Source organism: Bubalus bubalis, chromosome 4 (genome assembly GCF_019923935.1).
Source record: "Bubalus bubalis isolate 160015118507 breed Murrah chromosome 4, NDDB_SH_1, whole genome shotgun sequence".
Taxonomy (NCBI): domain Eukaryota; kingdom Metazoa; phylum Chordata; class Mammalia; order Artiodactyla; family Bovidae; genus Bubalus; species Bubalus bubalis.
Genome location: NC_059160.1, coordinates 116651571 through 116795749, shown reverse-complemented (window position 1 = coordinate 116795749; position 144179 = coordinate 116651571). Strand labels below are relative to the sequence as shown.

The window sequence follows — 144179 nt, the reverse complement described above, 5'->3', positions numbered from 1 at the left end:
TCTTCTTCAGCCTACTCACCCACACTCTAAACTTTGGACATACCAGCCTTCATAACCACACTAGCTAATACCTTATTATCTATCTATTTACATACCTACCTACCTATATATCTACCTACAAATCTACATGTATGTTATTGGTGTGTTTTTCTGAGAACACTGACAAATACAAAGTTTGATCCCAAGATTGATTCTAAAGGAAGAGAACTGTACTAATGAATCTTCTGATTTGATTCTAGGGCTCTGAAATTGACTGTCTAATCTTATTAGCTTTAAAGACACTAAATACTCTATTTCTGTAAGTTAAAAAAAAAAAAAATAAGCCAATAGTCCACGGCATTATCTGGCAGTAAGATATACAGGATATTACCATTGGATACTCTTAATACAACACTTATAGGAAGCAAGGATCTGGATGATTATGCATATAAAACTTTGAGATATTTTAATCAAACTAAAGAATATAATGATATTGACTGGTTGTTCCTGTCATGAAATGGAAGGAGAAAAAAAAATGAGCTCAAGAATTCTAATTTTTAGCTGAAATACCTTATTCATGACCTGAAAGATTTTATATCCACCTTACCCACCTGCTGATGCAGGAGACATAGGGACATGTGGGTTCAGTCCCTGGGTTTGGAAGATCCCCTGGAGTAGGAAATGGAAACCCTCTCCAGATTCTTGCTTGGAAAATTCCATGGGCAGAAAAGCCTAGCTGGCTATAGCCCATGGGGTCCCAAAGAATCGACCGCGACTGAGCACACACACAAACAAAGATATCTTATTTCCTTGGGGCCTCAGGACTGACATGAATGAAAACCAAAACCAGAATCTCATCCTGCCAGTGGTGGAATTACAATGCAAGTTGAATTCACAGTTTCAAAGGGTGTCTACTCTTAAAGTGAAGGCAGTAATTGGAAAATAATAATAATAATAATTGAATCCTACAATTTGGAATGGGACATGTGGAAATACCCTGACAAAGCTCAAACACTGCAGCCCAAAATTTAGATAATCTTTTGCTAGAAGAAATAAACTTTCTACTTCCTATTGTGAGAAGACTCTCCATCTCCAGTGGAAGTAGCTCTCTTTCTCCCATCTGAGATTAATCCTGCATTGCCTGGGGTTGTATTCTTGCTAAACAAGGTTCCCTGAGACTATTTCTTTACAAGTTCATCTGAGTTCATTCCCTCAGTCATGTCCAACTCTTTGTGACCCATGAATTGCAGTACATCAGGCTTCCCTGTCCTTCACCATCTCCTGGAGCTTGCTCAAACTCATGCCCATTGAGTCAGTGATGCCATCCAACCATCTAATCCTGTGTCATCCCCTTCTCCTCCTGCCCTCAATCTTTTCCATTATCAGGGTCTTTTCCAATTAGTTGGCCCTTCGCATCAGCTGGTCAAAGTACTGGAGCTTCAGCTTCAGCATCAGTCCTTCCGATTAACATTCAGGGTTGATTTTCTTTAGGATTGACTAGATGATCTCCTTGCTGTCCAAGGGACTCTCAAGAGTCTTCTCCAACATCACAGTTTGAAAGCATCATTTCTTAGGCACTCAGCCTTCTTTATGGTCCAACTCTCACATCCGTATATGACTGTTGGAAAAACCATAGCTTTGACTATACAGATCTTTGTTGGCAAAGCCTCCCTGGTGGCTCAAATGGCAAAGAATGTCTGCAATGCAGGATACTTGAGCTTGATCCCTGTGTCAGGAAGATCCTCTGGAGAAGGGAATGACAACCTATTCCAATATTCTTGCCTGGAGAATCCCCATGGACAGAGGAGCCTGGCAGGCTACAGTCCATGGGATTGCAAAGATTCAGACATGACTGAGCAACTAATACTTTCATGTTCGTCTTTTTAATATGTTGTCTAGGTTTCTCCTAGCTTTTCTTCAAAGGAGCAAGTGTCTTTTAGTTTCATGGATACAGTAACTTTCTGCAGTGATTTTGGAGCCCAGGAAAATAAAATCTGTCACTGGTTCCATTATTTCCCCATCAATTTGCCATGAAGTGATAGGACTGGATGCCACAGTCTTCATTTTTTGAATGCTGAGCTTTAAGCCAGCTTTTCCTCTCTGTTCTTTCACCTTCATTAAGGGGCTTTTTATTTCCTCTTCATTTTTCATCATGAAGGTGGTGACATCTGCATATCTAAGGCTATTGATGTTTCCCCTGGCAATCTTGATTCCAGCTTGTGCTTCATCCAGCCCAGCATATCACATGATGTACATTGCATACAGGTTGAACTTGACATGGAAAAATGAACTAGTTGCAAATTGAGAAAGGAGTATGTCAAGGCTATATATTGTTACCTTACTTATTTAAACTTATATGCAGAGTACATCATGCAAAATGCCAGGGTTGGATGAAGCACAAGCTGGAATCAAGATTGCTGGGAGAAATATCAATAACCTTTAAGATGCAGATGACACCACACTTATGGCAGAAAGTGAAGAGGAACTCAAGAGTTTCTTGATGAAAGTGAAAGAGGAGAGTGAAAAGCTGGCTTAAAACTCAAAAAAAAAACTCAAAAAATTCAAAAAACAAAGACATGGCATCCGGTCCCATCTTTTCATGGCAAATAGATGGGGAAACAATGGAAATGGTGACAGCCTTTATTTTCTTGGGCTCCAAAATCCCTGCAGATGGTGACTGCAGCCATCAAATTAAGACACTCACTCCTTGAAAGAAAAGCTATGACAAACCTAGTTAGCATATTAAAAAGCAGAGACATTACTTTGCCAACAAAGGCCCGTCTAGTCAAAGGTATGGTTTTTCCAGTAGTCATGTATAGATGTAAAAGCTAGACCATATAGAAAGCTGAGCACTGAAGAATTGATGCCTTTGAACTGTGGTATTGGAAAAGACTCTTGAGAGTCCCTGGAACTGCAAGGAGATCAAATCTGTAAATCCCAAAGGAAAGCAGACCTGGATATTCATTGTGAGGACTAATACTGAATCTGAAGCTCAAATACTTTGACCACTTGATGGAAAGAACTGACTCATTGGAAAAGACCAATGCTGGGAAAGATTGAAGGCAGGAGGAGAAGGGGATGACAGAGGATAAGACGGTTTGATGTCATTATTGACTCAATAGACATGACTTTGAGCAGACTCCAGTATTTGGTGATGCATGCTGCATTCCATGGGTTTGCAAAAAGTCAGACACAACTGAGTGACTGACCTGAACTGAACTGAACACTGTAAGTCAAATAACCAGAGTGACAATATACAACCTTCACATACTCCTTTTCCGATTTTGAACCAGTCCATTGACTTGAAAATCTATCCTGATTTTTCTCAGGACCCATCCCTGACCACTTCTTTTTATTTCTGTACCTATAACTCCATTCAAGTCAGTGTGCATGCGTGCTAAGTTGCTTCAGTTCTGTCTGACTCTTTGTGACCCTATGGACTACTGTAGCCTGCCAGGCTCCTCTGCCCATAGAATTTCCTAAGTAAGAATACTGGAGTGGTTACCATGCCTTCTTCCAGGGGATCTTTCCAACTCAGGGATTGATCCTGAGTCTCCTGCATTGCAGGGAAATTTTTAAAGATCTGAGCCACCAGGGAAGCCAGAGTAAGCCTCTAAAGATGAGGAATAAATTATGATCCATGAGGAATATGTTTCACTCCAAAAGAACTACTTGAATTTTCAAATTTATACAGACAGAAATCCAGAGAATATGTTGGGAATGGTTTTATTAAGCATATGGGATAATGATGGGAGGAACATAAAAATGGATCTGGCTGAATTTCTTGATATGGAGCCACTAAACAGAGACTCTGCATTTAATGTTGCAGTTGGAAAGGGAGTTAGGAAGGTCGACAACAGTTTTCTTGTTTGGTTAGTTGAAACTTGAGTCAAAAGGTAATCCACTGTGCATGAACTGGAAATATCCAATCTCTTATGGTTACTGTAGAAGAGGAGACTCAAAGACTTATAGAGATTAAAATATTTGAATGGGTTTATCATTTAAGACCTACTAATTTACCTTGGGGGTTTTCCTGGTAGCTCAGCTGGTAAAGAGCAGGGAATGACAACCCACTCCAGTATTCTTGCCTGGAGAATTCCATGGACAGAGGACCCTGGTGGGCTACAGTTCATGGGGTTGCAACTAACACCTCTGCTTCACAGGTTCAGGGCCAATATTCCTCAGACTGTGAAACCTAAGGTATAGTGGAAAGCAAGAGGGCAGCAAGAAAATGTCCTGGCACTTTTACAACTTTCACAAAGGATCTGTTCTGAAAGAAAGAAAAGTAGAAGAGATCTCTAGGAACTTTTAACAGGATAGAGATTTCACAACACAGAAAATTTGAGGATAAAAGATTTAGAAGCGTGTCTTGGGATAGGGCTCATAGATGTTAAAATTTAGAGAATTGTAGTGACAGATTGTATCATTGGAAAAAAATTAAAAGGGGCAGAGTACAGAAGAAAACATAACTTTAAAAGTTTATCTAATTTAGTATTGATTGTACTGGCTATAAATTTGGCTTAAGGGGCCTTTTTTGTAGCTATTAGTAACTCGTTTTTAAAGTATACATTTTGAATATACTTGACAGGTAAACCTGGCTTTGGGATGCTGGGATTTCTGTAAATGTGTGGGGAGATAATTGACTTAATTATTAGTGCTCAGAAAAAAAAATCATTCTAAATTCTAGCCAGGGGAAATAATTAGACTCAAATGACAAGAAGCTAAATACTTATATTTTTTCTTTTTTTTATGTTCAAGATAAGTCATATTTCTCAAATACAGTGATTGCTACAGTCTCAAGATACTTAAATTACCGTGTTATTTTTTAATAAGTAAAATAATCATTTTATTTTATTTTTAATATCAATTTATTTATTTTAATTCGAGGCTAGTTACTTTACAACATTTTATTGGTTCTGCCACACATCAACATGAATCCACCAGGGGTGTACGTGTGTTCCCCATCCTGAACCCCCTCCCACCTCCCTCCCCATACCATCCTTCTGGGTCATTCCAGTGCACCAGCCCCAAGCATCCTGCATCCTGCATTGAACATGGACTGGTGATTTGTTTCATATATGAAACTATACATGTTTCAATGCCATTCTCCAAAATCATCTCACCCTCTCCCTCTTCCACAGAGTCCAAAAGACTGTTCTATACATCTGTGTCTCTTTTGCTGTCTCGCATACAGGGTTGTCGTTACCATCTTTCTAAATTCCTTATATATGTGTTAGTATACTGTATTGGTGTTTTTCCTTCTGGCTTACTTCACCCTGTATAATAGGCTCCAGTTTCATCCACCTCATTAGAACTGATTCAAATGTATTCTTTTTAATGGCTGAGTAATACTCCATTGTGTATATGTACCACAGCTTTCTTATCCATTCATCTGCTGATGGACATCTAGGTTGCTTCCATGTCCTGGCTACTATAAACAGTGCTGCGATGAACATTGGGGTACACGTGTCTCTTTCAATTATGGTTTCCTTGGTGGGTATGCCCAGCAGTGGGATTGCTGGGTCATAAGGCAGTTCTATTTCCAGTTTTTTAAGGAATCTCCACACTGTTCTCCATATAGGCTGTACTAGTTTGCATCCCCACCAACAGTGTAAGAGGGTTCCCTTTTTCTACACCCTCTCCAGCATTTATTGCTTATAGACTTTTGGATAGCAGCCATTCTGACTGGCATGAAATGGTACCTCATTGTGTTTTTGATTTTCAGTTCTCTGATAATAAGTGATGTTGAACAGCTTTTCATGTGTTTGTTAGCCATCTGTATGTCTTCTTTGGAGAAATGTCTGTTTAGTTCTTTGGCCCATTTTTTGATTGGGTCATTTATTTTTCTGGAATTGAGCTACAGGAGTTGCTTGTATATTTTTGAGATTAGTTCTTTGTCAGTTGCTTCATTTGCTATTATTTTCTCCCATTTTGAAGGCTGTCTTTTCACCTTGCTTATAGTTTCCTTTGTTGTGCAGAAGCTTTTAAATTTTAATTAGGTCCTAATTTTAATTAGATCCCATTTGTTTATTTTTGCTTTTATTTCCAATATTGTGGGAGGTGGGTCATAGAGGATCCTGCTGTGATTTATGTCAGGGAGTGTTTTGCCTATGTTCTCCTCTAGGAGTTGTATAGTTTCTGGTCTTATGTTTAGATCTTTAATCCATTTTGAGTTTATTTTTGTGTATGGTGTTAGAAAGTGTTCTAGTTTCATTCTTTTACAAGTGGTTGACCAGTTTTCCCAGCACCACTTGTTTAAGAGATTGTCTTTTCTCCGTTGTATATTCTTGCCTCTTTTGTCAAAGATAAGGTGTCCATAGGTGTGTGGATTTATCTCTGGGTTTTCTATTTTGTTCCATTGGTCTATATTTCTGTCTTTGTGCCAGTACCACACTGTCTTGATGACTGTGGCTTTGTAGTAGAGCCTGAAGTCAGGCAGATTGATTCCTCCAGTTCCATTCTTCTTTCTCAAGCTTGCTTTGGCTATTTGAGATTTTTTTTGTCTTTCCATACAAATTGTGAAATTATTTGTTCTAGCTCTGTGAAGAATACTGTTGGTAGCTTGATAGGGATTGCATTGAATCTATAGATTGGTTTGGGTAGTATACTCATTTTCACTATATTGATTCTTCCAATCCATGAACATGGTATATTTCTTTATCTATTAGTGTCCCCTTTGATTTCTTTCACCAGTGTTTTATAGTTTTCTATATATAGGTCTTTAGCTTCTTTAGGTAGATATATTCCTAAGTATCTTATTCTTTTCATTGCAATGGTGAATGGAATTGTTTCCTTAATTTCTCTTTCCATTTTCTCATTGTTAGTGTATAGGAATGCAAGGGATTTATGGTGCTGATTTTATATCCTTCAACTTTACTATATTCATTGTTTAGTTCTAGTAATTTTCTGGTGGAGTCTTTTGGGTTTTCTATGTATTATTATAAACTGAATGTTTTTAATCATAATTGCTTTGCTTTCAGGTTCAAACTTATTTTGATAAAACCTGTATAGAATCTTGCTCACTGAGATAATATGAAGGTGAATACATGTTATAGAAATTGAGTAAAAATATTATGATAAAGTTTTCTCTGAGGCTCAATACTGTTTGTGTTTTTAAAGATTTTTCCTACATGCCATTTTAGTTTTGGAGATGGAACTCCCATAACTTTGGAGCTGGAAAAAAAATAGCCTCAAAAGCTCACTTTTTTTTAAATTTCCATTAATTTAGGAGACAGATACAAAAATAATATTGCTGTGATTTATGTCAAAGTATGTTCTGCCTGTGTTTCCCTCTAGAAATTTTGTAGTGGTCAGTCTTACGTTTAGGTATTTATTTCATTTTGAATTTTTTGTGTATATGGTGTTAAAGAATGTTCTAATTTAATTATATAATTTGATGCAAAAACCTATACTCTGAAAACTAAATGTAGCTGAAAGTTAAAGAAGATGACACAAACAGATGGAAAGACAGATTATGTTAATAGATTAGAAGAATCAATATTGTAAAATAACCATACTATCCAAAGCAATCTACAGATTCACTGCAACCTCTATCAAATTACCAATGTCACTTTTTACAGAAGTAGAACAAAATATTTTATAATTTTTATGAAAAAAAATAGCCAAAACAATCTAGAGAAAAAAGAATGGAGCTGATGTAATCAAAATCCTGTCTTCAGATTATCCTAGAAAGCTACAGTAGACAAAACAGTATGGTATAGGCAGAAAAACAGATATACAGATCAATGGAACAGGATAAAAAACCTAGACATAGACTCACGCATTTATGGTCAATTAATTTATGACAAAGGAGGCAAGAATATAAAATGAAGGAAAGACAGTCTCATCAATAGTGTTGCTAGGTAAACTGGACAGCTAAAATCTATTTTATATTTAACTCTTGGATCAGATCAAATCCTGAACCATTTAAATTAATTTCTGTTTAATTTTAGACTATTTTTTAAAATTCTGAAGTTCATCATTACAATGTTTTCAGTGTTTGGCATAAATTTCATCTATCGGCTAGTAGCATGTATTTGTATCATAGAACCAAAGCCTCAAAAAATAGTTGATTAACAAAATAGAATGTATTTTGTCCATCTATAACTCCAGACATAGGGGCAGTGAAACCTGGTATAATGGCTACACTGTCCTTTTACTTTCTATAGACAGTAAAATTTTATTTTTTCCTGCACCATTATGGTACATAGGTTCCATCCTAAACCATAGTATAGCTCAAGCTCCAATTATCATCTGTGTGTTTCAGGAAAAACTTATTTATATGACAAAGCTGCAATAGAGCCTACAAAGAATGTAGCATTTTGGCTCAAGTCATTTTTGTTTCAAACAAAGCTATGATAATGCTATTAAGACTAAAGTAGAAAAGGCATCAGATGGCTTTTGTTATCTGATGTGATTTTATCAGAAAAACTGATCTGAATTCCCTTCTATATGTAAAATATCTCAGTATTTTAAGAGCTGTTTTTATATAATTCTTCACAATTAATTTTGAAGATATTACCTTTTTATTTATGGAAAATTCAGTAATTTTGATTTCTTCTTTTATAATAAATAAATGTTTAAGAGATGGGTGATTCAGTTTTAACAGCAAAGTTTAAAGAGAAAATCCAAACTGTTTAAACAAATTAGTAAATATGTCAAGATTAAAACAGTAGTATGATGTCTTTTATACTATATGGGTGTTCAGCCATCATAGCTCAAATTTGTTGAAAGAAGTTGAGTCCTTCAAAAATCCACTCAACTTTAACAACGTTCTTGATTTTAAAATGTACTTTTGGAAAAAAAAATTTCATATAGAAATAAACCTAAGTGAAATAAACCACTCGTGAATATATACCCAAGGAAAATGAACATACTAATTTCAAAAGATATGTGCACCCCAGTATTTATGACATCATTATTATACTAGCCAAGCCATTGAACCCACATATGAAAGAGTAGAGTACACCATGTCTTCTTTACTCTTTCGTATGTGGGTAGGCTACCGTTCATGGGGTCGCAAAGAATCCGACAGGACTGAGCGACTTCACTTTCACTTTCTTTTCATACATGGTGTCTGTCCATGCGGCTACTAAGTCACTTCAGTCGTGTCCAACTCTGTGAGACCCCATAAACGGCAGCCCACCAGGCTCCCCCGTCCCTGGGATTCTCCAGGCAAGAACACTGGAGTGGGTTGCCATTTCCTTCTGCAATGAATGAAAGTGAAAAGTGAAAGTGAAGTCGCTCAGTCGTGTTCGACCCTCAGCAACCCCATGGACTGCAGCCTACCAGGCTCCTCTGTCCATAGAATTTTCCAAGCAAGAGTACTGGAGTGGGGTGCCATCGGTGTATGTATATATATATATATATATTCACCCATAAAAAGAGAAAGAAATTCTGCCATTTTCAATAATACGGATGGATCCAGACCGTGTTATACTTACTGAAAAGTTAGATAGAGCAGAAAAATACTGTATATTATCACTATATATGGAATTTTTAAAGTAAAACTAATGAATGAATATAACAAAATAGAAACAGATTCATATACAAAAAGAACAAACTAATGTCTCTCCCTCCTAACCATTAGGAGGGAGAGACAAGATAGAGGTAGGATGCTAAGAGTAATTTGTTAATTACTGTATATAAAATAAATGTCACAATATATTATATACAGTACAAGAAATATAGCCAAAATTTATGGTAACTTTGTATTGAGTATAATTTAGAAAAAATTGAATCACTATGTGGTGGTTGTGGTTTAGTTGCTAAGTCATGTCTGACTTGCAACCTCATGGACTGTAGCCTGCCAGGCTCCTCTGTACATGGGATTCCCCAGGCAAGAATACTACAGTGGGTTGCTATTTCCTTTCCCAGGTGATCTTCATCTTCCTGACCCAGGGATCGAACCCATATCTCCTGTGTTGTAGGCAGATTCTTTACCAACTGAGCTATGAGGGAACTCCAATATAGTTTGCCTGAAATTAATAAAATATTATAAGCCCAATATACTTCAATTTAAAAAAAAGAAAATTGTATTTGGATTTGTAAAATATTAAAACTGTCCAAATATGTACCTCAGGACACTAGTTGAGTAAATGAGGCCTTCGCTCTTACAACTGCTAGAAACTAAATTTGGCTAATAACTCAAGTGATAGGAGAAGAAGACTCCACACTCCAGAAGAACGTATTTCTTAGCTGTTAACTAAGTTTCAGATTTGTGAGACCTTGAGTAGAAGACATGTCCAGACTATTGATCCATCTGTGATATAATAACTGTCTCTTGCTTAAGCCACTAAATTTATAATGAAATGATGTTTAAAGATAGAAAACCAATGCAAAAGAATGGGCATGGAATTACTTTATCCATGCCCATATTTTTATGACTTTTAATCTGAGAGAAAATTTGCAGTCAGTTCTATATGGAGTAGGTGAACCAACAGAAAAACTTCAGTCTTTTGGGCCTGAAATGCCAGAGAGTAAAGTTTTAAAGGGAGCAAACCATAGGGCAGAGTAATTTCTACATATAAAATTAAATATTGTACTAACCCTTGAAATATGCATGTTCAGGTTAAACTCCAAGCAGCTCACTAAAAATAAACAATATAAGATTAAGATTTGATTTTTAATCTCAAACAAATGTTTGTGATCCTTCCAAGATGAATGCCTGCTGAAACAAAATATTAACACCCTTCAGATGACAGTATCAGAATCCAGAGTTGCTACCAAAGTATTTAAAACTTATAGAAAGCTAAAATTAATTCAACTTAATTAATTACTAAAATTAAAGCTAAATTACTCAACATAGAAAAAATAAAACAAGAAAATATGTCAAATTTTGTTGGGAAAAGAAAACCAAGCCCAAGGTGATTCAGATGTGGTAATTGTCAGAAAGGGATACGTGGTTAATATAACATACTAACTAAGGAAAGAAAAAATATGGTCAGAATGAATGCAACGATTGGAAAACTAACCAGAAAGATAGAAATTATAAACAAAACTAATGAAATATTTAGCTCTAGGATGTACAATAATTGAAATAAAAAATTCACAAGATAAGCTCAAAAACTGAATAGAGATAATAGAAAAAATGTTGAACTTGAAGATAGATCTAGGGAAATCATCTGATATGTAGAAAAGAAGCACAAATATTTTTTAAAATTAAATAAATGTATAGATAAATGAGGGACAATATTAAGAACTCTTAACTTTGTGGAATTTGGGGTCCAAGAAGAGAAGCGGGAATGGTACAAAACACTATTTGAAGAAATAATAATCAATAATTTCCCAAATTTTGTGAAGGGTATAATTTACAGATTCAAAAATCTCAGTGAGTCCAAAATGGATAAAATAAAATAGTATCCAACCTATGCACATTATAGGTATATTGCTGGATAATAGAGATAAAAGGGTAATCTTGAAAACAGAGGCTGACACATACCAAAGAGGCACCAACAATGCAAATTACTATTTATCACCATAAACTATGGTAACCAGAAGACAGTGGAATGATATCTTTAAGTACTTAGAGAAAAACTAAATTTTCAGCTCAAAATTCTATACAGAGTGAAAATATCCTTCAATATGAAGGCAAAAATTGAATGCTAATACTTTGATAGCATTCTGAATCAAAAACTTTAAAATGTACAATTGTAAAATGCTTGGGGTGATTTGAATATAAATGGATATTCTTATTTTGAAAATATTATTAACTATATTAAGAGTGTGATAAGGATACTTTAGCTATATAGGAGGATATTCATATTCTTTGAAGATATATATTCACGGTAAAGTATAATGACGTCTGCAAATATTCTTCAAAGTTTCAGGGGGAAAAAACACAGAGCTCTACATGATAATAACTGTGGAGTTTACGTGAAGGGATTGATTTCATGGAAATTATTGACTTTATTACCACCTAATATCCAATTGGTACAACCAGTCTGGAATAGAGAAAGAAACTATAAATCTCTTCTATTTCAAACCAAACTTCCAGTTGTTCAAGCTGGTTTTAGAAAAGGCAGAGGAACCAGAGACCAAATTGTCAACATCCGCTGGATTATTGAAAAAGCAAGAGGGTTCCAGAAAAAACATTTCTGCTTCATTGACTATGCCAAAGCCTTTGACTGTGTGGATCACAATAAACTGTGGAAAATTCTTCAAGAGATGGGAATACCAGACCACCTGGCCTGCCTCTTGAGAAATTTGTATGCAGGTCAGGAAGCAACAGTTAGAACTGGACATGGAACAACAGACTGGTTCCAAATTGGAAAAGGAGTACGTCAAAGCTGTATATTGTCACACTGCTTATTTAACTTCTATGCAGAGTACATCATGAGAAAAGCTGGACTGGAAGAAACACAAGCTGGAATCAAGATTGCCTGGAGAAATATCAATAACCTCAGATATGCAATTGACACCACCCTTATGACAGAAAGTGAAGAGGAACTAAAAAGCCTCTTGATGAAGGTGAAAGAGGAGAGTGAAAAAGTTGGCTTTAAAGCTGAACATTCAGAAAACGAAGATCATGGCATCTGGTCCCATCACTTCATGGGAAATAGATGGGGAAACAGTGGAAACAGTGTCAGACTTTATTTTTTGGGGGGTCCAAAATCACTGCAGATGGTGACTGCAGCCATGAAATTAAAAGACGCTTACTCCTTGGAAGGAAAGTTATGACCAACCTAGACAGCATATTCAAAAGCAGAGGCATTACTTTGCCAGCAAAGGTCCGTCTAGTGAAGGCTACGGTTTTTCCTGTGGTCATATATGGATGTGAGAGTTGGACTATGAAGAAAGCTGAGCGCAGAAGAATTGATGCCTTTGAACTGTGGTGTTGGAGAAGACTCTTGAGAGTTCCTTGGACTGCAAGGAGATCCAACCAGTCCATTCTGAAGGAGATCAGCCCTGGGATTTCTTTGGAAGGAATGATGCTAAAGCTGAAACTCCAGTACTTTGGCCACCTTATGTGAAGAGTTGACTTATTGGAAAAGACTCTGATGCTGGGAAGGATTGGGGGCAGGAGGAGAAGGGGATGACAGAGGATGAGATGGCTGAATGGCATCACTGACTCGATGGATGTGAGTTTGAGTGAACTCCGGGAGTTGGTGATGGACAGGGAGGCCTGGCTGCTGTGATTCATGAGGTCGCAAAGAGTTGGACACGACTGAGCGACTGAACTGAACTGAACTGATACACAATGATCTAAAAATCCATTTCTAGATCTATCTTACAGAAGTTCTTCTATATGTACACTAAAATTTGTTAATTTTGATCAATTTTTATCAGGACTTATTTCATAGTAAACAGAATTGGCCATTACCAACAGAAAGCATAAATCCTTATCATGTACATTAATGCAATGGGATGTTATTCAGCAATGATGATTATTTAACTACAGCAATATAAACACATAAAAATGTTAAACTAGAGTAGTCATATGTAAAAGAATACATGATATAATTTATTGTATGCATGCATGCTCAATTGCTTCAGTCATGTCCGACTCTTTGTGATGATATGGACTGTAGCCTGCAAAGCTCCTCTGTCTGTGGGATTCTCTAGGCAAGAATACTGGAGTGGGTTGCCATGACCTCCTCCATGGGATCGAATTTTTGTCTCTGAAGTCTCCTGCAGTGGCAGGTAAGTTCTTTACCAGTAGTGCCACCTGGGAATCCCATAATTTAATGTATAGGTAACTTCAAAAGCAGATTTAAATAAACAATTTCAACAGAAATAAAGATAGTTATTATCTTTGGAAAGGATGAAGGGGTTAGTGATTGAGGGAGAACATGAAAAGATTAATGGGATCTGGTGATTCTATATTTCTTGACCTGGCACTATTTATTCTAGCAATTTGTTAAATTGTGCATACATGATTAGTACATCTTTCTATATGGGTGTTATATTGCTTAAAATATAAATCTCTTTCATCCCTATAATATCCTTCTTTCTATTAGCATCCAAGTTGAAAGAGAAATAATGCATATTTTCTTCCTGCTTTCTCACCTCCAACTCCCTCCTCCACTAGTTTCTATTTCTAAATCTCTCATAATACTTATTTCTCAAATGTTCCCATAGATCTCATAATTGTCTTGAGCTATAATATATTCTAGAATGCTCTGCATGAGCAATGGGGAATGAGCTAAGACTTTAAATCTGTCTGTGTGTCTAATGTATACAATTAAAATAATAAATTCAGGTTTGGCAATTATTTTTTAAGTATTTGCTCTGAACCATTACTCTTGTTTTACAACCTGCATGTTTATTATTATTATTTTTTTTTCAAGATGATTGTGCGTCTTTTTTTTTTTAATTTAATTTAATTTTTTTTTAAACTTTACATAACTGTATTAGTTTTGCCAAATATCAAAATGAATCCACCACAGGTGTAGTCGGATCCTACATGAGTCTTCAGCCTCTGAATTTCTATATAGCTCCAGTCTTTCCCTCGGAGAAGGAAATGGCAACCCACTCCAGTATTCTTGCCTGGAGAATCCCATGGACAGAGGAGCCTGGCCAGCCACAGTCCACGGGGTTACAAAGAGTCAGACACGACTGAGCTAGTTCACTTCACTTCACTTCTAGTCTTTCCCTTAGCTACATAGGGAAGTGAAGTCGCTCAGTCATGTCTGACTCTTTGCAACCCCATGAACTGTAGCCTACCAGGCCCCTTCATCCATGGGATTTTCCAGGCAAGAGTACTGGAGCAGTTGCCATTTCCTTCTCCAGGGGATCTTCCCAACCCAGGGATCAAACCCGGGTCTCCTGCATTGCAGGCAGATGCTTTACTGTCTGAGCCACCAGGGAAGCTGGCATAGGAAACATAATATTTATTTTGAACTGGTCCTGTAGATACTTTCAGACCTAGTCAGTTCCCCATAAATTGTGAAACTCCATCATGGGAGGAGGCTAGGACTTTAAACCTGACCTGGTTTGCTAAGGTAACTACTCTTTATTAGGTCGGGTACTTCTAGAGGGATAAATCATTACAGTCACAAAATAAGAAGCAAGAGTTTAGATAAATGACATTACCATTCTTGGGGAAGAAGGCCAGAAATATTTTGTGGAGCTGAGATATCCAGCCAGTAAAGAATGGATTTCAATCATAGTGGGCAAGAAATATATATATATATATATATATAGTTGGAGTTTGAAAGGATCCAATAAATAATCTCTCTTCAATGCTTAAATTGGAATCAACTGGACACAGACTCAAGAGTCAGACATTAAAAATTAACCTTGTGCCTAGAGTCAGACATGACTGAAGAGACTTAGCAGAAGCCGCAGAAGCTAGAGTAGAAATCATATCCAAGAAGAAACAGTTCCAGTGGACTTTGGTATTTTAACCTCTGAAATATACAGATTTACTGATGCAGGTGAACAACTTCAGGGCTTCTGAAGCAGTTATATTACTTATCTCTGAAAAACTATGAAACAGGAAAGATTTGATGAAGATTCTTAAGTGAATATGTTCAAGTTCTTCTCCCAAATTTATAATCAGATAATCATCCTTCCTTTTATTGGGAAAAAGTGAATGAGAGGGGAAAAAGTGAGTGAGAGGTGGAAAAGGAGACTAATTATTACCGGGTAGATTTCTCAAATGTGAAGATCAGGGTAAAAGCCAGAGTCCTACGAAGGTACAGTCAGGGGATGTTGAACTTTAATGGATCCAATATGTTCTTTTGTGTGCTGTTTCTCAAGGACTCTCTATTCCTTATCCGTTCCTGGAAAACAGGAACAAGCAGAGCTGCATGCAATTCTCAGGACTGAGATCATGAGAAAGGGCACCTGCTTGGATTCCTTTCAGTGACTCCCTTCAGTGACCTTTTCAGTTATGCTCCTCTTACTCAGGATATTGAATGCTTTCTGGCCCTTTGAAGATTGTTATTTGCTTGGCTTTGTTTTTGCTCAATTTTTACTGCCTAAAGCTGCCTTGTATGATAATATATAAACATGTGTTACTGCAAATAAAGCACCCTTGTTTCACTCGAGATTTGGGTCGCCTGTGTCTCTCTTCTTGTTGACTCCAGTCCCCAGGTCCTGGTCTACAAAGACCATGACAGTGCACAAATTTCTAATCCTAGATGATTTCCTTCTTCAGTCTATTCTCTCATTTCCCTTTGTTCCTTTCTTCTTCTCCATATGCAACTCCTTTGATATACTTTACTTTTTATGGCTTTATATGTCTCCTACATGTACACCAATTAATTTGTTGAACATTCATTTGCCATTGCAATGAACAAATCTGCTAAGTACTGGGGATACAAAGATACAATTAGGTAAAATATGTTTTCTTTAAAAATAAAAAGTTTTAATGTAATACTTGATAACTTGAAAATGAAAACAGTAGTAGTTTGATGCAAGTTCTCTGGAGCCTGATCTGCCTAAGTACCTAGCCCAGCGTGTCCACTTCTAAACCATGAGGACTTTGACACATTACTTATGCTTTTTGTGCCCCAAGCCATTTATTTCTCTATGCATGTGTGCTTATTCTATTAATAAGAGTTCAATAATTTTTTAACATTATTACTTGTACATTGCATTTTACAAAGTACTCAATATTCAATATATCATTCATCTTTGGTATAATAATCTGAAACAACTTATTTTTTAAATAAAATTGAAGCTTATGGGACTTTGTAAAAGTTAAGAAAATAATAAAGTTTTAATTTTAACCTCTGCCTTTTAGTTCTTTGTCCAGTTTTTGTTGTTGTTGTTGTTGTTGTTGTTTTTCTTCCCTTACAGCTACAGCCCTAAATTTATCTTGAGCTCTGATTTCTCTTCTAACCTTCAACTCCACAGATGTTTCCTGGGCATTTCACTGACACTGTGAAATCAACCACAAAATAAACAGGTTCTAAACTAAATCCTCTATTCCCTAAATCTATTTCTATTCTTGAATTACTTACCATTGTGTGACAGAAACATTTCCTAGGTGATAAATTTCAAAATGACAGTATAATCTCCCATTCTTCTCTTCATTATCCATATAGACATCTCATATTCTAGAGAGCTTCCATCTCTAGTCTGTAGTATCCCTTTATCATATTCAACTTCCCAATCCAACTGCAACAGACTTTATCAGAATTTTATTACCTCTAGTTAATATTATTAATCAACTGTGTGAAGTATCTTCAAAAACAAATTTGTTCCCCAGAGTGCTTGCTGTTAGGATAGCTACTATTCATTGAAAGTTAATAATTAATAATTTAATAATCTGTCTAGCACTAAGGTGATTTATAGATAGTATTTCATCTAATTTTCACATCAGTCCCCCAAATATAATTTAGCAGTCAGTATTACATATGAGAAAATTGAAGCTAGGTTTTTTCCATTTAAACAGTTGGGACTGAAATGCAGGCATGCCCAATTCCAATTTGTGTTCTACCCCTCTGTTTTTCCTTTATTTACTTCTATGCACAAAATTACACATAAGCTCCCACTGCCTAACAAATTTCACCCAAACTCATTAGCCTATTATTTTAGTGTTCCTTAATCTGATATTCTCCAGGCCTATGGCCACTGCTGAGTTTTCCAAATTTGCTGACATACTGCGTGCAGCAGTTTCACAGCATCATCTTTTAGGATTTGAAATAGCTTAACTGGAATTCCATCACCTCCACTAGCTTTGTTCATAGTGATGCTTCCTAAGGCGAACTTGACTTCTTCGCATTCCAGGATGTCTGACTCTAGGTGAGTATGGGTGATCACACAGTGAGATTTTCTGGGTCTTGAAGATCTTTTCTGTACAGTTCTTCTGTGTATACTTGCCACCTCTTCTAATATCTTCAGCTTCTGATAGGTCCATACCATTTATGTCCTTTATTGAGCCCATCTTTGCATGAAATGTTCCCTTGGTATCTCTAATTTTCTTGAAGAGATCTCTAGTCTTCCCCATTCTGTTGTTTTCCTCTATTTCTTTGCACAGATTCCTGAGGAAGGCTTTCTTATATCTCCTTGCTATTCTTTGGAACAAAACATTCAAATGGATATATCTTTCCTTTTCTCCTTGGCTTTTCACTTCTCTTTTCACAGCTATTTGTAAGGCCTCCCCAGACAGCCATTTTGCTTTTTTTGCATTTCTTTTTCTTGGGGATGGTCATGATCCCAGTCTCCTGTACAATGTCATGAACCTCCACCCATAGTTCATCAGGCACTGTAACAGATCTAGTCCCTTAAATCTATTTCTCACTTCCACTGTATAATCACAAGGGATTTGATTTAGGTCATACCTGAATGGTCTACTGGTTTTCCCCACTTTCTTTAATTTAAGTCTGAATTTGGCAATAAGGAGTTCATGATCTGAGCCACAGTCCAGTTCAATCTGGCGTGCTGCAGTCCAGGGTGTCATCTAGAGTAGGACACGACTGAGTGACTGAACTGAATATTAGTTGCTCTAAATTAACACATTCCATGGTGTTCTGCTTCCATTCCAGTGTACAAGTTCAGTTCAGTTCAGTTCAGTCGCTCAGTCGTGTCCGACTCTTTGCGACCCCATGAATCACAGCACACCAGGCCTCCCTGTCCATCACCAACTCCCGGAGTTCACTCAGGCTCACGTCCATCAAGTCAGTGATGCCATCCAGCCATCTCATCCTCTGTCGTCCCCTTCTCCTCCTGCCCACAATCCCTCCCAGCATCAGAGTCTTTTCCAATGAGTCAACTCTTCGAATGAGGTGGCCAAAGTACTGGAGTTTCAGCTTTAGCATCATTCCTTTCAAAGAAATCCCAGGGCTGATCTCCTGCAAAATGGACTGGTTGGATCTCCTTACAGTCCAAGGGACTCTCAAGAGTCGTCTCCAACACTACAGTTCTAAAGCATCAATTCTTCAGTGCTCAGCCTTCTTCACAGTCCAACTCTCACATCCAAACATGACCACAGGAAAAACCATAGCCTTGACTAGACGGACTTTGTTTTGTCTCTACTTTCGAATATGCTATCTAGGTTGGTCATAACTTTCCTTCCAAGGAGTAAGCATCTTTTAATTTCATGGCTGCAATCACAATCTGAAGTGATTTTGGAGCCCCCAAAAATAAAGTCTGACACTGTTTCCACTGTTTCCCCATCTATCTCCCATGAAGTGATGGGACCAGATGCCATGATCTTGGTTTTCTGAATGTTGAGCTTTAAGCCAACTTTTTCACTCTCCATGTTCAATTTCATCAAGAGGCTTTGTAGTTTCTCTTCACTTTCTGCCATAAGGATGGTGTCATCTGCATATCTGAGGTTATTGATATTTCTCCCAGCAATCTTGATTCCAGCTTCTGTTTCTTCCAGTCCAGCATTTCTCATGATGTACTCTGCATATAAGTTAAATAAGCAGGGTGACAATATACAGCCTTGACGTACGCCTTTTCCTATTTGGAACCGGTCTGTTGTTCCATGTCCAGTTCTAACTGTTGCTTCCTGACCTGCATTATAGGTTTCTCAAGAGGCAGATCCAGTGGTCTGGTATTGCCATCTCTTTCAGAATTTCCACAGTTTCTTGTGATCCACACAACCAAAGGCTTTGGCATAGTCAATAAAGCAGAAATAGATGTTTTTCTGGAACTCTCTTGCTTTTTTGATGATCCAGCAGTTGTTGGCAATTTGATCTCTGGTTCCTCTGCCTTTTCTAAAACCAGCTTGAACATCTGGAAGCTCACGGTTCACGTATTGCTGAAGCCTGGCTTGAAGAATTTTGAGCATTTCTTTACTAGCGTGTGAGATGAGTGCAATTGTGCAGTAGTTTGAGCATTCTTTGGCATTGCCTTTCTTTGGGATTGCAATGAAAACTGACCTTTTCCAGTCCTATGGCCACTGCTGAGTTTTCCAAATGTGCTGGCATATTGAGTGCAGCACTTTCACAGCATCATCTTTCAGGATTTGAAATAGTTCAACTGGAATTCCATCACCTCCACTAGCTTTGTTCGTAGTGATGGTTTCTAAGGCCCACTTGACTTCACATTCCAGGATGTCTGGCTCTAGGTCAGTCATCACACCATCGTGATTGTCTAGATCGTGAAGATCTTTTTTATACAGTTCTTCTGTGTATGCTTGCCATCTCTTATTAATATCTCCTGCTTCTGTTAGGTCTATACCATTTCTGTCCTTTATGGAGCCCATCTTTGCATGAAATGTTCCCTTGGCATCTCTAATTTTCTTGAAGAGATCTCTAGTCTTTCCCATTCTGTTGTTTTCCTCTATTTCTTTGCATTGATCACTGAGGAAGGCTTTCTTATCTCTTCTTGCTATTCTTTGGAACTCTGCATTCGGATGTGTATATCTTTCCTTTTCTCCTTTGCTTTTTGCTTCTCTTCTTTTCACAGCTATTTGTAAGGCCTCCCCAGACAGCCATTTTGCTTTTTTGCATTTCTTTTCCATGGGGATGGTCTTGATCCCTGTCTCCTGTACAATATCACGAACCTCATTCCATTGTTCATCAGGCACTCTATCTATCAGATCTAGGCCCTTAAATCTATTTCTCACTTCCACTGTATAATCATAATGGATTTGGTTTAGGTCATACCTGAATGGTCTAGTGGTTTTCCCTACTTTCTTCAATTTAAGTCTGAATTTGGCAATAAGGAGTTGATGATCTGAGCCACAGTCATCTCCTGTCTTGTTTTTGCTGACTGTATAGAGCTTCTCCATCTTTGGCTGCAAAGAATATAATCAATCTGATTGCAGTGTTGACCATGTGGTTTGTCCATGTGTAGAGTCTTCTCTTGTGTTGTTGGAAGAGGGTGTTTGTTATGACCAGTTCATTTTCTTGGCAAAACTCTATTAGCCTTTGCCTGCTTCATTCTGTATTCCAAGGCCAAATTTGCCTGTTACTCCAGGTGTTTCTTGATGTCTCGAGGTCAGGGGCGGTGGCCGAGAGGAGCTACCCCATGCCCCCATGCCCGAGGCTAGGGGCGGCGGCCTGGAGGACCAACCCCACACCTGAGGAGCGGTGGCTGCATGGGTGCAGGAAGGCCTAGAGGCGCTATCCCACGTTGAAGGTCAGGAAAGGCGGAGGTGAGGAGATACCCCTCATTCAAGATAAGGAGCAGCAGCTGTGCTTTGCTGGAGCAGCCGTGAAGAGATACCCCATGCCCAAGGTAAGAGAAACCCAAGTAAGATGGTAAGTGTTGCAAGAGGGCATCAGAGGGCAGACACACTGAAACCATACTCACAGAAAACTAGTCAATCTAATCACAGTAGGCCCACAGCCTTGTCTAACTTAATGAAACTAAGCCATGTCCATGGGGCAACCCAAGATGGGCAGGTCATGGTGGAGAGATCTGACAGAATGTGGTCCACTGGAGAAGGGAATGGCAAACAACTTCAGTATTCTTGCCTTGAGAACCCCATGAACAGTATGAAAAGGCAAAATGATAGGAAACTGAAAAAGGAACTCCCCAGGTCAGTAGGTACCCAATATGCTAATGGAGATCAGTGGAGAAATAACTCTGGAAAGAATGAAGGGATGGAGCCAAAGCAAAAAGAATACCCAGCTGTGGATGTTACCGGTGATAGAAGCAAGGTCCAATGCTGTAAAGAGCAATATTGCATAGGAACCTGGAATGTCAGGTCCATGAATCAAGGCAAATTGGAAGTGGTCAATCAAGAGATGGCAAGAGTGAATGTCAATATTCTAGGAATCAGTGAACTAAAATGGACTGGAATGGGTGAATTTAACTCAGATGATTTGGAGTAGCCATCATGGTCAATAAAAGAGTCCGAAATGCAGTACTTGGATGCAATCTCAAAAATGACAGAATGATCTCTGTTCATTCCCAAGGCAAACCATTCAATATCACAGTAATCCAAGTCTATGCCCCAACCAGTAATGCTGAAGAAGCTGAAGTTGAACGGTTCTGTGAAGACCTACAAGACCTTTTAGAACTAACACGCAGTGTACAAAGTAGTCCTTAATTCTACTTGTTCAGTTGACTCATCCTTTTAATGTCTATCTAAATGTCACTTCCATTTTTTTCTTTTTCTGCAAAATAAGAAAAAATTTTAAACTTCAGAACAAAGAACCATAGACAGGTTTGGGATAATGTGAGGCGGGACTTCTGTTTGTATGATAGGAGAAGCTCCAAAGTGAAAGGAGAGATGGGAAATTGGCAAAAGGTAGGTAGTTTCAGATACAACAGTTTAAAGAAGAATACATACATGTTTAGACTTTCCCTAAGGCTCTCCATGACTGTGAACCATGGATAATGTGTATTTCCCCAGGAGTACACTGGAAACCCACTTTAAGGATACATGGATTAGCTAGAGAGCTATTAGCAATGAGGACCAATAGTTCAGAGGGTTTTCTCCCATGCTGCTTGAAACACCTTGAACTCTGAACAAAATGACATTCTTTCTCTAAACTTTACTAGTATTAACAATTTTCTAATTTTTATATGAACTTTATTTTCTATTCATTTAGCTTCTAAAGTAGCATATGTCTATATCTAAGCATCTTTGTACATTGAAGTCTCTGGATAGTAATCAAGTATATAAAAGGGATTGCTACCTTGAAATTACTCTTCATTTTGGGTTAAAAAAATAAAAAGTTTAAGATATTATACACAGTGATGGATGGTAACACAGAACCTAGTGTGTGTGTGTGTGTGTGTGTGTGTATATATATATATATATATATATATATATATATATATATACTGTTATGCATGAGTGACAGACACGAAAGTTCAGCTGATAGACATAATAAGTTAGGTTGTGAATTTTGACTTTTCTGACAGAAAAAAAATTCTTCTAAGAATCTTAGAAAATTGAGCTAAATGTAGTCAATGTGCTAAAATGTTTTTAATGACCCCTTGTAAATTTTGCATTTTGCTGTGCTTTATTGGAGATCAGTTGTGACCATCTTTTTTTGTTTGTTTGTTTGTTTCTTTTAAAATACACTTTCACAGATCTCTGTTAGTGGGCTGTGTATTGTTTACAGAAGAAAAAAAATCTATAAAACACCAGTACTGAAAAATTAACCATAATTGCTTAGGATGATGATTCTAAATGAAGAATAATAAAGCATTTAGAACAAGTCTCTTAAATATTGAATATAAACTACTTACCCTTGCTACCACTTAAAAATTTAGCAATGAGCAGAGTTTATTTGGGATGACACATGCAATGCTTTAATTATTGAAAATCCTAACCCTCCCTGTTACAGTGATATTGAATATCTAAGGTTAAAAAGAATTCATTCACATAATTTAATTTTAGAAACAAATGGATTTTTAATTTTATTATCTGAATGGATAAATATCTGTTATAAATATCTGTTGATATTGATAAATATCTGCTGATTTTTTTTCACTAAATCTCTAGTTTAACATAAATATATACATGAATATTGGAATGAAAAAGTAGGAGAGGTAAGGGAGATTATCAAGAGACTCTTTTGAAAATATTTAAGTTATAAAATAAAATATTTAAAACTTATGTTCTAGTCCGAATTCTATTAACTAAGTTCAATGGTTATGATTCAAATATTTAGTTGCTTAGCTTGTTAGCATAGTTTGGTTAGTTTAAGTTAATTGCTTTATATCTATAATGATGCAATAAATTATACTTATGTTATTTGGTGCTAATGTACTCACTTTCATTGACCCAGAATTTTTATTAAAAGTTTTAATAATAATAATATTATGTATACTGGCATTTTTAATATTCCTTACAGCTATAAGATATAAGTCATTTGCTTACTTGAGAGGGTGCTAATGATATCATAGGGGTATTTGAAATTTCAGATTAGTTTTACCACCATAATATAAAATATGCAAGTTCCAAACTAACAAAGAATCAAGAAAATAAACAAAAAAATTCCTCTAGTATCTATCATAGTTCATAGTACAGTATACTGAAAAGAATAATCAGATGAGCATATAAAGACAAAAAAGAAAACACAGAAAAAAGAAAAGCTGTGTTTTTGTATGATGACTTATAGAGTGCTTAATATGTCAGATTCTCTTTGAAGACTTTACAACAATTAATTCATTTAGTCATCTTTTGAGAAAGGCACTCATCAAATTAAATACCAATGTGCTCCAGAGAGGCTGAGTAACTAACTCAAGACTCCACAGCTGGTGGTATGTGAAGCTTGAATTCAAGCATTTTCTCTATAAAATCCTTGTCCTTACAAAGAGTTTCACCTTATCTCCCAATCAATGTATTAATGGAAAATTTCTGACTTTTTAAATGTGAGTTGAAATATAATTTTAGTTAGGAATTCATTATGGTATACCATACTGTGATGCTACAATGTACCCAAACAGAGAAAAAAAAAATCTCATTCATGCATCATTATATATGTTAACCTTCCTGGTTAACCAGAATTCTTATAGCAAATGTAAGTTAAGTTGTAACTGATCAAAGAACATCACTTTAATATTGCCTCTATTTCAGAGATTCATTTCTGTAAAGGCTCATATTTCCAGATTATACTTTTCACCACCTGTAATTATATAAGTATTTGGCTATTATTAACTATAGAAGTGATATGTTCTTCAAAATATGAATCAAAGCTGCTGACCTCATATCCCTTCATTGTTGGTGATTCCAGTGTACAAACGTGGAGTAAGAAAAGAACTTTTAAGAAAAACCACCTTTCCCTTGATAAACCATTTAATTCCCCCAGCTTTAATTGGTGTAAAAAACTGCACTAATTAATGTAGCTTTATACCAATTGAACAACTCCCCATATCTCCCTACCCCTGTTTCATGGCAACCATCATTTTACTGTTTACTTATGCTTCACATAGAGGATTTATACATGGTAGCTCTTGTTCTTCTTTTTCTTGAGCAATCTCCATATTGCTTTCCATACTGACAGCACCTCTTTATACTCTTACAGCAGTGTACAAGGGTTCCAATTTCCCAAGAACTTTGTCAGCACTTATCATCTTTCTTTTTAAATAATAGACATCTTTTAAAATGTAAGGTGATAATTTATTGTGGTTTTGATTTGAGACTTCAGAAAAAAATGTGTAATAATAGACTTCCCAGAAGTATATGCTGGACAATTCACTTTTAAATTCAGGCGAGAAAAACACTTTCTGTTGAGGTAGAGTGAGGAACATGTTGTCCTCTGTGTTCTTTAAAAATGCTTATTTTGTTAATCTGAGTTTTCATATAATAATATATTGTGAATATCTTTCCAGAACATAGAATAACTTTGAAGGTCTTTAAAATCTTTAAGTGTTAAGTATTCAAGCCATTTTTTAAAAAGTGGCATTATGTTAGAAAATAATTTAGTTTGTCCCTCTTTACAAGAATTCTCTTTCTGTGCCTTGATGGTTTGAGATATCACTACCAATTTCACACTGAGTAATTCTTAATCACAAAACTTTTGGTGTAGAAATTTATTTTTATAGCAGTAGGTAAACTTACATTCATGTAAAATGTGGGTATGGTTAAAGACATTCCATACAACTCCACAAACACTGATGTTTTTGATGTTTTGGTCCTTCACAGAAGTAGACCACTGGAAGGGAGAAGGTGACGAAAGTTTGACTTCCGCAAGTAAACATTGATTTCATTGTCTATACCAATCTTTTAGTTGGAGAAATTAACTCACTTGCTCATGCTCACTCAGTTAAAGAGTAGATGCTTGGGGGTAAGTTTGGTCAGTTTGACTTCAGAAGTCATGTCTTACCTTACAAGGAAGTTATTTTCAAGGTGTGTCTCAGTCCCAGGTGCATCAGATCATCTGGAGAACCCCCAAAGGCTTGCTGGATGAGACTTTTTGCTGAGCATTTTTCACAGAATTAGACCAAAATTTTTATACTTTCTATGGAAACATTAAAAACCCTGAAGAATCAAAGCAATCTTGAGAAAGAAAGCTGTTGAAATCAGGCTACTTGAACTCAGACTATATCACAAAGCTACAGTAATCAAAACAAAATATGGTACTGGCATAAAATCAGAAATATAGATAGACAGACCAGGATAGAAAGTTCAAAGATAAACCTATCCACCGTGGTCACCTCATCTATGACAAAAGGGGCAAGAACATGCAATGGAGAAAAGATAGTTTCTTCAATAAGTGGTGCTGGGAAAACTGGACAGCTACATGTGAAAAGAATCAAATTACAACACTCCCTAATACCATACACAAAAATAAGCTCAAAATGGATTAAAGGCCTAAATTAAATCTGGATACTATAAAACTCTAAGAAGAGAACTTAGAACACTCTGTGACACAGAACACAGAAAAATCTTTTTGGATACTATGGTAATGAAACTAAAAACAATAATAAACACCTGGGACCTAATTAAACTTAAAAGCTTTTACAGAGCAAAGGAAACCATTAGCAAAATAAAAAGACAACCCTCAGAATGGGAGAAAATATTTGCAAATGAATTGACTGACAAGGGGTTAATTTCCAATATACACAAACACCTCATGCAGCTTAAAAAAATAAAAAAGAAAGAAACGAAAGCGAACAGTAACAACAGCAACAACAAATACTCCAAAACCTAACTAAAAAAAAAAAAAAAAAAAAAAAAAAAAAAAAAAAAACCTGGGTGGAAGATCTAAATAGCCATTTCTCCAAGAAAGACATACAGGTGGCTAAAAGGCACATGGAAAGTTGCTCAACCTCCCTAATTGTTAGAGATATGCAAATCAGAGCTACAATGAGGTATCACCTCATACTGATCAGAATGGCCATTATCAAAAACTACAAACAATAAATGTTAGAGATGGTGTGGAGTAAAGGGAACCTTCCTACACTGTTGGTTGGAATGTAGATTGTTACAGCCACTATGAAGAGCAGTATGGAGGTTCCTTAAGAAACTAATAATAGTATTACCATATGATCCAGGAATCCTACTCTGGGCATTTATCTGGAGAAAGTCATAATTCAAAAAGATGCATGCACCCCTACATTCCTAGCAGTACTATTCATAACAAGGCATAGCAACAGTTTAAATGTCCACCAGCAGAAGAATGGATAAAGAAGATATGGTACATATATATAGTGGAATATTTCTTAGCCTTAAAAAAGAACATAATAATGACATTTGAAGCAATGTGGATGGACCTAGGTTTGTCATACTGAATGAAGTAAGTCAGACAAAGACAAATATCATATGTTATCATTTACATGAGGAACATATCACTTTATAAGCTTTATAAGACTTAAACATTCTTTAAGGAGCACAACACGTTGAAAGTCTGAAATGTGAAGGCAGAACTATCTGTTACTTATGGCTGCAAATGAGAGAAAGGTACCATAAAGGGTCACACAATTTGGGAACATGGTAATAGTGAGCTGGAATTACAGGGGATAGCTTATACCTGGCAAGTGAGGAAGGGTTAGCTAGATTTCAAGGCCTCCTGACCCTTTAGCTAATCTGAATAACTTTTTAGGCTCTGAGCCATAGAGTCTGTCCCTATTTGTCTGATACTGGGCCCACTGGCAACTGGAAATGGTGTATGGTGGTTGGAAATGTGAGACACTGATAAGAGAAGAGGTTGAGTGTGGACTACCACAATTAGCTCTTTAAGGAAAACTGACTAGCCTTGGGGCAAGGCCTCAATACTAAGTCAAGACTGCACTTCAAGAAAAAGCTTTAGTATACATATGAAGAAAGACAAAATTGAAGAATATATCTGTTATGTGTCCTGAATGGACTAGGCAAGGGACAAAACACAAAAAAAATAATTGCCAAGATTATAATAACTGACTGTTTCCAGGCACTGTTTTGAACATTATGCGTGTGTTATTTTAATCTTTGCTATCACATGAGGTCAATGCTATATTTGAAGTTTACAAATGAGGAATCTGAGGCAGAGAGACCTTAAGTAACATGCTCCCGACCTAAAGTTCCTATGTTGGATATAGAAGAGCCAAGGCAGTGTTCATCTTAGAGCTCAGGCTCTTAACTCCTCTCCTAGCCATTCTACTAAGTACTGATTGTCTTGCTGCTATGGGATTTATAAAGAGAGAGAGTGTGTGTGTGTGTGTGTGTGTGTGTGTGCGCGCGAGCATACACATGCTGTGTGCTCAGTCACTAAGTTGTATCCAATTCTTTGTAACCTCATGGACAGTAGCCCACCAGCCTCTCTATCCATGGAATTTTCCCATCAAGAATACTGGAGTGGGTTGCCATTTCCTCCTCCAGGGGATCATCCTGATCCAGGGATCAAACTTAAGTCTCCTGCATCTCCTGCATTGACAGGTGGATTCTTTACCACTGAGCCACCTGGGAAGTCTTTATAAAAATTATTAAGGAGTAATTATATCCATGCACAGAACTGTGTTATTTCTCCCAGAAATATTAAGCAACCCAGATATAAGAAGGAAATTGAAATTTACAGGGCAACTTACTGCCAGGAAAAAGGATGTAGATAATGTGAGTTAGGTTTTATGGAATTCAAATAAATAACACATGCTTTATTACTCAAGAATGGAGCAAGTTGAGAAAAGGGTGCAGGAGTATGAATAATAAAAACAAAGTCTCACCTTAATTCCTATGAAAGGTGATTGCAGAATATGACTTTCCTTCTGTAACAAACAAAATTGCCAATTTCATCCCTGAGTTAGATATGCTTACCCATCACTGAACAGTTGATTAGCTAGTTGCTCATCTTTCCTTTCAAGGGCAGACTTCCTTCCATATGACAGGCAATAGGTAATTATGCAAGATCTCTATAAATAGACTGGCTTCCAAAAGAGAAGAAACTGAGGTAAGCATGCTCAGTATTTTCTCTTAAATATATCTCAAAGATTTTATTACCTTAAATTGTTTCAGGAATAATTCACTCTTACTCTCTATGTAAAGATGGGTGAAGCATACAGAGAGGGCCAGAGGAGTTAGTGTAGTAGAAGACCCTGTGCTGAGACAGAAGCAGTGGACAGTAACTGCCTTCCCTACTCCTAGTCCCATGCAATTATGAATCCAGGGGAAGCTACTGATCAAGGAGTTTAGCTTATTGGAGAAGAAAGCAAGGTCATACATGCAGTGTGGATTGAGAGCAAAGAATGAGTTCAGGACTAGAAGTGTCTGGGCCCAGGGGAAGGGAGGATAAAAGGGATGCAGTCTAGTTCACTAGAAGGTAAGGAGTGATGGAGAGAGTTGTGAAAAGATTTTGTTTGTTTGTTTTAATTGATACTAAGAACATAAGAAAGAAAGGTAAAAAATCTTTCTTGAGTGCTAACCTTACCTGGTTGATACAGTCACTTGAAATATTATCTTAAGATAATTGAAAACTCACGTTCAGATTGCTTAAAATAATTCTAACATTGATTTTTATGGTAATGCATAGTATTAGAAGGAGGAGTAAAGTTTTGTATGCTGAATATTTGTTACTCAATGTAAAAGTGGGAGTAAGGTTTGAAGTAAAATTTAGATGATTTTTTTATAAAAGCGGAATTAAAATGTATGCTCTTTGTTAAAAGATTATTCATTTTAAAGAATTTTTTTCAAAATATTTGCAAAAGTAGAGTGGAATAGATAATTATAAAACTAAAGACAGTTCAGTTCAGTTCAGTTCAGTAGCTCAGTCGTGTCCGACTCTTTGCGACCCCATGAATCGCAGCACGCCAGGCCTCCCTGTCCATCACCAACTCCCAGAGTTCACACAAACTCACGTCCATCAAGTCGGTGATGCCATCCAGCCACCTCATTCTCTGTCATCCCCTTCTCTTCCTGCCCCCAATCCCTCCCAGCATCAGAGTCTTTTCCAATGAGTCAACTCTTCGCATGAGGTGGCCAAAGTACTGGAGTTTTGGCTTTAGCATCATTCCTTCCAAAGAAATCCCAGGGCTGATCTCCTTCAGAATGGACTGGTTGGATCTCCTTGCAGTCCAAGAGACTCTCAAGAGTCTTCTCCAACACCACAGTTCAAAAGCGTCAATTCTTCCGCACTCAGCTTTCTTCACAGTCCAACTCTCACATCCGTACATGACCACTGGAAAAAACATAGCCTTGACTAGACGGACCTTCGTTGGCAAAGTAATGTCTCTGCTTTTCAATATGCTATCTATGTTGGTCATAACTTTTCTTCCAAGGAATAAGCATCTTTTAATTTATGGCTGCAATCACCATCTGCAGTGATTTTGGAGCCCGAAAAAAAAAAAAAAAATCTGACACTGTTTCCACTGTTTCCCCATCTATTTCCCATGAAGTGATGGGACCAGATGCCATGATCTTCATTTTCTGAATGTTGAGCTTTAAGCCAACTTTTTCACTCTCCACTTTCATTTTCATGAAGAGGCTTTGTAGTTCCTCTGCATTTTCTGCCAGAAGGGTGGTGTCATCTGCATATCTGAGGTTATTGATATTTTTCCCGGCAATCTTGATTCCAGCTTGTGTTTCTTCCAGCCCCGCATTTCTCATGATGTACTCTGCATATAAGTTAAATAAGCAGGGTGACAATATACAGCCTTGATGTACTCCTTTTCCTATTTGGAACCAGTCTGTTGTTCCATGTCCAGTTCTAACTGTTGCTTCCTGACCTGCATATAGGTTTCTCAAGAGGCAGGTCAGGTGGTCTGGTATTCCCATCTCTTTCAGAATTTTCCACAGTTTATTGTGATCCACACATCTGCAGTAAATTAATAGAGTAATTGAATAGGTTAAAAATTATAATTCTTCCAGGAGAAGACTGGCCTGTGACACAAAGAGGCACAAGGGCCAACCAGATATTTTCTACTCTTTGCCCCTGAGATAGAATGGACTATTGCTGAAATATTTACTGCTCCTTCCTACTGACCCCTGCTTATTGGAGACAAATTCCATTTGATAATGTGACTGGCTTTACCCAATTAATCATGAATGGGAGAGCTGCCATGTCAGTCTTCCAGGAGATACCATATCTCTGGTAGAGGAAGCAAATTCAATAAAGAAACTAAATATGTGAGAAATAAAGATGTGAGAAGAAGCCACAATTTCACTGCCACAGACATTCATTTCTGTTGATTTGAAGTCAGTTTTTTGTTACTTCAGTGTCCTGTAGACTAAGTCCAGGTTCGATGCACGATACTGGATGCTTGGGGCTGGTGCACTGGGACGACCCAGAGGGATGGAATGGGAAGGGAGGAGGGAGGAGGGTTCAGGATGGGGAACACATGTATACCTGTGGCGGATTATGTAAAGTTTAAAAATAAAATAAAATTTAAAATCTTCAAAAAAAAAAAAAAAAAGATATCAAACATAGTGTCTATACCTGGCACTGAGTCTGAGAAGCTTACATGAAGCTGTTCCCTTCACACAGAGGAGAATGTAATTAAGTTGATCATAACTCATGCTTTGCTTCAAGTGTTGTAAAGATAATGATGCTAATGAAGATCAACATAGTCACTCCTCAGTGACCATCAGGAGTCTAATTCTAATGACTAATTCCAAGGCTAATAATATTAATGTGGAAAGTTAAACAGATGAGCCTACTAAACATATTGAAAACTCAGCAATTGTTTCTAAATAGTTGAATACTATAATGTGTTAATTCATCAAGACTCTCATTTTGGTAAGTTTAATTAAGTATTCTTTCATTTAACATACACACAATTTTGTTTACTCTTACATTTTCTAAAGCACAATGCAAATGAACTTTTCTATGAACTGAGGTCTAATAAATTACTTCACTGTTATTTTGCTTTTCACACCTAACAGACACTTCAGTTTAAAAATACCGATTTCACTCAATGGAAAAAAAAAATTGTCATTCATGATTAGAGTATGCTTAAAATTTATAAAACCCTGAACTGATCCACAAATCACACTCTGTGCTGTCTTTTCAAAATACAAAAGAACTTGATGAAGTGGTGAAGTATATGTTACAAGTGGAAGTAAAGGCAGAGACAGAAAAGAGCATGAAGTAGAAAAACAAAATAATGTAAAAGCAATTGCATGTAGGAATTGAGCAAAAAAAAATTTTTTTTTTCATTTTTATTACCTGGCTTAATGGCTTTTTAGTTGAATACATTTTGAAGGGCTACTTGGATTATCTTTTCCAGTCTGTTTTCCCCTCTATCTTTAACTCATTCAAAGATAATAGTCCATGAAGAGTACTTAAATATTTTCTGGAATAGAAAGGGTTTTCAACAAACGATTGTTTGATAAAACAGAAGTTTATGCCTACTTTTTAGTGATTTCATGTTGTGTTTCAATTTGCTTGTATGTCTGTTTTCTCCATCAGACTGCTCGACTAGAACAAAAGAGAAGATACTTCACATGTATGCTTGTGCCCTCGATGTTAAACACCATGTATGGTACATGCCAGATGTTTACCAAGCATTTTTGAGAACTTTCTAAAATTCCTCTGCTTTTCTGAATGTGAGAGGTTATAGGATTCATTTGACTTTTTTTTTATTTTAATTGGAGTCTAATTACTTTATAATATTGTAGTGGTTTTTGCCATACGTTGACATGAATCAGTCATTTGATTTTATTTTCATTTTGACAGCTTTGAATGAGTCTGAAGTGGTAAACAAGTCAGTAGTAATTGGAAAGTTCAGACTCTGCCAAGTATACAACTACAATTTGACTATAATTTTTCATATAACAATAAACAGACTGAAATAGTTTTTAATGGATTGCTTTTCCATTATCAATATATTTGATTAATCTTATCATTGGTATATCCTCATTTTTAATCATTATTTTATAACGTAGCTTCAAACATTTTAAAATAAACTTGATTAGTAGTTTTTTGCTAATAAGATCTTTGAGATAAGACACATTTTATTTGCTAATTTTTCATGGAGAGACTAAAATCACCCTTGGTTTCCTAATTAGTATTTTGGATGAAACAAGATGAGACTCACTTAGAGATTTCTTTGTCTTCTCCATCACCAACACAAGGATGTCTTAAATGTAAAATTGACAACAGCAGTAGAAGACTAAAATATTTAAGTATCACCATATTTAAGGCAAGATAGTGGCAACCCACTCCAGTACTCTTGCCTGGAAAATCCCGTGGATGGAGGAGCCTGGTGGGCTGCAGTCCATGGGGTCACTAAGAGTTGGACACGACTGAGCAACTTCACTTTCACTTTCACTTTCACAAGCATATCATAAGTATGTGCCCCCAAAAAACACTACAAAAGAATCTTGTAAAGCATTCTTTCCAAGCACAATTAAACACAAAGCTGATGATTTCTGGTATAGTCCTAAGTGGCTAGCTTTGAGAATGGTAGAAGGAATGGACACAGTGAAGTTTCAAGAACTTTCATGATATGCTTTCTAATAAGGATGTATGAAGAAATTCTAAATAAAATTTAGAGTTATGAAAGAACAAGAAACATTCTTGAAATTATCCTATGTAAATCTGACTCGAGTAACAGCAGAATATTCAATGTTTTCATCTAGAAAATTTGAGAAAATAAACTTTGGGAAAAGCTGAACACATGTGCAAAGACTGAGGAGTCTTTCCAGATACTTAAATTTGGTTGTATATTAGATCATATCAAGAGGCCAAAATGAAGGAATAAAGTTTTCTTATTTTTGAAGGTATTTTGCTATATATACACACAAACCTATACATATAAATATACATGCAACACCACATATAAATGTTATGCTTGCATAAATATACTAATACAAGTACATATTTGCATAAATAGATGTGTTTATTTATTTATTTTTTAATAGATGTGTTTACTTGAAAATGCAAGTAGGCATATCCACGTGTGTATTATAGGTGAATGTCTAAATACATGAGGTATGAAAATACGTTGCTATGTGTGTGATCTCTAGCTGAATAATTATCCTGAATAATGAAAGATAAAAGCAACTTATCCCATAATGTTACTATTTTGATTCTGTTTCTCATTTCAAATATACTTTTTCAAGGAGCATTTTCAATTATTTTTAAATAAATTAGCAGCTCCACTAAAGCACATTCTCCCTATTTGAGGTATTTCAAAGTATGAATATAAAATTTCAAAGGTAAATTTGATTGAATGTGTTACCTTTGCTTTGATTTGTTCCTTTCTTCCCCTGTCTTTGTAGTGGTTCATCCCAATATCATTCTGTCGCACACATTTTTTTCCTATGAGCGCAATTTCCTGAAAGCTTAAAATGCTGACATTTTAGTGCTCCATTTGAAGAATGCTTGATTAAATTTTTCAAACTGTTATTGAACATTATGGAACTACAATTTAAAGGGTTTACTGTTGAAAGTCCAATACAATTTTAGGACACTTAGTCTGATTTTAAATATATCTTTTGAAAAGTTCAAACATTTCTAAACTCCAATTAATGATGAACCACATAGAAAGTATTACCACCATGCTGATGTACTGTTTAACATTCAACATCATCTTTTAATAAAAATTTATATTTCAGTAAGTCTATCAGTGTTTAAATACAATTACAGTTTGTATTTTGATTTTTAAATTTTATAACATTTTTGGAAACAATTATAAGTAGAATTTGTTTTACTATCTACTACAGATTATATCTTTGGTTTCTTAATTAAGAAATTTTCTAATGAAAAGCTTTGCCCTATTAAAAATTTTTAATATAATAATTAATTTTATCTTCAACTTTGTTGTTGTTGCTCAGTTGCTCAGTCATGTCCAACTCTTTGTGACCCCATGGACTGCAGCATGCCAGGCTTCCCTGTCTTTCACCATCTCCCGGAGCTTCCTCAAATTCATATCATTGAGTCAGTGACACCACCCTGTTGAGACCTGCTTTGACAAGCAGGATTTCTGAAAGCGGGATATGGCAAGAGAAAGAGAAACAAGACACAAGAATTCAGAGAAAAGCAAGGATCGGGGGACCAACACCACTCCAAGGTGAAGGTGCCGAAACTGAATCCACGCCAGCTTTGTTATATTTTCAGCCTCGAAGGAAAAAATATGCGGGGAGTTAAACTATAACTAATGTGGCCTTCAGGGCCAAAGAACAAAGTGATCATTAACCACTGAGTAACTAAGAAACAATTCAGTTCAGTTCAGTTGCTCAGTTCAGTTCCATTTCAGTCACTCAGTCGTGTTGAACCCTTTGCGACCCCATGAATCGCAGCACGCCAGGCCTCCCTGTCCATCACCAACTCCCAGAGTTCACACAGACTCACATCCATTGAGTCAGTGATGCCATCCAGCCATCTCATCCTCTGTCGTCCCCTTCTCCTCCTGCCCCCAATCCCTCCCAGCATCAGAGTCTTTTCCAATGAGTCAACTCTTCGCATGAGGTGGCCAAAGTACTGGAGTTTCAGCTTTAACATCATTCCTTCCAAAGAAATCCCAGGGCTGATCTCCTTCAGAATGGACTGGTTGGATCTCCTTGTGGTCCAAGGGACTCTCAAGAGTCTTCTCCAACACCACAGTTCAAAAGCATCTATTCTTTGGCACTCAGCCTTCTTCACAGTCCAACTCTCACATGCGTACATGACCACAGGAAAAACCATAGCCTTGACTAGACGGACCTTTGTTGGCAAAGTACTGTCTCCGCTTTTGAATATGCTATCTAGGTTGGTCATAACTTTCCTTCCAAGGAGTAAGCGTCTTTTAATTTCATGGCTGCAGTCACCATCTGCAGTGATTTTACAGCCCCAAAAAATAAAGTCTGACACTGTTTCCACTGTTTCCCCATCTATTTCCCATGAAGTGATGGGACCGGATGCCATGATCTTTGTTTTCTGAATGTTGAGCTTTAAGCCAACTTTTCCACTCTCCACTTTCAATTTCATCAAGAGGCTTCTTAGTTCCTCTTCACTTTCTGCCATAAGGGTGCTGTCATCTGCATATATGAGGTTATTGATATTTCTCCTGGCAATCTTGATTCCAGCTTGTGCTTCTTCCAGTCCAGCATTACTCATGATGTACTCTGCATATAAGTTAAATAAGCAGGGTAACAACATACAGCCTTGACGTACTCCTTTTCCTATTTGGAACCAGTCTGTTGTTCCATGTCCAGTTCTAACTATTGCTTCCTGACCTGCATACAGATTTCTCAAGAGGCAGGTCAGGTGGATTGGTATTCCCATCTCTTTCAGAATTTCCACAGTTTATTGTGATCCACACAGTCAAAGGATTTGGCATAGTCAATAAAGCAGAAATAGATGCTTTTCTGGAACTCTCTTGCTTTTTCCATGATCCAGCAGATGTTGGCAATTTGATTTCTGGTTCCTCTGCCTTTTCTAAAACCAGCTTGAACATCTGGAAGTTCACAGTTCACGTATTGCTGAAGCCTGGCTTGGAGAATTTTGAGCATTACTTTACTAGCATGCGAGATGAGTGCAATTGTGCGGTAGTTTGAGCATTCTTTGGCATTGCCTTTCTTTGGGATTGGAATGAAAACTGACCTGTTCCAGTCCTGTGGCCACTGCTGAGTTTTCCAAATGTGCTGGCATATTGAATGCAGCACTTTCACAGCATCATCTTTCAGGATTTGAAAGAGCTCAACTGTAATTCCGTCACCTCCACTAACTTTGTTCGTAGTGATGGTTTCTAAGGCCCACTTGACTTCACATTCCAGGATGTCTGGCTCTAGGTCAGTGATCACACCATCATGATTATCTGGGTCATGAAGATCTTTTTTGTACAGTTCTTCTGTGTATGCTTGCCATCTCTTCTTAATATCCTCTGCTTCTGTTAGGTCCATACCATTTCTGTCCTTTATTGAGCCCATCTTTGCATGAAATATTCCCTTGGTATCTCTAAATTTCTTGAAGAGATCTCTAGTCTTCCCATTCTGTTGTTTTCCTCTATTTCTTTGAATTGATCACTGAGGAAAGCTTTCTTATCTCTTCTTGCTATTCTTTGGAACTCTGCATTCAGATGCTTATATCTTTCCTTTCTCCTTTGCTTTTGCTTCTCTTCTTTTCACAGCTATTTGTAAGGCCTCCCCAGGCAGCCATTTTGCTTTTTTGCATTTCTTTTCCATAGGGATGGTCTTGATCCCTGTCCTCTGTACAACATCACGAACCTCATTCCATAGTTCATCAGGCACTCTATCTATCAGATCTCGGCCCTTAAATCTATTTCTCACTTCCACTGTATAATCATAAGGGATTGTGTCCAACTCTTTGCGACCCCATGAATCGCAGCATGCCAGGCCTCCCTGTCCATCAACAACTCCCGGTGTTCACTCAAACTCATGTCCATCAAGTTGGTGATGCCATCTAGCCACATCATCCTCTGTTGTCCACTTCTCCTCCTGCCCCCAATCCCTCCCAGGATCAGAGTCTTTTCCAATGAGTCAACTCTTCGCATGAGGTGGCCAAAGTACTGGAGTTTCAGCTTTAGCATCATTTCTTCCAAAGAACACCCAGGCCTGATCTCCTTTAGAATGGACAGTAATCAATAACAAATCATAACTAAGACTAATATTCTTATCTATAGATTTTCCACCAGATACGTAAAACATGTGACTCTGAGAAGCCAGTTTAGAAACAGTCTGGGGTCAGTTTTCTGACCCCTGGATCATATCTTGTTTTCAAGTTTATGAACTGTTCCCTCTGGATTTGTTCTGAAAGTCTCATGCCTTATAGCATCCAGTTTATCAATAACTATACATTTCTTTTGTGGCCCTTGCCAGGGTCTGCTTTTCTTTTATTCTTCCTGTCTCCTATGCCATCCAACCATCTTATCATCTGTCATCCCCTTCTTCTGTCTTCAATCTTTCCCAGCAACAGAGTCCTTTCAATGAGTAGGCTCTTCGCATAAGGTGTCCAAAATATTGGAGCTTCAGTTTCAGCATCAGTTCTTCCAATGAATATTCAGGACTGATTTCCTTTAGGATTGACTGGTTTGATCTTGGAAGGACTCTCAAGAGTCTTCTCCAACACCACAATTCAAAAGCATCAATTCTTTGGTGCTCAGCCTTCTTTATGGTTGAGCTCATATCCATACATGACTACTAGAAAAACCATAGCTTTGACTCTATGCACCTTTGTAGGCAAAGTAATGTCTCTGTTTTTTAATATGCTGTCCAGGTTTGTCATAGGTTTTCTTCCAAGGAGCAAGTGTCTTTTAATTTTATGCCTGCAGTCACCATCTGCAGTGACTTTGGAGCCCAAGAAAATAAAGTCTGTCACTGTTTCCATTGAACTTTTAATCTGAAGTTACAGGAGATTTTCCAGTTACTTCTGGTAGTTCATCTTTTACAAAGAATTTTCAAAAGCTTTATATACATTTTATCAGTTCAATACAACAAAGAAAAAACACTCTTGCAATAAGTGTTAAGTGATTCTCTCTTTGGAGAATCTGATCTCACTAATATAAAAGCTGGTATTTATCTACTTGCAAATTTTTCTTTTGTAGATAGAGCCAATATATTAACAGTCATTGTGTAATGCTTTCTATATGCAGGGGAAAACTTAGATTTGAAAATAAATGAAAATAATTTAGATGAAGTGTCACTTTATTTAAATAAAATATATGATTTCATGGAATGACATTGCAAATATACCTTATTCAGCTGCCTATATTTAACATCAACTCTGAAGAGGGTCAGTCTTCCCAAATTACCCATTAACTTCTGAAATAAATGCTGATGTCTCTTTAGCAGATTTATTTGTCCTGATTTTATGTAGTCAGGGGTAACACCAAGTTTCTTATTGTGGATGAAAAAAAAAAAACCTTCTTGAAAAATGGACATTTAGTGTGTATTTTTAAATTAAACATGCACTTTTATTTTTAGTTCACTAGTGTAGAAAGCACTTATAAACATGATTTAATACTTACAGAACAACACACACATTCAGACTACTTTCCACAAGGTCCCTGGCACTAGTTATCAGTTTCCTGCACAAATTTCTTATACACCTAAATTACCATTCCTGTGTTCTCTTCCACTGCCTAAGGCTGGAGGCCATATCTACTGGAGCCCCAAAGAGGGTAGGGGTTGGCAGTGGAAGTGTTCAGCCCTGGCTGGGTGGAGTATTTTGTCACAGTATTGTTTAGAATTTCTGGAGCATGATAGCAATACAAAGCAGTAAAAATTGGCAATTGTAAGTCAACATTATTATTCTTTTAAAAATTTCCTATGCATAACACACTCCCCTATTATCTGCACCAGGGACAATCTGTGCCTCCCCCATCTTGCTACCATTCTGTGATATGTTACTGCATCTTTTAGGTCGGACACTGGCCTCAGCACAGGTGGACATTACAGCTGGTGTCCAGCAAGGGGCATGTGTTGAACACTCCTCGTATAAGAAAAGGTTAGCTTTTATTACTACTGTTCTTGAAAAATTCTGCATATTGTATTTAGGATAAAGGGTGTTAGAATGTATTTGAGAAAGTTCTAGTAAAAAGAGCTGTGCTTTGGATGGTCTTGGGGTCTTTCAGACTTAACCAGATTAAAATTCTATGAAAATCATGTATTTCATGGCTTATAAATGGAGCCATGGCAGAGATTAGAAGTAAAAGTAGACACTGGCAACCACCTCCCACCCACTAGATTTTTGATATGACTGTTTACAAAATTATTTTTTTAAACAAATTTAAAAATCCATGAAAAAGATATATAGGACAAGACCTAGGGACCACATTTTGATTGAAGAAAATAAATCAGGGATCTTTGAGTGTGCTTATGCAGACATGTTCTCAGTGTGCTCTTGAATTTGAACAGCAGGAGACAGTAAGCAGTCTGCAAACAGAAGAAACAAGAACAACTATTTTCAGACAACTAATCAGAATTCAGAGAAAGGTGGTGATGCTGGTCACGGTGAATTCACAGTTCTATTATCCTACATTCAACAATGGACAAAAGTGGCCTGCCCTGGCACCCACTAGAGCCAACAAGTTCTGAACCGACAAGACAAAGACTTGTTCAAACTCATCACTCACCTTCCCATGTGTAGCCTCTGGGGCTTTTGCCTTTATAAGTCTCAGTCTTGTCTTTGGTCACAGAGACTGGGATTCAAAGGTTTCTGTCTCTCTCTCACACACACACACACACACACTTGTCGCCTATAAATTCTATCTGTCTATTTATCTATCATCTTGCTTTATCAATTTTCTCTAAGTTCATCTTTGACATTTAATCTATGGGTACCATTTCTCTCAGCCCAATCTTTCTTTTTTTTCTAATCAGGTTTTCGTGTCTTGTTTTGTAATGAACTCAGAGTAACTCCCACTATATCTCTGTTTATGTTTTCCTTTTTTCCAAAATATAAATCAGAACTGTCCTAGGCAAGCCAGAACCCATGGTCAGTTTAGAGTTACCAACATGACTTCTTAAACTCAGTCCTTCTTCTATTTAAATTCTATCTAGATTTCTAACACTGTCAGAACCTTCCATTTGACGGATGAGAATTCAATTCAAGTTAGTATTTGGAAGGCAAATTGGTGACATAAAAATCACATATCAGGGGTACAGTGATTTTCAATATATTTGAAATGCATTTTTTTAATATCTGGGGCAAGACTAACTATAAAAAAAGACATGCCTTTATATTAAAGGAAAATCAGAAAAGAGAGGTTCATGCATAACAGTGATTGAAACAACTCAGTTTCTCCTCTCCAAAGCTTCCTTCCCCATAACCTTCTGTATCAATAGCTTAAAACTTAAGTTTCATTTCATTCTTTTTTTTAATTTATTTATTTTAATTGGAGGCTAATTACTTTACAATATTGTAATGGTTCTGCCATACATCAACATGAGTTACACATCTGCCCTGACTTTCATTTTAGCCTAGTAGTTCTTGCTCAGTAAATTAGCAGACGGAATAAAACAGACCTTGACTCAGCTGCTCTCTTGCCCTTTAACAGCAAGTGCATCTTCATTAGTATTTATTCCCAGCATGGGAGAGACAACATTTACATAGATGCTGGAAAGCAAGTTACAGACAGAATTAAGTGAATGGAAAACCAGTGTTGAAAGTGTAAACATCAAGTCTAAAATGACATTATTTAAGGTATCAGAACCCTGAGTAGCAGAATAAAAACAAACATTTAGGCCAATGCCAGCAAAAAACTTCTTAATGATAATGAGTGTATAATACTCTCTCCAGGGAAGAAATGGAAGCTATTATTTACAAACTCTAGCTTAACTTGATAAAAGATAAACCACATCCTTTGGGGAATAATATGTACTGACAAGTAAGATGTTCAGTTTAGTTCAGTCTCTTAGGCATGTCCGACTCTTTGTGACCCCATGGACTGCAGCACGCCAGGCTTCCCTGTCCATTACCAACTCCCAGAGTTTACTCAAACTCATGTCCATTGAGTCAGTGAGGCAAGATGAGATAGTCTCAACTTAGGAAGGGAAAATAAATTTATGATACTCTTTGTTTCTACATGTTTATATGTAAAATTAAATTGTCATTTACTTTTCTGAATGATAACAAAAATATCTAACTAAAATTACTTCTTTAATCACTTTTACATGAAAAAATCATCAAAGTTGTTTTTTCTTGGAGTTTTTTTCTTTATCTGCCTAACAGCTGCAGTCACCTTAAATGCTTTGACTTATTTTATCACTCTTAATTTCCACATTCTCAACTAAGGGTATACAAATGCTGGAAAGCCACCAGATTTGCTGACAGGTGACAAATATATAAGTCCTGATCCCAAGCCAATTAAAAATGTACCACATGTCAATCATTAATATTTTCCATCACAAAAAAGCAGTACCATCTATTGATTATTTTTCAACACAGAAAACAATGAATAGATGACGTCAAGATTTTCAACAGCTTGTTGATCTCAGCAAAAGCATCTTAATTTTGTTTTTTACCATGAACAATAAGACATTTTCAGGGTCATTACATAAAATGAAGTTATTTTCTTTCTAGAGAAAAGTCTTCATGAGAATCAAGGCTAGAGTTAGGCAGGAACAGAGCAACATATAATTTCACAGAATTCTAATATCCCTTTGACACTTAAGGGAAAATATGCTAGAAATGGTCTCTTGCCAAATTAATTACATGTGCATTGAGTGATTTTTTGTTTTGAAAAAACATCTTTGATCAGCCTGAGACCAAAGTTCCTCTGAAACATGCAAGCCGAGTGTGCTGCCAGAGTCTTCTCTTCACTAAGGTATCTACTAGGGATGTGAAAAAGGCAAAAAAAAAAAAAAAAAAAAAAAAAAAAAAAACAGAAAACATAAGGACTTCACTATTATTTTGTGAGATAATTTATCCCAAAAAGAAGAGCTAACATTATTTCTGGTAGCGATTAAGTGGTAAGTCCTCCTAAAAATTTTAGTTACCTAAGAGACATTATTTCAGCTTTCTATGTAACTTCTCATTAAGGGTTTTGATATGTCAGAAAGATGTTTAGTGAAAGTAGGATTACTGCTCAAAACATGTTTCTAAAAAACAGTTAAAATCAATAATTGGATAAGCTATTATTATTCAGAACATGCTTCTGGAAATTGACAATTGTCAACCAACAGCAACAACAACAAAAAACCTATTGTGATCCATTAGTGAGTGGCATCACGCTGACTAAGGCTTATCACATATTTGAAGCCTCAACATTCTTTAAATTCATAGTTAAAATAAAATTATGCTGAACATGAAAAAAAATAATGTGAAGTATCTGTCACCGAAGTAGTAATTTTGGTGTCAATATGGCAACTGAAAACAGAAAGATCAGTGAGCTAATGGTATTGACATCTAATAACTTTATTTATCAGTTACAAATTTAAATGTTTTGCCAGTATATGTCAGTAAAATACTATGCTATTACAGGGATGATCTCATTGAAGTAGATTTTATCTATAACAACATTTATAAAATACAGAACACTGTATTTCTACAGTCTGTTACATAAACATTTTTTGATGCTTCATTTTTGTTCAAAAGCAATGAAAATCTTTGCTGAGAATTTTTTTCCATAGTGAAACTTCCCGTTTGATACATTCTGTATCCAGTAATTTTGCCATAATGATCGTTGTCATATCTGGACCTCCCAGTATCTCACACAGTAAAGAATTTGCCTCCAGTGCAAGAGACCTGAGTTCAATCCCTGGGTCAGGAAGATCCTTTGGAGAAGGGAATGGCAATCCACTCCAGTATTCTTGCCTGGAGAATCCCATGGACAAAGAAGCCTAGTAGGTTACAGTCCATGGGGTTGCAAAAAGTTGGACACAACTGAGCAATTAACACATACATATCTTTGCCACAAACAATTTTCTACTAACTTGTTCACAGCATAGCTAGTTGGTCACAAGGCAATTTTTCTGTCAAAGATTAAATAATGAAAAATAAAAGAAGGACATTAAAAAAGACACAATGAAACATGACAAAAAATTCAAAAAATTAAAAAGACTTCATTGAGAAATACACAAATATTTGAATACAGTTAAAAATGTGTGTAGATTCATGGAACAAACAACTGATGTTATACTGTGGGTTGTACCTAAGCACTTGTCTTTCATTCATATGAACACACACACACACACGCATATATATATATATACACATATACATAGCTTGCTGATTCATTTCCTCCTTCAGCATCATACATTTTCTTTTTTGCTAATTTTTTTTCTTTAGTAATAGAGGCATTCTTTAGTAATAGAGGCATTCCAAACACTATTATGCATATTTGTAACTGAACTTTGTATTGGTTGTGAAAACCTCTAGTGTTGTGTGTTTTTGGCATCTTGTCACATGCTCACTGATAGATTTTCCAAAGTTCTTTGGGAGATATGGGCTCAACTTTGAACTTTTGAGGCCTTCAACTTCATTCTCCTCTAATATAGAGTGTTTAAAAGCAAGAAACCGATTGTTAGGGGGAATCATCATCATGTATCATCAGCTCAATGAGGCCATCAAGAAAATGTGAACAGAAAGAAATGCTAATATATTTCAACCAGCTAAAGTCAGACTAGTGAATTAAAAACTGTCAACCAGTTATTTTCTTTCACAGGAAAATTGTCTTACAGCCAATTAATTATGGTGCAATGTCTGTGGGCTTCCCTGGTGACACAGACGGTAAAGAATCAGCCTGCAGTGCAGGAGACCCAGGTTCAATCCCTGGGTCAGGAAGATCCCCTGGAGAAGGGAATGGCAACCCAGTCCAGTATTCTTTCCTGGGACATCCTATGGACAGAGGAGACTGGTGAACTACAGTCCATGGGGTCACAAAGAGTTGGACATGACTGAATGATTAACATTTTCATATTTTTTCAATGTAGCAAAGTTGTGCATAGTAAAGTCAACTTAATGCATTTCCTGTAATCACATAATTTATGTGTAATCACATAAATTATCCCTCATATTTTCTACTGTTTAATATAGTATCCATAAGGACATAATTCATGATTCCTGGCATATATATTGTGCCCTGTTATCCACTATACTCCCAAATCTGGTAGCTATTATATGAACTAAATATTAACAGTGCTTAAACAGTAATCATCATGAGCATTTTAATTATAGTCAGGATCAGTATAGAAAGCATACGAGGTATCTATTAATTTCTATCAGCATGGAAATACAGTGAAATATGAACTAGACCCCAGTAGATAGTGCTGGAATGTGTAAATTTTAAGAATTCTTCAATCTCCCAAGAATCAGCAGTTCCCAAAGGTCAGTTCTGACAAAAGACAAGATATATTTAGATCAAGTTATGGATCTGTTAATGTGCTCTGTATACTTTAATCCCTTTACACATTCAGAGCCTGCAAGCAGGCAGAGCTGGATTTACTCAAGTTTCACTTTAGGCTTTGCTTTCCCACTCAGTAGCATTAAGGTGAAACTCCCAAAAGATAACAACAAGCTAAGATGAGCTCATCTAAATGCAACCCAGTCATTTAGGTTTAGATAATAACCACTGCCAAAATAATGTATGGCTTTCAACAGTTGTTAGCACGGGAAACCAACCAGGCCCTAGCAACTGTATTAAGTCATGAGCTGACACAAGTGCAAAGTAATTTGCACGGGCTGAAAAAGAAGAGTCACAAAGAACTTTAATAATGTAAATTGTATTTGAACTTTGCCGTCACCCTAGTTTACGGAAGTTAATTCCTATCCTCAGTTTTCAAAGACAAAGATTAATTGACCCTCCTTATCTGAGTGCCCTTTGATTAGAAATGTTCTTTTCTCACCTATATCTTCCATTATAGAGGGTGGTCGCTCAATAAAAAGATGTGACCTAAACCAAGGTTTCCATTTTTCAGAACTGCAATATGTAGCTACACGTTCCTGATTTTGTAAAGCTATTATTTTTACTGTCAACATGAATGGTGCCCTAAGATCCATTAGGTGCAATAAATTGAAGGAAGAAAACACAATATTTGACCAAAGGTCCTCCTTCCCCAAAATATCTACTTTGGTGGTTGAAAAATAAATAAATAACTTCTGTAATTAGACATTAAAAAAGCCTGAAGAACAGGAGTTAACCCTAACCATACCTCCAAGAAATATGTCATTGGGTAAGACCAGGAGGGTAACCAGATATTTAAATTCTAAAAACCAGAAAATGAGGCATTCTTCCATTATGCAATCATTGTGACACAAAAGTACAAAGAAAACTGTCTGAAGATGTAAAGACAAGCAGAAGATTTCACATCCAAAAAAAGCAATGGGTTTATTTAACATGTCATTTGCCTGTGTGACAGATTCATTTAAATTGTAATTCCTTTGGGAACATAGATGGAAGCTAGAATTCAGCCAACACTAAAATGTTGGCTTGCATTGCCATTTATAAATAAGACTCAGAGTTTCTGGTTTTATTTCTTATTGAGAAATTATCAAATCTCTTAAACTACATTGCCAAAAAGAATGATCAACTTGTACAAAATATTTAGTTACTGAAAATCAATCAGAAAGTCTTATCTTGAGCTTATCTTGGTCAATATTAACATTAATCCCTACTTATTTTTAAGACCATTCAACATGATGAGCCAACAATATATTTTTACTTTGTAGGATATTAAATGCACAAGAAATGCTGTATGATGTCTATCTGTACGTCATTTAGACCCTTTCAATATTTTAAGGAAAAAAAAATTATCCTGAATAATTCTACCTGTTGGTCAACACATAAGTGTAGAAGGATTGAGTTGATTCTCTTTCAAAAACAGATATGTTGAAGACCTAATCACCAGTACCTTGAAGTGTGACCTTATTGGAAAATAAAGTTGATATAAATATATAAATGCAATTAGTTAAGATGAGTTCATACTTGAGTAGAGTGAGCTCCTAGTCTACTGTGGCTGGTGTCTGCATAAGAATATTGTTGTGTGAAGATACAAAGAGTTAGGGAGAAACAGCAAGTGTTGATGGAGGTAGAGATAATAGTTATGCAACTACAAGCCAAAGAGTTCCAGGAATTACTGGTAATACCAGGAACTAAGACAAAGGCATGGAATAGATTCTTTCCTATAGCCTTCCACAGGGCATGGTCCTGCCAACAACTTGATTTTTAGAAGTTTAGTCTCCAAAACTGAAGCAAAAAATGTGATTTTTTTAAAAGCCACTCATTCTGTGGTACTTCGTTACAGCAGCACCAGGAAATTAATACAAGTAAGATAAAATAAAATTGTGCTTAATATAAAGGCATTCAAACCTAGAGTTTCTTCACCTTCCTCTTTTCCCTTTAACTATACCCCTGAAATTGTCCTGCATAATTGGAATAAAGTGTTGCTGACTTCTCAGAGTCAACCAAATAATACAAGAGCCAAGCCAGGTTTTGAGGCTGCAGAAAATGTGTGGTTCTCCTTACTCTAAAACATAAAACATAAGCCCCAAACACGAAATTTGAAAGAAAGCTTTAAACATTAACTGAACATTTCAAGTTAATTGGCTAATGATAGCCAGGATAATGACTCTAAATGCTACAAACCAAGCTGAGTAGAATAGAAGGGCTGAGGAAATAACACAGGTTATAGAAGATACGATTTTTAAAGGCTATGTATGACACACGTATAGTTCAGCCAAACAACTGAACCACATAAACTATTAATATCAAATGTATTGAACACTGTGATTTTATGTGACCTCATACCTAAAAGCAGTCTATCACAAGGTAGTTGGATAAAGAGACAGACTATAGCATGGGATGCAATGTGAAAATGAAGTCATATAAACTGGGCTAACACAAAAAGAGAGACTAAAAAATGTTTTTACTTGTTCTTCCCTATCTTGTTGATCACCAGAATTAGCTAGGAACACAATGTAATTCTAAATGCTACTGCTCGCTTTTCACACTGTTCATGGAGTTCATATATGTTGTCACCCTGCTTATTTAACATATGCAGAGTGCATCAGGTGAAATACTCAGCTGGATGAATCAGAAGCTGGAATCAAGATTTCTTGGATAAATGTCAACAACTTCAGATATGCAGATGATATCACTAGGATGGTAGAATGTGAAGAGGAACTAAAGAGCTTCCTGATAAGGGTGAAAGAGGAGAGTGAAAAGTTGGCTTAAAACTCAACATTCAAAAACCTAAGATTGGGGCATCCAGTCTCATCACTTCAAGGCAAATAGAAGTGGAAACAGTGACAGAATTTATTTTACTGGGCTGCAAAATCACTGTGGATGATGACTACAGCCTTGAATTAAAAGACGCTTGCTCCTTGGAAGGGAAATAAGACAAATGTAGCATATTAAAAAGTAAAGAGTTCACTTTGCTGACAAGTCTGTATAGTCAAAGCTATGTTTTTTCCAGTAGTTATGTACAGATGTAAGAGTTGGACCCTAAAGAAGGCTGAGTGGCAAAGAATTTATGCTTTCAAATTGTGGTGCTGGAAAAGACTCTTGAGAACCCCTTGGTCTGCAAGCATATCAAACCAATCAATCTTAAAGGAAATCAACCCTGAATATTCATTGGAAAGACTGGTGATAAAGCTGAAGCTCCAAAACTTTGGTCACCTGATTCAAACAGCTGACACATTGGAAAAGCTCCTGATGCTAGGAAAGATTGAAGGCAAAAGCTGAAGGGGGCAAGAGAGGATAAGATAGTTAGATAGCATCATCGACTCAATGGACATGAGTCTGTGCAACCTCCAGGAGACAGTGAATGACAGGGAAACCAAGTGTGCTGCAGTCCATGAGGTTGCAAAGAGTAGGACACGACTTAGCGACTGAACAACTGCTGGCTAATCTTTTGATTATTTTTTGTTTTTGAATCTGTCCTTGACTAACATTGAAAATGTTCTAATCTAATCTAAACCTATAGAAAATCATTAGCAGATTCAGGTGGCAGAAGATAATCCAGTTAACTTAGGAAACTGAGGTAGCATTCATTACCTAGGAATTAATACTACATTTCAATCTGTTTTTCATCACTTATGTACCACCAACCAGTCTTGGTCTTGCTAAGCATGGATTCTCATCAGGGTAAGAATGTCTGAAATTCCAAATACCAAGTTGGTTTATTAGCATGATACTCTTCATACTGTGCCTGCCATATATCCATTCCTTCTATATTTTCCTGTTTCTCAATTTCCCTAACTCTACTGTTTGTGATATAGTTTATGTTGACTTTGCACCTGTGTTTCTTAAAATCCTACTAAAACTTGAGATAACATAAATAAAATTTTGTGATGAATTTGTGCGAAATACCTTACTTGGTACTTTGTAAAGCATCATTTTCAAATCTTGACAAATGTAGAGACTTTTTGTTCTCTCTATTTTTATAGTTATCTCTGTCCTCCAGATTTTTATGTACTTTTCTGTTTGGGAATGTTTCGATGTCCTTATTGCTTCCAACTCTTATTTCATCTGCATGATAGTTCTGTTATTTTCCATCTTGCCTCTGTCATCTAGCCTTAGTCAGGAGTCTCAGTCAAAGTAGTCTTTCATTGTAATCTGTGAATAATTGCTTAGGGAAAGTCTTAGAGTTTAATTAAATTTGACATTAATTGCTTTTTAATTTTGTGAGCAGCAATAAATAAAAGTGAGCATCTCATGGACTATTGGAGGTTTCTTATGATGAGAAATGATTCAAAACACCAAGAATCACATTGTGATCTTTTCTCTGACAGAGTATGACATCACATAGTGTAATATAAATACAATGAAACACAAAAACGGAACAAAATATAAAATATTGGGCAATATTGGTCATAAAATGAAAAACCCTAAGTAAATGCAAATAAAAACTCTCTTCAATTCATCATTCAATAAAAATATATTAAAACAAACAAACAAAACTACTATAAGCCAAGCAGTTTCCTTAGTGTTGTAAATTTTAAGATATTTGTATAAACTTTGACTTTGGAGAATCTACTGTGTGACAAAACTTGATCTATATCAAACAAAAATACATTCTCTTAAAGTTATACTTATGAGTGTGCTGTCTATAAAAACATTAAGTGTTCAGAAAATAAAAAATATCAAGTGTGGACAAGAATGTATTAGAGTTAAGTGGTTGTATGAACTCTCCCACAAATGACAATTATAAAAACAGAATAAATTATTAAAGAAAAACAAAACTATGTAAAGGTACCAGAAAACATCCAAGAAAAGACAGAAGCTCAAGGAAAGTTTATTTTGGAAAAATTGCAACTAGAAGGGGTGAAAATTGTTAGTCTGTGGCTTTCTGGTTATGATGGTGTGCTCAGATGTTCAGTCATGTCCAATTCTTTGTGACCTGATGGACTGTATCCTGCTGGGCTCCTCTGTCCATGGATTCTCCAAGCAGGTGGCCATTCCTTTCTCCAGGAGATCTTCCCTGACCCAAGGGTTGAATCTGCATCTCTTGAGTTTCCTGCATTAGCAGGTCGATTCTTTACCACTATTATGACTTAGGAAGCCCAACATGATAGTAGAAAATAACAAAAGCTACAAGTTACTGATGTAAGAGAAATTTGGCATGAAACCAAATATCTTAACATCAACTCTGTTTAAATCCAAGAATGGCAGCTAAATTATGTCGACAACAAGGGGGAGTCCAACATGCCTAGTGGTTTCACCTCCTAATTTTGTTTGGTAAATGTAGGTATTACCTCCTAATTTTTACAGATGAAAGAGGGTGTTAATAAAAGTTGATAAAACCTGTGAGTTTCCTGCTTTTTTAACTGAGTGCATTTCCCAAGCTTACACAAGACAGAAAATGGCAGAACAACTGGAAATATGGAAGTCTTAGAAATATAGAGCCAAAAAGAAAGCTCCCAAATATGAGTAAAATATTTGAGTTTCAATCCTTGGCTAACCAACAAATTATGCAGGCCTAAGAGAAGAGATTCAGTTAAAAAATAGTAGCCATAAGAATTCATAAGCACAAAGTTATTAGAAACTACTTAGCATAGGGAAGAGAAAGTTTGTAGTAATTTAAGTCTAGGCAAGTTCATGATCTACTGGAACAAGGGAACAAAGAAAGAATCATAAGATAGAATACAGAGTTGCTGCAAGATATTGCCTACAATGCAGTTTTAATATCTCAGGGCAAATATCCTCAGATATTTCTGTTAACTAATTTGATTCTTAGAATAACCTACAAGGTCAGTACTATCATTATTATCCATATTTTTCACATGTGGAAGTGGAAATTTTACACAGCTTTTTTTTTTCCCCTGGAAATTGCTAGTAAAGTCTATACTCAGGAGAATTATAAAATGTTCAACTATAATGAATGACGATTTGCTTGAAGCAAAATCATGTAAATTTTATTTGCCAAATAATGTAAATTTTCATCACTCTAAAGCACATATTAACATGGGTAATATTTTTGTGATGTGAGAAGATAAAAAAATAGATATATCGTATCTATCTTTATATCATTATATCTGTCTCCCTACACATCTATAAACCTAGAATTTTAAATTACTTATTTTTGTTTCTAACTTTTCTATATCTTATAGTTAATATAATTTATAAAATAATATATATCATAAAATATATATTTTACTTTAAACTGTGGGATTTGTTGATATAAAAGATATTAATCAAGTTTATTATACATAATGTAATAGTTCTTATGCTGCTATTTTTAAAGTTTTGACTATTAAATTACATTCATTTATAAATGGTGTTATCTCCTGTAAGATCAGAACACAAATAAAATTAACAATTTTCATATAAATTTCAAATGATAGATGATGATACTTACACTCAGGAATTAAAGCTCTTAAATTCCACTCTAAATAAGAATCACCAGTATTAATGCTGGAATTAAACTCATCATCCTTATTCCAAAAGTTTCTAATTCAGTAGATGAGGATGTGCCTTTTCAAATATTTTTTTAACAAATGCTCACATGCATTGAATCTCAATTCATAGTAAATAACATCTATGTAACGGTCATTCTTTGATGCCTTAATTGTATTTATTTACAGCCTCTTGTTTAAGGCTGAGATGTAATTGTGGGTATTTTAGAGAACTATGTTAAAACAATAAGTCTTCAAATCAAAGTCATCTGGGATATTGTTAAAATAATACAGACGTGTTTACCAATTCCTGACAAAATGAGAAAGCAGCATGGCTGTTTGCCTTCCTACCTTTAGGGTTATCATGGGAGGGAGAGGGAACCTGATTGGATTCGTAAGTAAACACACACTGTGAGAAATCCTGGGAGGGTGTAGTTTGGGAGGGAAATGACTGTTTACAATCAATGACAGTGCAATGGGTAGTAAACAGAGATGAGGCCGAATTTAGGAAGATTTATAAATTGTCTTGTGACATTGTGTTTCCTCTGCATTTTCCGTATGTCATGAAAGCAGATTACCCACCCTAGGTTCTTGGGAGGGTGTGAGGGAAGGGCCATGTAAGATGACTTCAGGCAGTATTAGTTGTACACAGTCCTAGCTAAAATAGGTGATAGACCCAGAAATGTGTTTATCAAGGGAAATGACATGATGTTTAAGGAGGACCAACATTATTAAAGAAAGACAACAAATGGGAAAAAAAAAATCTATACCAAAAGTGACACCAGTTCTAAGAAAAATATAAGAATAAATAATTGGAATCACAAATTTTAATGCATCTGTATGAGGATGATAGACCATTCAGGTGTTATTAAAATATATAGAGCACATGAATAACAAAATTAATAAACCACAACAAGCAATCTAACAATATTAGAATGTCTTTTCACCTTGAGGACCCCATCCACCAAACTATTTATATTATTTTGATAAATTCTGGAATATTTTAGATAGGACACAATATTGATTTAAGAAAATGTAAAGTTCATAAAATAATAAATATTAGAAAAAACTCTATGACAAAATTTTATGTAAAAATATTCAATAAGAAACATTTTTGATGGAGAAATTTTAAACCTATCCTTCTAAAAAGACATACACAAGACACACGCTAATTTTGTTCAGCACAGCTGTACACAACCTGAGCAACATATTAAGATAAGAAACAGAACAGGATGTCTAAAGAACAAAATGAAACAGTGTCATTATTTACAAATAATATCATCACTGTAACATCATTACTGTATACTAAAGAAACAGATAAATCAGTTGACAGACGTTTGAAATAACAGAAGGGATTTCAGTAGAACAATGTAAAAAAATCCATAGCTTTCATATATCAACAATAACCAATTACAAAACAGGGACAGAAATCTGAAAATTATACATCTCTTTCTCTTTCAGTTGCTCAGTTTTGTCCTGCTCTTTTGAAACCTCCTGGACTGTAGCCTGCCAGGCTTTCTGTCCATGGGATTTCTCAAGCAAGAATACTGGAGTGGGTTGCCATTTCATCCTCCAGAAGATCTTTCCCACTCAGGGATCGAACCTGAATCTCCTGTGTCTCCTGCATTGGCAGGTGGATTCTTTACCATCTGAGTCATTGCAAAAATCCACCTCCACACACACACAAAAACTATACATAGTAGGAATAAAAATGTGCAAATTATCTTGAAACTAAATTTGTATGGAAAATGAAAACAAAAATTAAAATACATTAAAAAATCTGATTATATCAAGTTGTATACCATCTTATTGCATGCTAAAAATAACATTGAAAAAAGAGAAAATATAATATTTAAACAATATAAAGGTTGATAAATCTGAAAACTTTAAAATCTGTACATTTTAAAATTCACATTAAATATTTTGTTTCATAAAAAGTACTAGATCCAATTAACTAATGGTTAACTAATACAAGTAGCTGTTTAAAAAGTATAAAATAAGCAAGGGAGTATATCTGAAAAATCATGGAGCATCCACTCCAGAGAAAGGACACAGGAAATGAAGACAAAAAGCAAGAAAAAAGATGGGCAAACATTAGGAATGTGAAATTTAAAGAAGAGGAAATGTTAATTACTAATCAATATAGACAAATGTGGTGCTTCCTCTAGAAAGAAATCCAAATTAATCGATGCACGATACTGGATGCTTGGGGCTGGTGCACTGGGACGACCCAGAGGGATGGAATGGGGAGGGAGGAGGGAGGAGGGTTCAGGATGGGGAACACATGTATACCTGTGGTGGATTCATTTTGATATTTGGCAAAACTAATACAGTTATGTAAAGTTTAAAAATTAAATAAAATTAAAAAAAAATGATAATAAAATGATTATATTTACAGGGTATGGAAATCATATCTGGGCTTCCCAGGTGTTGCTAGTGGTAAAGAACCTACCTGCCAGTGCAGGAGATGCCAGTGCAGAAGATGCAAGAGACGCAAGTTCAATCCCTACCCACTCCAGTATTCTTGCCTGGAGAATCTCATGGACAGAGGAGTCTGGCGGTCTACAGTACCTGGGGTTGGGGTCACAAAGAGTCAGACATGACTGAAGATGCTTGGCAAGCACACACATAATTAAAATTAAAATAGTACCTACACATATTCTTTTTTAGGATCCATCAATAACTAAATACAATGTGGAAAGAAGTATAATGCATATGCTACAGTCATTTTCTATGGGGGATTTAAAGCATCAAAATTGGGGTGGGAGATAAGCGGAAAATGTAACTTTAAAAGGAGTTTTGTCTGGATGAATCATGATAGCAAGCCACGATCAGAGAAGGATGAAAGTATCTCTTTGTTTTTTAATTCCTGAGGTCCTTAAACAAACAAAAATAATAAAATAAAATTGTATTTTAAAATATGAAGAATCATTGAATCTATGTAGTGAAAATGAGTATACTACCCAAAGCAATCTATAGATTCAATGCAATCCCTATCAAGCTACCAACAGCATTCTTCACAGAGCTAGAACAAATAATTTCACAATTTGTATGGAAAAACAAAAAACCTCGAATAGCCAAAGCGATCTTGAGAAAGAAGAATGGAACTGGAGGAATCAACCTACCTGACCTCAGGCTCTACTACAAAGCCACAGTTATCAAGACAGTATGGTACTGGCACAAAGACAGAAATATAGATCAATGGAACAAAATAGAAAGCCCAGAGATAAATCCACGCACATATGGACACCTTATCTTCGACAAAGGAGGCAAGAATATACAATGGATTAAAGACAATCTCTTTAACAAGTGGTGCTGGGAACTCTGGTCAACCACTTGTAAAAGAATGAAACTAGAACACTTTCTAACACCATACACAAAAATAAACTCAAAATGGATTAAAGATCTAAACGTAAGACCAGAAACTATAAACTCCTAGAGGAGAACATAGGCAAAACACTCTCTGACATACATCACAGCAGGATCCTCTATGACCCACCTCCCAGAATATTGGAAATAAAAGCAAAAATAAACAAATGGGACCTAATTAACCTTAAAAGCTTCTGCACATCAAAGGAAACTATTAGCAAGGTGAAAAGACAGCCTTCAGAATGGGAGAAGATAATAGCAAAAGAAGCAACTGACAAACAACTAATCTCGAGAATATACAAGCAACTCCTACAGCTCAACTCCAGAAAAATAAATGACCCAATCAAAAAATGGGCCAAAGAACTAAACAGACATTTCTCCAAAGAAGACATACAGATGGCTAACAAACACATGAAAAGATGCTCAACATCACTCTTTATCAGAGAAATGCAAATCAAAACCACTATGAGGTACCATTTCACACCAGTCAGAATGGCTGCGATCCAAAAGTCTACAAGTAATAAATGCTGGAGAGGGTGTGGAGAAAAGGGAACCCTCTTACACTGTTGGTGGGAATGCAAACTAGTACAGCCACTATGGAGAACAGTGTGGAGATTCCTTAAAAAACTGGAAATAGACATGCCTTATGATCCAGCAATCCCACTGCTGGGCATACACACTGAGAAGACCAGAAGGGAAAGAGACACGAGTACCCCAATGTTCATCGCAGCACTGTTTATAATAGCCAGGACATGGAAGCAACCTAGATGTCCATCAGCAGATGAATGGATAAGCAAGCTGTGGTACATATACACAATGGAGTATTATTCAGCCATTAAAAAGAATACATTTGAATCAGTTCTAATGAGGTGGATGAAACTGGAGCCTATTATACAGAGTGAAGTAAGCCAGAAAGAAAAACACCAATACAGTATACTAACGCATATATATGGAATTTAGGAAGATGGTAACAATAACCCTGTGTACGAGACAGCAAAAGAGACACTGATGTATAGAACAGTCTTGTGGACTCTGTGGGAGAGGGAGAGGGTGGGAAGATCTGGGAGAATGGCATTGAAACATGTAAAATATCATGTATGAAATGAGTTGCCAGTCCAGGTTCGATGCACGATACTGGATGCTTGGGGCTGGTGCACTGGGACGATCCAGAGGGATGGAATGGGGAGGGAGGAGGGAGGAGGGTTCAGGATGGGGAACACATGTATACCTGTGGTGGATTCATTTTGATATTTGGCAAATCTAATACAGTTATGTTAAGTTTAAAAATAAAATAAAATTAAAAAAAAAAAAAGAATAATAATAATCCAAATAACTGGAACCTTCAAATAAAAAAAAAAAATAAATAAAATAAAATAAAATATGAAGAATCAATTCCAGATCAACTTAAATAGAGGATCCAAGAATGGTGATCTACACTCTGTATTTAATACATCATCTAGCACATTTCTATATACCAAGAAAAGTAACTTGGAAAATAGAATTTTAAAATTACTTACAGAAGATAGTCATTTAATAATTTAAGTCAGGAAGTCTTTAGCATGTATATATAAAATATTAGAATTGATAAGTAAATTTAACAGTGTTACTGGATCAAGTTCTACATGTAATAATCAACTATATTTCTTTATGCTAGTAAGAATCAGCTTGAAAATAAAATTTAAAATATAAAAAAACAGACATAGGATTAAGATTTGGAAAGATTTTAAACAGAGGAATTTAAAACTTCTGAATATGTCTTCTATTGAGTTTTCTGAAACCTATAGAAGATACGTCCTTAGCACTAACCTGAATGAAAGATCACTGATTTCAAGAATAAATAATTTATTTTCAGAAACTGTTAGACTTTGACTTTCCTACGTTTTCAGCTTCAATTCATTCTCTTAATAGCATTTTAAGGCAATCCGTTATCTTGATATGTGTAGCAATATTAACTACTATGAACTGAGTGAGCAATGTCTCTGCCTCTCCATAATTACATTTCAGTTGTCTGGATTCTAGAAGCAAGAGTTCGGCTTCAAATAACTTAAATGAAATGTTGACTAGATAGATGCATTTTGCTGTTGGGGTGTACATTTCTTGTTCTCCATGAGCAAAAAAAAATGAAGATTTATTCCATCTTGTAAATGATCTTAGGAAAAAGAATAGGAACTGGTAGATGCAGCATAACAAAACTGATCAAATATTAAGCAAATGACCACTCCATAAAAACTTAATTCTGGTGATTTTGGTGTATTACTACTCATGGTATTTCTCAAAAATTCACAACAATATTGATTTTCCACTCTGGGTGAGTCAGAGCTGATTGGAAAATTTTAAATTAATGAGAGAAATATACTCTGCAAGTACTCGCTGGCCAGACAAATAGGTTAAAAGATTCAAACTCATTGTGAGTTTGGATATAATATTGGCAAGATTGAGAATCCTGAAATAATGCCTTCTTTAAACTGCAAATAACCTGTCTCTCCCCATGCTACTTTTCCTCATCCATGCTAATTTATACTGAACCATTAATTCAAATACCTTATTCCAAATTATGTAATATTCTGTAATAAATGAAAATTTGAGGAATCATTAAAAATATTTGATTCAATGTAGTAAACTGCTCTTTCTGAACATTTGGATAGGGGTTAGAAAAAGAGATGTACAACCGAGAAGACCAAGTACACTGTTATCGTGTGTTAATGTTAGTGGTCAAATTCTCTGAAATTTCACAATCTGATCTCTACCTATTTTCCTATACTTGTTAATAATAGAGCTGCTGAACCCAATCCCAATAGAGTTTCCAGAGGTATATGCCTTACTTTCAATGTTCAGACTTCAATTTTCAAAACCTAGTCACTACTTTGTTAGTTTCTTCACAAGGATAATTTATAGCAGGAGTATCCATTGTTTTCAAGAAAAACATCTTGTCTTATCATAGAATGTGTTTAACCCCCTTGTTAAACTGTGCTAAAGCACAGTTCTCAGAGTCTGAGTTATTGAACCTTGAATATTACAAGATGTTGGACTCCAAAAATCCAACCCAGAACAGACTGTAACAAAGCGAGTCTTGTTCAGCCTTAGCCTTGATAAATACTGGTATAACAAGACTTCATGTCTCCTAGGATAACTGTTTTTAAACCTCTTAATTTTAGGGACCCTCAACTATAAATCCATGTTTTGGAATTTAAAATAATGAAAAACTTTAATGCTGCTAATTATGCACTCAATTTACATTACAAACTGAAGTCTTCTACTTTTAAAGCATATCCTTCCATATCCGGCTTCCTATGGAGAAGGCAATGGCACCCCACTCCAGTACTCTTGCCTGGAAAATCCCATGGACAGTGGAGCCTGGTAGGCTGCAGTCCATGGGGTCGCTAAGAGTCGTACACGACTGAGTGACTTCACTTTCACTTTTCCCTTTCATGCATTGGAGAAGGAAATGGCGGCCCACTCCAGTGTTCTTGCCTAGAGAATCCCAGGGATGGGGGAGCCTGGTGGGCTTCCGTCTATGGGGTCGCACAGAGGCGGACACGACTGAAGCGACTTAGCAGCAGCAGCAGCAGGGCTTCCTAGGTGGTGCTAGTGATAAAGAGACATAAGAGACACGAGTTCAATCCCTGGGTTGGGAACATCCCCTGGAAGAGAGTATGGCAACCCACTCCAGTATTTTTGCCTGGATAATCCCATGGACAGAGAAGCCTGTCAGGTTACAGTCCATTCAGTCACAAAGAGTCAGACCGACTGAAGCGACTTAGCATGCATGCACTCATGTTTTAGATTAATGAGTTGGTAGTTTAGGCCAAGAAAATGGGAGTTATAGTTGCATTACACTTCTATAACAGAAGGTCCTGCTATGGTGTTTTAGTTACTACTATTTTGCTTTTGTTCACATTATTGAATTGATATCTCCACTTTCTATAAGGGAAACAATCATATCAACAAAGCTTAATTTGTCCTAAAAGTATTACATATAAATATATAAAAAGTATATATAAATATATAGAAAGATATATATTTATTTATATTTATATGAAACTGTAAACTTGATCTTAAAGACAGAACCTTTGATAGATTCTTGAACTTTAAAGCTAATTTAATTTCTATTTAATGCTAGAACATTAGGTTTCTTGTAAGAACAACACAAGCACAAATATAAAGTGACAGCCTTTAAGTTATCTCCTAAATCTCAGACTTTCTCTAGTATTTTAACTGAAATTTGAAAGTGGCTTCTCAAGATCTTGGGAAAGTTAATTTATCTCATTTTCTCTGTCAAATATTTCTGTTTTATCCTTGACTATTTTTGAATCCAGCTTGGAATCCAAAGAATAGCAGTCTTTTATAAAAGTCAGTCTTTCTGCATAATGTCTAATAGCAGGATTTATCCCTGAGGAAGGATGTAAATTTATTGCAAATGATACTTTAATGGAGCCTAGCTTTTTTGTCATGCAAAGAGATCCAAATGAATGTGGCAGCCAGCAGCAATTCCTATGGGAAGCAGTGCAACATGAAGCAAGTGATGTCAGAAATAAGTAAATAAATATCTCAAGCTTTCTCATCCTAACAATTTAATCCCATCAAAGAAGTGCAGAACATGATTTACATGTGGTTGATAATCTTTTTAAAGAACAAGTCCATGTGCTATGGCTTGTTTGCATTTGTATAATAGATCTGATAGGTATTTTATTCATGATGTGCTAGAGAAATTATTAGCTCCCACACAGCTGCAAGACATTTATAAGTGAATAAACATTCATTTATGTTAGAGAAATGACCTGCTTTGATTGTCATAAGTTATGTTAACTTGTTGAGTATCCATTCTAAAGCACTGCATGTTATCTTTTTATACATATATTTTCCTACACATTTGATCACACACTTTAGTAGAAACATTTGTGACTGAATGAATTGAAAAGGAGGGGGAGCACAAAGAAATGGTGAAAATATAGCTACTTTACAGGGAAAGTGAAAGTTGTTCTATCCTGACCTACTCTTTGCCACCGCATGGACTGTAGCCTGCAGGCTCCTCTATTCATGGAATTTTCCAGGCAAGAATATTGGAGTGGGTAGCCATTCCCTTCTCCAGCATATCTTCCCAACTGAGGGATCAAACCCATATCTTGTGCACTGCAGACAGATTCTTAACCAACTGAGCTACCAGGGACTTCACAGGGAATTCTTTAAAATTAAGCAATTTTGGCAAATTTCCTAGTGGTTATGTTACCTTGAGCTTCCTACAAATAGCCCAGTTTTGATCCTTGGTTGGGGAACTAAAATCCCACAAGCTGTGTGATGCAGCAAAAAAAAAAAAAAAAAGTGTAAAATTAATCACATTTTAACCTTTCTAGATAAAAATGAGTAGTGAGTTTGATGTAGTAACTTAAAGGACAATTATTTGAAATTATTCTGAAATAACCAACAAATATACAAGTCTACTTAATCTAATGTTGAATTAGTAGGGGAATGTTGTGCTGTGAGAATTTCCACTGGCAATAGTGCAGAGAAAATCTATGGCTTTGTAAAAGCTTTATATCATATTCCAAGTCTTTTAGAAAGCAGGAAAAGTTCAGCTACCCACGGATCCATGAAATACTTGACTGGGGTTAACATTCTCTTTAGGAGAGAAGCAATTTCTGAGAAGTGACTCTTGGAAACTTAATAAGAGTACGAATAGTTGCAGTAGGTGGTAACAGAGATTTTATATTGGAATTAACCTTTTCTCTAGATGTCTCACTATAGAGACTATCTGTGCCGTTCATCTGTTTTATTTCTATTTTATTATGAGACAGATAGCTCAAAAATAAAAGCAAATGAAATAGATATATGTAATTTAAAGATTAATTATAATGTGAAAATCTGTGAACTATATGACTCAGGTTAAGAAATGGAACACTGTTAACCTCTTAGAAGCCTCTTATGAGAATCTTCCTTTCTCTACATTAACCAATATTATGATGTTTGTGATAACCATCTTTAATTGTTTAGAATAATTTACTCCCATCATACTTTCATTAGTAATCTAGTTTAGATTTTTTTTTTAAGTTATATTGGAGTTCAGCTAATTAACAATGTTGGACACTTCAGGTGGATAGCAAAGGGACTCAGCCATACATATATGTGTATGACAAGCTATGACAAACCTAGAGCGTATCAAAAAGCAAAGACATCACTTTGTGACAAAGGTCTGTATAGTCAAAAGCTATGATTTTTTCCAGTAGTCATGTACAGATGTAAGAGGTGGAACATAAAGAAGGCTGAGCGCCAAAGAATGGATACTTTTGAATTGTGGTGCTAAAGAAGACTCTTGAGGGTTTCTTGGACAGCAAGGAGATCAAATCAGTCAATCCTAAAGGAAATCAGCCCTGAATATTCATTGGAAGGACTGATTTGGAAGCTGAAATTCCAATACTTTGGCCACCTGATGTGAAGAGTCAATGCATTGGAAAAGACCCTGATGCTGGGAAAGACTGCAGGCAAGAAGAGAAGAGGATAAAAGATGGGGTGGTTGGATGGCATCATCTACTCATATGACATGAATTTGAGCAAACTCAGGGAGACAGTGAAGAGACAGGGAAGTCTGGTGTGCTGCAGTCCATAGAGCACAAAGAGTCTGTTGGACGTAACTTAGCGACTCAACAACAACAACAATATGTGTAGTCATTCTCCCCCAAATTTCCCTCCTATCCAGGCTACCATACTGAACAGAGTTCCATGCAGTATACAGTAGGTCCTTATTGGTTATCCATTTTAAACACAGCAGTGTATACATGTCGATCTCAAACTCCCTAACTATCCCTTGGCCCATAAGTATCCCTCTGGAAACCGTAAGTTCCTTCTCTAAGTCATTGAGTCCGTACCTCTTTTTGTAAATAGGTTAATTTGTATCATTTCTTTTTATAGTCCATGTATAAAGATTGTCATATTATATTTCTCATTTTCTGCCTTACTTCACTCAGAATAACATTTTCTAGATTTTTAAAAAATATTTATCCATGTTGTTGCACGCAACTGTGATTACTTCATTTCTATTACTATATAGAATTCCATTTTATTACTGTACTAGAATTTATTTACTCATTTTGTGTCATTTCCAGCTTTTGTAAATAATGAAATGTACAGGTATATGTGTGTGAATGTGTATTTTCGCAGGGGCAGGAGGGGGCCATTCAGAGTGAGTATTAATTTTGTATGGAGCAGTAGTCTTAAAAGTGTAGTCCATGGATTAACAATCTTACTTAGGGAGCTGTTCAAGGCTAGTATTTATGAGTTCTACCTCAAATGTCCAGCTTCAGAAACCCTGAATTTGTGGCCCACCTATCTGGCTTCCCAGGTGGCACAGTGGTAAAGAATCCATCTGCCAATGCAGAAGACACAGGAGATGTGGTTTGATTCCTGGATCAGGAAGATACTCTAAAGTAGGAAATGGCAACCCACACCAGTATTCTTGCCTGGGGAATTTCATGGACAGAGAGTCTAGCTGGCTACAGTTCATGGGGTTGCAAAGAGTCAGAAATGACTAGGCTTGTCTGCACTCACAATATATTTAAGTTTTCTTTATTAACTGTCAATAGGCATTCTGATTGCCTCCATGTTCTGGTTATTGTAAACTGTGCTACAATCAACACTGGGATGAATGCACTTTTTCAAAAATTATTGTTTCCTTCAGATATATTCCCAGAGTGGGATTTCTGGATCATATGGTAGCTCTACTTTTAGTTTTTATAAGGAAACTCCACAGTGTTCCCCAGTGGCTGTTGTTATTGCTGCTGCTCAGTTGCTAAGTCCTGTTAGACTGTTCATGACCCTGTGGACTGCAGCACACCAGGCTTCCCTGTCCTTCACAATCTCCCAGAGTTTGCTCAAATTCATGTCCATTGGGTCAGTGATGGCATCCAATCATTTGATCCTCTGTTATTCCCTTCTCCTCTTGCCCTCAGTCTTTCCCCAGCATCAGGGTCTTTTCCAGCGAGTAAGCTCTTCCCATTAGCTGGCCAAAGTATTGAAGCTTCAGCTTCAGCCTCAGACTTTCCAGTGAATATTGAGGGTTGATTTTCTTTAATATTGATTGATTTGATCTCCTTGCAGTCCAAGGGACTCTCAAGAGTCTTCAGAAGCACCACAGTTTGAAAGCATCTGTTCTTTGGTGCTCAGCCTTCTTTAGGTTATACCTCTCACATCTGTTCATTACTACTGGAAAAACCATACCTTTCACTATATGGACCTTTGTTAACAAAGTGATGTCTCTGCTTTTGAATAAAGTGGCTTTATCAGTTTACATTCCCACCAACAGTGTAAGAGGATTCCCTTTTTGCTGGGCCCTTTTCAGCATTTATTGTTTGTAGACTTTTTGATGATGGTTATTTTGATTGGTGTGAGGTATCTCATTGTAGATTTGACTTACATTTATCTAATAACTAATAACATTGAGTGTCTTTTCAAGAACTTTTTGATAATCTATATGTCTTCTTTGGAGAAATGTCTATTTAGGTCTTCTGAGAATTTTTTTGATTCAGTTCAGTTCAAATCAGTTGCTCAGTCATGTCTGACTCTTTGCGACCTCATGGACTATAGCATGCCAGGCCTCCCGGTCCAGCACCTACTTCCAGAGTTTACACAAACTCATGTCCATTGAGTCAGTGGTTCCTCTGTCATCCTCTTTTGCTACCGCCTTCAATCTTTCCCAGCATCAGGGTCTTTTCCAATGGCTCAGTTCTTCACATCAGGTGCCCAATGTATTGGAGTTTCAGCTTCAACATCAGTCCTTCCAATGAACATCCAGGACTGATCTCCTTTAGGATGAACTGGTTGGATCTCTTTGCAGTACAACGGACTCTCAAGAGTCTTCTCCAACACCACAGTTCAAAAGCATCAATTCTTCTATGCTCAGCATTCTTTATAGTCCAACTCTCACATCCATACATGACCACTGGAAAAACCATAGCTTTGACTAGATGGACCTTTGTTGACAAAGTAATGTCTCTGCTTTTTAATATGCTGTCTAGGTTGGTCATAAGTTTTCTTCCAAGGAGCAAGCGTCTTTTAATTTCCTGGCTTCAGTCACCATCTGCAGTGATTTTGAAGCCCCCCAAAATAATGTCTCTCATTATTTCCATTGCTTCCCCATATATTTCCCATGAAGTGATGGGACTGGATGCCGTGATCTTCGTTTTCTGAATGTTGAGTTTTAAGCCAACTTTTTCACTGTCCTCTTTCACTTTCATCAAGAGGCTTTTAAGTTCCTCTTCACTTTCTGCCATGATAGAAACCAGAATGGATTTTTGTCTTGATATTCTCTGTAACAACCTGGTAGAACATGAGGGTTTGCTCACAAAACTGTGGGCTCCTCTCCTCTCTCACACTGTCACACTGAGCCTCCAGAAATTCATCAGTTATAGTTCAGATTTTGCTACCCAAGCATTGCTTTCAGGGGAGATTTCAGGTTGTGGGTTTCTTCTAGGCAAGTTGTGATTCTGTGTATCCCCCTGTCTCTTCAATTTTGGAGGCAATGATATGTTCTGTGACCTCATTTCTCTGGTAGAGCAAAGATAAATTGTTGATTTTTCCATTTGTTCAGCTTTTTACTTGTTGTTAGGAAAAGAGTGGTGACTTCCAAGCTCTCTTTCAGGAGTCTAGAGGTATTTTGTATGTATTACTTTTTGTGATTTATTGATTATCTTGCATTTATGGATTGTTTTTCCCAACTCCAGACAATTTTAAAAGTTCATTCAAAGCCATATGATCATCTCAATAGATGCAGAGAAAGCCTTTGACAAAATTCAACATCCATTTATGATAAAAAAAAAAAAAAAAAACTTCCAGAAAGCAGGAATAGAAGGAATATACCTCAACATAATAAAAGCTATGTATGACAAACCCACAGCAAACATTATCCTCAATGGTGAAAAATTGAAAGCATTTCCCCTAAAGTCAGGAACAAGACAAGGGTGCCCACTTTTACCACTACTATTCAACATAGTTTTGGAAGTTTTGGCCACAGCAATCAGAGCAGAAAAAGAAATAAAAGGAATCCAAATTGGAAAAGAAGAAGTAAAGCTCTCACTGTTTGCAGATGACATGATCCTCTACATAGAAAACCCTAAAGACTCCACCAGAAAATTACTAAAACTAATCAACGAATATAGTAAAGTTGCAGGATATAAAATCAACACAGAGAAATCCCTTGCATTCCTATACACTAATAATGAGAAAATAGAGAAATTAAGGAAACAATTCCATTCACCATTGCAATGAAAAGAAAAAAATATTTAGGAATATGTATACCTAAAGAAACTAAAGACCTATATATAGAAAACTATAAAATACTGGTGAAAGAAATCAAAGAGGTCACTAATAGATGGAGAAATATACCATGTTCATGGATCAGAAGACTCAATATAGTGAAAATGACTATACTACCCAAAGCAATCTATAGATTCAATGAAATCACTATCAAGCTACCAACGGTATTTTTCACAGAGCTAGAACAAAAAATTTCACAATTTGTATGGAAAGACAAAAAACCTCGAATAGCCAAAGCAATCTGGAGAAAGAAGAATGGAACTGGAGGAATCAACCTACCTGACTTCAGGCTCTACTACAAAGCCACAGTCATCAAGACAGTATGGTACTGGCACAAAGACAGAAATATAGATCAATGGAACAACATAGAAAGCCCAGAGATAAATTCATGCACATATGGACACATTATCTTTGACAAAGGAGGCAAGAATATACAATGGAGAAAAAACAATCTCTTTAACAAGTGGTGCTGGGAAAACTGGTCAACCACTTCTTAAAGAATGAAACTAAAACACTTTCTAACGCCATACACAAAAATAAACTCAAAATGGATTAAAGCTCTAAATGTAAGACCAGAAACTATACAACTCCTAGAGGAGAACATAGGCAAAACACTCTCCGACATAAATCACAGCAGGATCCTCTATGACCCACCTCCCAGAATATCGGAAATAAAAGCAAAAATAAACAAATGGGACCTAATTAAAATTAAAAGCTTCTGCACAACAAAGGAAACTATAAGCAAGGTGAAAAGACAGCCTTCAGAATGGGAGAAAATAATAGCAAATGAAGCAACTGACAAACAACTAATCTCAAAACTATACAAGCAACTCCTGCAGCTCAGTTCTAGAAAAATAAATGACCCAATCAAAAAATGGGCCAAAGAACTAAATAGACATTTCTCCAAAGAAGACATACAGATGGCTAACAAACACATGAAAAGATGCTCAACATCACTCATTATCAGAGAAATGCAAATCAAAACCACAATGAGGTACCATTTCACGCCAGTCAGAATGGCTGCTATCCAAAAGTCTACAAGCAATAAATGCTGGAGAGGGTGTAGAAAAAGGCAACCCTCTGAAACTGTTAGTGGGAATGCAAACTCGTACAGCCACTATGGAGAACAGTGTGGAGATTCCTTAAAAAACTGGAAGTAGAACTGCCTTATGACCCAGCAATCCCACTGCTGGGCATACACACTGAGGAAACCAGAAGGGAAAAAGACACGTGTACCCCAATGTTAAGCACAGCACTGTTTATAGTAGCCAGGACATGGAAGCAACCTAGATGTCCATCAGCAGATGAATGGATAAGAAAGCTGTGGTACACAATGGAGTATTACTCAGCCATTAAAAAGAATACATTTGAATCAGTTCTAATGAGGTGGATGAAACTGGAGCCTATTATACAGAATGAAGTAGGCCAGAAAGAAAAACACCAATACAGTATACTAATGCATATATATGGAATTTAGAAAGATGGTAACGATAACCCTGTATGCGAGACAGCAGAAGAGACACAGATGTATAGAACAGTCTTTTGGACTCTGTGGGAGAGGGAGAGGGTGGGATGATTTGGGAGAATGGCACTGAAACATGTATAATATCATATAAGAAATGAATTGCCAGTCCAGGTTTGATGCAGGATACAGGATGCTTGGGGCTGGTGCACTGGGATGACCCAGAGGGATGGTACAGGGAGGGAGGTGGGAGGGGGGTTCAGGATGGGGAACACGTGTACACCCCTGGTGGATTCACGTTGTTGTGTGGCAGAACCAATACAATATTGTAAAGTAAAAAAAAAAATAACAAGTTCATTCCCTGTAAATATTAAACCTACCCATTCTTCCTCTCCTTTATTTTTAAAAAACCTAATTAGATATGTTAGATCTTAAATAATCCCTAGTTCTTAACTCTTGCTTTTACTTTTAATCTTTTCATTTTTATGTTTTCCATCCTTAAAAGTTCTTTTGATCAATTTTCTAGACTCCCACTTTCCTTTTCTTGTGTTACTGTCTAATCTGATATTAAACTCATTGGAAATTTTTATTTTAATTATTAGACACATATATTTGTAGAAGGCTGTTATTTTCCTTAAATAGAAGGATAACTTTTGGAAAAATTTTAGTCCTTACCAGAGTTTTTAAAAACATATCTTTATATGTGGTAAGGCATTATTTTAGGTAAATTATGTCTGATATTTCCCATACTGAAGTATATTTTGGTTTGTTAGAGCTCTTTACTATTTCTGCTATTTTTTCATTAACAGGGACTTAGTCATAGTATTTAGATTCTTGCATATTTTTAGTATATGTTTTCCACATATTGTTTATGAGAAGTACTTATTTTTTTTTCCATTTTTTGCTTCTTAATTAGTCAGGCAAACAAACAAGATTTTGAGAAAGAGAAAGAAGACAGAGGAAGATAAGAGAAGAAAGAGAGAGAAAATAGTAATATACCTATAATTATCTTGACTCCAGAACTGTACAATATGTAGCTGACTCAATCAGCAATTCTTCACTTTTTGGTTGTTCACTTTTTTATCAGAATTACTTCTGAAGATGATATTTTTTTAAATCAGATCAGTGCTCCCTATGATATTGGGATATGCATTTTTTTCTCTATATATATTTTTTATTAACTTATGTATTATATTGGCTTTTAGTTCTTTCTCATATAGGAATTGAGTATATTAGCTTTCTTTTTCCTCAACTGACACATACCAATTAGAGATGAAAAATATCAATTTTATAAATAGCAGCTTACATTCACATATTCTTTTTTCACTTCTTTGCTGCATGAAGGCGTCGTTCAGTGCAGTGAGCCACGACTCCTCTTGCAGTGCACGGGCTTCTCATTGTGATGGCTTCTTCCTTGTCGAGCACAAACTCTAGGTGTGTGTCTTTCGGCAGTTGCAGCACGCGGGCTCAGTAGTTATGACTGGCTGGCTCTAGGGTGCGCAGACTTCAGAAGTGGTGGCATGAAGGCTGGGTAGCTGTGGCTCACGGGCTCTCGAATGCTGGCTCAGTAGTTGTGGCACACAAGCTTAGGTGCTCCATGGCACGTGGGATCTTCCGGGAAGAGCGATTGAAATGGTATCCCTTGCACTGGCAGGTGGATTCTTAACCCCTGGATCACCAGGGAAACACTGCCCATTTATATTCTTTTAAAAACTACAATGTGGTGGAGAAGGGTGTATGCAAAACATGCACATATTGGTTCTATAAGCCATAATGAATTTCTGCATCAAACATACAGAACAAATACAGGAAAAGGCAATATCCTTCAATATGTTCATTCTCTCAAGCATTTTAATTTTTTCCCCAGTGCGTAGATAAGACAATGTTGCTTATAAATAAACACACTATTCCTCATGTTATTCAAGTTCTTTACTCCTCTGGATCTTGCTTATTCTTCCCTCATTCCAATAAAAAGCATTACATCTTGCCCTTGTTCTTTCTCCTAACAATCCAAAATTTATGCTTCAGCTGTGCTCTGCTTAGTCACTCAGTCATGTTCGACTCTTCGCAACCCTATGGACTGTGGCCTGTCAGGCTCCTCTGTCCATGGGATTCTCCAGGCAAGAATATTGGAGTGGGTTGCCATGCCCCCTCCAGGGGATCTTCCCAATCCAGGGATGGAACCCAGGGCTGCCACATTGCAGGCAAATTCTTTACCACCTAAGCTACCAGGGAAGCCCAGGCTTCAGCTGTATTGGTTTATTTTAGTCTCAAATTTCTGTTACTTCTAAGTTTGTCTACCACACCACATACCCAACAATAGTAGAAATTAAAAGTGAGTTTCCTTATTTTTTTCCAAAAGTAGAACTAAAAACCTGCCTACAAGCATGCATCTTTTACTATCTTATTTTATTCACAGTCCTGCCTCACAGGGAAAGCCTCTCTCTTCCTGTGTGCTTTAGAGACAATCTATTCCAAGCATTTGAAAAATCCTCCACTATTAATTATTCTTTCTTTTTTAAACCTTTTTTTTCCCCCTTTAGTCTTAATATATTCAACCTCTGAATGACAGGAACATAGTATTTCTTGCCTTCTTCTATATATCAAAACTGACTGGTTTTTGTCTTACCTGAGATATGTTCAGTGCAGACTTCTAAATGATAGATTGCCCCAGGGTCTGTCATCTAGCATTTTTTTCCCCCTTCTCTTTTTGCTTGCCTTTGTGCAATACCATGGTTTTAAATGAGATCCCACCAATAACAAACCTGATCACAGTTCTTACCACTCGCCTTCTCTCTATTCCATTCCAGACACTTTTAGCTTTCTTTTCTCCATCAAGACACACTTCGCTGAAAAAATTAGGTCTATATACACATCTCTCACTAACTCCATATTCAATTACTTTTGTTCTCTAAATTTGCTCACTTGCCAATCCTAGGTGTTCACATGATTTGGATACCTACATGCACATGAAATTACAAATTTGTTTCTCTAGCTGAGAACGATATGATCTGCGAAACTTATACCTTGTATCCTGCCTCCTTTACATTTCCCCTCAAATGTGAAAAAGGCACAGTGAGATCCAAATATCAAAACTAAAAATAATCACTTCTATTGTACCTGAACCCAGGCTTCCTCTGATACCCTCTAAATTAATACCATAAATATATATATATATATATATATATATGCATGTAATTCTAGAACACCAGTGCCTTCCTCAGTTCCACTTTACCCCCTTTCTTTATGCAAACTATTTATGTTTAATTATTTGTTTAAAACTTTTCTTTTAAAGTATAATGCATATAAATATAAGAATATAAATCATCAGTATATAGCTCAGTAAATTATCCTACAATTAATAGGATAAAGCATTGGAAAAAATCTATTCATGCCTATTCCTACTTACTGTACCTCTATTTTCCCTTCAAATAAAATACTATCCTGATTTCTAATACCATGCATTAGTTTTGAGTAATTTTGAACTTTATAAAATGGATTCATATATTATGTATTTGTTTGTATGTTTCTTTTTGGATTCAATATTATGTTTAGAACATTCATCCATCCATATTTTTGTCTACAGCAGTGCTTCATCATTTTTTCATTTCTGTGTATTATCCCATTGTATGAATATAAAAAATTTAATTATCCATTATTCTGTTGATGCCTGTTTCATTAATTTCAAAATTTTTGGCTGTTTGATGTTTGGCAAAACTAATACAGTATTTCAGGTTTAAAAATAAAATAAAATAAAACAAAATGAGTTTAGTGTTAACATATTTTGTGTCTTTTTCATGCCCATATTTATATATATTTCTGTTGACTTTATTTAGGATTCTAATTTCTGGATTACAATATAGGTTTGATTTTAGTAAATAATAGCCAGTCTTGGTGATTTTTAACACTTGAGCATTTTCTAAATATTTTCTTTCTTTTCAACTATATTTGTATAACTTTCAAACATAGAACCATTACAAAATTATTTCAGTAATCTCCTCTCTGCAATAATCAGCACAGGATCTTTTTCAATTATATTGCCTTCTTCTAGACTCATTAATCTTTTTGGAAGCAAAAATATAACCCTGACTTGCACTTCCACTACAACACATCTGAATATGCTGTGCCATATTCCTCACACTACTTCCCGTTCAACCACCACAACAACCAGGGCGTTTGTCTATCAAATCCCATTCTTAAGTTTTTGCTCATATCTATATTTGTTAATAGCACAATGTACATAGTACAGATACAGTTATACATACATCACTTTTATTCTTTTATAATCTGCTACAAAGTTGTAAGCTCTGTAATGGCAGGGACTTCATGGTATTTCTCCTCAAATTTTAGATCCCTAATGCCCAGAACAATGTATAGGACATAGTAGGCACTGAAAATAAATTGTTATTGAATGAATGCATTGATGCCTGAATGCATGAATAAATGAGTGCCATTTACTCTATGTGAAAAACTCTCTTTCCTCTTCATACTCCCACATTGTTTAGCTCTTCACAATGCATCATTCATGTCTTAGCTTATACATTGTTGACTAGCATTTCTTTTAGAAACAAAACTTCAAAAAAGTGCACTTCCACTGTGTTTTGTGAGTGCCTGAATGCCTGTGTGCTAAGTCGCCTCAGTCATGTCCAACTCTTTGTGACCCTATGGATTATAGCCCACCAGTCTCCTCTGTCCCCAATTTCCCAGGCAAGAATACTGGAGTGGGTTGCCAAGCCCTCCAACAGGTGATCTTCCCAACCCAGGGATCAAACCCACATTTCCTACAGCTCCTGAATTGCAGACAGATTCTTTACCACTGAGCCACTGAGGCGGCACCAACTGTGCTTTACTTGTAATCAATTCTTCCTTATTCTAATTTAGCATAATATGTAGGGATGTCTATCTTTTGTCACTATTTTATAAGCTCCTGTGATAGAATCTGTATCATGTTCACAAGGAAACCCCAGTTCCTGGAACAATTACTAAAATAAAGTAAAATAACATAAAAGTTTTTTCCCGACTTGGGTCTAGATTTTTTCATTTAAAAAATTTAAATAGTGTCTTCATTTTTATTCTATATGAGTGTCATATGATTCATTAGTACATTAGTTCCAGATAATAAATATGAATTACTTCAAGCATGACAGTGTCAAAAGTAATTCATTATCTAAGAAGTAAGATGAAGAAAAAGATAAAGATGAAGAAAGTAGGAGAAAAGAAAGGACAGAAGAGGAAAGGAAAAGAAAAGTTAAAAAAAAAAAAAGGGAAAAGAAGGAGTAAGAGGAAAAGAGACATTTTTAATGTAAAGATAAGAACTACTTTCTTTGTCTTTTTCTCATTTGTACTGACCTCAGTCTTCAGTACTTCTAATTTTCACAAATTTTTCACTCTAAAGCTCCAACAACAATAGATTGTTGTAAAATATCAAGGAAGATATTTTTAAGTATTTGTAATTCACCTCTAATGTACAAAAGCCCTATGCACCTATACATTTCTGGAGAAAGGAATGGTTACCCACTCCAGTATTCTTGCGTGGAGAATTTCATGGACAGAGGAGCCTGGTGGGTTACAGTCCATGGGGTCACAAACAATTGGACAAGACAGAGACATTAAGCACACAAATACTTTCTAAGATGTATATAGGACCCAGGATTATTGTTGTCATGTTTTCAAGGGTATTTCCTTAGAAGCTGAGGGTAACAGCTACCTCTCTCTCCCGTGTAATCATCAACATTTTTTTCTTTTTTTTTTTTTTTTTGGCATTTTCTTGCCTACTGTAGACCCTCTTACATTTAAAATGACATCTGGTTCTCATTGTAGCACTTGAAGTATAATAATTGGGACAAAAGGAAAGCAGTACAATTATTGGCTGTAAGTAAATAATATCTTTTGCTTCAGAAACTTCACTTCTGAATTTAGGATAATAAAAACAAATAAAGGTATATAAAATATGTTCAGATAGTGGTATATATAGGAGTTACAACTCTATCTGTATTATTTTAACAAAATAAGGTATTTAACAAATATAAATATGAGTATGTCGCTACATTGGTCCCAAAATTTTAAAACTAAAAACAAAAAAACAAAAAAAAAACCAAAAAACCCTCCTTTTGAATGAAATGTTGGTAGAAAGCACAGAAAAAAAAAAATCAGTGGGTTAAAGAAATTTTTTACCTTCATACACACATTTTTACATGGTTGAAATATGATAGCAGTAATTTCACTCCAAAATATGTATTAAAAAGTTGTTTGATTTTCAAGTTAGGAAGATGAACTTCTTTGTACTTACAACCTTGTAGAAAGTAATTCATAGAGTATTTAATACTCTGATTTGGGGACAGCTTCCTTGGAAGACTATAATTTTAATAAATGTTTCTTTATAAAATTATTTTTTTCTAAATAACACTGATTCAAAAATGGCTATTATTTTCTTAGAATTAATTTTAAAGCTTTGGAGGTGAATGAGTTTGGCTATAAGGATAATATTGTCATGAAACTGGCAAAGAGGCCAAGCAATTGTGCATTTGCAATTTGTATGTCACATGATGCTCACAGAATTCTAAAATCCTTATTAAATAAGGGATCATATGCTTCCATTTGCAGCACACGACAGTGCTGATTTCCAAATGGGAGCTTCTCCAGATGAGGATAACTTCCCTTGAGTAATTTAATTACTAATTGTGCACCCATACTTAATCTATTAATTACTTGAACTGCTCCCAAATCATATCATCAGTCATTATTTTAACTTAAATATGATTGCAGATTTACCTATGTGTGTCTATTAAGGGAAAGGAAAAAAATTAATAATATAGCTTGGTGATTCTTAAGTCATTAGCTAGTATACTCAGTGATGCAGTTACTAATGTGTCCAGCCAGAAATAATAGAACATGGAAGTTTATATGAATCACCAAAAAGAAGTCAGGAGACACAGAGTCCAGCAGTTATATTGTGAAGCTCACCGGTACAAGTGGGACCCACAATATTTTCATTTTTTTCAATGGTGTGCAAACTTCTATTCCTATGTTTAATGTGTAATGGTCTCCAGATAGCTATTGCTGTTCTAAATCCTACATTGAAGATGCAGGTAGAAAAAAAATGATAAAAGAGGGCAAATAAGTATTGAACCCAGATTGGGGGAAAAAACTTGCTAGAAATCCTCAGATTACATTACATTGGCCAGAAGTGTGTCATATTGGTCCCCTAGCTAAATAACCATGAAAAAGATAGCACTTGGGCTCAGAATATTCTTATTTTTTATTTTTACTTTACAATATTGTATTGGTTTTGCCATACATTGACATGAATCCACCATGGGTGTACAGAATATTCTTGCACTATGCAAATCTGAGGTTCTGTTATTGAGGAAGAGTGAGAAATTGACATTGGATGACCATCCCAATATTATAAAATAAAATAAATATCTTCTCTGGGTCACAATAAATTTGAATTGCAAAATATACATCTCATTAAGAGGATTTTGTTTTATATGTTATATAGCATAACAATAGCTCATATTAATTGATGACATGCTACTTCAAATGAAAATATCAATTCTTTAGAAGTCTTAAATAAAAGCAAACACTTTACACAATGTAAAATATTACTCCAGGTATACAAATGAGGACCTGAGACATTAAAACTGGCTCATATTACTCAGCTGCTAGGTACTGAATCAGAGGATTAAAACTAAGCATTAAATTTCCTAGCCTCAATATTTTCATAAGGACAATGGAGAAAATAATAGTAACACTAATAGTGATGTCAGTTCAGCTGCTCAGTCACGTCTGACTCTTTGTGACCCCATGGACTGCATCACTCCAGGCTTCCCTATCCATCACCAACTCCCAAAGCATACTCAAACTCATGTCTATCGTGTCAGTGATGCCATCCAACCATCTCATCCTCTATCGTCCCCTTCTCCTTCTGCCTCCAATCTTTCCCTGCATCTGGGTCTTTTCTAATGAGGCAGTTCTTTGCATGAGGTGGCCAAAGTATTGAAGCTTCACCTTCAGCATCAGTCCTTCCAGTGGATATTCAGGACTGATTTCCTTTAGGATTGATGGTTTGGATCTCCTTGCAGTCCAAGGACTCTCAAGAGTCTTCTCCAACACCACAGTTCGAAAGCATCAATTCTTCAGTGCTCAGCTTTCTTTATAGCTCAACTCTCACATCCATACACGACTACAATAAAAACCATAGCTTTTACTAGATGGATCTTCGTTGGAAAAGTAAAGTCTTTGTTTTTTAGCATGCTATCTAGGTTGGTCATAGCCTTGCTTCCAAGGAACAAGCATGTTTTAATTTCATGGCTGCAGTCACCATCTGCAGTGATTTTGGAGCCCCCCAAAACATAAAGTCTCTCACTGTTTCCATTCTTTCCCCATCTATTTGGCATGAAGTGATGGGACCAGATGCCATGATCTTAGCTTTCTGAATGTTGAGCTTTAAGACAACTTTTTCACTCTCCTTTTTCCCTTTCATCAAGAGACTCTTTAGTTCCTCTTCACTTTCTGCAATAAGGGTGGTGTCATCTGCATATCTGAGGTTATTGATATTTCTCCTGGCAGTCACAATTCCATTTGTGCTTCATCCAACTTCAGCATTTTGCATGATGTATTAGGGCTTCCCTGGTGGCTCAGAGGTTAAAGTGTCTGCCTGCAATGCGAGAGACCTGGGTTCGATCCCTGGGTCGTGAAGATCCCCTGGAGAAAGAAATGGCAACCCACTCCAGTATTCTTGCCTGGACAATCCCATGGACGAAGGAGCCTGGTGGGCTACAGTCCACAGGGTCGCAAAGAGTCGGACACAACTGAGCGACTTCACTTCACTTCACATTCTGCATATAAGTTAAATAAGCAGGGTGACAATATACAGACTTGATGTACGCCTTTCCTGATTTGGAACCAGTTTGTTGTTCCATGTCCAGTTCTAACTGTTGCTTCTTGACCTGCATACAGATTTCTCTGCAGCCATATAATGCGGTCTGGTATTTCCATCTCTTTAAGAACTGCCCACGGTTTCCACAGAGTCAAAGGTTTTGGCATAGTCAATAAAGCAGAAGTAGATGTTTTTCTGGAACTCTAGCTTTTTCAATGATCCAATGATGTTGGCAATTTGATCTCTGGTTCCTCTGCCTTTTCTAAATCCTGCTTGAACATTAGGAAGCTCACGGTTCACTTACTGTTGAAGCCTGGCTTGGAGAATTTTGAGTATTACTTTGCTAGTTTATGAGATGAGTGCAATTGTGCAGTAGTTTGAATATTCTTTGACATTACCTTTCTTTGGTATTGTGAAAGGTTGTTGTTGAACAAAAAGATGACTTTTCCAGAGGGGTTCTTGGCCTCTGGAAGATAATTCAATCCGGGGCCAGAAATGAGACTTGATCACTCAGAGCTTTTGTGTAATAACATTTTATTAAAGTATAAAGGAGCTGAAGCTTCTGACATAGGCATCAGAAGGGGGGAGAAAGAGTACCCCCCTGCTAGTCTTCAGCTGGATGTTATATAGTCACTAGCAGTCTGTTAATGAAAGAAAGGAATGTCTTAAAACTCAGAATGGCACCAGGCCTCTCACCCATAAGATGCATTTTGGGATTATCTTGGCACCAGATGATTCATCCCAGGCCATAAAACAATTGACTTGAATCTTGTAAAAGGGCAGATTACCATACAAATAGTTTCATTTACTTGGATTAGGGGAACAATATCTGAGTATAACATACTGGTTTGTCAAGCAGTTTCTAAGCCATTAGGCGAAACGACTTGAAGACAGAGTTTGAGGTAAATGCATAGTACATTAGCATAGCTTAAGACAAATATTTCCATAAGAAAAATGCATTGGTTATCTCAAAGTTTGAGAATAGTTAACTTCAGGTGAAACCAGGTGTCATTATGGCAACACAGTATTTTAAGAGAAACCTTCTTTTAAATTTGTACAGAGAAGGGGAAAAAAATCACGTTTGTTTCCTCCTGTGGCTTAAGAGAGATAAAAATGTCTGACACTTGCAGGCTCTTTCCTCCGTTTGGAGACCCCTGGCCTTCTGCCTGTTACCCTCTCAATTGGAATGAAAACTGACCTTTTCCAGTCCTGTGGCCACTGCTGAGTTTTCCAAATTTGCTGGCATGTTGAGTGCAGCACTTTCACAGCATCATCTTTTAGGATTTGAAATAGCTCAACTGGAATTCCATCACCTCCACTAGCTTTGGTTGTAGTGATGCTTCCCAAGGCCTGATTGACTTTACATTCCACGATGTCTGGCTTTAGGTCAGTGATTACATCATCATGATTATCTGGGTCATGAAGATCTTTTTTGTATAGTTCTTCTGTGTATTCTTGCCACCTCTTCCTAATATCATCTACTTCTATTAGGTCCACACCATTTCTGTCCTTTATTGTGCCCATCTTTATCTTTGTATGAAATAGTGATGTGGAGATGATCAAATGATAAAAGAGATGAAAATATCTTAAAATAGTGAGTTCTCAGTAAACTCCAGCTATGAAAACTATTCAGCTGCTTTGTCAAATATTTTAAATAGTCTGAAAAAAACACAAGTGCCTATATTAACATTCCATATATATAAAGTTCTATTTTTCATAATTTAAAAGCATTTGTGCATGCTAAATCATTTCAGTCATGTTTGACTCTATGACCCTAAGGACTGTAGCACACCAGGCTCCTCTGTACATTGGATTCTCCAGGCAAGAATACTGGAGTGGGTTGCCATTTCATTCTCCAGGGGATCTTCCCGACCTGGGGATAGAATCTGAGTTTCTTCTGTCTCCTGCATTTCAGGTGGGTTCTTTAACACTAGCATCACCTGGAAAGCTTTAGCCCAAAAGTATTCTTACTTTACAAAAATTTACTTGAAAACAGATTCATTAAAACACTAAGGTAGTTTAGATAAATGCACAAAGGAAAAATGACGACAGAAGTTGTTTTTCCTACTGATTATTTTTAGGTAAATTTTTTTCTTTTTCTAAAAATTCTTGCTAAAGTACTGAAAAATGCAAAGATATCCATTTTACAGTACTTTCATAAAAGTATAAAAACTATATTCTTTAATCTTCATGAAAACTAGCAAAATAAACATTTCAATTGTTCCCATTCTACTTTTTTTAGAAATGGTAAAATTAAAACTCCACATGATTAAATAATTGCCTAATTAAAAAACCTTTGAAACTGCCAGAGGAGTGACCAGAACCCAGTCTGCTATACTAAATTATAAATCCAGTGTTTTAAATATAATCTGCAGTGAAATCTGTAATGACATCTTACCTTCATATTCATGTTGATTCAGAAATTATATAAGAAAATGAGCATTCATTCATATGTATAAAAATGAAAATGCTTTCTGGTTTTGCCTGAATAATTTTTGAATATTTTAATTGTTCATGTGAATACAGAATGCTTTTTGTACTACAAAATAATTTTGACTTTTAGCTTTTATGTGTTGAAAACAGCCTGACAAGAGCAAGTCAATAGAAAATTAGTAAAAGAATTGAAACTTAATTTAAATATTGTTTCTCCAATTGATTTGCTGAATGGCCTCAGGAAAATAGTCTAATACATTTATATCTGTTTCTTCATTTGTAAAATTGGAAGTAAAATGTTTACTTTCCTACCTCACATGGGTATTATGTGAACTAATTAGTCAAGTGTAATTAGCAGGTATAGCACTTCTGATTAGTTAGTTACTTCTATAGAACAGAGAATTGACTTTGTCAAGCTTACCAAAATTTGCTAAAAAGTAATATTGACTGAGAAACAATACAGGCTTATTACAAGATATGTTAATATATTTAAAACTCATTTGCCAAAATAAGTAAATTCTGAAGTTAGTTTGTTCTTGAGACAGAATACCCTAGTGCTTCTGGCGAGTTATGGAAAAATGACAGCCAAAGTTTACTAGAATTTCTCTATTACAAACATTTTTAAGAAATCATGGGACATAGATTCTTGGCACTAAAATGGACTTTTTATTTCCTCAAATTCTACCATCATCTCATGTTTGAACCCTCTCTTTAATTTACCTGAAAAATCCATTTTTATTTTGACTATTTCCAGTGAACATGTTACATTTAAACATGAATAGCTGTTTTTATGAAGTAAAATATACATTAGCAAAATTGTACAAAATATAAATGCATAGCTCATTAGCTAAAACTCAGTGGATCATTAAAAAGTGAATCACATGTAACATACTCTAATAACAAAAAAAATGTTTTAGCATCAAGCAAGTCCCTCTCAAACCCCTTCCCTATTCACATCATCTACAGTTTCCTTGGAGTACTGTTGATAAAATACAAAATGCAATATTCAGTATATAGTAAACATTTTCATTGTTTACCTAAAATTTAAATTTATCTTGGCATCCTGTACTTCTATTTTCTAAATTGTAACTTTTAAAATAAGGTCTCTTCTCCTGAATTCTAACAATATAACTTAGTTTGGCCTTCAAAAAGATAAACTTTATGTGAAATGAAATCAGTTTATTATGAATATTTTTCTCTGTGATTTCTTTAGCTCTGCTTTGTGTGTGTGAGCTTTACCCATTGTTCATTTGTGTTGCTATATTCTATTTGTCATCATTATGATGTTGATGGACATTTGAGTAATATCAAATTTGAGCAATCAAAATTAATGATGAAATTAATGTTCTCAAAGAGTCAGACACGACTGAGCAACTGATCTGATGTGATCTGATCCTTAACTATTGGGGTTCATGTGGATAATCTGAAACTATAATCCTTTAACATCATCTAATTGTCACTCAAAATTCAAAATTCCTGAATTACCACAAAAATGGCCTTTTACAGTTGATTTGTTCAAGGCAGGTTTCAAAAAAGATCCAACATTGCATTTAGTAGATATTTCCTTTATGCTCTTTTCTCCATTTTTGGTTTTTTTGTGGCAAAATACACATAAAGTTAGCATTTTAACCATTGTAGGAATACAACTGAATGATATCAAATACCTTCCTCAGGTTGTACTACCGTCACTACATCACTTTTTTTTTTTTTTTTAAACATATTTGGAAGTGAAATTGCTGGGTTAAGAAGATGCATATATTCTATTTTAATAGAAATATCCAAAGAGTTATCCAGAGCAATTAAACTAAAAACTGATTTTCTATAAAGATAAAATTGACAAACCTTTAGCTAATCCAGCCAAGGAAAAATAAGATTTAAATAAATAAAATCAGAAATGACAGGGAGTTAGGGATGGTCATGTAAACAATGTTATATTTAAAATGGATAACAAACAAGGACCTACTGTATAGCACATGGAACTCAGTTCAGTGTTACATGGCAGCCTGGATGGGAGGGGAGTTTGGAGAAAAATGGATACTTGCATATGCATGGCCAAGTCTCTTCAGTGTTCATCTGAAACTACCACAACTTTATTAATTGGCTATATGCCAATACAAAATGTAAACAAATCCGAAATGACATAGGGAACATACAACTGATACTCTAGGAAGGCATAGGATCATAAGAAACTACTCTGAACATTTCTATGTCAAAAGATAATAAGAATAATGCATAAATTATTAGATCAACCCAATTTCCAATATTGGATCATGAAAAAATAGAAAATATAAACAAACCAATAATGAATAAAGAGAGTGAATCCGTAATCAAAAGCCCTGCAACAAAGAAAAGCCCAGACCAGGTGGTTTCACTGGTGAATTCTAACAAATATTTAAAGAATTAATGCCAACCCTTCACAAACTCTTCCAAAAAATTGAAGAAGAGGGGATAATCCCAAGTCTATTTTATGAGGTCAGTATTACCCTGACACCAAAGTCAATTAAGGATACTGGTACCTGAAAGGGTTTCCATGGTGGCTCAGATGGTAAAGAATCTGCCTGGAATGCGAGAGACCTGTGTTCCATCCCTGGCTAGGGAGGATTCCTTGGAAGAGGGCATGGCAACCCACTTCAGTATTTATGACTGGAGAATCCCCTTGAACAGAGGAGCCTGGCAGGCTACATTCCATGGGGTTGCAGAGTTGGACACAACTGAGCAACTAAGTGCAGCATATGAAAAGAAAACTTCAGCCAAATAGTGCTTATAAAGATAAATACAATTTTTTTTTAAAAAAAGGCAAAGCAAATTCAATAAATATTGAAAGAATCTTATATTGTGATCAAAAGGGACTTATGCTAGGAATGCAAGGATGCTTTAATACATAATAATTGTGACAGGTCACATTAATAGATAGAATTAATAGGATAAAACATAAAAATAACTTCCAAAAAAAAAAAAAGATAAAAATCATGTGATCATCTCAATCAGTTCAGTTCAGTTGCTCAGTCGTGTCCAACTCTTTGCAACCCCATGAACTGCAGCACACCAGGCCTCCCTGTCCATCACCAACTCCCGGAGTTCACTCAGACTCACGTGCATCGAGTCGGTGATGCCATCCAGCCGTCTCATTCTCTGTCGATGCCTTCTCCTCCTGCCCCCAATCCCTCCCAGCGTCAGAGTCTTTTCAAATGAGTCAACTCTTCACATGAGGTGGCCAAAGTACTGCAGTTTCAGCTTTACCCTCATTCTTTCCAAAGAATACCCAGGAATGATCTCCTTTAGAATGGACTGGTTGGATCTCCTTGGAGTACAAGGGACTCTCAAGAGTCTTCTCCAACACCACAGTTCAAAAGCATCAATTCTTCAGCACTCAGCTTTCTTCACAGTCCAAATATCACATCCATAAATGACCACAGGAAAAACCATAGCCTTGACTAGACGGACCTTTGTTGGCAAAGTAATGTCTTTGCTTTTCAATATGCTATCTAGGTTGGTCATAACTTTCCTTCGAAGGAGTAAACATCTTTTAATTTCATGGCTGCAGTCACCATCTGCAGTGATTTTGGAGCCCAGAAAAATAAAGTCTGACACTGTTTTCACTGTTTCCCATCTATTTCCCATGAAGTGATGGGACCAGATGCCATGATCTTTGTTTTCTGAATGTTAAGCTTTAAACCAACTTTTTCACTCTCCTCTTTCACTTTCATCAAGAGGCTTTTTAGTTTCTCTTCACTTTCTGCCATAAGGGTGGTGTCATCTGCATATCTGAGGTTATTGATATTTCCCCCAGCAATCTTGATTCCAGCTTGTGCTTCTTCTAGCCCAGCGTTTCTCATGATGTACTCTGCATATATGTTAAATAATCAGGGTGACAATATACAGCCTTGACGTCCTCCTTTTGCTATTTGGAACCAGTCTGTTGTTCCACGCCCAGTTCTAACTGTTGCTTCCTGATCTGCATATAGGTTTCTCAAGAGGCAGGTCAGGTGGTCTGATATCCCCATCTCTTTCAGAATTTTCCACAGTTTATTGTGATCCACACAGTCAAAGGCTTTGATCATCTCAATAGATGCAGAAAAAAGCAATTGACAAAATACAGTTTTCTTTTATAATAAACACTCTGGACAAATTGGGTGTAGAAAGAACATACCTTAACATAGTAAAGACCATATATGATAAACCCACAACTAACATCATACTCAATGGTGAAATGTTAGAAATTTCTCCTCTAATTTCAGGAAAATGACAAGAGTGCCCACTCCCACCACTCTTATTTAACATATTACTGAAAGCCCTACCCAGAGCAGACAGACAAGGCACAAAATTAAAAGGTATTCAAGTTGAAAAAACAGAAGAAAAATTGCTTGTGAATGACAAGATCTTTCAAAAATGTATAAAATGTACCTCATTTTTTACTATGCCTTACTGCTCTTTGCAGATATTACCTTTTTACAACTTGAAAGTCTGTGGCAACCGTGCACTGAGCAAGTCTACTGGCACTATTTTCCCAACAGCTTTTGTTCATTTTTTGTCTCTGCTACATTTCGCTGCGTGCTAAGTCTCTTCAGTCATGTCTGACTCTGTGTGACCCTATGGACTATAGCCTGCCAGGCTCCTTTGTCCATGGGATTCTCCAGGCAAGAATGCTTTTGTGGATTGCCATGGTCTTCTCCAGGGGATCTTCCTGACCCAGGGATTGATCCCAGGTCTTCTGCATTGCAGGAAGATTCTTTACCATCTGAGCCCCCAGGGACCTCCTTCACATTTTGCTAATTCTTACAATATTTCAAACCATCCATTGGCAAAAAGATTATGACTCACTGAAAGCCTTGATGATGGTATGGTTTTTTAGCAAGAATGTGTTTTTTAAATTATGTTATATACATTTTTTAGATGTAATGATTTTGTACTCTTAGTAGACTACAGTATAGTGTAAACATAGTTTTTATATACACTGACAAAACAACAAAAAAATGTGTGATTTGCTTTATTATCATATTCACTTTATTGTAGTGGTCTGGAACCAAACCTGTGATATCTCCAAGGTATCCCTATGGAAAATCCTAAGTTTTCAGTCACCTCAGTTGTATCTGACTCTTTTGACCCCATGGACTGTAACCTGCCAGGCTCCTCCGTTCATGGGATTCTCCAGGCAAGAATACTAGAGTGGGTTGCCATACCCTCCTCAAGAGGATCTTCTTGACCCAGGGATTAAACCCATGTCTCCTGCATCTCCTGCATTGCAGCTGGGTTCTTTAGCACTGAGCCATGGGGAAACCCCATAGAAAAACCTAAAGATGCCATACAAAAACTGTCAGAACTAATGAACAGATTCAGAGAAGTTGCAGGATACAAAATCAACATACAGAAATTACTTGTGTTTCCATACAGCTAATAACATCTGGAAAAGAAATAAAGTTTTACTATTTCCTCTTTTTTTTTAGCTTTTATATATTTTACTAATTTTATCATTCCTATTGTGCCAGCTACGATTCCAGAAAAAGAAAATGTAGAATAGAAGCTGTGAGAATGGAATTATTGGGGTTAGTTCTGATCTAATGGGGTTAGTTTTAATCTAAACGAATACAATGTTTATTAGCAGATAATATTTTCGTAGATGCACTCAACATTTGGAAGACTTCTGCCTTGCACTAGAATAAGGCCCTCAAGTTGCAGTTCTGTTGATGGGCCCCAACTCTCTGTACACTTTTATTATTCAGTCTCTCAAGCACGTTGGACTCTTTGTGACCCTGTGAACTGCAGCACAACAGGCTTCCCTGTCCTTCACCATCTCCCGGAGATTGCTCAAACTCGTGTGAATTGAGTCGGTGATGCCATCTGTACACGATTCCTATGAACTAGATGAGCCCTGTGGGAAAACATGGTGGCATGCTTTATGCCCACGATGCTCAGGACCTGTATCTTTTAAAGAACATTATCATAGCACTGATATCAAAAGTTCACTCAAAACTTGGCATGTTTCTTCTTGTAACTTAAGTGGAACAGTCCCTTAAGTTCCCTGTCTCTACTAGAGATGAAGGCAGCTGTGAAAACCTTCTAAGAAAATATATCACTTTCTGAAATGTAGTTAATTCAAGGTTCTTTGCTTCTTTAACTCTCTTATGTGTTGAAAAATATCTGCTATGTTAGCTTCCTCAGCTTGTTATCGTTGTTACAATGGAAGCATCTGTCTCTAATGACTTTGTACATCCTCATCACGAAGAAAACACTGAAATATGTTTTAAAATATACAGCTACTCTCACAAAGTTTATTATTAAGAGAAAAGAGTAGTTCAAAGAAAAATCTATTTCTAGATTTTAGAGACCACATCATATAAGACCCTTCATACATCTAAATATAAGTTTTCAGCTTTTGAGGTAAAAAAAAACAAATGAAAATAACCATTTACATAATACCATACTAAAAGTGCATTTATTTATAAGTTATACCAATATTTTATAGATAAAACAGTTTATAATCTTTATCATAGAGAAACAAATGTTTTCAAATTATTATTGGTAAACTTCTATTTGAAAGTCTTTAATGTACCCATGTGCATATAAGCCTCTTTATTCATAATGAATGTGCTATAGACATTACAATAATGGGTTTTCAATTGAAAATGCTATAATTTGATTAACTTATTCAAAGCTTTCATGTAGAAATCAAGGTGATCTAAAGAGAACTCTTTACAGCCATGTGAATATTACCAGCCTAGATCCACCCATTTTCCTCAACCAGAAAGCACTGGAATGAAACAATAAAGTCATTCATTGCTGTTTGTTTGTACTAGACAGAGTGTCTAATGATATTAATAATACTGATGTTTAAAATATACAATATTGCATGAAAGAGGTCATGCTTAGACTTAAAATTAAAATAATGATTTCAGATGATTATTTAGACAATTCAATTGGAATAGAATAGACACTTTTCTCCTCAATTTAAAATTCTAATCCTTTGAGGGCAATATTTTTCATTAGAGGTTCTAAAAATACTTCAGATGGGCTCTCTGTGGAGACGATTTTGCAATGTAGTTCAATTAAGTGGCTGATCACATAAGAAACTATAAGCTTAGATTCACTAAAAAAAAGATAAATGCTAGCTGCTTTCAGCCAGAAATCTATAGCATTATGAGTGGTGAAATGAATAAGATAACATAAGTGGAATGAATGTTTGAAATATCACATTCTGTTGCTTAAAATAATATCCTGTATATTCTCTCATGTTTTCTTTCTCTTGGTAATTGCTCTGTGTACATAGCCTAATGTCTGGAACAAATTGTGTAGTTAGCAAACAATTGCTGAGAAACTTATTAAGTCAATTAATTTTTGTTTCATACTTTACTAACAGAAACTTATTTGCTTTTTTAAGGGTAAATCATACTATCCCCCAAATTATGCAGATGGACACAATATTTCTAGTGCGGAGGGAGGTGAGTTTAGGTAAATCTGGAACTATTGGGTTTTGATAAAGATGAACTGAAGCCTTCTCGGTTTTAATTTCATAAGTAACTCTAACATTTATTGTTTTTAATAATGTATCTTTTGCTATTATTATTAATTACTCTTACTTAAAAATTTTTCTTGATTTTGGCTAATAAAATAATTTTGGTTCATAATAATACATGAGAAGGAATAGTAAAATAAAACAACAAAATTTTAAAAATAGACTTGTGTAGATTTAAACATAGATAAACAATAAACATTTTTTTCAAGAATAAATTTTGTCTAAACATTTTTACTATATTATTGACCAGGCATTTTCATCTTTTTGTTTAAATAAATTTGAAAGAAAGAAAGACAAATTCTAGGCCATTAAAATCATGCTGCTACTGCTACTGCTAAGTCGCTTCAGTCGTGTCTGACTCTGGGTGACCCCATGGATGGCAGCCTACTAGGCTCCCCCATTCCCGGGATTCCCCAGGCAAGAACACTGGAGTGGGTTGCCATTTCCTTCTCCAACGCATGAAAGTGAAAGGTGAAAGTGAAGTCGCTCAGTCATGTCCGACTCTTAGCGACCCCATGGACTGCAGCCCACCAGGCTCCTCCATCCATGGGATTCTCCAAGCAAGAGTACTGGAGTGGGGTGCCATTGCCTTAAAATCATCACAAAGAATTAAAATTCTGATGCTAAAAGAAAAAAAAACTAATCATTTTGGCCATTTGTCACATATTAAGAGAAAGTTAATTTGTCCTCATTTTGGCCATTTGTTACAGATTAAGCGAAAGCTAATTTGTCTTTAGGGACCAAGACAGTGCCTTTCATGTGGTCAACTGTCATTATATGTTTTATTATATGGGTTATTTTTACTTATGTTTATTATTATCTTAATTTACTATACCACTACCACTATTATCAATAGGATTATGTTCTCTGCATACATTAGTTTATATTAGCAGGAGAGAAAAAAAAAATAACAGAATTGCAATTTATAAGAATTTATAAGAATATGTAATATTGATTGTATAGTTACTGCTGATGCCTAATTTTCTTATCTTTTTTCTTTCCTGTGCCACCAAAGGGTTTGTTATGCAATATTGCATTATATACCAGGTGTATTCATTCAAAAGTTGTGATAGCCTTCTATAGCCAGGAATAAATGGATATATGAATAAAAGAAAACACCCATTTGAAGATCAGTGGGATAAATCACTAATAGGGTTAAATTAGTCAGGTTCAAGGAATAGAAAAAAGGCCAATAGATGTTATACAGTAGCTAGTAAGATGCAGGGTAGCATGAGAAGAAGATAAATGAAATTAAAACAAAAAAGAGTTTACACTTATTCTTATTGCAATCAGAGCATATTAAACTATAAAATTAGAAGCAATAAGTATGGCTTAAATATAAATAAATAATTTCAACTGCTCTGTTGGACATTAATAATAGAAGCTGGGAGACAAGTTAGGAGGATATTTAAGTCATTCCAGTGAAAGCTGCTGAGATTGTAGCAGTGAAGTTGGAAAGATACAGTAGATTTTTTTTCTGAATGAGTCAACAGTACTTGATCACAGATTGAGTTAGAGTTTGAGGAAAAGAGAATAACCAAAGAACACTCACTGAAAACTCCATGAACTAAGTGCTTTATCATATTAGGAATTTGGTCAAGGAATACTGAATCATTTTGGTTTGAGCAATTGGATGGATACTTCTAGTGACTTGGATATGGAGGGCTGAGGCATTAAGAAGTTGAATCATTACCTTTATATTGTATTAATAAATTGCAAGATAACAGTCATCACAAGTGCTGAGAATCTAGGATTATTCAATGCCTTTAATGTAATATACTTTGAATATACTATAAAGACATTTTCATCTGCACAATAAAGAAGCTTGATTAATTTAGACAATTTCCAGAGCACATCTTGCCGAGATGTATTTCAAAGACAAATTAGTGGACAACTTGACGCTCAGTATGGAAAACCTGTTTACAAAGTATATCTAGTGTATTTGCAAGCTTAGGATGATAACAGTTATTCATCATAAATTTAAGTATTTGGGAACCATGGGCTTTTAAGTATGGTTAATTTAAACGCTTCTCTTTTCAAAAATTACTTATATTTACTTTGTTCCTCAAAACAAAGATGAAAGAACATTAAATTTATAAAATTAAAGAGAAAGATAAAAAAAAATTCTTTTCAACATTTTGAGGAAACTTTTGGTCATTAGAATTTTATTTGCTACTGAAGATGACGTGATTGGTTTAGTGCTTTTTTTTTTTTTAACTTTACAATATTGTACTGGTTTTGCCATATATCAACATGAATCCACCACAGGTATACACGTGTTCCCCATCCTGAACCCTCTTCCCTCCTACCTCCCCGTACCATCCCTCTGGGTTGTCCCAGTGCAACAGCCCCAAGTTTTAAATTAAAAATAAGGTTGAGAAGTACAAAACAGCTAACTACAAAACAAAAAGTAGACATGTAATGTATTGTTTTCCATTACACATTTATTACAGATGCAACGTGAGGTGGTGGTGGTATCATTGCCAAGTCATGTCTGACTCTTGCAACCTCATGGACTGTAGTCCACTCAGCTCCTCTTCCATGGGATTTCCCAGGAAAGAATACTGGCGTGGGTTGCCATTTCTTTCTCCAGGAGATCTTCTTGACCCAGGGATTGAACCCATGTCTCTGTATTGCAGGCAGGTTCTTTACCACTGAGCGACCAGGGAAGCCCTAGTATAATATGTACTACACAGGAAAAACACACATTACATGCCTGATTTTTTGTATTATAGTGTATCACTATCACCTCTCAAATTAATTACTAATTTTACTGACTATCCTCTACTGATGTCAATCTCCATCATATTTAAATGATTAATCCTTATGATTGAATTATTGCATTACAATATCATTGAGTATGATACCATATTAATATATTAAAATGATGTTAATATTATTAAATATTTTGTGGTAGATACAGATTTCAAAAGAAATAATTATGTTATTTGTCATGAATTTATCACTTAATCATGCATTTTATGTCCATATGCAACTACTTTCATTACTTGACTCCGGAGGTATTGGCCTTTTCCAGACATATAAATGTATTTAAAAAATGCAAAATAAAACAATAATAGTTTGTCACATCACTGATTAGTGCAATATTAGTCCATTAATAAAAATTTGCAAAGTATAGAACTGTTATATTCTAGCAGCTACTAGTGTGATCTGGAATCGTGTGTTACCATATGACTAGTTTTATGTATAGTGAATATTGACAAAATATACTTTAATGCAAAATTATATTCTACATTCAGGAGCTCAAGGGGGCAAAAAAACAAAAGTAGTTAATCTACTGAATTATAAAACTGTAGGAAAAGACTTTTGGAATTGAATTTTTATTGTCAACTGGTTGAATGGTAAAATTTTAGTTTATAATTCAGTTTCCTAGAATTCTCAGATTTTTGGAAAGACTTACTGAATGTAACTTTCCCCAAATACTTCCCCTATGAAGAGAAGTACATCACTGATGTCTGGAAAGCACAGACACACACACACACTCACAAAATAGAGACCCCAAAATAATATTCAGGTTGTGTGTATAGAATGTTCCACAGGGAGGAAAAGTGAATGTTCAAAGAGCATGAATTGTAGCAAAATGAGGAAGATGTAAATCTAATGAAAAGATGATTACTGGGAGTGAATGGTGCCAGTTCTGCCTTGAACTTAGAAGCAACTCTTATAAAAGAGCTTTACTGAAGAAATTGGAAATGGAAGCTTTTCTATAATAGCTCTCATTCCCCATTTCTTAAGAACTTCCCCATACAATTATTGAGCGGGGATTCCTCAACACTTACAGAAAGAGCACAAGGAAGTGCTTAAAAAAGTGTTAGAAACATTCAACTAGGTGCTGGGTGCTGCTGAGGCAAGGAGCTGATTATTCACACTTCAGAGAGACTAACTGCTTAGTATTTTTACAAATACAGTCTCAGTGAAAACTCGAGGTAAGGGCTATATTTTACCAGCTTATAGAATAGAGAAACTAAATAATTTGGTCATAATTGTTGATTGTCTCAGTGGTGGAAGTTTTACAATGTCTCTCTGACTCATCCCAAAGTCTGGCTCTCAACCACTTCTTTATCCTGTCATGTTATGGTTAATTTCCACTATCCACAAAAGGTCAGCTTTTCAAAAATGTAGATATGTAAAACAAGCAGGATAACACTGAGAGGAGAGAAAAGCAGTGGAAATGAGCTATGCTAACAGTGGAGATAGGAACAATATTGTAGTTTTGTAAAGGTGACAGAAACGATTAGAGATTAGGAGGTTTGAAAAAGGTGAAGAGCAAGCATCTTGAAAACAAAGAACAGAGTAAGTCTATGCAGAATGCGAATGGCTGCTGTTGCTGCTGCTACTGCTGCTAAGTCACTTCAGTTGTATCCGACTCTGTGTGACCCCATAGACGGCAGCCCACCAGGCTCCCCCCTCCCTGGGATTCTCCAGGCAAGAACACTGGAGTGGGGTGCCATTTCCTTCTCCAATACATGAAAGTGAAAAGTGAAAGTGAAGTCACTCAGTCATGTCCGACTCCCAGTGACCCCATGGACTGCAGCCTACCAGGCTCCTGCATCCATGGGATTTTCCAGGCAAGAGTACTGGAGTGGGGTGCCATTGCCTTCTCCAGAATGGGAGTAGGGAGGGTACTAATTAGACTTCAGTGTATATTAACATGTCCATGTTTGTGAAGAGATACTTCTGGCTTTCACTTCTGCATGTCAAGAGCTTGGAATTTGTCACTGCATCCTAAAAACAAGTAAAAAGCCAAAAGACTGAAAAATCAACAACTTGTCCTGGATCCATAAAAGATGGGAGGGGAGGACTCAAGACAACCTGCTCCCTCTAAGACTAGAGAGAGAGACAGGCAAGTATATGGAGTCTTGGCTTATTAGAGCAGAGATTTACAAGCAGAAACCTCTGCAGGAACCAGTGCCAGGGTAGGAAGGCTAGAACTGGAACCGACAAATTGCTAGAGGCTCAATATAGACAACTCTATCTATATGTCACCAGAAAGCTCATTGACAATTCCCAAGAAATACAAATAGAATCTGGGTATAAAATAAAGTGCAGCCTTTTTTTTCTCCCCTTTGTGCTTTGTCTAGTTCCACTTGTTCATTGGGTGCCACATGCAGAGGTCTTGTCCCAGGTACTTCAAACCAACGTTCCCACTGCAAAATGCTTGCTATCTCCAATGGCTAAACTGATGCTTCACCTTAGTGGGTCATTCACAGAAGAGCCACACAGCACATGGAATTCAACATGGCAGCGGCAGACCACGTGCAGAGAAGCTGCATGTGACACTGCAAGATCTGGGGCGTGAGCTGCACAGCTGCCTGTCATCCCTGAGGACTCCACTCTCCGCCCGCTGACTACATCCCTAGAAAGCAGCCCTGCCACTGGCCTGTTTTGGAGATGCCATACTCTAGAGCACACAGTTTGATTGGCTAGAATGACACTGGGCAGGAGGACCTTGTTGGAAACTAACATAGACAAGACACCTTTGTGAAAATCCCAGAATCTAGAGATGAGGCTGAAGCACACACCTGGACCACAGAGACCTAGAAGGAACAGAAGAAGGGTAAGAAGAGTGGATTCACATTGACCACATCGCTGCTCCCATAGGCCAGCATGGTACTGTACTGAGAGACCCCTCCTGATCATACTGTTTCTCCAGTAGGAAAGGAGAGCCAACATGGACATCTAGCTTCTGCAGCATTGTGGGACACTTCCTGAGAGGCCCTGTTGGGTCTTACTATATTAGAATCACTAAGGGAAACTTCCTAGTGGTAAAGAACACACCTGCCAATGCAAGAGACATTGAGACGCAGGTTTGAGCTCTAGATGGGGAAGATCCCCTGGAGAAGGGCATAGCAACCTACTCCAGTATACTTGCTTGGAAAATTCCATGGACAGAGGAGCCTGGTGAGCTATAGTCCAAAGGGTCACAAAGAGTTGGACAGAACTGAAGTGTCTTAGCACACATACATGCAAGGAAATCTTTAGGGCTGGGCCACAAGTGCTCAGAGATGGATAAGTTGGCGGGGCTTATAGCAACCAGCACTCAAGTTTTGGACAGTCATTTATACAGGCAGTGGCTCCCATGAAGAGATGCCAGCTAGCAGCTCTATTCATTTTAAGAGGGGATCTGATGGTCTTATTTGGACAGGGAGCTCAGTTGGCAGTTCTGATTGGCTTGGGTCCCCAGCTTAGGGGCCAATCTTGCTCAGTAACTGATTTTACAACCCTGCCTGGGCAGGGAAGCAAATTCAGAGCCTGGACCAACTGCTGAGAATATCTTTCACCCTCACCCTCCAGGAAGCCTGGCCTCAAGTCCCTAGAAACCTCAGAGCACACCTTATAGCCCATCAGAGTCGAGAAGCAAATCAGCAGCCCTGACAAACTGCTGAATATAGCTCCCAGGTCTGCTCAAGCAGGAAGTCTGCTCTGAGACCCTGGGAAGCCTCGAGTACATCCTTCAGCCCACCCAGGCAGGAAAGCAAATTCACAGCCCTGCTTAATTACTGAACGTGCCCTTCAGCACTGCCCAATCAGGAAGCCTGGCCATAGAAGCCAGGTAGCAGTGAAGCCCACCCTATAACCATCCCAGGCCCATCTGTTGAGCATGACCTCTGGCTCACCTGATCAGAGAACCTGAACAGTGACCTCAGATAGTCTCAGAGTCCAGCCAATTATACTGCCCAGACACAGAGTACAGCCTATAGCATGCTCAATTGCTGAGTGCAGTCTGCATCCTTGCCCAGGCAGGAAATTCAGCCAGAGACCCTTCCCAATCACAGAGGATAGCCTACAGTCCCACACAACCTGGACAGCTACCCAGTCCAACTGGAAACAGATGAAGCCCCATCCAACTGTGGGGTACAGCTGAAAGTCCCACCTAAACCAGAAACCCAGTCAATGACTTTGCCAAACAGCAGAGCAAAGACAGAAATTTGCTCAACTGCAGTAGCCTTGCTAAATTCAGAGCAAAGACTGCAGTTCTGCTTCCAAGCAGCAGCACCATCTGGAATATGGAGGTCTCACCTGAACAGGAACCCAGATTAAAGACTTGGCCAATCACGGAGTCCAACTCATGGCACTGCCCTGCAGGGTAAGACAGCTTGCAGCCCCATAGGAACAAAAATAATTGCAGAGCCCCACTTGTGTCCACACCTGACCACAGAGCGTGCCTGGCAGTCCTACTTGAACACAGAATATAGCTGGCAGGCCCATCCAACCATGAGGCCAAAAGAGTGACACCCCCAACCTCAGAGCATCAGCAATGATGCCACCTAACTAGAGAATCTGGCAGCAGTACCGTCTTGCCTGTGGATACTACCAGCTAACTCATTCAGAATCCCAAGCTAGGCTGAATGATAAAGATTTTTCCCTGCCAAGTTGAACTTGTGTAAACTGGAGAAAAGGACACTGCATCCCCAAATGTACCAATATCAATGCAAAAATACAAAGATCACAAAAAATCTGGTATACATAATGCCACCATAGGAAATTAATAAAGTTTCAATAAATGGTCACAGACATTCATTCAAGTGTTAGTCATTCAGTCATGTCCAACTCTTTATGACCCCAAGGACTGTAGCCTGCCAGGCTCTGTCCATGTGATTTTCCAGGCAAAGTCATCATAAGGAAATGAGTATCTATGAACTGATAAATAATTCAAGGTAATCCTATTAAATAAATTCAGCCAACTACAAAAAAAAAAAAAGACTAAACATGACTAAACAACATTAAAAATGCATAAAGAACATGAAAATTTTGAAAAGAAAAATAATTTTTAAAAAGCAAAAATTCTATATTTGAAGAATATAGTGACAGAACTGAAGAATTTAATAGAAATCTCCAAAGGCTTCTGTGTCCCAGTGGTAAAGAATCTGCCGGCTAATGCAGGAGACTAAGAGACACAGGTTTGTTCCCTGTGTTGGGAAGATTCCCTGGAGAAGGAAATGGCAACCCACTCCAGTATTCTTGCCTGGAGATTCCATGGGGAGAGGGGCCTGGTGGGCCACAGTTGATGGGGACACAACTTAGTAACTGAACACATCAAACATCCAAAGGCATATCAGGTCCAAACGAAGCTGCTCAACTACATGACCCCTATTCAACAAAACTAGAAGTTCTAGTTGGAGAGAGCACTGGCAACCCACTCCAGTGTTCTTGCCTGGAGAATCCCAGGGATAGGGCAGCCTGGTGGGCTGCCGTCTATGGGGTCGCACAGAGTCAGACACGACTGAAGTGACTTAGCAGCAACAGCAGCAGCAGAAGTTCTAGTTAGAGCAATTAGGCAAGAAAATTTTTTAAAAGGCGTCCAAATCAGAAAGGAATAAGTAAAATTGTCTCTGCCTGCAGGTGATAGGATCTTACGTATAGAAAATTCTAAAGACTAGGCCAAAAAACTGTTAGAACTAATGAATGAATTTAGCACTGATACATGCTACAAAATCAACATGCAAAAATCAGTTACATTTCTGTATATTAACAAGGAACTATTTGAAAAGAAATAAAATAATTTGATTTACAATGGTATTATAAACTAAAAACACTTAAGAAAAAACTTAATGAAAGACTTGAATAATCTATGCACAGGTATTTATAAGGCATTGGTGAAAGAAATTGAAGAATATGTCAATTAATAGAAGGATGTCCCATGTTAAATAGATCTGAATAATTAATATTGTTAAAATGTGCACACTATCCTTGGACAGCAAGATCAAACTAGTCCATCCTAGAGGAAATCTATCCTGAATACTCACTGAAGCACTGATGCTGAAGCTGAAGCTCCAAAACTTTGGCCACCTGATGTGAAGAGCTGACTCATGAGACAGACCTTGATGGTGGGAAAGACTGAAGGGAAGAGGATAAGGGAGTGGCAGAGGACGAGATGGTTGGATGGCATCACTGACTCAACGGACATGAGTTTGAGCAAGCTCCAAGAGATGGACAAGGACAGGGAAGCCTGGAGTGCTGCAGTCCTTGGGGTTGCAAAGAGGTGGACACAACTTAGTGACTGAACAATAACAACAATATATCACTTATATGTTAATAAAGCTGAAAAATATTAAAAAATAAGATTTTCCTTTTGCCAAATAAAGTATATGTATCTCTACCACATATATAATATTTATTAAAATTGTTATTTATTAAATTACAGTTTCAGCAAATATCCAAGAATAAACAACTAACCAAATCTTACCTAAATACAGTGAATTACTGATAAATAACAAATTTGCTAAAAACACATTTGAAAACTAAAGCATGATATTTTTATATAATAGAATGCCATTAAAAAACTTAGGTCAAAATGTACAAATTTCCAGTTATAAGATAAATAAGTTCTGGAGATATAGTGTATAGCTTCGTGACAAAAGTTAACAATATTCTATTGTATATTTGAAAGTTTCTAGAAGAGTAGATCTTAAAAGTTCTTATCATAATAAAATAATGTGTAACTATGTGAGGTGAATGATGTTAGCTAAACTTACTATGGTAAGCATTTCACAATATATATCTGTATCACATTATCACATTTTATATCTAAAACTAATACAGTATCATATCAGTTTTACCTCAATAAACTAGAAAAAAAGAAAAATAAAATCACATTGGTGTATGTTTATGGTATGGAAATTAATTCATGCTGTGTTAAATGGAAAAAGCACATTTCAAAATAATTATGATTTTCTTTTCTCACTATTCTAAGAAACAAAATTATTTTAGAAAATAATTATGAATATACTGCTATCTCTTCACTTAGAGAAAATAAGGTTATATACTTTATTACTCAGCAAAATTAGAATTTGAACATAAACTGGTTTGTGTCAGAGTTCTTGCCTATATACAGAAAATATATATATACTGGTTTGTGGTGATCTATATTTTGTTGACTTAATTTTCCATTTATTTGTATTACATTTGTTATAAAATATAATTGATTATATAGTAACACATATTTCAAAAAAAATTTTATTCAAAATCAACTTGCTTCATTTTTCTCCTAGGAGAATTACATACACACAATATGTTTTATTTATATGTCAAAAATATAACAAGCATTGTGTTTGGGATGAGACTATTATCTTGATCATACCATAGGATATTAAGGAGGTATTGAAAATACCTAAAACCATACCTTAACATGGTATCAATATTTCTTTGAGGCTCTAATGAATACATTGGGCCTGTGAAACTGGCAATGGATTTTGCAAACTTAAGTTAGCTAAATATTTTGTGTAGAGTAAGTGCACAGAATAGAACCAATGAGGTCACTGTAGTTGACTAGAAAACCAGACATTCAGTTAGGGGTTTCTCAACTTATGAGTCATTCCCATAATTCGTTAGATTTTATTTTGAAGATTACTTTAAGTTATTTTAATATTTGGATCATTCTTTTATCAATATTTTCAGTGAAACTCCCTGTTGAACTTTCTTTTCTGCACTAGAATTCTGCTGCCAGATTTCAAAATGTTCAAAACTGAAGACTAGAACAGCTACTGATATTCAAATTTTCTAAGAAAAGGAATACTTGTTAGATAAATTCTGTTCATTTGTATTAATATAATAATTTAGAACAAAATCCATTAGTGTCTTACCATTTTTACTGAAGCATATAAAATCTCACTATAGATTTCTTGATTGAATTTTCCACACTTCCTGATAATTGCCTTTTGTCATTTAAATACTTATTGTGAAAGGGCAAAGAACAAATTTAATTTAGCATCTAATTCTGAGTGGATCTGCTCAGTGTTATGGTAATAGTCCAGTTAAATAAGGTGAGGTGTATAGGGTTTATTAAGTTCTAATTCCAGAATGTAAGCACTCTTGTAAAAGAAACATAATTTGATGTTTCTGACACTAGTTCCATGGTTGAGAACACATTTATAAAGACACTCATTTCTTAGTATGTGCATTTAGATAGAATAATCCCAACCTGCCCATTTATGGTTTAGCTGTGCCTCATTAAAAACGTCAGCTAGTGCAGAAGCCAAATGGGTTTCTCTGACACTAACAATAATGGAAAGTTTACAGGTATCTCTCAATATGATTCATTTTGCCTCAATATAGGCATTTTTCATTACTGGTTTAAACAAGTCTTAAAATTTTAGTGAAATAGACTTTTTGAGTGCTTACAAGATGTTTGTGTGCGTGTGTGTGTTCACATGTATGTAGTGGTAGTGTGTAGTGGCAAGTTAAAGTCTAATATTCATCTGTTCAAAACATTATAAAAGGAAAGAAGTACTTCATTTTTTCCGTACATAGATTTGGACATTTTAAAGAAATAATCTACTAATAAAATAAATTCTTATTTGCATTAAGAAATATTTATTATGTAAATAAACATTTCTATCTATATTCTAAAATCTATGAATTATTTTTTAGCTTATAGCAATGTAAACATGAGTCTCCTTTAAGTGACTACTATAATTACATTAATTTATTATAGTCAATAAGTTAAGTTGTTTAATATTTAGTGTTCTACACTTTGTAATTAATTATCATGCAATCAACATACTTACATCTATTAACCATAATTTAAAGAAGTACTGTGTCATCACTCTTGTCAGATTTAATTTGATGAAATTTACTTCATTCTTATTAATTTACTTAGGAAAAGATTTCTGTGGTACACAATGAAATGAAAATATGATGAAGAAAAAAAATCATTTCATGTGGGTATACACATCAGAGGGAAAATAGTTTATAAAAAGTAGCAGGGAAAATATGGTCATAATATTAAAATCCTTTTTACTTCAAGTTAAACATTTATCTAACATTTTTGATATAGAGACAGTAATCACAAAGAATTATTATTGTTTTTTTAATATCAGATTCATTTTGATGTATGGCAAAACCAATACAATATTGTAAAGTTAAAAAAAGACATAAAAATTTTTAAATTTTGATTTTTAAAAATTTTAATATTTTTAATCTGGTAGTTAAGACCAGATTTCCTTTTTTTTTTTTTTTTTTCAGCTTTCTAACCTTTAGAATTTGGAGCTACCCAAATTCTATACCAATTGAGCCACCAATACCACAGGTAGCTCAGCAGTAAAAATTCACCTGCCAAGGCAGGAGATGAGGAGACATGGGTTTGATCCCTGGATTAGGAAGATCCCATGAAGTAGGAAATGGCAATCCGCTCCCATATTTTTGACTAAAAAATCCCATGGACAGAGGAGCCTGGTGGGCTACAGTTCCTGGGATCTCAGAGTCAGACACGACTGAGTGACCGAGTATACATACAACCTTTAGAATTTATCAGAATTTACATAACTGTGAAGGATAAAATTGCTACCTTAAAATTCTGGATCTAAGCAAGATACTCTGTGTGAGATTTAAATAAAAACAATTTTGTGACAAAGGCTGAAGCAAATTATGCCAGTCACATCCATTTTTCTTAAAAAATAATGTTGCCATTAATAAATAAAGTACTTTAGCCAAAGGAAACATAAATTTATGAATGTGAGAAATGAAAGATATTTTAGGAATAAAGTTTTAAAAATATATTTGAATCTCAACAATAGCTGAAAATGCACATATGAAGCTTCATGAAAATAATAAGACATTAAGAAAGTGAAGCATTTATTAAAAAAAGGAAAGCATGATATCTGTATTAACATCTCCATCAGATTAGGGAGAAGGGAAAACACCCAAATAAAAGTGTGCTGAAGCCATTGCTGTTATGGAAAAGTAGGTAATGATAGCATTTAATTATTAATATCAAAAATTAATTTAGGGAATACCAGACCACCTGATCCACCTCTTGAGAAATTTGTATTCAGGTCAGGAAGCAACAGTTAGAACTGGACATGGAGCAACAGACTGGTTCCAAATAGGAAAAGGAGTATGTCAAGGCTGTATATTGTCACCCTGTTTATTTAACTTATATGCAGAGTACATCATGAGAAACGCTGGACTGGAATAAGCACAAGCTGGAATCAAGATCACCGGGAGAAATATCAATAACCTCAGATATGCAGATGACACCACCCTTATGGCAGAAAGTGAAGAGGAACTCAAAAGCCTCTTGATGAAAGTGAAAGTGGAGACTGAAAAAGTTGGCTTAAAGCTCAACATTCAGAAAACGAAGATCATGGTATCCAGTCCCATCCCTTCATGGAAAATAGATGGGGAAACAGTGGAAACAGTGTCAGACTTTATTTTTCTGGGCTCCAAAATCACTGCAGATGGTGACTGCAGCCATGAAATTAAAAGACCCTTACTCCTTGGAAGGAAAGTTATGACCAACCTAGATAGCATATTATAAAGCAGAGACATTACTTTGCCAACAAAGGTTGATCTAGTCAAGGCTATGGTTTTTCCTGTGGTCATGTATGGATGTGGGAGTTGGACTGTGAAGAAGGCTGAGCGCCAAAGAATTAATGCTTTTGAACTGTGGTGTTGGAGAAGACTCTTGAGAGTCCCTTTGACTGCAAGGAGATCCAACCAGTCCATTCTAGAGGAGATCAGCCCTGGGATTTCTTTGGAAGGAACGATACTAAAGCTGAAACTCCAGTACTTTGGCCACCTCATGTGAAGAGTTGACTCATTGGAAAAGACTCTGATGCTGGGAGGGATTGGGGGCAAGAGAAGAAGGGGACGACAGAGGATGAGATGGCTGGATGGCATCACTGACTTGATGGACATGAATCTGAGTGAACTCCGGGAGATGGTGATGGACAGGGAGGCCTGGCATGCTGCGATTCATGGGGTTGCAAAGAGTCGGACATGACTGAGCGACTGATCTGATCTGATCTGATGGATGTTAAATATCTAAGAGCTGAAAAGACTACTCTTAATAGAGGCTGTAATAATTTTCTAGGGCTGCCAAAACAAAATACCACAAACTTGGTGGCTTAAACCAGGGATCTCTAATCTCTGGGGTTTAGTGCCCGAGATTTGAGGTGGAGCTGATATAATAATAATTGAAAGAAAGTGTACAGTGGAATGCTGAATCATCCCCAAACCATCCACTCCACCTCAGTCTGTGCAAAGACTGTCTTCCACAAAACCAGTCTCTGATGCCAAAAGAGCTGGGGACCACTGTTCTCACACATTCTAGCCCAGACGGTAAACAGCCTGCCTGCCAGTGCAAGAGACACAGGAGACTCGAGCTCCATCCCTGGGTCAGGAAGATCACTTGGAGAAAGGAATGGCTTTTACCTGGAGAATTCCATGGACAGAGGAGCCTGATGGGCTACAGTCCATGGGGTCTCAAAGAGTTGGACACAATTGAATGGCTAAAACTTAACACTTCCATTCTGGAGGCCGAAGTCTAACATCAACATGTTGGCAACTCTGGTATCTTTGGAGGGCTCTTCTTGGCTTGCAGATTACTGCCGTCAGTCACTCTGTAGCATCGAGTAGTCTGTTCTCTGTGTGCATGCAAAAGTTTCTCTCCTGAGACTGAATCTTCTCTTCATACATGAACACCAGTCCAATTGGATTAAGGCTCACTTTAAAGGCTTCATTTTAACTTAATCACTTCTTTAAAAGCTCTATCTCCAAATACAGCCAGATTTTGACATAGTAGGAGTTAGGGCTTCAACATCTGAATTTGCCGGACAGGGAACACAGTTTAGCCCATTAATAGGGCTAGAACTTACATGCTACAAGGGGAAACGGTATACATAAAAAGTGAAAAAAGAAAGTAAAAAGCATTATATGTTGAAAGAAATAGCAGACAAATAAGTAAATAAATCAGTGGTCATAGTAAAACAAAACTATAGTCAAAGCTATGGTTTCTCTAGTAGCCATGTGCTAAGTCGCTTCAGTCGTGTCCGACTCTGTGTGACCCCAGAGACGGCAGCCCATCAGGCTTCCCCATCCCTAGGATTCTCCAGGCAAGAACACTGGAGTGGGTTGCCATTTCCTTCTCCAATGCATGAAAGTGAAAAGTGAAAGTGAAGTCGCTCAGTCATGTCTGACTCTTTGCGACCCCATGGACTGCAGCCCTCCAGGCTCCTCTATCCATGGGATTTTCCAGGCAAGAGTACTGGAGTGGGCTGCTATCGCCTTCTCTGACAGATGTGATAGGTGGACCATAAAGAAGGCTGCATACTGAAGAATTGATGCTTGTGAATTTTGGTGCTGGAGAAAACTCTTGAGAGTCCCTTGGACTACAAGAAGATCAAACCAGTCAATCCTAAAGGAAATCAACCCTGAATACTCATTGGAAAGACTGATGCTGAAGCTGAAGCTCCAATGCTTTTGGCCACCTGATGGGAAAAGCCGACTCATTGGAAAAGGCCCTGATGCCGGGAAAGATTGAACACAGGAGAAGAGGGCAGCAGAGGATGAGATGGTTAGACAGCATCACCCACTCAATGGACATGAATTTGAGCAGACTCCAGGAAATAGTGAAAACGGGGAAACCTGGCATGATCCAGTCCATGGGGTTGCAAAGAGTCTGATATGATTTAGTGACTGAACAACAACAGATAAATGTAAATAGGTAGAGGAAAAAGTCATTCAAAATTAGACTGAAAAATATATCATCAAAACACAGAAACTTAACATGCCCACACCAAATAATACAAAAAAGATAAAAATCAAGGAATGGGAACCATGGGAGAACACACTTATTAACTTTCAAAGTTAAGAATTAATATATGGCAAGAAGAAATTAGATATAATAGAAAATAAATGTGCCACCAATAATGAAGTGTGAATTGTAACTAAATGTGCTTTTAAAGCGAGAAGAGATAAAATTCAAATGTAAGTGGACAGGATAAAAACTTTCATTATAATATGAAATCTACCATGGGAAACACAAGCATATATGGTAAAATCAAAATAAAGGTATATAACAATAGCATTTCAGGGGCTGTTTTTGGCAAAATACTATACAAAGTAATTTCGACAGATAATGTAATCTGAGTTTTAATTTCTATGTAATGCATAGAGAATGGTGCAGAAACATTCACTGCCTGCCACAGAGCATTAGGTTCCACCTTTCTTCCTGCTTGATATGTTTCTGGTATATATAATATTATATATTTTTATTGTTTTATGAAATCACCCTTCTTTCCCCTCCACAAATAATTTATGTAAATTTTATTATTTTATTAAATTTCCCTCCTCCTACACACACACATATATCTCTTCTTGCTTTAAAAGCACATTTAGTTACAAATCACACTTCATTATTGATAATGTATGCTGCTGCTGCTAAGTCGCTTCAGTCGTGTCCGGCTCTGTGCGACCCCATAGACGGCAGCCCACCAGGCTCCCCTGTCCCTGGGATTCTCCAGGCAAGAACACTGGAGTAGGTTGCCATTTTCTTCGCTAATGCATGAAGGTGAAAAGTGAAAGTGAAGTCACTCAGTCCTGTCTGACTCTGAGCGACCCCATGGATTACAGCCTACCGGGCTCCTCCGTCCATGGGATTTTCCAGGCAAGAGTACTGGAGTGGGGTGCCATCGCCTTCTCTGATTGATAATGTATACTTCTCAAGAATTAAGGATTATCATAAAAGAGAAGTGCTATAGTAGATGTGTTTTGAAATTATAGGATTTTGTTTTTTCCATGAAGGTACACAATCAGAGCCATCAAAATGTAATTTTTACATGGAATTGCAGCATCCTTTTTGTGGAATGAAGCTAAAAATTTCTTTCTCTGAGAATTCCTCCTAAACCATACATATGTGAGGGTATGAGCAATTTTGCACTGTTTATTCTATTTATACAAGTTGAAAACAATTGGAAGAGAAAGAATTACAAGGAATAGAAAAAAAATCTTCAAACACACACACACATATCCTGAATAGAATAATCACATCCATGTAAATATTTCAATTTTAGGCTATATAGAATTTTAATTTCTATACTATCTCCCAGGTTGCATGGAAGATTCGATATTGAGTTTCTCTCAAATATTTCTTAATGCTGAAGAATGAGACAAATGTTTCTTTGAAGAACTTATACCACACTTACACCAACTTTATAGATAAGGCAATGTCATGCAACAGTCATCCTTCTCTTTATATTACTTTTGACCCATTAAAAAAAAAGACTGTGTTTCCAAAATATGCTAATATCTATCTTATCAAATATTTTAAAATTCAGTTTAAAATATTAGTGAAAATAATATTGACTCTCAAAAAAACATGTAAATCTGAAACATTCAGGCAGATTCAAGTATAGATAATAATTCTGTACAGCAAAACAGAAAGTAAAAGACAAAAAAAGCAGTAAAACATTGAAGATAGCCTAATATGTATCTTTTAATAATATATATGTAAATAATTGGAATATATTATATTTTAATAAGCTTTTTATAAAAGAATCATTTAGATTCATAAAAAAGTGGCAAAAATAACACAAATATTTAAGTACACTCTATTATTAAAGCAGAGATATTACTTTGCCAACAAAGGTCTGTCTAGTCAAGGCTATGGTTTTTCCAGTGGTCATGTATGGATGTGAGAGTTGGACTGTGAAGAAAGCTGAGCACCAAAGAATTGATGTTTTTGAACTGTGGTGTTGGAGAAGACTCTTGAGAGTCCCTTGGACTGCAAAGAGATGCAACCAGTTCATCCTGAAGGAGATCAGTCCTGGGTGTTCATTGGAAGGACTGATGCTGAGGCTGAAACTCCAATACTTTTGCCACCTGATATGAAGAGTTGACTCATTGGAAAAGACCCTGATGAGGATGAGATGGCTGGATGGCATCACTGACTTGATGCACATGAGTTTGGGTGAACTCTGGGAGTTGGTGATGAACAGGGAGGCCTGGTGTGCTGCAATTCATGGGGTCGCAAAGAGTTGGACACAACTGAGCAATTGAACTGAAATACCTAGTATTTGCTATTATTCACATCTCACATTAATATGGCAAATGAATCACAACTAATGAAATACTATTGATACATTATTATTAACTCAAGTTCATACTTTATCCACAGGCATTTTGCTTATTTGTTTCTTTTAACAGAATGTTCTTCTGTGCCAGGATCCTACTCAGAATAGCACATTATATTTAGACATCATGTTCCCTTAGACTCCCCTCAGATGTAACAGGTTTCAAATTTTTTTTTTTAAGTGTGAGGAATATTTACCAGGAAATTTGCAGAATGTCCTTCGTTCAAGATTTCAAGATTTTTCTGATATCTTTATCATGATTACAATGGAGTTATATAGTATTTCGAGAGGAAGATCACAGAAGTGAAGTGCCATGCTCATTGTATCATATCAAGGTTACATATTATCAGCTTTGTTGAGTTTAACCTTCATCAACTGGTTTAAAGTAATGTCTTTCAGGGTTCGCCACTGTAATATTTATCTGATTTATTTTCCTCTCTTCAAACTGTGCTTTTTGAAGGTCATTCAGTTCAGTTCAGTTCAGTCGTTCAGTCATGTCCGACTCTGCAACCCCATGAATCACAACATGCCAGGCCTCCCTGTCCATCACCAACTCCCAGAGTTTACCCAAACTCATGTCCATCAAGTCAGTGATGCCATCCAGCCATCCCATCCTCTGTCATCCCCTTCTCCTCCTGCCCCCAATCCCTCCCAGCATCAGAGTCTTTTCCAATGAGTCAGCTCTTCGCATGAGGTGGCCAAAGTATTGGAGTTTCAGCTTCAACATCAGTCCTTCCAATGAACACCCAGGACTGATCTCGTTTAGGATGGACTGGTTGGATTTCCTTGCTGTCCAAGAGACTCTTAAGAGTCTTCTCCTACACCACAGTTCAAAACCATCAATTCTTTGGCACTCAGCTTTCTTTATAGTCCAATTCTCACATCCATATGTGACTACTGGAAAAACCAAAGCTTTGACTAGATGGACCTTTATGTCTCTGCTTTTCAGTATGCTGTCTAGGTTGGTCATAACTTTTCTTCCAAGGAGCAACCATCTTTTACTTTCATGGATGAAGTTACCATCTGCAGTGATTTTGGAGTCCCCCAAAATAAAGCAGTCTTTCACTGCTTCCATTGCTTCCCCATCTATTTGCCATGAAGTGATGGGACCATATGCCATGATCTTAGTTTTCTGAATGCTGAGTTTTAAGCCAAATTTCACTCTCCTCTTTTAGGTTCATCAAGAGTCTCTTTAGTTCTTCTTTGCTTTCTGCCATAAGTGTGGTGTCATCTGCATATCTGAGGTTATTGACATTTCTCCCAGAAATCTTGATTCCAGCTTGTGCTTCATCCAGTCCAGCGTTTCTCAGGATGTATTCTGCATATAAGTTAAATAAGCATGGTGACAATATACAGCCTTGACCTACTTTTTCCGCAATTTGGAACCAGTCTGTTTTTCCATGTACAGTTCTAACTGTTCCTTCCTGACATGCATACAGGTTTCTTAGGAGGCAGGTCTGGTGGTCTGGTATTTCCATCTCTTTAAGAATTTTCCACAGTTTGTTGTGATCTACACAGTCAAAGGCTTGGCATAGTCAATAAAGCGGAGAAGGCAATGGCACCCCACTCCAGTACTCTTGCCTGGAAAATCCCATGGATGGAGGAGCCTGGTGGGCTGCAGTCCATGGAGTCGCTAAGAGTTGGACACAACTGAGCGACTTCACTTTCACTTTTCACTTTTCTGCATTGGAGAAGGAAATGGAAACCCACTCCAGTGTTCTTGCCTAGAGAATCCCAGGGATGGGGGAGCCTGGTGGGCTGCTGTCTATGGGGTTGCACAGAGTCGGACACGACTGAAACGACTTAGCAGCAGCAGCAGTCAGTAAAGCAGAAGTAGATGTTTTTCTGGTTCTCTCTCGCTTTTTCAATGATCCAACAGATGTTGACAATTTGACCTCTGCTTCCTCTGCCTTTTCTAAATGCAGCTGAATAGAGTGAAAAAGCTTGGAAAGATTGAAGGCAGGAGGAGAAAGGATGACATATTTGGATGGCATGACTGACTCGATGGACATGAGTTTGAGCAAGTTCTGTGAGTTGGTGATGGACAGGGTAGTCTGGCATGTTGCAGTCCATGGGGTCACAAAGAGTTAGACATGACTGAGCAACTGACCTGAACTGAACAACATTTCATTGATATTTCAATAAAATACTGCTCTATTTTTGTTGAAAATTTTCTAGCTTTGGCTGATGGGAGCTCTTTAGTTTTATTCGTGTGTCCATTTGCCGTACTATAATTACTGAAGTTTTTTTTTTTTTTTTGAGTGGGGGCACATCCTTGTTGTCTTGGTACTACAAGATAATCAAGGGTCCTATTAGGTGTTTCCTGGCCCAGTTTCAAAGTCAGCTAGTTTTCTAAAGTGTCCTGACCTAAACCTAACCCTAACCCTAAGGGTTATTTTTACTTGAGAATGGTATTAGAAGACAAACTCAGCTGACATCATTCTTATGGCAGAAAGTAAAGAGAAACTACAGAGCCTCTTGATGAAAGTGAAATAGGAGAGTGAAAAAGCTTGCTTAAAACTCAGTATTAAAAAAACAAGGATCATGGCATCCAGTCCCATCACTTCATGGCAAATAGATGGGGAAACAATGGAAACAGTGATAGACTTTTTTCCTTATGCTCCAAAATCACTGCAGATGATGACTGAAGCCATCAAATTAAAAGACACTTTATCCTTGGAAGAAAAACTATGACAGTCCTAAACAGCATATTAAAAAGCAGGGGCATTCCCAACAAAGGTCTGTATAGTCAAAGCTATGATCTTTCCAGTAGTCATGTATGGATTCTGTTACGTCCATACATGGACCATAAAGATGGACCATAAAGAAAACTGAGCGCCAAAGAACTGATGCTTTTGAACTGTCATGCTGGAGAAGACTCTTCAGGTTCCTTTGCACAACAAAGTCAAAGCAGTCAATCCTAAAGGAAATCATTCCTGATGCTGAAGCTGAAACTCCAATACTTTGGCTACCTGCTGCAAAACATGGACTCAGAAAAAAACCCTGATTCTGGGAATGACTGAAGGCAGGAGAAGAAGGGAATGACAGAGGATGAGATTGGATGGTATCACTGACTCTATGGGCATGAGTTTGAGCAAGCTCCAGGAGTTGGTCATGGAGAGGGAAGTCTAGTGGGCTGCAGTCCACGTGGTCGCAAAGAGCAGACATGACTGAGCAACTGAACTGATTGATGCTTATTGATACTTAGGTGTCTTTGCTCCGAGGCTCTCTCAGCTGAGAGAGCTAGGAAATGTTAAATGTGTATACTAATTTATGCATGTATATAAATTTGTAAATAACTATATATATAATTATCTGTATTTATATTAAGTGAAAATGTGTTCATATTGATGGTTCAGACTCTAATCCATTACCACATAAATCATGCTAGTTTACTCTCTTTATCTTCAAATCCCTATTGCAAGAGTGAGAAACCTGATCCTTACCATCCATCAATTAAAACTGTTCAATGATAGTGTGCATATATGTGCACATATGTGTCTGTGTGTTTTCAAGGAGTTGGTGATGGACAGGGAGGCCTGGTGTGCTGCAATTCATGGCATTGCAAAGAGTCAGACATGACTGAGCGACTGAACTGAACTGATTTTTATGGGATACAATATTGTTAATGAGAGTGCAGTTCTAACTTTATCATTCATTTTACTGTATTAAAATTAATATTAAAATTTTAATTCATCTGTATTATTTTGCATTTCATCTTGGGTTCCCTTGACTTCTTAAATAATTTTTAAAATTTGCTACATTTAAGGTCAGTCTTTGTGCTGTAAAGTTCTATGATTTCTTTTTTTTTTTCATGTTTTATTTTTTTAATTTTATTTTATTTTTAAACTTTACATAATTGTATTAGTTTTGCCAAATATCAAAATGAATCCGCCACAGGTATACATGTGTTCCCCATCCTGAACCCTCCTCCCTCCTCCCTCCCCATACCATCCCTCTGGGTCGTCCCAGTGCACCAGCCCCAAGCATCCAGTATCGTGCATCGAACCGGGACTGGGAACTCGTTTCATACATGTGATTTCTGACCAATGGAGTCATGCATCCACCATTATAGTATTACACAAAACAGTGTTCCCACTCTAAAATCTCCTGTGTGTTTAGCTGTTCAATGCCCACTCTTTCCTTCTCTCCTTGTACCTGGAAACCAGTTTTATTTATTGCTTCTATAGTTTTGACTTTTCCAGACTGTCAAATCAGTGAAGTCATTTATTGTCTTCTCTTTTTAGAACTGGTTTCTTTCATTTACCAATATATATTTTGGTTTCCTCTATGTCTTTTCATTTCTTAATAACTTATTCCCTTCCATTGCCAAACAGTATTCCATTGTATAGATGTACTTCAGTTTGTTCATTCATATATTGAAAGAAATCTTGGTAGTTTCTGATACGTTTAGAAGCAGTGAAAAGTTCTAGTAATTTTCTGGTGGAGTCTTTAGGGTTTTCTATGTAGAGGATCATGTCATCTGCAAACAGTGAGAGCTTTACTTCTTCTTTTCCACCAGAAAATTACTAGAACTAATCAATGACTATAGTAAAGTTGCAGGATATAAAATCAACACACAGAAATCCCTTGCATTCCTATACACTAATAATGAGAAAACAGAAAGAGAAATTAAGGAAACAATTCCATTCACCATTGCAATGGAAAGAATAAAATACTTAGGAATATATCTACCTAAAGAATCTAAAGACCTATATAGAAAACTATAAAACACTGGTGAAAAAAATCAAAAAGGACACTAACAGATGGAGAAATATACCATGTTCATGGATTGGAAGAATCAATATAGTGAAAATGAGTATACTACCCAAAGCAATCTATAGATTCAATGCAATCCCTATCAAGCTACCAACAGCATTCTTCACAGAGCTAGAACAAATAATTTCACAATTTGTATGGAAAAACAAAAAACCTCGAATAGCCAAAGCGATCTTGAGAAAGAAGAATGGAACTGGAAGAGTCAACCTACCTGACTTCAGGCTCTACTACAAAGCCACAGTTATCAAGACAGTATGGTACTGGCACAAAGACAGAAATATAGATCAATGGAACAAAATAGAAAGCCCAGAGAGAAATCCACGCACATATGGACAGCTTATCTTTGACAAAGGAGGCAAGAATATACAATGGATTAAAGACAATCTCTTTAACAAGTGGTGCTGGGAACTCTGGTCAACCACTTGTAAAAGAATGAAACTAGAACACTTTCTAACACCATACACAAAAATAAACTCAAAATGGATTAAAGATCTAAACGTAAGACCAGAAACTATAAAACTCCTAGAGGAGAACATAGGCAAAACACTCTCTGACATACATCACAGCAGGATCCTCTATGACCCACCTCCCAGAATATTGGAAATAAAAGCAAAAATAAACAAATGGGACCTAATTAACCTTAAAAGCTTCTGCACATCAAAGGAAACTATTAGCAAGGTGAAAAGACAGCCTTCAGAATGGGAGAAGATAATAGCAAATGAAGCAACTGACAAACAACTAATCTCGAGAATATACAAGCAACTCCTACAGCTCAACTCCAGAAAAATAAATGACCCAATCAAAAAATGGGCCAAAGAACTAAATAGACATTTCTCCAAAGAAGACATACAGATGGCTAACAAACACATGAAAAGATGCTCAACATCACTCATTATCAGAGAAATGCAAATCAAAACCACTATGAGGTACCATTTCACACCAGTCAGAATGGCTGTGATCCAAAAGTCTACACGTAATAAATGCTGGAGACGGTGTGGAGAAAAGGGAACCCTCTTACACTGTTGGTGAGAATGCAAACTAGTACAGCCACTATGGAGAAGAGTGTGGAGATTCCTTAAAAAACTGGAAATAGACCTGCCTTATGATCCAGCAATCCCACTGCTGGGCATACACACTGAGGAAACCAGAAGGGAAAGAGACACATGTACCCCAATGTTCATCGCAGCACTGTTTATAATAGCCAGGACATGGAAGCAACCTAGATGTCCATCAGCAGATGAATGGATAAGAAAGCTGTGGTACATATACACAATGGAGTATTATTCAGCCATTAAAAAGAATACATTTGAATCAGTTCTAATGAGGTGGATGAAACTGGAGCCTATTATACAGAGTGAAGTAAGCCAGAAGGAAAAACACCAATACAGTATACTAACGCATATATATGGAATTTAGAAAGATGGTAACAATAACCCTGTGTACGAGACAGCAAAAGAGACACTGATGTATAGAACAGTCTTATGGACTCTGTGGGAGAGGGAGAGGGTGGGAAGATTTGGGAGAATGGCATTGAAACATGTAAAATATCATGTATGAAATGAGTTGCCAGTCCAGGTTCGATGCATGATACTGGATGCTTGGGGCTGGTGCACTGGGACGACCCAGAGGGATGGAATGGGGAGGGAGGAGGGAGGAGGGTTCAGGATGGGGAACACATGTATACCTGTGGCGGATTCATTTTGATATTTGGCAAAACTAATACAGTTATGTAAAGTTTAAAAATAAAATAAAATTAAAAAAAAAAAAAAAAGAAGAAGCAGTGAAAAGGATATCATTGTTTTGTTCCCAATTGGAGGAAGAAAATGTTTAGTTTTTCATCATTAAGTATGATGTTATCTATAGGTTTTGTAGATTTTCTTTGTCAAGTTGAGAAAGGTCCTCTCTATTCCTAGTTTCAATTTTTGTTATGAATGAGTTTATAATTAAAGCAAATATTTGCCTCTTTTTAAAAATTTTTTAAACTCTTTTTAAATTTTGCTTTATTGACTATGCCAAAGCCTTTGACTGTGTGGTTCACAATAAACTGTGGAAAATTCTGAAAGAGATGGGAATCCCAGACCACCTCACCTGCCTCTTGAGAAACCTATATGCAGGTCAGGAAGCAATGGGGAGGGAGGAGGGAGGAGGGTTCAGGATGGGGAACACATGTATACCTGTGGCGGATTCATTTTGATATTTGGCAAAACTAATACAATTATGTAAAGTTTAAAAATAAAATAAAATTAAAAAAAAAAAAGAACTGGACATGGAACAGCAGACTGGTTCCAAATAGGAAAAGAAGTCAGTCAAGGCTGTATATTGTCACCCTGCTTATTTAACTTATATGCAGTTGTTTAACTTCTATGCATCATGAGAAACGCTGGGCTGGAAGAAACACAAGATGGAATCAAGATTGCTGGGAGAAATATCAATAACCTCAGATATGCAGATGACACCACCCTTATGGCAGAAAGTGAAGAGGAACTAAAAAGCCTCTTCATGAAGGTGAGGGTGGAGAGTGAAAAAGTTGGCTTAAAGCTCAACATTCAGAAAACGAAGATCATGGCATCTGGTCCCATCCCTTCATGGGAAATAGATGGGGAAACAGTGGAAACAGTGTCAGACTTTATTTTTCTGGGCTCCAAAATCACTGCAGATGGTGACTGCAGCCATGAAATTAAAAGACACTTACTCCTTGGAAGGAAAGTTATGACCAACCTAGATAGCATATTAAGGAGCAGAGACATTACTTTGCCAACAAAGGTCCGTCTAGTCAAGGCTATGGTTTTTCCAGTAGGACGTATGGATGTGATATTTGGATGGTGAAGAAAGCTGAGTGCCGAAGAATTGATGCTTTTGAACTGTGGTGTTGGAGAAGACTCTTGAGAGTCCCTTGGCTTGCAAGGAGGTCCAACTAGTCCATCCTAAAGGAGATCAGTCCTGGGTGTTCATTGGAAGGACTGATGCTAAAGCTGAAACTCCAATACTTTAGCCACCTCGTGAGAAGAGTTGACTCATTGGAAAAGACCCTGATGCTGGGAGGGATTGGGGGCAAGAGAAGAAGGGGACGACAGAGGATGAGATGGCTGGATGGCCTTACCAACACAATGGACATGAGTTTGAGTAGACTCCAGGAGTTGGTGATGGACAAGAAGGCCTGGCATGCTGCGGTTCATGGGGTCGCAAAGAGTTGGTCATGACTGAGCGACTGAACTCAACTGAAAGATTTTGGTGCCAATTTATTTGATCATATATTTGTTTTCCTTTACCCTGTTAATGTAGTAAATTTTATCAGTTTCAGTTTTGAAATAGCTGTGCATTTATGAAAAACTCAGTTGATTTTAGCATATAATTTTTTTTAAATATTTGTGGTTAGGCTAATTTTTGGTTGAAAAATATTTTCATCATTGTCCAGTAGAGATATTGGTTTGTAGCTTTCTTTTATTGTCTTACTATATAATTTTGATATTAAAGTAATGCCAACTTCACAGAATGATTTAGTTGTATGCCCTCTTCCTCTATTTTCTGGAAGAATTTTGGAAGAATTAGTTAAATTTATTCCTTAAATTCAGTCGAATTCACCAATGAAATTATCTGAGTCTGATGTTTTCTTACAGAAGGTTAGTAATTTCCAATTTAAATTCTAAATAGATATATGGCTCTTTGTATTGACCACTTTTCTTTGTTTGAGTTTTGATATTTTGTGTCATACAAAGAAGTGGCCCATTTCATGTAAGTTTTTCCATTTATTATCAGAAAGTTGTTTATAGTTTTATTTTAATATCCATGACATCAGTAGTGATGAGTCCTCTGAGATTGGTAATATGTACATCTTTGATTTTTTCTTGGTTTTCTAAAAGTTTGTCAGTTTTACTGATTTTTTTTTTTTTCAAAAGAACAAGCATTTTGTTAGATCAATTTTCTCAACTGTTTTCCTTTTTCTCAATTCCATTGATTTCTGCTGAGGTTTTTATTTATTTTCTTCTGCTTGATTTAAGCATGTGTATCTCTCATTTTCCTAAGGAGAAAGCTTAGTATTGATTTTAGGTCTTTCTTCTTTCCAAATACATATATTAGTTGATGTCATAAATCTCCCCTCTAAAGCACTACACTAACTACATCTCACACATTATAATGTTTCATTTTATTTTTATTTAGTTCAATATTTTAAATTTATTTTGGGACTTTTTAAAGTCATTTTCTTAGTCATTGCCCTTCATTTTTTGTCTTCAAATAGCAGCATACTATTTCACATATGATGCAGGGACCTTTAACATTATTTCCAATTCTGCATTTTCATTCCCTTGCTATTTCTGTCATTTATTTAACTTCAACACATGTCATCATCAACCAATGCATTTTTATTTCTATCTCTTTATACAGTATTATTTTACACCAATATTTAATTTGCCTTCATTTTTCTTCCTTTTTCTAACACCTTAATTTTCTTTATATAAATCCAAGCTTGTTTCTGTCCTAAGAACTTATTTTTACATTTCTCTACTAGTCACAAGATCCTTCAGTTTTATTTTCATTTACTTTCATTTTTCAAAGAGAAAGTCTTTATTTCTCATTTACTTTTCAAGGATGATTTGTTTTATATACAATTCTAAATTTCTTCATTTTTTTCTTCCAGCATATTCAATATTTCACTCTATTTTCTGCTTGGGTGGTTTCTGACAAGAATAGGAAACCTGTTTTTCCTCCAGTTTTAAGTTGTTTTTTTTTTTGTTTTTTTTTTTTTTTTAATTTGGTTTCCTGAAATTTGATAGGATACACAGAGGGTTTACTGTTTGTTTATTTTGTTTTATTGGAAGTGCCTTTTTTATGTTCCCTGAGATGGTTTGGGGTCCATCATTAATTTTAGAAAATTCTCTATTTAGCTACAAATATCCTATCCAGAACTTTTCATCTTATTTCTCTATCTTCTCATTCTGATTTTCCAATTATGCATATGTCATACTTTTGAAATTGTCCCATAGTTCTTGGATGTTGTGTCCATTTATTTATCTGTTTTTCATTCCTTCTGTTCATTTCATCTTAGGAAGTTTCTATTGCCTTATTTTCAACAGTTCTATCTATCTGTTACCTATCTATCCATCTATCTACTTGTTTCTTGTTCAAGTAAGAAACAGTTATTCTGACTAGAATAAAAGAGGCTGTGTAGAATTGCCTGTGAATGCTCTGTGAATTATTATCAGAGGTCACTTAAGAATAGTTCCTCCCTCTCCAGAAGTGCTTGTCATTTGGCTTCATAACACAGCCTACTCCTACAGAATCCCATAATTTATAGCACTTAACTATCTGTCATACATAATGAGAAGAGATTTTTTAATATATTTGATAACAATTCAGCAAATTGTCAAACTGGATTATCAGCTCTATTAAAATTCAATCAGACACAATAAATGAGATGCTTGATTAATTTCACCGTATGTTGACTGTAGTTTGACTTCCCCTGGAGAAAAGAAAATATATATATATATACATATATATGTATGTGTGTATCTATATATATATGTTTGTAGAAAGAGAAGATACACACATTTTTTTTAGGAAGAAGTTTTATTTTGTCAACAGCAAATGTGTCTGGTACCTCTGCTTTTGAAATGTTTTAAATACTGTAATATATTTCTTAACATGGATTATTCATTGACATGTCCAGATCTCTTGTATATTTTCCCTAAATGTGACAGGCTAGATTTCTCATCCATGACATAAGTAAATAAAACTTGCTTTGAATATCTATAAAATAAGTAACTTACATGAATGTGAGGTTTCATCACAGAGTCAAATGGACCACATGGCCCATGTTTTTACGAAAGTGAAGGATTTCCCAGGTGGCACTGGTGAAAATTACAAGCAAATTTTTCTGGCTATAAGTGTAAATATTTTTCATCTCAAGGGGAAAAACCAGCTTTAAAAAATCACAAAGGAAATGGCTTAATTTTTGGAGACTGCATAGTTTCACTTTAGGACATAATTGCTAGTTATCAGGTTTCTTTGGGGAAAAATTTTTTTTTAAGTTTTATTTTTTTTTTTTTTGGCTTATATAAAGATAGCATGGTGAGATTCTACTCCTGTCTTAAAAGGTGAAATAACACCTATCCCTAAATAAAATATTTTATGTTGATTCCAAGGAAAAACTCACTATTATGAATGTCAGAAGACCAGGATTTAAATTCAAATTCCTATACTTTCAATTTGCTTAACTTTCATCAAATTATTTAATGTCTCTAAGTATTAGTTTTCTTATCAGTAATCCTGTTTAAGTAAACCTCACACATTACTCTTGTAAATATTAAACACAATTTTGTACATGAATCAACTTTCTAAACTTTAAAGGGCTATGCAAATGCAAAATAAAATTATAGCAATAATATTGTCATTGGTCTCATAGAGTTCATAAATCATAAGCATAATTGTATATTCAAAATATACTTGTCAGTGACATAAAACCATTTATATACAAAGTACATTTAATAAGATTTTTTGTAGTACTTTCTTATATCTCCCATCCCTGCAGGGCAAGACTACAACATTATATCTAATGTCAAATGTTGACATCACACAAAAGTAAATACTTCCCTCATACAAACTTTATAAAATGCAGAACAATTTAACATGAATGACTAACTTAAGTAAGACATGCTCCTGAGGCTTTACATAGATTTATGTAAGATTTATAACCTTGCAAATTAATTTATGCTATTACCACTTTAATTTCACAGATGCAGAAACCAAGGACTAAAAAGATTAAGTGATTACTTTAGTATCCTTTAGGTTAAAAAGTAAAAAATTCAACAAGAAACTGTGATTCTGGGATCCACAGTATGAAGCAATATACTATAACACCTTTAAAATCTAGACTGAAGTATGGAACCAAACTCAGATACTCAGATTTTAACTATTATTTTTTTTTATTTCAAAAGTATTATTTTTAGCCATTCAGGTTAAATGGCATACTATGTCACTAATGGGAAAACAATGTCAGAGCTACAGGAATAATAGTTGAGAGGCTGGAATATGTGCTAAATGCTTACATGACTGCTGTTGAGTAATTCTTAAAATATTATAGCTATTTTAATCTCCTTTGATGAAAAAAGGATAAATTTTTAGAATCAAGTAAATCCCTATAGCTAGTGAGTTAAAGTAGTTGGGATTTAAGCCAATGTTTAGCCTGCATGTAACCACTACACCATCATAGCAATTTTAAAGATATTTCTTTAAAAATAGGCAATCATCTCTCTGTTACATATCATAATTTACCATCTAAATTAGATTAAATATTAATTAAACTCTATTATAAAAACAATTTTCAAAGAAAAATTATTAGGTACCTTTAAAGTTAAGTACTGTGTTTTGAAGGAAAGCTTAAGAATTTATAATCTTTTCTAAAGAATCTGGGCAGTATAGGTTGATACTTGGTTTTGAGATTTAAAGTAGAAGAACATAGATCCACTATTCTTTATTCTGCCTAATACAGAGGACTGTTGTGAGTAGAGAACATGAGATCAAATGTATTAATACATATTGAACACTTTAGAATGATCTAAAATAATTCGCTATGACTGAAGAATGAATAGTAAGGTTTAACAAAGATTTTGTTAGACGATTAGGAACCAATTGCTTTCATTAAGAGAAATCAATGATGTAACTTAATTAAATGCATATTAGTTGAAGAGTAGTTAAAGGCTGCATGGAAATTGACATTGAGAAACTAATTTGAAATCAGAGTCACAGATATAGCAAAAACATAGTCTTATAAAGGAGATTTTCAATAGGGCAAAAAAGGCTTTTTGGTGATTTAAAAAAAATAAATAATAACTATTAAAAATGTTACAGGACCATTTAGGCCACAGGACAGGAAAAGGTCAGTTTTCATTCCAACCCCAAAGAAAGGCACTGCCAAAGAATGGTCAAACTACTGAACAATTGCATTCATTTTACATGCTAGCAAGGTAATGCTCAAAATTCTCCAAGCCAGAATTCAACAGTACATGAACCGTGAACTTCCAGAAGTTCAAGCTGGATTTAGAAAAGGCAGAGGAACCAGAGAGCAAATGGCCAACATCCACTGGATCATTGAAAAAGCAAGAGAGTTCCAGAAAAGCATCTACTTCTTCTTTATTGACTACACCAAAGCCTTTGACCATGTAGATCACAACAAACTGTGGAAAATTCTTCAAGCAATGGGATTACCAGACCACCAGACCTCCTGAGAAATCTGTATGCAGGTCAAGAAGCAACAGTTAGAACTGGAATCTGGTTCCAAATCGGGAAAAGAGTATGTCAGGGCTGAATATTGTCACCCTACTTATTTAACTTATATTCAGAGTACATCATGAGAAATGCTGGGCTGGATGAAGCACAAGCTGGAATCAAGACTGCCTGGAGAAATAATAATAACCTCAGATATGCAGATGACACCACCCTTATGGCAGAAAGCAAAGAAGAAGTAAAGAGTCTCTTGATGAAAGTGAAAGGAGGACAGTGAAAAAGTTGGCTTAAAACTCAACATTCAGAAAACTAAGATCATGGCATCCGGTCCCATCACTTCATGGCAAATTGATTGGGAAACAATGGAAACAGTGAGAGACTATTTTTGGGGGCTTGAAAATCACTGCAGATGGTGACTGCATCCATGAAAGTAAAAGATGTTTTCTTCTTGGAAGAAATGCTATGACCAACCTAGACAGCATAATAAAAAAGCAGAGACATCACTTTGCCAACAAAGGCCCATCTAGTCAAAGCTATGGTTTTTCCAGTAGTCACGTATGGATGTGGGAGTTGGGCTTTGAAGAAAGCTGAGCGTCAAGGAATTGATGCTTTTGAACTGTGGTGTTGGAGAAGACTCTTGAGAGTCCCTTGGACAGCAATCAGTCCTGAATACTCATTGGAAGGACTGATGCTGAAGCTGAAACTCCAATACTTTGACCACCTGATGTAAAGAGCTGACTCATTTGAAAAGACCCTGATGCTGGGAAAGTTTGAAGACAGGAGGAGTAGGGGCCAACAGATGATGAGATGGTTGGATGGCATCGCCAACTCGATCAACATCAGTTTGAGCAAGCTGTAGGCATTGGTGAAGTCTGGCATGCTTTAGTCCATTGGGTCTCAAAGAGTTGGACATGACTGAGGGACTGACTGAACTGGAAAATGGTACAAATGAACCTATTTACAAGACAGAAATAGAGTCACAGATGTCAAAAACAAATTTATGGTTACCAAGGAGAAAGAGATAAATTGGTAGATTGGGATTGACATATACACACAGCAATATATAAAATCACTACAGATGGTGACTGCAGCCATGAAATTCAAAGACGCTTACTCCTTGGAAGGAAAGTTATGACCAACCTAGATAGCCTATTCAAAAGCAGATTCATTTTGATATTTGGCAAAACTAATACAGTTATGTAAAGTTTAAAAATAAAATAAAATTAAAAAAAAAAAAAAAACAACAACCAAAAGCAGAGACATTACTTTGCCAACAAAGGTTCGTCTAGTCAAGGCTATGGTTTTTCCTGTGGTCATGTATGGATGTGAGAGTCGGACTGTGAAGAAGACTGAGCACCGAAGAATTGATGTTTTTGAAATGTGGTGTTGGAGAAGACTCTTGAGAGTCCCTTGGACTGCAAGGAGATCCAACCAGTCCATTCTGAAGGAAATCAGCCCTGGGATTTCTTTGGAAGGAATGATGCTAAAGCTGAAACTCCAGTACTTTGGCCACCTCATGCAAAGAGTTGACTCATTGGAAAAAACTCTGATGCTGGGAGGGATTGGGGGCAAGAGGAGAAGGAGACAACAGAGGATGAGATGGCTGGATGGCATCACTGACTTGTTGGAGGTGAGTCTCAGTGTACTCCGGGAGTTGGTGATGGACAGGGAGGCCTGGCGTGCTGCGATTCATGGGGTCACAAAGAGTCGGACACGACTGAGTGACTGATCTGATCTGGTCTGATATATAAAATATGTAACTAATAAGAACCTACTGTATAGCATAAAGAACTATACTCAATAATCTTAATGACCTATATGGGAATAAAATCTAAAAAAGAGTGAACATATGTATATGTATAACTGATTCACTTTACTGTACAGCAGAAAGCAACATAACACTGTAAATCAACTTTGTGTGTGTGTTTGTATCTGTGAATGCTCAGTTATGACCAGTGTTTTGTGACCCCATGGACTGTATCCTGCCAGGCTCCTCTGTGCATGGAATTTTCCAAGGGAGAAGACTAGAGTGAGTTGCCATTTCCTACTCCAGGGGATTTCTCAACTCAGGGGTTGAACCTGGGTCGTTTGTGTCTCTTTTTTTGACAGGAGGATTCTTTACCACTGCTGCCATCTGTGAAGCCCCTACTCCAATAAAATTAATTAAAATAAACAAAAATCACTACCATATGTTATTCTGAGGAAAGGGATTCTAAGATCATACTTAAAAAAAAACACACACATATCTTTAAGTTGCTTCTTCTTCAAATAGTATCTGACTCAGCAGTATCTCTAATGGATTACTCTTTTCAACTGGAATAACCTAAAAGAAGCACTAATAGTTTGTTCCAAAAAATCATTCAATGAAAACTATTTCAATCACTTAATGTATCCTTTGTATTATTCAAGGTTTTAGTTAAAAACAAATATAAATTAAAATAAAGATCAAAACAAACTGACACGCATTCTCTTCCAGCCTGGTGGTACTTCTACCAATCATTATGAAAAGAGCATACCCAGTTAGCTGTTGTTCCTTAACTCTGGATTTTCAAATGAGAAATTTGTAGAGGAGACCTAAGACTGAAAATTGATGGCCTAGTCTAAAGCAGTTCTACCTCAGCAGAACCCTCAAAACAAGAGAGAACAATAAAAGGGAATTTGGGAGTTGATGGTTATGAAGCATTAGTATGGCAGGAAATAGCTCAGTTCAGAGACCATGAAGGAGCTATGCTCAAAACAGATACCTGCACTTTTCTAGCAAACACATGTGGGTACTGTGGCTGGGTATTTGGCTAGAATTCTGGGAACTAGATGCTAGAATCATGATGACTGTTTCCTCAAATGAGGTAGATACCTCTGCTCATTTCCTAACAACAACAACAAAATCAATTATTCACAGCAGCGGCTTAATCATGCTGCACTTTTCTGAACTGAAATCTCCTGTGAGACACCCAAAGATATTCTCATACTAATCTTGATGTTATGCCTGTATATGTTAAGTTACATGACAAGGAGAATTTTGAAGATAGAATTAAGTCTATGGGCCATGAATTGGAAAGTTATCCTGGACAATATGGGTAGATTAAATGTGATTCTGACTTTCAAAAATAGAAGAAAGCTTCAGTCAGAGAGATGACACTAAAGAAGAGGAATAACAGTTATTTATTTTTAAATGAATTTTTGTTGGAGTAGTGGGTTCACAGATGGCAGCAGTGGGTAAACAATCCTCCTGCCAATGTAATGTGAGTGGAACTCAATGCACCATTGCTGGATTTGAAAATGAAGGACTGAGACCACAAGAATACAACAGTTTGTAAATTGTACACTGCCTGCAGATACCAAGAAAACAATGACCATGGTCATTTCCATCAGTAAGGAACTTAGGCCTGCCAGCAATCTGAATAAACAAGAAAGTCAGTTCTTTCCCTAGAGTTTCCCAGAAAGCAATATAACCCTGCTGCCAAGCTTGAGTTTAGCATTACGGAACTCATTCTAGACTCTGACCCACAGAACTTCAAATGAATAAACCTGTGCTACTGAAAGCCACTAAGTTTGTGATAATTTGCTAAAGCAAAAAACAAACAAGGAAACTAACAAGAAACCATACACACATACATACATACATACACACACAAACAAAACATTGTATAGGTTTTTTATAATGTGTACATACCTGTGTATCATGACTAATGAATTGTGTATTACATTGCTTGATGTGCCAGTATATGAGAAGAGGAAACCGGGGTCTTCGCATTCCTCTTCCTCTGTACTTCTCTCTCCTGCTCTGAGCAACGGTCCATCAGTTCACAAATTAAAGTAAGAAGCAGCTTTAGTTTTATTAATAGAATTTTAAATTTCCATTCTTTCACATTTACATTACTGATAAATTTAAAACATTTACAATCAACTCTATAATTCTAATACCATACTCTATGTCTTGTCTATGGATCATTGTGTAAAACTAGAAGCCTAACAATATACATTATTTATAATGCTTTGACAATGCAAACGTGATTCACTGCTAAACCAGGAATTCCATCTATAGAGTAGCAGAAAGTCTCTTCAACAATATATATATATGTGCGCAATGTCAAATGAATTTATTTAAATTTAACTAATTAATTAAGTACTTTAACAGGTATTTATCAAGTGCTCACTATATAACAGGTTTTATCTGTCAGAAAATAAAAGCCATAAGCCACATTTACTTAAAATGTCACAATTATCTCATATCTTAATTTACTTCATATTCAAACAGGGCATTATTTTCTGGGTGTTTTATTCTGGCTTATCCAATTAAATTTCATTTCATTGTGTTACACAAAACATAATACCGTTGTCACCGTATCACTAAGAACTTTCAGCTTTTGTTGATACAATTCATGGACTTTTCTAATGTCCTTTCATTTTTGGTGGAAGAAAGCTAAACTCACCCAAACACTAAAATAAAAGCTGTATGTGTCCATACTCTACACAGTATACTCAAGGGTAGCAATCACATTCTGGAAACCCAAGCTCAACTTAATTGGCATTAGGTGCAACTATCCTGACTTATCTTTGGCATACTGGATTCTGAATGTCAAAAGTAATGGAGATGTATTTGTGTGTAAGTGTGTTTGTGTGTGTGTGTCTGAGACAGAGAGGAAAAAGAAGAAAGAGAATACAGATGTTTTTAATAGGTCACTATTGAATTCAGGAAATATCTAGGTTTTGAAAAATTCTTTGGAAAGATGGCGAAATAAATTGTGACATTAGTAACAGTATAAGCAATTTAACTTTTGTTTATAGTATACAGAAATCCAACAGATTTTTGTAAGTTAAATTTGTATCCCGCAAGTTTACTGAATTTATTAATTAGTTCCAGCATATTTTGGAGTCTTTGAGCTTTTCTATGTATAAGATCATGCCATCTACAAAGAGATGATTTTATTTCTTCCTTTCTGAATTGTATGAATCTTATTTCTTTATTTGCCTAATTCTCCTCTGATTTTATAATTTTAAGTAATTTGCATTTGTGATCAGAGATTTTTCTACTGCTTGATCAAATCTGTTATTGATATACTTCATTGTATTTTTCATTTCATTCACTGTATTCAACTCCAGAATTTGTTTTATTCTTTTTATGATTTCTATCTTTTCATCCAAATTCTCATTTTGTCCCTATTTTGTTTTTCTGATTTATTTTCAGTACCTACTTGTGTTCTTTTGGAGCTTGCTGAGATTCCTTAAAATAATGGATTTGAATTCTTTGTCAGGTAATTTATAGATCCCCATTACTTTAGATCCATTATTGGGAAATTATTATGTTCTCTTGGTGATGTCATATTTTCTTGATATTTCCTGGTCCTTGAAATCTAAGGTTGCTGTCTTCACATTTAAAGAAACAGTCATCTCTTCCAGTCTTACTGATTTTCCCTTGGGAGAAAAATTACCTTCAGGCTAGCTAGAGATTGTGACCATCTCTCAGGCCTCTTCTATGGATTCACTCATCTCACAACACTTACTCCCTTTGGCAGAATTCTTAAGATTGTATGTTTTTTCTCAATCCCCCAAGGCCAGGCTAGGTTCAGAGGCTTTTGTTTTTGCTGGGGTAATCCCTTTAAATTCTTATTTTTTTGTGCCTTCACCGATCCCACAGAGTGGGCTGGCTTTCTGCATATATTCAGGAGCCATCTGCCAAGACTCAACATATCCACAGTAGTGGATCAAAGTCTTCCGTGGGTGAGAGGTGGAATGGTGGGTGAAACACTCATAGCATTTAGGGTTTCTATAGCCTAATAGTGGGGTCCACGGGCAAGCAGTTTGTGGTTAAGCTCCCTGATTGGGTTCATGATGTGTTTAGTAGGATCTACAGATGTTATCTAAACCTGGTTCTCCTAGCCTCTTTCAATTCACAGCCATGCTATTCATGGCTTGCCTTATTACTCTTTTTTGGAGAAGGCATTTATTTACTTTTCACTGTGTTGGGTCTTCGTTGTTGTGCAGGCTTTTCTCTAGTTGCTGTGAGCATGGGCTACCCTTCACTACTTTTCACAAGGGTGGCTTGTCTTGTTGTGGAGCACAGGCTCTGTGACATGCGGGCTTCAGAAGCTGTGGTATCTGGGCTCAGCGGTTGTGGTTCCTGAACCCAAAAGCACAGACTTAGTAACTGTGGCACATGGGCTTAGTTGTTCCCTGGCATGTGGGATCTTCATGGACCAGGGATGAAACCCTTGTCTCATACATACTGGCTGATGGATTCTTTACTACTGAACCACCAGGGAAGCCTCACCTCATTATTTTTGTTGAGGAAAGAAAAACATGACCTCTTGACCAGAACTCCACGTGTCTGGGATGCTGAGCTTTAACTGGCTCCTCTGTCACTTTCCCGCTTGGGAGAAAGCACAGGCTTGACACTGAATTGTGCTGCTCTGAAGGACGGGTGACATGAGTAAAGGGAAACCATTCTTCTGGCCCTTTTCAGTGTGTCTATTCTGACTTTTTTGCCCCATCAATGTGATGGAACCTCTCTTCGAAATTCCCAGACTCCCACAGAGGTACTCTTGTTTGTGGGTGGTAGTGAAAATCAATGTTCTGAGAGGAAATGGCAGTAGAAAACTCATATTCTACCATCTTGCTGATGACATTTCTCCATTAAAACATTTTTTATCAATATTTAGTCTGTTATACTTCTTGCAAGCATGAGCCTTGTCCAATTTGTCTTTCTGTTACATAATAGGCAATGATATTTTCTTAGCAAATTACATCATAGGTAGACAATGATGATATAAATTGATGGGTAGATGCTCTGAGGTACTCTAGCACATGGGCTCCAATAATTTCTGCATAAAATTTTTGCAAGATATGGAGAAGACCATCTTTCATCTCCACAAACACGGAGAGAAAACACCCATCTCCAGTGTTCTTGAGGTCTCTGAGTATAATTTCTAAACTATTTCATATATTTAAAAAGTTAAGCATAAATTTCTTTTGATAAAAAATCTGTCTGTTCTATGAAACAACTGGGGAATTCAGAAATTACTCAAATGAAAGAGATCATATTTTCACTTCCATATATACCTAGATAAATGTACAAACTTCATAAAATAGGCCCCCGAGTCTCATTTTTCTTTATCTAATTTATAAACTGAAATGCGACGATGCAAATGGGATTTTAAACATTTATAAAACTTGTAAGTGATGGGTCATATTTCAGTTCTGAAACAGTTGTTACCAGACTTGCATTTTTGTGTCATTTATTCCACATACCAGAAATTTTTACTTTAGTCAAATTACTTAGCATATTTTCTTAATTATCAATGACATATATTTTTTCTAAAGGGAATATATATAATTTGTAACTACATCTTATGTGACAGTATTTAGTTTTGTTTTCATCGATGCTATAGTTTAATTATAGTCCTCTTAAAAATTCTAAGACATCTTAGATTCCAGAAAATATATTACACCATTCATTGTTTTCACAGATATTTATTCAGTATCTACTCAGATCTAGACTCTGTGTAGGCACTAGATATGTAACAATTGATAAGACAAAAATTATGTCTGTTCACTGTGGTAGAGAAAAGTATCATTGCCACCCAAACTAGAGACTTTTATATTTGAGTATTTTATTTCTATATATCCTATTTAAAGAATCAATTCTGATTGTTCTTGTTCCACATATTTTTATTTTAAATCTAGTTTACATATAGTTCGAAAGATTGCTTAGGAGCAATTGACTACTATTTGCACTTTAAGGAATTGTCCTGAGACTCCAAGGCATCTTATTTTAGTGATACAACTCTCTCAGTTTTTACATTTTGACACATTCCACCATGTTCTTTACAACATAATTACTTATAGTTCCAGAATGCCTGGCTCTTCGTAATCTTCTATGGTTCCTTTCTCTTTTATGGTAAATTCCTCTTTAGATGTTCCTGGACCAGATCATATCAATGCACCAGGTTATGTTCTAATGAAACTGGATCTCAACAGTGGTATAGTGAAATTCTTGTAACGTTTCCTCCCAGGGCACTCACTGAACCTTATGCAGATTGGGCCACCTCATCCCAGTGATCCTAAAATTCTCCAAGAATAAGGAAGAACAGAGGGCAGGTTTCCCCTTTCCAGCTTCCTCCAGAAGAACGGAGGCTCCAATGCCAGTGCAATATCAAAATCTGTAAACTACTCTTGGGGCACAGGCCCTAACTCAGAAAAATATTTATCATTGTCTAGTCGCTAAATCATGTCCAACTCTTTGTGATCCCATGGACTGCCTGTAGTAGCCTGCCAGGCTCCTCTGACCATGGGATTTCAAGGCAAGACTACTGAAGTGTGTTGCCATTTCCTACTCCAGGGGATCTTCCCAACCCAGGGGTCAAACACGTGTCTCCTTGAATTAGCAGGAGAATTCTTTACCATTAAGCCAGGGTAAAACTTCTGACTTAATGTCAGTCTAGTTTACACTTCTTACATATGAATTCCTAAAAGTTATCATTCAAATTATTATGTGCAGGATGATTATGCTACTAGAAATAATATCTTTGAAAAGTTTAAATGTAAATTGTTCTCTCTGAAAGTAATTAAAAACAATAAGAAAAAAAAGCAGTTGAATTTAACTGTTTAAATATCACTCAAGTTGCTTAAATAAACAGTTCAATAATAGGAAAAAAAACAACAATAAATAGCTATTTTATGAACTCTGCCCTCAATACTGGCTGAAGTACATTTGTGTAATAGAAGGTGTTTTGTGTAGAAATAAAAGAACTACACTGCTCATATCATTTCAGGGAATGATTTGTGAAGGGGATGCCACACTTGAGTACAGAAAATGAATAAAGCATAACCATGAATAGTCAGGATTGGGGAATTGTTACAAACGCCATGCAAGAACTTCTAATACCCACTGAAGCTGGCAAAGTTAGAGAGTCCAGGGAGTGTGATTATTGAAAAATGATGCTAGACTTATTAAAAGGGTTCAGATCATGAAATTCCTTGGATTTAAAAATATGATTTTCATTTTTATTATGAAATCAATGAAAAATGGCAAATGTCTTAAAGATAGAAAGAAAGAATTGAATTTGATTTTTTAGAATCCTAGCTCTATAGTACATGAGCAGACTAGATGCTATACAAGAATAGAGGCAATGAGATAAACTTAGGAGGATGTTTATATTTTTATGGTATATCTTCACATTAAATGTCTTTCTCAGGTTTGTCTACAGTGAATGACTCTGGAATTGTGATTGTTGGAAATGGTCTGACTTCCTAAACCAATGTGATAATCTGTGCCAAAAAAATCTGATTACAGCAGAGGAATAGAAAAGATTCCTTCCTTCTTCCTCAATGGCCATATTTTTATCAGACTTATTTGCTGTGTGTATTGCACATGTCATAAGCTCACTTTGTAAAGGTAAAATATTTTTGTTAATAAGAAATAAGCAAAAGAAGCTTAACATTCTTTGCATGTAAAGCAAAAGTATGATCACTGACTGGAAATTATTAAGGGACTGGGGAATAGACATCAAAGCCTATCAAATGAAACAAATAGCTCTTAAACAGAGGTAGTGAAGATGATCAAGGAAATTGATATATTGAGGAAATCAATGTATCACTGCTATCTGTAATACAAGCTTTCCTAAGGTCAACAGCCCACTCCTTTGGGGTGTCAAAGTGATTTCATTTTAGTTTCATCACTTATTAATTACAATCAAGGTGGATTCTGTATCCATCTTTATTACCATATCTCTGTCCACCTTTCCTAAAAAGTGTTCTAATCTTCTGAGCCTGGATCATGAAATTATACTAATAAATAAAACATTGAGGACACAGCCTTACCTCAGCACTTCATGAACTTTGTCTATGTGGAAAGATAGGGGAGTCCTGGTCAAAAACAGAACTGTCATAGAGATAACTTATGAGAAAGAGATAAGACTGATGAATTTATAGGATATGGGTACCATATATTTGGGTACATGATGTTAGAATTTGTGATAGTCTAGAAATAGAAAATATACAGTTGAAAGATAGCCAAGATTTGGTCATTATTGACCAAGATTTGGTCATTATTGGCCATATCAGGAGCTGGTTTTTTTTTTGTTTGTTTTTTTGTTTTTTTAATCCTAACATTGCTAGAACCAGCTCTTCAGTCTCCTTTGTAACAATGTACTTATTATAACGGCAATCCACTTTAGTATTCTTGTCTGGGAAACCCCATGGACAGAGGAGTCTGGTGGGTTACAGTCTATGGGGTTGTGAAAGAGTTGAATATGAATTAGCAACTAAATCACAAGAACAACAACTTATAAAATGAGGTAGAGTAAATATCTCCTATACTTTCAACCCCAGAATCATGTGAATCTATATTATAGTTCAGGGGAAAAATATATTTCTTTTTAAGTCTTCAGATATGCATTTTTATGTAAATATTTAGACAGACTAAAAGCATGGACATAAAAAGGCATATATGTAATAAAGAAATATATTCCAAATGAATGACAGAGGAATAAAATAAGACTATAATAAGAATAATTATCAGGAAGTACACCATAAAACATATAAAGACAAGATGGTATTAGATGCAACTGGGATCTATACAGGGTCAGAAGCTATTGCATGTTTAGGATAGAATTATAAAATATCTGACTATTAGGACTGATGAAATCTATGAAAGAGATAATCTTATACTTTTTAAAATAACAATTTACAGTAAATCCAAGGCCTATCATTTTTAGATAATATTGATCACCAGATAAAACTGCTCAATTTTCATCTTTTTTTCATCCATGACGATGTACAGGTATATAAAGAATAAAGAAGATGACTAATAAATGAATGAACAAATAAAGAAGAAAGAAAATAAAGCTAATGCCATCAGAAACCTAGGTTCCTTTCAGTCTTATCTGTCAATTTAGCTATCCTTACTGTGATGCAGAAGAAGGGTGTCCATCACAGCTCCGGGCATGCTATTCAACTAAATATCAATCAATGAAGAATTACACCATAGTAATCTCTTTATGCTAAAAAGAAAAAAATCCCAGAATCATCTCAGCAGACTTGTTCTCAAAAATGCTTTTCGGACTGCACTGCATCATTGGCTCATATATAAACATATCACTGTTAAGGAAAATGGAATTGTTATGACTGGTTGTCTATGGTTTTTTAGAAAAGGAAGGATTGCCCAAATATAATCATAAGATTACCACCACCAAGGAAGAAGTGACTAGCACCCGCAGCCGGTTTATCGCAGTCATGTGCCAGCCAGCCAGTCTTTAGTATTTCAGTCCAGCAGATGAACTATTAAAGATTAAATAAAATGCATATTTTCTGCTCTTTAAAAATTAACATGTTTGGAACAAATCAAAATGTACACAACAGTACAAAAGTATATGCAGAGGTAATATATTTATGAATCAATTTAATTGTAAAAATCAGCCACCAAAATATCTAATATATTAACTAAATTTTACCAATATATTTTGCTTAAGTGAATATTTCCAAAATGTCTTTATTGCAACATGTAATTAGATTTTTAAAATATTTCTGATTTATTCCATTTTGCATACTAAGTCTTTGAAATTCAGTATGTATTTATACTTAAAGCATATCTTAACTTCAAGTATTCTCTTGAAGTATTTGAAACACATTTCAGTTTTAGGTGTTTAAAAGACATGTGTGGCTAATGGTTGCCATACGGGAGAAACCAGAAAATGTTTCTGGGAACCATAGCTTTTGTAACAACATATCAATTGGATATCTCTCTCCTTAATTCTCAGGAATTGTATGCAAGTGTTAAGAATGATTTAGGTATATTCAGGAGAATTTAACAAAGTCTTCTCCTCCTAGAAGTGAATATAAGCAAAACATTCTCTGACATGAATTGTACCAATGTTTTCTTAGGTCAGTCTCCCAAGGCAATAGAAATAAAAACAAACAAACAAAAAAAGGCAAATTAGGCTTAATAAAACATAAGCTTTTGCACAGTGAAGGAAACCATAAACAAGTGGAAAATGCAGCCTACAGACTGGGAGAAAATATTTGAAAATGATGTGATTAGCAAAGACTTAATTTCCAAAACATACAAACAGCTCGCATAATTCAATAATAAAAATCCAAACAATCCAATCAAAAAATGGACAGAAGATCTAAATAGATATTTCTCCAAAGAAGACATACAGATAGCCAACAGGCACAAGATGCTCAACACTGTTAATTATTAGAGAAATGCAAATTTAAATACAATGTTATATTACCTCACACCAGTCAGAACAGCCATCATTAAAAAGTCTACAAGCAACAAATGGTGGAGATGTGGGAAAAAGAGAACCCTTTTATACTGTGGTAGAAATATAAATTGAGGTAGCCGCTATGGAAAACAGTATGAGCTCCTCAAAAAACTAAAAATAAAATTGCCATATGATCCAGCAAAACTTCCCTGGTGGCTCAGATGGTATAGCGTCTGTCTACAATGCAGGAGACCCGGGTTCAATCCCTGGGTTGGGAAGATCTCCTGGAGATGGAAATGGCAACCCACTCCAGGATTCTTGTCTGGAAAAGTCCCATGGACAGAGGAGCCTCTTAGGCCACAATCCATGGGGTTGCAAAATGTTGGGCATGACTGAGCAATTTCACTTTTCCAGCAAAACTACTCCTGGGCATATACCCCCCAAACCCCATAATTTGAAAAGATACATGCATCCTTATGTTCATAGTAGCAGTATCTACAATAGTGAAGACAAACAAAGCAACATAAATGTCCAATGACAGGTGAATGGAGAAAGAGGGTGTCGTTCCTAAATATAATGGAATATTACTTACACATCAAAAGGGAGATAATGCCATTTGCAGCAACATGGATGGACCTAGAGATTACAGTAATAAGTGATATAAGTCAGAAAGAGAAAGACAGATACCACATGCTATCACTTCTATGATAGAATCTAAACTACAACACAGATCAACATATCTACCAAAGAAGAACAGACTCACAGATACAGACAACAGACTTAGAGTTTTTCAAGAGGGAGGTGGATAGGGGAGGGAAAGATTGGGAATTTAGGATTAACAGAGGCAAAATTTTGTATATAGGATGGATAAACAATAAGGTCCTACTATATTGCCCAGGGAATGATAGTCAATATCCTGTGAGAAATCATAATGGAAAAAATATGAAAAAGAATATATATATATATATACACACACACATATACATATATAAATATATATATGCACATCTGAGTCACTTTGCTTTATAGAAGACATTAATACAACACTGAAAACAAGCTATACTCTAATAAAATTTAAAAATAATAAAATAAATTATAAAGGGTCTTCTAGAACAGCTACCTAAGCTACTTCTGACCTGAGTGATCTTAGACAAACTATTTTATCTTTACAGGTGTCTGTCCCTTCATGAGTATAACAAGGATAACAATCTAGCCTAGTAACACTGTTATCAAATTGCTACAAACATTAAGCAAAATGATCAGATTTTGTACATAGCATCATGACCAGCACAACGGAGCTCGATAAATATTAGCTATAATTATGAAACTGGTAGAATTAAGTGTTGAAAGTAGATAAGTAATTGTTGGTTTTATATTTCCCATTCTTTCAGAAAAAGGATGTTATTTTGTTTGCATGTTCATAACAGATATTCTGATTTTATGGCTTACAAATCATACATTTAAATAGGTTGCTGTTAATATTAAAAGTATCTGGTGAAGAACTAATATATAATTTGGGAAAACATAAGTTTGTATTCTGTCTAAATTAATTCTTAATTTATGAGTCATAGGATAGCCAGCAAATACCTTGCAGACAATTATTTACCCTTTTTTCTTGGTTGAAAAGTGAACAGATTAAAAAAAAAATCACATATCTCTCAGTACCCTTTTAATTGACTAAATACACCAGCTCTGTAATAATTACATGATATTAAAATGTTTCAGCTGAATTCTATGCAATATAGCACACAGAAAAGGAAGGGGGAAAGGCATGTTTCAACCAGATAAACCTAACTAATTAGCTAAAATCAAACTTGAATAGAAAATTAAATCTTAGAAAGTAGGAAATCTTATTGTATTATTAAATGGTTTGTAGGTTCTATTACTAAAAGAGTAATACAGTCACAGTCTACCACTTTGTGTGTGTGTGTGTTTTTCCCCATGATACGGCTCTTGGAAGCACGTTGTTGTTGTCCAGTCCCTCAGTTGTGTGCGACTCTCTGTGACCCCATGGGCTGCAGCACACCAGGCGTCCCTGTCCTTCACCGTCTCCCAGAGCCTGCTCAACTGCATGGCCATTGAGTCCGTGATGCCATCCAACCATCTCATCCTCTGTCGTCCCCTTCTCCTCCTGCCTTCAATCTTTCCCAGCATCAGGCTCTTTTCCAATGAGTTGACTCTTTGCATCAGGTTACCATAATATATAACTCAAAAATATTTTGTTGTTGTTTTTTACTTTTCCATTTCCAGAAGAAAAAGTGTGGCAAAAGAAATAAATTTGACTACACACAGTGAGAAAATTTAAAGTAAATCAAATTCATAAATCTTCCTGTCACTACATTAAAATTTACTAACTGAATGATTAGCACTTTGCAAAAAAAAAACACTATTAAATATTTTGACAATGATGTTTTATATCAATCATCAAATGCATATATTTAAAGACTTGTTTATGGGAGTAACATATTCATTTACTGCAAGTAGATTCTCCATATTCTGTTCAAAACTCTTTTTTAGAAAAAATTAGGTGTTGTCACAAGCATAAGAATACACCGCTGGTGGTACTGGTTTAGTGTCCATTTAGTATCATTCGTGTCCGACTCTTGCGACACCATAGACTGTAGCCCTCCAGGCTCTTCTGTCCATGGGATTTCCCAGGAAGAATACTGGAGCGGGTTCTCAAATGCATATGTTGATATGGTGAGAAATCCATGGTGGAATTAATAGAGATACAATTGTAAATAGCCTAACCCATGGGACTTTACCTATTTGTTATAGCAAGCATTTACCTGTGAACCACTTAAAATAATCAGTATAAAAATTAGAAACATTTTAAAGAATTTGATAGTTGATATTTCAAAATGAGGTAAGTAATATATGAAAGACATGATATGGTATTTCTTCAAATTCATTCTGGAGTTGTTTATTTTATAATGTCACACAAAAAAGGGATCTATATTTTTTCAATCCTTATAGCATTTAGATATCTTAATCTGATGCTGTTCATTATGCAGAAAATGAGCCATGTATAGATTTGTGCCTGATTGACCATGAACAAATTAAAGAAACTACTTTAGGCCTCTCAAAAGCACTAGGGCTATTAAGTCTGAAATAGGCTACAGAGAATAAATGGTCCCCTGCCAAAGTCATTCTGAAGCCTCTGAAGGAGTTTTGGGTTAGGCTGGGCCCAGAAAGATTAACAAAGAAACTAAGAAAAGGGCATGACAGGCCAGCAAATGATGCAAAGACAAGACATGCTTTTTTTTTTTTTTTTTTAACACTACTGATCTGTATGAGTTTACAAAGAAAATGTCCTGTCGTTCTTAAATATACTTAGTAGAAAGAGAAATCCAAGAGTTTACACACATATTTTCAGAAGTCTGGCAGAACATTGTATGATTATGAGAGACTTGAAGAGACCAATTTAAAGCCACACATTATTGTCATTAACAACAGAAAATGCATGATACTAATTAATTTTTAAATTTTGCTCCAAATATCAAAAGACTAAAAGATAAATGTTACTTAAATGCCCTTTCCTTATGATAAATTTTTAAACTATTCTTTTCATCTGTTATATCCACTATAATTGTACACATTATATTTGCATATATTTAGCATATTATTAATAAAATGAATGTTATTAATTATGAATAACTATGGGTGTGATTAAGATCTAAGCTGAGTAGATTTAGTTTATTTCCGGGCTACTTACGTTGAGTTGATAATATACTGTGCTACAATAAAAGTAATTTAAAATCTACTAATGAAGTCCTTGATCAAATGGCCTGTGTTTTTCAAGTCATTAGGGAGAAAGTTAACTAATTTGTTAGTGATTATTAAACCTACATGAGTATGAGATATTAGTTAACCCCAAAGAAAATTATTTAGTATTTGGCTTTCCTCATACACTGCTTAATTATTTGTTTCAAATTTTCAATATAATCTTTCAAGTTTTCAATATAACCTATTTATTGTTTTCTTTGTTTTCCTGTGATTATGAATTTCATTGTCAAAACAAGGATTTTTAGACAATTTTCAAATAACTTTCACACATTATTTTACATCTTCCTTACAACACCTACATGCAGTAGGTAGAGTGGAGCTTTCTGTTTCATTTATTCTCTGATAATGAAAATGATGCTAATAAATCTGGTAAAAATCCCATGCCTATCTAGTAGAACATTTAGAATCAATTAAAATTGTTTTCATTTTAAACCTTGAGCTTCTTTTTCACCACATTTATATATAGCACTTATATACAATTCCTGCCTTATTTCTAAAAGATATAAGGGATTTGGCTTTATTTTTACCTTTGTGAGATATTCATAGCTTCAGGATTGCAATAATGTAATCAGAGTAAAAATGTAAAAATCACAATTTAAGAAAAATTATTGTTTGCATTATTGTTTCTTTCACTTTTGAAATTCATTAGTCTCATCAAGACCATAAAAGCAAAACAGATATACAATAGGTGTGTAGTTGTTTAGTTGTGTGCAAAAGTGTCCAACCCTTTTGCAACCCCGTGGACTGAGGCCTGCCAAGGTTCCTCTATCCATGGGATTTCCCAGGCAAGAATACTGGAGTGGGTTGCCATTTCCTTCTACAGGGGATCTTTCTGACCCAAGGATCAAACCCACATCTGCATTGCAGGTGGAATCCCATACAATATGTGTAATATATAGTAATATATATTATGTAAAGATCATAGTAAAGTTGTGTTTGAAAGACTTTGACTTCCTGAAGAAGAATATAGAACTGAAGTTTATCTGTGGCTATTATATCCTTAAGTTTGGACATTGAATTGACCTTATATTTGAACATGGGTCTAATTTATTTGCTCTTTCATTTTCTATAAAATTGTTGATTTAAGAGTTCATTACTCATACTGTGCATCAAAATAAAAATTTTAATGATTTTTTCATTCTAAAAATAAGAAAAAATAATATCATTTATAACATTCATGGTTAACGAACAGGCTATTTCATCTTTCAATCTGAAGTTTATAACCTTATGTATCAAATTTGTATCATTTTTCTGTTTAGACATATAATGCATAAACATCATAAAAATTTAAAATCATATATCATGAAACATTTAGAGATGCACAAAAAACAATAAATATTATTATAGTCTTTCCAAAAATAAGAATTATTGATTAAGAGCTACTTTCAAATTGAAAATATCAAATATGCAATATTTTATATTCATATTTTATTCATTTTAAGTATGCCATATTATTAATAAATATTTATATTTTACATGTGCCTATGCACCTGTAGCATTTGTATATGTATGAAGACATTTAAAAACTTAAATCATTGTTTTAAATCTCTTCAACTTAACATGGCTTTGTGAAAATTTTTCTGCTTTCACTTATTTTAAAATACTACTAAAAATCATCTTTAAAATACACACAAAAAATATATATATAAGTTAAAATTGGATATAGTAAGATTGATAAAGCCATTCCTCAATGGCTAAACTTTAGATTGTCTCTTTCATCATAGGAATGCCTCATTTCCTCCCTGGTTATCCTGAATCCCCACTGTTACTCCTTATATTTTGCCCGATGGCATAAATGCTTCCCCCTCATTCAACATTTCCTAAAGCTAGTCAGTCATCTCCTATTTCAGTCTTGATGCTGCTCCTTCCCTAATTGCTGTCTATTTCCCACAAGATTTGACCACTGACATTTGACCATTAAATAAACCAAGTTTGAGTTAGGTGGACCCACACATGTGGAACTTCTCAAATAAATGCCTACTGTACTGCAAGATCTGCCATTTGTTGAATGTGATACAGGGGTGACTATGGGACTTGAGCATCCTGGGTTTTGGTATACACTTTTAGTCCTCTAACCAATCCCTCACAGATATGGAAGAACTGATAATTGTAGACACTTCAAAATCTTTCCAGGTCCTACCAGGTACTGCCTGAACTGGCCCCTAATTGCCTCTCCATTCTCTTAAGTGACATACCAGTTTTCACCATTTTCCAATTACATTGGCCAAACTCCTTCCCACCAAAGGGCATTCACATGCATTGTTCCGGCTATATATAGCAACACCTCCACTGGGATTATCCTAACTACCAACAGCTCAAATAGGAGCTAAAACTTTCCGAAATCTTACACAATCTTCTCCAATCTATTAGTTAAAAGAAAATGTGATCACTATTGAATTATATTGCCCCAAAATCCATATGTTGGGCTCCTAATCTTTCATGTTACTGTATTGGATATGACCTTTAAGGAGGTCCTAAACTTAAGGATTAGTGTTAAAAGAGGTCATAAGGGTGGAGCCCTAATACCACAGAAATAATAATGAGAAAAAATAATTTTGAAGTGTTTAAAATTGTCAGTTCCTCCATATCTGTGAGGGATTGGTACATTTACAGATTAGGACACAGAACTTTAGAGACTTTAGAACTTTAGGTAACTTACTCGAAAAGGAATAGTTTAAAATAGAGCTTAGACCACTTGACTTTTCCTGGTAAATTCCTATTCATACATCAAGTGTCAGTTTAAATGACATCCTGAAAGAAAGTATAGATGAGTCTTGGGCCTAATTATTTAGCCCTATTTTATACTCTTAAATTGAATACTTATTTGCATCCATTAACTTTTTATGCCACTATTTCAGAATCTTTGGAGAATAAAGATTTTGTGTCACCTCTTTAGCTCTGTATCTCAGCTACTATCACAGTGGTCACCATTTAATAAATCTCTATAAATATCTGCTGAATGAATCAATTCTTGGCACAATTTTCAAATATTTCATTGAAGTGTATACATACATTTGGAACTGATGAAAAATGCACTAGATACTTTCTAATCATACTACCAGAAATGACTACTTTTTATTATATGCTTTTTGAAAATATTTATAAAATCATAGGTAAATCTAGATATTTCAAAATAATATTTCTTATTAAACTCATTATAAATAAAATATACAATCATCATAGAAAATTGAGAGCCCATTCTGTAATAGAAATTAGATTAATGAATGTTGTTAGGTAGGAAGTTAGGCATGAGTGATGAAAGGTGGCCTAGCTGAAAAGGATGCAAGCTGATCTCTTAATCCCATCCCAAACATGCCAGGAAGAGCTCACAAATATGCTTCAAAATAATCACAAAGAGTCCTCTAAATCCTGCACATGAGCCCTAGGCTCACAGTGGACACAAACTAACAACAGGGGTTTCCTCAAGTAAACTTAGGCAGCCAAAAGCCCATTTAGTTCAGTTCAGTTCAGTCACTCAGTCATGTCTGACTCTTTGCGACACCATGAACTGCAGTACACCAGGCCTCCCTGTCCATCACCAACTCCTGGAGTTCACTTAAACTCACATCCATCGAGTCGGTGATGCCATAGAGCCATCTCATCCTCTGGGGTCCCCTTTTCCTCCTGCCCCCAATCCCTCCCAGCACCAGAGTCTTTTCCAGTGAGTCAACTCTTCGCATGAGGTGGCCAAAGTACTGGAGTTTCAGCTTTAGCATCATTCCTTCCAAAGAAATCCCAGGGCTGATCTCCTTTAGAATGGACTGGTTGGATCTCCTTGCAGTCCAAGGGACTCTCAAGAGTCTTCTCCAACACCACAGTTCAAAAGCATCAATTCTTCGGCACTCAGCCTTCTTCACAGTCCAACTCTCACATCCATACATGACCACAGGAAAAACCATAGCCTTGACTAGATGGACCTTTGTTGGCAAAGTAATGTCTCTGCTTTTGAATATGCTATCTAGGTTGGTCATAACTTTCCTTCCAAGGAGTAAGCATCTTTTAATTTCATGGCTGCAATCATTATCTGCTGTGATTTTCCAGCCCCAAAAAATAAAGTCTGACACTGTTTCCACTGTTTCCCCATCTATTTCCCATGAAGTGATGGGGCCAGATGCCATGATCTTCATTTTCTGAATGTCGAGCTTTAAGCCAACTTTTTCACTCTCCTCTTTCACTTTCATCAAGAGGCTTTTGAGTTCCTCTTCACTTTCTGCCATAAGGGTGGTGTCATCTGCATATCTGAGGTTATTGATATACGGGGTCATAAATGCTCTATGCATACATACTCCTAACTAAAACTGACTGAATTATGGGAAGACATATGCAGTAAAGCCTATTATGTAACTTGCAACTGTCAATTGGCTTTGAGAGTATGTTCATTTCTATTTTTCTTCCTGATTAATGGAATGTACAAGCCCTATTTTCCATAGGACAGAAGCAAGAGGATATGGAAAGAATAAAAAGGGTAAGCCAAGAGGAACTGTCACAACTTCTTTGAGGTCAGCCTGATCCCATGTCTCAAGGGTGTATGTTTAAAAAACGTTCTGTCTGTTTGAGCTGTAACTTGTCTGTTGTTTAAAACCCTTTAGTCTGTCATTCCAAATCTTTATTGTGATGAGACAAGAACCAAGGGAGAGAAATAAATTGACCTGACAACGCCATCAATTAGCCTTGCTCTGTGTCATGAAAAGGTGTCGCACAAAGTCTGAATTTATACCAGGTTTCTACATGGATTGTTATAGGTAAACCAAGGAATTAATTTAAAAGTTGGCTAGAATATGTACAAAGCCTAATGCTTAAGAAATAAATAAAAACTTCACTTTCAGCTGGGAACTCCTACAAAAATACATACTCACAGACACTCCCAGGAGAGCACATGCACACACATATAGACATGCAATCAACTATAGTAAAGAAAAGATCATGAGCAAAGTCTACTAACCACATGAGGAGATGAACTTACTCGAGAGCTAGCAAATTCAATATGCAGAAAAATTAGTTCCCTAGACAGCACATATAAATAACTTTACCGAGTATCCTCAGTTTCAATCACAGTCTCTAAATTTATTATTTTGTTCTCTTTTTTCTGAAGTACTTTTATTTTTATGTTTTAGTATGTTCTATAAGATATTCTTTCTCTAGCACTATTTCAAACTGGCAAGTTTGCCAACTTGATGCTTTAGTACTTCTAAAGTGGTTTTAATTCTGCAATGCATTTTTAGCTCCCCACTATTTTGATTGAATTTCTCTTATAGTTATCTGCTTCTGTTTGAGAGAAGACAAACATTATTTTAAAGATATGAAAAAGTTTGACATGGTCCCAAGCTGAGATGTCTGCACAGCTGTTTTGCACTGAAATGAACAGTGCAAGGCTTCTGCATACAAAGGAAAAAAGGTGAATTGCTCTCTTGTGATGTGTGAAGCATCATGGGTACTGACAACTCATAGCCAGTACTTCCTCCACCTGCAAGTTCAACTTTGTCAGGAGGAAGCACTTAACTGCCAGCCTCTCTGCCCACTGCTTCTCAAATGCCAATCTCAGGAGCTGCTACAGTCCTCAAGCTGCCTCCACATGCTCCCTGCCCAGCTTGAGGAACCTGCCAGTTCCCACTATGGAAGATCAAGCCCTGAGCCTTTGGAGTGGGAGCATTTACTTCAAGACCCTAGACTAGTAAAGAACTAACCCTAGGGAGTATCAAATAGTGAGAACTCACACAAAGAAAACCACTTGAATACAAGACCCAGCATCACCCAACCACCAGTAGCACCCTCTGCAGGATGCCTCATCTAAACAATAAACAAAACAAAAATACAGATGCAATCATCAGGAGACAGGATCACCACCTCACTCAGCCTTGTCCATCAGAGGAAAAACAAAAACAAAAAACTCAGAACAAATCTCACCCTATACTAAGCTTACACAAACCACTGGACCAATCTTAGGAAGGCAGAAACCAAAAGGAAGAAAGAATTCAACCTTGAAGACTTGGAAAAGGACACCTCAAACACAATGTTTAAAAAAAAAAAATAGTGAAAAGGCAGAGAAAGGCCACACAAATGAAGAAAAAAAATCTAGAAACACAGAAGTCCAAATAAATGAAGAGGAAATAGGCAAACTACCTGAAAAAGAACTCAGAATAATGATAGTAAAAAATGATCAAAAACCTTGAAAACAGAATGGAGAAAATGCAAGACTCAATTAACAAAGATTGAGAAGAATTAAAGAATAAATATACAAACAACATAATTACTGAAATTAAAAACACTCTAGAAGGAATCAATAGCATAATATCTGAAGCAGAAGAATGAATCATATGAGCTGGAAGATAAGATGGTGGAAATAACCTCTGAAGAGAAGAATAAAGCAAAAAGAATGAAAAGAACTGAGGATAGTCTCAAAGACCTCTGGGACAATACCAAACACACCAACACTCAACACTTATTTGAGAGCTAGCAAATTCAATATGCAGAAAAATTAGTTCCCTAAACAGCACATATACATAACTTTACATAATTTACACATATACATACATATACATAATTACAGGGGTTCTAGAAGAAGAAGAGAAAAAATAATGGGTATGAGGAAATTTTTGAAGAGATTATAGTTGAAAATTTCCCCAACATGGAAAAGAAAATAGTCAATTAAGTCCAAGAGGTGCTAAGAGTCCCATACAGGATAAACTCAAGGAGAAACACATCAAGACACCTACTAATCAAACTAATAAAGACTAAACACAAAGAAAGAATATTAAAAGCAACAGGGGAAAAGCAACAAGTAATATACAAGGGAAAACCCATACGCTTAACAGCTAATCTTTCAGTAGAAACTCTGCAGACCATAAAGGAATGGCAGGACATACTTAAAGTACTGAAAGGGAAAAATCTACAACCAAGATTACTGTACCCAGCAAGGGTCTCATTCAAAATTGATGGAGAAATAAAAAGTTTTTCAGACAAGCAAAAGTTAAGAGAATACAGTACCACCAAACCTGCTTTTAAACAAATGTTAAAGGGACTTATATAGTCAAGAAATACAACAGAAGAAAAAAGATCTACAAAATCAACCCCAAACAATTACGAAAATGGCAATAGGAACATATATATCAATAATTACTTGAAATGTAAATGGATTAAATGCTCCAACCAAAAGACACAGACTGGCTGAATGAATACAAAAACAAGACCCATGTACATGCTGTCTAAAAGAGACCCACTTCTGATGTAAAGATACATATAGACTAAAAATGACAGGATGGAAATATATACTCCATGCAAATGGGGAACAAAAGAAAGCTGTAGTAGCAATCCTCATATCAGACAAAATAGACCTTAAAATAAAGAAGATTACAAGAGATAAGGAAGGACACTACATAATGATCAAGGGATCAAGCCAAGAGGAATGCATGACAATTGTAAATATCTATGCACCAAACAGGGAAGCACTTCAATATATAAGACAAACACTAACAGACATAAAAGGAGAAATTGACAGTAACATAATGATAGTAGGAGACTTTAACACTCCACTCACACCAATGGATAGATCATCAAAACAGAAAATTAATAAGGAAACACAAGTCTTAAATGATACATTAGATGAGATGGATCTCAGTATCTTCAGGGCATTGCATACAAATGCAGAAGAATACACCTTCTTCTCAAATGCACATGGAACATTCTCCAGGATAGAGAAGAAATAGAAACAGAAATTATGAAAAACCCAATTATAAGCACTGAAATTGAAGCTGTGATTAAAAAAAAAAAAATCTCCCTAAAAACAAAAGCCCAAGACCAGATGGCTTCACAGGAGAATTCTATCAAACATTTAGAGAAGAGTTAATGTCTATCCTCTTAAAACTTTTTTCAAAATTTGCAGAGGAAGGAACAATTCCAAAATCATTCTATGAGGTCACCATCACCTTGATGCCAAAATCAAAGACAGCACAAAAAGAGAAAACTATAGGCCAATATCACTGATGAACATAGATGCAAAAATCCTCAACAAAATTTTAGCAAACAGAATTCAGCAACACATCAAAAAGCTCATACACCATGATCTAGTTGGGTTTATTCCAGGGATACAAGGATTCTTCAATATATGCAAATCAATCAATGTGATACACTGTAATAACAAATTGAAAGATAAAACCATATGATAATCTCAGTAGATGCAGGATAAGACTTGGACAAAATTCAGCACCCATTTATGCTTAAAAAAAATGGGCACAGAAGAAACCTACCTCAACATAGTAAAGACCATATATGATAAGCCTGCAGCAAACATTATTCTCAATGTGAAATGGATCCCCCTAAGATCAGGAACAAGACAAGGGTGTCCACTTTCACAACTATTATTCAACATAGTTTTGGAAGTCCTAGCTACAGCAATCAGAGAAGAAAAAGAAATAGAAGGAATCTGGGTCAGAAAAGAAGTAAAGCTCTCATTGTTTGCAGATGACATAATACTGTACAAAACCCTAAAGATAGCATCAGAAAATTACTAGAGCTGATCTGTGAATTTAGTAAAGTTGCAGGATACAAAATTAATACACAGAAATCACTTGCATTTCTATATACTAACAATGAAAAATCAGAAAGAGAAATTAAGGAATCAATCCCATTCACCATTGCAACAAAAATAATTAAATATCTAGGAATAAACTTACCCAAGGATAGAATACACAGAAAATCATAAAACACTGATGAAAGATATCAAAAATGACATAAACAGATGGAGAGATATTCCAAGTTCCTGGGTAGGAAGAATCAATATTGTAAAAGTGGCTATCATACCAAGTGCAATCTAAAGATTCAATGTGATACCTATCAATTACCAATGGCATTTTTCACAGAACTAGAATAAAAAATTTTACAATTCATATGGAAACACAAAAGACCCTAAATAGCCAAAGTAGTCTTGAGAAAGAAGAATGGAGCTGGAGGAAACAGCCTTCCTGTCTTCAGATTATACTACAAAGCTACAGTCATCAAGACAATATGCTTCTGGCACAAAAACAGAAATATAGACCAATGGAACAAGATAGAAAGGCCAGAAATAAACCCATGCACCTATGGGTACCTTATTTTTGACAAAGGAGGAAAGAATATCTAAGGGGAAAAAACATCCTCTTCAATAAATGGTGCTGGGAAAACTGGACAGCTACATATAAAAGGGTAAAATTAGAACACTTCATAACACCATACATAAAGATAAACTCAAAATGAATCAAAGACCTAAATGTAAGACCAGAAACTATAAAACTCTTAGAGGAAAACATAGGCAGAACACTTGCTGAAAAAAATCAAAGCAAGATCCTCTGTGATCCACCTTCTAGAGTAATGGAAATAATAATAATAATAAAAAGTAAACAAGTGGGACCTAATTAAATTTAAAAGCTTTTTGCACAGGCAAGGAAACTATAACCAAGGTGAAAAGACAACCCTCAGAATGGGAAAAAATAATAGCAAATGAAACAACTGACAAGAGATTACTCTCCAAAATATACAAGCAGCTCATACAACTCAATACCAGGAAAACAAACAACCCAATGAAAAAGTGGGGAAAAGACCTAAATAGACATGTCTCCGAAGTCATACAGATGGCTAACAAACACATGAAAAGATACTCAACATCGCTCATCATTAGAGAAATGCAAATCAAAACTACAATGAGATATCACCTCATACCAGTCTGAGTGGCCATCATCAAAAAGTTTACAACCAATAAATGCTGGAGAGGGTGTGGAGAAAAGGGAACCCTCTTGCACTGTTGGTGGGAATATAAATTGATACAGCCACTATGCAAGATGGCATGGAGATTCCTCAAAATACTAAGAACAAAACCCTGATATGACCCAGCAATCGCACTCCTAGGCATATACTCTGAGGAAACAGAAATTGAAAGACACACGCACCCCTTTGTTCATTGCAGCACTATTTATAACAGCTGGAACATGGAAGCAACCTAGATGTCCATTGACAGATGAACGGACAAAGAAGTTGTGGTACATATACACAATGGAATATTACTCAGCCATAGAAAGTGCATTTGAGTCAGTTATAATGAGGTGGATGAACCTAGAGGCTATTATACAGAGTGAAGTAAGTCAGAAAGAGAAAGATAAATATCATATTCTAACACATATATATGGACTTTAGAAAAACATCACTGAAGAATTTATTTACAGGTCAGCAATGGAGAAACAGACATAGAGAACAGACTTATGGACATGGGGAGAGGGGAAAAGAGGATGAGATGTATGGAAAGAGTAACATGGAAACATACATTGCCATATGTAAAATAGATAGCCAATGGGCATTTGCTGTATGTCTCAGGAAACTCAAACAGGTGCGCTGTATCAACCTAGGGGGTGGGATGGGGAGGAAGATGGGAGGGAGGTTCAACAGGGAGGGGATATGGCTGAATCATGTTGAGGTTTGACAGAAAACAACAAAATTCTGTAAGCCAATTATCCTTCAGTTAAAAAATAAATTAGTTACAAAATATTAAACTATGAAAAAACTTATTTTAATTCATAGAATTCAATATGCATGGTCTTCTGAGTTTTCAACATAGCTTTCTCTTTTAATTTTTTTCATAGTTCGTTCGTTAACTATGTCTAGCTTTTAGTATTAGTTACTTGACCTTGATCAGTGAACTAGGCACAGTTGGTCTGTAGAAATGGGTATGAGAATTGGCTGAGTTGAAAGAAATAAAAATTGTTTCATAATTTAAATATGGAGAGTTGTTGGGTGTAGGCTTCCAGACTGTTTTCCTTTTCTGCTGTACAAGAATGAAGGCTTCTAGTGCTGCTGGCTTTATATTCCAGTGCAGAATAAAGAAATCTGAACTCTCTAGTGTCTACAGTTGACAAGTTTCCAACATGACCTACACTGCTTTATACCTTTAATTCAAAATTTTAGTTAGTGTCTTCCACATGATAAATAATGGGGATTTACAAGTAAATAAAGCAGACAAAAATTCTACCTTCCTAGAATATGCAATCTACCTGGAACTCTTCCCAGGATGTAATACGTCATGCCAGTCATTCTATCTACTTCCATTTTATACCATTGTTTTCTGGGAATTAAAAACATAAATAGATGCAGAAAGACACAGGAAAGAGGAAGACTTCACATGGATCAAAATGTTACACCCACACAGTGAGGAACAGCTACTTAGAAAAGTTAGAAAAGCTAACTTTCCTGTTTGTTTTGAGTAATTAGTTTTTAAGTTAGGGATGTGAAGAGTGCTTTAGTCCTCTCCTAACCTTTTAAAAAATATTTTTAGGGGAATTCATTTTATAAGGTGAAATTCAATACTGTCAAAAAGCAAAATGGGTATACAGTTCTTAGTAGTTTGATTGGTTTTACAGTTACCAGGTATTTTCTTGGATTCTCTCTTCCTCATTTTTACTATTGTTGAGCTCATTATTTATCTTATTTTCATTTCCTTAATTTCACTCTATCTTAATGATTATTTAAGTGAATGTTAAATTGTGTAAGTGTCTTGTTTCTAGAGTCAATTTTAAATCAGAAGTCCTAAAAATATTATATTTTCAAATAGTCTGTATTTTTAAAGGAAGTATAGAGTGAAGCTAAAAATAATGTTCTCAGGTGTTAATGCTTCATTTGACATGTAAAATCCACAATAGTGTAGAAGCTGTGATACTATCTTAAGTTACTTCACTTTTCTGTGACTGGGTTCCTCATGTGTAAATCTGGAATAATGACGCCATCCATTAATCTATTTCATGGGCTACATGATTTAAAAAGTAGGTGGAACACACAAAAGCATGTCTAACAAATACATAAATTATCATTGGTAGACACTATTATTATCATTTCAGTACATCTTCAGTATAATAAAGTGATAGGCATTTTAAGAAAAATTATCAAAGACAGAAGTTCAGAAAAAAGAGCAGCATAATTTAAGAATCCTGCTTCACTTTAGGGATAGGTGGTAAATTAACTACTAAAAATCACACTAATTAGTCTGAAATAATCTGGATCATGTAAAAGAGCTACAGGTGACTGAAATAAGATGAAGATCATTAACTATATCAGCATATTAACCAAACATGAAGATGATAATCATAGCCCAGTATCAAAAACAAAAATGAAAACAAACCACAAAAACCTCTAAGCTTTATCCAGTGTTTGAACAGGGTTGAGCTTTGAATTAAAGTGGCATAAAAATTACTTTAAATGCAGGATGATAGATCTGTTCATGGGAAGTGCTAGCCAAGAATACTGGGGTGGGTAGCCATTCCCTTCTCCAGAGGATTTTCCTGACTCAGGGATTGAACCCAGGTCTCCTGCATTGCATCAGGATTCTTTACCATCTGAGCCACCAAGGAAGCCCATTAACTAGGAAAAAAGAGATTAAAACTATAAACAATTTCAATTAAAATATTAGAAATGAAATTCAAACTGTGAAAACC

General features: G+C 36.0%; 1 long non-coding RNA gene across 1 annotated transcript; it reads right to left on the bottom strand.

Annotated features, from left to right (window-relative positions):
• Positions 1-39141: 39141 nt before the first annotated feature.
• LOC123333114 lies at positions 39142-119530 on the bottom strand. The gene is made up of 2 exons (XR_006550267.2): positions 119415-119530; positions 39142-39511 (listed from the first exon to the last, which is right to left on the bottom strand). It is a non-coding gene; the product is annotated as an uncharacterized LOC123333114 (long non-coding RNA).
• Positions 119531-144179: the final 24649 nt, after the last annotated feature.